The sequence below is a fragment of the Jaculus jaculus genome, chromosome 17 (assembly GCF_020740685.1).
Source record: "Jaculus jaculus isolate mJacJac1 chromosome 17, mJacJac1.mat.Y.cur, whole genome shotgun sequence".
NCBI lineage: Eukaryota > Metazoa > Chordata > Mammalia > Rodentia > Dipodidae > Jaculus > Jaculus jaculus.
The window spans coordinates 12,242,964-12,387,142 of record NC_059118.1 but is presented as its reverse complement, the minus strand read 5'-3'; the positions used below and the strand labels follow the sequence as shown (position 1 = coordinate 12,387,142).

Genomic DNA, 144,179 nt, shown 5'->3' with positions numbered 1-144,179 from the left:
ATACACCCACCAACTGGTGGTGGGCGAAGCAAAACTAGACATAAACTGGGTGCATAAATGGCAAGTCAGGACATCATACTTGAGAGCAGAAAAAAATCACAATCTTTATTACCTTTAAATGAGTGATGACTTTATTTATAACCCCAAAAGTCCTTTAGACTTAATAAGAAGTAATGAGTCATTTCTCTCGGAATACTTCTCAGCAATAGGATCTGTGAAGAGACAGTATTCAGGCTCTCACTAGGAAGGCTTTCAGTTGCCTGGCTCCTTAATACTAAGTCCCATTTAATCTTTGAGTGAACACGGGGCATTATGAAAGAATCCCAGTTGGCCCAAGCTGTCCCCATGGATGCGCTGGCCATCCAGACTCAAACCAGTCCTCCGGTAACCATCTGTTTCCTTGCTGTGCAAAAGTGAGTCCAAAGTGCACAGCGTCCCAACCACTTGGCCAGCAGGTGCAGTCGACGTGGAGAGCTGAAGCTAAGGCAGCTTCCCTGTCTGAGCCAGGAAGTGGGAGAATCTCTGAAGGATTTTCTTTTTTTCCATGTTTTATTGACAACTTCTATAAGTATCAACAATATACCATGGTTATAATCTCTCACCACCACCTTCCCTTTTCCCTTCCCCAAATCCCCTCTCCATTGAATCTCTTCTGTCCAGCTAGACTCTCTTCTCTCTCTCTGTCTTTTTTGTTTTTCAAGGTAGGGTGTCATTCTGGTCCAGGCTGACTTGGAATTCACTATGGAGTCTCAGGGTGGCCCCACGGGACCCTCAGAAGCACGCCGCAATACTGTGCAGTGCCGTAGCTGTACGGGAATGCTGGGATGCGGCCGCTGAGCGCTTAGGTTTATAACCTCCAGTGAAGCAGGAGGGTGCCTGGCTTCTGAGAGCTGCTGTGAGACCTGGCAGAAAAGGTGGTTATTCTTTTCCTCCTAGAATATTTTTTGGAGGGAGGAAGGCGGTTTTGTTTTGTTTTCTCAAAGGTCACACACTAGCCCAGGCTTATCTGGGTCTCACTCTGTAGCCCCAGGCTGCACTTGAACTCATAGTGAGACATCTCTACTACACCCCTACTACCTCAGCCCGAGAGTGCTGGGATTAAAGGGGTGCACCACCGTGCCAGCTAAAAATTTAATTAATTTATTTATCTTTCTCTCTCTCTCTCTCTGTGCATGCGTGCGTGTGCGTGCGTGCGTGCGTGTGTGTGTGTGTGTTGGCACACCAGGGTCTGTTGCCTCTGCAAATAATCTCCAGATGCTTGCGCCACTTTTCCTCTTTACATAGGGGTGCTGGGGAATTGAACACAGGCTGCAGACGCTGCAAGCAAGCGCCTTGAACCTCTGAGCCATCTTCTCAACCTGCTCTCAGAACTTCTGCCATTCCTCTCTCAGTACCTCTGCGGCTTGCAACTGGCAACTTGCAAGTGACAACATACTGCTTGGCCAACCTTTCATGAACTGTCTTTAGGGCTGGGGAGGGGGTGAAGGAGATAGCCCAGGTAGAGCCTGCTTCCGCTCTGCTGGAAGAACTTCCATGTTTTACCCCCTCACACAGCTTCCTCCATGGGACAGTAAGATGGGTGGCACTTCTCACTGTGACTCTGAGGGTGCCCATCTGGGACAGGTGTGGGTGTACAAAGAACTCAAGAGTTTGGAGCCAGAAAACCTGTGAGAAAAGCCTATGGCTGGGGGGGTCCTAAGCCCTAGGGAAGAAACTACTGCTGTTGTCATAATAAATGGATATATTATGCCCACAAAACAGGCCCTCTAAATACTTATTGTTATGCCCATATGTTAGTGTGTCTCTCATTCTTGGTTAGAAAAAACTTCCTTTTCAGATGCCAGTGACCACTGGGGTGACTCAAAGCTCACCAGAACTCTGCGGAGTGACAGTGGAGTGTCCAGCACTAAGTGAGACATCTCCGTCACACCCTCCGAGGCTCAGGGACCGTTGTGGAGGAGGTGGTGGAAAGAACGTAAGAGGCAAAGGAAGGGGAGGAGTGCTTAGACACTGTCTTCCAGATACAAAGTGGCCTTGATATTCATGACCGCACAGTGGCTGATGCTACCTACACAAAGCTTCATAATAGGAGAAAAGAAAAATGGTGACATCAAAACAGAAGAAAGTCGCTGGGCATGATGGTGCACGCTTTTAATCCCAGTACTCAGGAGGCAGAGGTAGGAGGATCCCCGTGAGTTCGAGGCCACCCTGAGACTACATAGTGAATTCCAAGTCAGCCTGGACCAGAGTGACACCCTACCTTGTAAAACAAAAAAACAAAAAAGACAGAGAGAGAGAGAGAGAGAGTCTAGCCGGACAGAAGAGATTCAATGGAGAGGGGATTTGGGGAAGGGAAAAGGGAAGGTGGTGGGAAGAGATTATAACCATGGTATATTGTTGATACTTATAGAAGTTGTCAATAAAACGTTGAAAAAAAGAAATTCCTTCAGAGATTCTCCCACTTCCTGGCTCCAAACCCTGAAAAATCCCCTGGGGCATCTTCTCCAGGCTTTGTTTGTTTATAAGCTGGAGGAGCTCTTGCTCATGGGCAGGTGACATCCTGGAGGTCTCTAATGGGCTGATCTAAATTATGAAACCAATGAATAATGGAAGAGGTCAGTTGTGCAAACAGCACTGTTGAGACAAGATGCTTCCTGTGCCAGCTGCAGAAAGCGACAGACTGGCTGTACTTGCTTCCATGGTATTAGTCAAAGCAACAATATCAGCAGAAGAAGGAAAAGTTGTTGAATTTGGTGGTATATTTAAGGGATGTATTAGGCAAGATTCTCTAAAAGAACAGAACTGTATTACATATTTACATATACGTGGGATTCCCTGGAGCAGGTTACACTAGGTAGTCCACCAGGGGCAATCCACATGCTGGGGAGGCTGAGAACTCAATAGTCCATGAAGTCGGCTGCCTCGGAAGGCCCAAGCTGGTGGGGCAGGTCGGGAAGATCCCTGGAAAGCCTTTGGTCTTTGGTTCGGGTTGGAAGGCTGTAGAAGCTGGAGTCTGTGTCAGCAGAAAAAGGCAGCAGCGACAGAGGCAGACATGCGATTCCGCAAGTCGCAAAGGCAGGCTTAGGAGCAACTCTGCTTTTTCCTTGGACCCCTGTGTACGTGGACCGCCCATTGGAAGGCATTGAAGAAAAGTCTTCTCCCATAGTTGACCCTTCCTGGAAACACCCTCACTGACCCACCGAGACACATGTCTCTTGTTTGGCTCCAAATCCCACCAAGTTGCCAATAAATATGAACCACCACAAGTGACAAGGACCAAGCCTTCACGGCAGGAGTAAGAAGAAGGGACACAAAAAGGAAGGAACATTGACAGATCATCAGGAGCTGACAGGGCCACACTAAGGAGTTGGGACTTCTTGTGGGGACAATGCAAAGTCATTGAATGTTCTTCAAGAAAAGTAGAGACTCAATTTCTTCTTAAGCAGTAAGACAAACGCAGAGTCCTAAAGAAAACATCTTTCAGGATAAGGAGCCCAGTGATTTCTTAACCAGTGTATCATCCAAGATATGAAACTGGAAAACTTCCCAGACAACTGAGAACTTTTTTTTTTTTTTTTTTTTTTTTTTTTGCCCCTTCAGCTATTAGGCAAATCACTTTGGGATTCATATCACCACGTCTAATGGCAAAGAAAAGAAAGGAAAGTGAAGTCACTGAAATGAACAATTTCATTAAGTTCAAAACCAGTGGGTTCAGAAGCAATTAAATCTGTAATACCCTTACTGGGGACACAGTAGTAAATTAATCACAGTGAAAATGAGCTTTTAAGAATACAAAAGAAGCGACACTTTGAAAATAAGACTTGACACTATATTTTCCTAAATCAATAAAGATATATCTCCCGTGGGGTTTTCTTATTATTATTTTCACATCTCTTTTTAAATCCTGAGTCAAGATTTTACATGTGTCTTCCCTTGGTCAAGTCCCATAAATCAGTTTGAATGTGACCCAGTTTTTGCACATGAGACATTCCCATGCATCTAGGTCTTATCCTTACAAGGGGACAGAGATAAGAATATGGTCTAGGAAACATGTAAAAAGAGTATATCTCTGAATTGTTTACAAAAGGAGTCAGATTCAAAGGAGAAAGTACAATGAGCACAAATTTGCTGCGGAATTTGTGTGTGGAAGAACGATGAAAAACTTGGGAGCCCTATGATAAGTCCCACATCTTGGGCATGGGAAGAGCCTGTGAGCGTTCTCTTACAGACCTTCAGATACTTGTTTCTTTTTTAATTTGTTTTTTTTAATGATTGAGAGAGAAGGAGTGAAAGAGAGGGAGAGAACTGGCACTCCAGGGCCTCCAGCCACTGCAATCAAATCTTGCGCACATTTGCAACCTTGCGTGCCTGCGTCACTTTGCACATCTGGCTTATGTGGGACCCGGACAGTTGAACATGCATCCTTAGGCTTCATAGCCAAGTGTCGTAAATGCTAAGTCATCTCTCCTGCTCCTACTGTTTCTTCAACTAGTATTTATAAGGTATCTGGTAAGTGGCCAGCACTATGCTGAACCAAGTCAGCCTCTACCTCCCAACACTGGAAATCTACTGAACTCATGAGCAGAGACTCAGCGTAAGAAGCAGCTTTCCTAGAAGTGACCAGAACGCTACTCTAAGCCTAACCAGCCATTTTGCTAAATTGTTGTGCATTGCACCTCACAGGGGCGTGAGTTCCTCATGAGAAGAAGGAAGGAGTTGTATTTAATAACCTATAAAATTGCCTCCATTTGTGACCTGGGGAGGATTGTTTAGTGGTGAAAGGTGCTTGCCTGCCAGCCTGAGTTCAGTTCCCCAGACAGTCACTTAAAGCTTAATGCAAGAAGTGGTGTCTGCTCTTCAGCAGAGTACTAGAAGTCCTTGCCCCAGCAATAAGACAGGAGAAAGACATAAAAGGGATTCAGATTGGAAAGGAAGAAGTCAAGTTAGCCCTATTTGCAGATGACATGATCCTATTACACAAGTGACCCAAAAGTCTTCATCTCAAAACTTCTAAAGGTGATTAATTCCTTCAGTAAAGTGGCAGGATACAAAATCGATGCACAAAAGTCAGTAGCCTTTCTATATGCAAAGGACAAATATACAGAGAAAGAAATCAGTGAGGCTGTCCCATTTTCACTAGCAACAAAAAAATAAATAAATACCTTGGAATAACACTAACTAAGGATGGGAAAGACCTATATAATGAAACACCTAAAAACCTCAAGAAAGAAACTGAGGAGGCCTTGAGAAAATGGAAAGACCTCTCATGCTTCTGGATAGGTGTGAATATTATGAAAATGGCAATTCTACCAAATGCAATATACAGATTTAACACAACACCAATAAAAATACCAACATCTGTGGAGGAAAATACAAGATCAGAGCCTGAGCCTGTTTATATAGATGAGGAAAAGATGAACAGAGCCCTGCAGGCTCTTCAAAGTATAGATCCAACAGATTCAAAACCAGACTCCCAAGACCTCTTGGACTTAGAAGATACTTGTCAACAGATGGATCCAATGATAGATGAAAAACTTGAAGAGATTGATAGGAAGCATTCAGAATTGTCTGAGTTGAATATAAAAGTCATGGAAGCTCTGGAACTGTATAACGAATTGGTGAATGAAGCACCAGTCTACCCGGTGTATTCAAAACTCCATCCTCCAGCACATTACCCATCTACATCAACGGGGGTTCCAATGCAGACATACCCAGTTCAGGCGCGTGGTGGAAACTACATGGGTCAAAGCATTCACCAAGTAGCTGTTGCCCAGAACTATAGCCTGGGACCAGATCATATTGGTTCACTGAGATCTCTACCTCCCAATGTGAATTCCTCAGTAACAACACAGACTGCTCAAACTCCGTATTTAAGCACCGGACAAGACACTGTTTCCAACCCTTCTTACATGAACCAGAACTCTAATCTTCAATCAGTTCCTGGAACAGCTGCCTACACACAGCAGATGGGGATGGTCAGTGGACATGCCATCCTATCAGAACACCACTTCCAACTTGGCACAGGTGGCAGGCTTTCCAGTGGCAGGTCCAGCTCCTTCAGTCATACAGCCACAAGCAAATTACCATCAGCAGCCTCTTCTTTAGAGATAAGCTACATGTTTCCTTGAAAAATCTTTCTAAGTGTGTCACTCACCCATGTGGCACCAATGTGAAAAGAAAACCTTTCACCTGATTCAAAGAACTATGAATAAATAAAGCACAAACACCTGTCTTAAAAAAAAAAAAAACATCATTCTTCACAGAGATTGAAAGAATGATCTCAAAATTCATATGTAATGACAGCAGGTCTTGTATATCCAAACATATCCTCAGCTTAAAACAACTTCTGGGGCTTGAGGGATGGCTTAATGGTTAAGGCGTTTGCCTGCAAAGCCAAAGGATACAAGTTCAATTCCCCAGGACCCACATTAGCCAGATGCACAAGGGGGTGCACACATCTGGAGTTCATTTGCAGTGGCTGGAGGTCCTAACATGCCCATTCATTCTCTCTCTTTCTCTTTCTCTCTCTCTCTCTCTCTCTCCCTCTCCCTTTTTCTCTGTCAAATAAATTTTTTAAAAAACACCTTTGGAGGTATCACCATACCCTATCTGAAGCTATATTACAAACCCATAGTAATAAAAACAGCATGGTACTGGCATGAAAACAGGAATATATACCAATGGAACAGAATTGAAGACTTAGACTTTGGGTCTAAGTAACTACAGCTACTTGCTCTTTGACAAAGGTGCCAATAATATAGACTGGCAAAAAGACAGCATCTTCGACAAATGGTGTTGGACAAATTGGATGACCATAGGTAGAAAAATAATACTAGACCCACCCATCTCTCCCTACACAAAAATCAAGTTCACATGAATTAAAGACCTCATTATAAGACCTGAAACTCTTCTCCTACTGGAAGAAAAAATAGGAGGCACTCTTCACAATATAGGACTGGGGAAAGACTTCATAAACAAAACCCCAGTAGCCCAGGAGGTTAGACAATCACTCAACCACTGGGACCTCATGAAGCTAAACTACAACCCCATGGGGAAGACCTGTAACCCCACTGAGGAGCATCCCCCACAAAACAGGAGCGGGGATGAGGGAAAGGAGGGTGCCAACACATGATGTATACATATGAAACACCTTGTTAATAATAAACATTAAAAAGAAGTGGTGCAAGCATCTGGTGGTTGTATGCAGAAATGAGAGACCCTAGAATGTCCATATATACACGCCTTGAGTCAGTCCACCATCCTCAAATACCCAGGGTCTGCCCATCCTCAAACTGCAGGAAAGTCCCACAGCAGAGTTCAAGGCTACAAAGAGAGAGCTCAGTCTTACTCTCTTCATAGCTCGCTCCATAAATGAGCCCTCATCATCCCCAGGACACACTAAGACGATTCCATCACCAATGTTTGGCTCTGTCAAAGAAGTCGCATAGAGCATGCCTGATGAAGAGCCGAAGAGCTAGGAGAGGAGGAACACGCACCTTTCTGCATTCCACAGTGGAGTCTACAAGCGCTTGACCTGCTCCAGGTTGCATGGGGCATCCGGTCCTATTTGTGCCATTTCCTTGGCATAGGGGTAGGCTTGAGCTACAAACATCTCTCTAGCTGTTGCTGGTCGTCTTGGTGACCACAGCGCTAATTCCTCCCAAACACAGTGTCCGTGCTAGAACTGCAGAATGCCTAGTATTTCCCAACTTAACCTTTTCTCTCCCGCCTCTCCAGAAAGAAAGCCAAGACCAAGGGACTCGAGGGGTGAGGTGTTTTTCACTACAGCAGGAACTGAAACTCACTGAGCCCAAGTTCCCCGCATAATGCTTCCCCCAGATGCCAAAGATTGTTATAGGAAAATCTAGTGCCCATGGCGGGATATCTCCCAGTGAGGTATTGTTTAGAGAGGCACCTGAGGCCCCCCCAAAACAATACAAGCTATTGCCAATGTAGTTGAGAAGACATTTGCTGAAGAAGTCACGTGTCTTGGGCTGGAGAGATGGCTTAGCGGTTAAGCGCTTGCCTGTGAAGCCTAAGGACCCCGGTTCGAGGCTCGGTTCCCCAGGTCCCACGTTAGCCAGATGCACAAGGGGGCACACGCGTCTGGAGTTCGTTTGCAGAGGCTGGAAGCCCTGGCGCGCCCATTCTCTCTCTCTCCCTCTATCTGTCTTTCTCTCTATGTCTGTCGCTCTCAAATAAATAAATAAATAATTTTTTTTTAAAAGTCACGTGTCTTGGTTACAGGACACTGAGAAATCAAGCTGGAACTGAGCTAGAAGTTTCTTCCTTTCTAGCTGGCTGTCACAGTGCTGGAAAGGGCTATGCAGGCTATGTGGGGAGAAGTCATTAACAATCTCACCCAGCAGTGGGCCCTTCATGCTACACAGCTGACCAGTGAGGTAAGATATTCCTACTGGGAAAATAGTGGCATGGCCATTATGGGGGGTAACCAACTGCTGTATGATTGGATTGGAGGACCACTCCATGGGAGGAAATTCATGCCTGGTACTGAAAACCCTAGCCAAAAGCCTATGGTTAGAAAAATTCACAGACCCTATGAGGGAAGCTTCTGTTGTTGCTTCACTAGATGGATGTGTTGTGCCCATCAAATTACCCTCTAAGTATTTGCTCTTGTGTGCATAGATTTCAGGGCTTCTCTCCCTTTTCATCAGAGAAGCTTCTCTTGGCTTCTTGGCAGTGTCTGCTCAGGAGACCCAAAACTTGTCAGCATACTGAAAATAAGTGGCTGTGGAGAGAGCTCAGCACAAAATAAAATATCTGTATCAAGGCTCAGCGAACACTGAGGAAGAGGGGGTGCAAAGAATGTAAGAGCCCCAGGAGGGGGAGGCGTGCTGTGGGATGTTGTCATCCAGACCTGAAGCAGCCAAGGCATTCATGGCTTCCGAGTGGCTGCCATGACCTGCTCAAGACCTGCACCATATTGGGCCCATCAACATTCCATCATGGAAGGTGGAGAAGGGAGGAAAAGGATATCAAAGAAAAAGAGAGACTAGTGGGAAATAAGGTGTTCAAGAGAAGGAGGTGGGAGGCAATAGAAGATAATGAGAGGGGATTGTGATCAAAACACATTATTGGGCTGGAGAGATGGCTTAGCGGTTAAATGCTTGCCTGTGAAGCCTAAGGACCCCGGTTCGAGGCTCGGTTCCCCAGGTCCCACGTTAGCCAGATGCACAAGGGGGCGCACGCGTCTGGAGTTCGTTTGCAGAGGCTGGAAGCCCTGGCGCGCCCATTCTCTCTTTCTCCCTCTATCTGTCCTTCTCTCTGTGTCTGTCACTCTCAAATAAATAAATAAAAATTAAAAAAAAAACACATTATTTACACATATGAAAATTGCTAACAAAAATTACAAAAAGTGGGAGCCTGGAGAGATGGCTTAGTGGTTGACTGCAAAGCCCAAGGACCCAGGTTTGACTCCCCAGGATCCACGTAAGCCAGATGCACAAGGTGGCACATGCATCTGGAGTTCGTTTGCAGTGGCTGGAGGCCCTAGTGCACCCATTCTCTCTCTTTCTCTCTCTAGCTGCCTATTTCTGTCTCTCTCTCTCTCTCTCTCTCTCTCTCTCGCTCTCACTCTCGCTCTCGCTCTCAAATAAATAAATAAAAATATTTTTTAAAAAATAAAATAAGGGGCAGGAGAGACAGCTTAGCGGTTAAGCATTTGCCTGTGAAACCTAAGGAACCCGGTTCAAGGCTTGGTTCCCCAGGACCCACGTTAGCCAGATGCACAAAGGGGCGCACGCATCTGGAGTTTGTTTGCAGTGGCTGGAAGCCCTGGAGTGCCCATTCTCTGTCTGTCTCTCTCTCTCTATCTGCCTTTTTCTCTCTGTCTGTTGCTCTCAAATAAATAAATAAAAATGAACAAAAAAAGTTTTAAGTAAAATAATTTTTTTTAATTACAGAAAGAGCTGTTAGAGATGGCTCAACAGTTAAAAGTGCTTTCTTGCAAAGCCTGATGACCTGGGTCCAAATCCCCTATACTCACATTAAGTAAGATGCACAAAAAGTGGCACATGCATCTGAAGTTCATTTGCAGTGGCAAGAGGCCCAGGCAGGCCCCTCTCTCTCCTGTCTCTGATTACAAATAAATAAAAATTTTGAAGAAAAATAAAAGTCACAACAAAAAAGAACTAAAATCCAGTCTACCCAAGCCTCATTCTGCTCCCTAAGCCTTCTTTGACGTGCTCACTCCAGAACTATCCATGAAGCAACCCTTCCATGGCAGTGTTATGCCTCATGCTGAAACTAGAACTCAAACCACCCCATGGAGCGAACCCCATTCCCTCCAGACAATGGCCCTAGCCAGTCAGAATTCAGCCCTGTGCTAAAGGACAGTTCCTGGCAGGCTGTCTGAGCAGAGTAAGCATCTGCAATAACCAAAACAAAAACCTATCCCTTATATCCCACATAAATCCCCCATAAGAGGTGAAGACCTTTTGCTCCAGTTCGCACACCTTCCCGCTCTGGGGGTATTTTTTTCACAGCGGCAGCTCAGAGCGAATCTTTGCAGATTCCTCCAAGGGAAGTAGTTAGAGAGGAGAACGATCTTAGCTGATGAGCTGGAATTAGTTAAACTGACTCCTAGGGTGGGTAATGCACTTTTACTAAATCAGAGATAATGAATTCCACTGAGAGCTCACGAGGGGAAGGGAAAAAAATAAGCACACGGTCTAAATATACTTCGTTCCATGAGAGGCGAAGGGAGACTCAGGGCAAGTTTGCCTTTGAAAGGGCCGGGGTCCACCTGGACAGAGGGGAAGACGGCCCTCCACGACTCACCTGCACGACAGCTGTCACTTCTGGACACCTGCTGCAGGCCAATCTTCTTGGTCCTTTTGGCTTTGCACATCCATCCTGCAGCCTCACCAGGATGAGTCACCCACCGCCTGCATGAGAAGTGGAACGAGGCTTGTGATGGAGAAACTCTCGCACAGAGGACCGTCTCCTCCTCAGAAGCTACTGAACAGGGCCAGGCATGGTGGCGCACGCCTTTACTCCCAGCACTCAGGAGGCAGAGGTAGGAGGATGGCCAAGAGTTCGAGGCCACCCTGAGGCTACAGAGTGAATTCCAGGTCAGCCTAGGTGAGAGCAAAACCCTACCTTGGAAAACTAAAAAAATAAACGGGGGGCAGGCTGGAGAGATCCCTTAGCAGTTAAAGGTGCTTGCTTGCAATCCTGATGGCCTGGTTCAATTCCCATGTAAAGCTAAAGGCATAAAGAGGTGCATGCATCTGGAGTTCATTTTTAAGGACAGGAGTCCCTGGTGTGCCCAAATATCCTCTATCTATCTAACTGTCTCTCTCTCTCTCTCTCTCTCTCTCCCTCCCTCCCTCCCTCTTTGTCTTTTTCTCAAATAAATAAAGTATTTTTTTTTTTAAGTTACTGGAGGGGGCTGGAGAGATAGGTTAGCTGTTAAGGCTAATTCTGTCTCTCTCTCTCTTCTCTCTCACAAATAAATAAAAATAACTTTTTAAAGAGTTACTGAAGGACGAGAGTAAGAGCTTTGGGAGGACCCCGTGTCAAATCCAAATGTGGTAGCTTTAAGATGTCTGAGATTTCTTGGACATTGCTCCCCTGAGGAGATGAGGCTAATTCTCCTCCAACTAGGAGCCGACCACGCTTCAGGGCCTACTTCAGCCAAGCACGGTGGGGCAGAGACAATGCTATGTGACTTCCTAGCATTGGTCATGAAAAGGAGAGCTCCCACGGAGCTCTTGCTGTCGTCGTTTGATGGCTCTTCGGGAAGCCAACTGCCTCAGCTCATGGAGAGGAGGCAGCCTCCCACCCAGAGCTGGCACCAACTCACCACCCTGAGAGAGGATCCTCACTCCCCGTGGTGGTTTGAATGTACACTGTCCACCACAAACCTCATGTGCCCTGAACACTTGGTCTCTAACTGGTGGCAATTTGGGAATGTTGTGGAGTTTTTTGAAGGGGGAGGAGCTTTGCTGGAAGAAGTGAACTGGAAACTACAAACTGAAATTAAAAAAAAAAAAAAGTTTTCCTTCCATAAGCTGCTTGGTGATTGGGTGTTTTGTCCCAGCAACAAGAAGGAAACTGTTATAGTCCCTGACCAACCTTCCATGACCTAAGCTCAAGTGAATGTCATGATCACCTCATGAGACACACTGACCCCAAGCTGCCCAGTGTGGTTGTCCCTTGACCCCAGGACCATGGGACTTATCAATGGAGACGTTCATTGTCCTGGGACACAGAATTTAGGACAATTTGTACCAAGGCAATAGATAAATAGTTTAAAAGATGAGACTGGGCCTGGGGAAATAGCTTAGCAGTTAAGACATTTGCCTAGGAAGCCTCAGGACCTCGGTTCAATTCCCCAGGACCCATGTAAGCCAAATGCACAAGGGGCGCATGCATCTGGAGTTCATTTGCAGTGGCTGAAGGCTCTGGCATGCCTGTTCTCTCTTTCTCTCTCTCGCTCTCTCGCTCTCTCGCTCTCTCTCTCTCTCTCTTAAATAAAAATAACTAAACAAAAGATGAGACTGATTCCCTCTTAGCCTAAGATGATAGCCACAACTAAGATGGAAGAATATGAAAACGTAAATGTGGGGTATTACACCGTCCAGGCAACTCTCTCGACTGTGGCTGAAAGGGGCCACAAGCTCAAGTGAGTCTATCGACGAATCTGAGTTCTTCCCATCAGTGCCTGGCAGTCATGAGGGTCGGTGTACAGGAGAGAAGCCTGCACATTCTGCAGGTCCTGAAGAGTATCTACGGAGGCGCAGGCGCCGGGCTTCGCCCGTGTTTTCCCTCCATCGCTGCCTCTCACCGTCTTTTGTCCTGCACTTCCTTTCGTCCCCCCATACTTCGTGCTCAGACTCTCACCCCCACCCCCAGTGTACCTCCAGACATCATTCATGCTGAGCCGTGATGTAGCCCAACTGCTTTCCCAGGCTAGAGCTCTGGGCTTAAGACGCAGCCACATACCCATGGAAACGTCACTTATTGAACCTTGATTTCCATCAGTCTGGCTTGCAATGCTCCTGGGAGGATCCAGTCAGAAGGAAATGGCCCCACCCAGAACTGAGCCTAGGCTGGATAAGAAGTAAATCTCTCCCTTGTTCTCATTCTTTCCCATTTTTTTTTTCTTCTTTTAATGCATGTGTCTGTATGCACAGGTACACAGTATGGGGATTACACATGCATGAAGCACCATGTGGAAGTCAGAAGACACCTTCATGTGTTCCTTAGGCATTCAATACATCTTTTTTTATTATTATTTGAGAGAGACAGACAGAGAGAAAGAGGCAGATAGAGAGAGAGAGACTGGGTGTGCCAGGGCCTCCAGCCACTGCAAATGAACTCCAGACACGTGCACCCCCTTGTGCATCTGGCTAACGTGGGTCCTGGAGAATCGAGCCTCGAACCAGGGCCCTTAGGCTTCACAGGCAAGCGCTTAACCACTAAACCATCTCTCCAGCCCTCAATCCATCTTTTTGATGGGTCTCTCACTGGCCTAGAACTCACCAATTGGCCTGGAGTGCCTGGCCCAGTGAGCCCCAGAGATCCATTTCTTTCCCAGCTCTAGGATTACAAGCACATACCACAATGCCCAGAATTTTTACACGGATTCTGTGCATCAAATGTAGCTCCTCGAGTGTGCAAGGCAAGAACTTGACTGAGCTCTCTCCCCAGCTCTTCTTTCTTGCCTTCCAGTGGCTCATGTGTAGTGTATTACCGTGTATTCTAGCCTGTCTGCCAACAAGACCCGGGTCAACTCCTCTGGGCCTCAATGGAACCAGGAACCAGGAAGCTGGAGCTCTACATGAAACAAGACAGGCCATTCTCATGAGGGTGGGGATGCTGAAACCATCCTGGATCCGCTCTAGCTCTAGAAAAAGTGAGTGTGCCCATTTTCTAAGGCCCCAGAATACAAATAAATACAAGTCTTGGTTCATTCGAAAGATAGAGGAGAGCTGGAGAAATGGCCTGGTGGTCAAGGTGCTTGCCTGTGAAGCCTAAGGACCCATGTTCAACTGCCCAGATCCCATGTAGGCCAGACGCACAAGATAATGTATGTGCAAGGTCGCACATGTGCACAAGGTGGTGCAAGTGTCTGGAGTTTGAGCGCAGTGGCTGGAGGCCCTGGCATGACAATTCTCTCTCTCTCTCTCTCTTACTCACATAAAAAAGTGGAGGACAGTTCAAAACAAAAATAATAATTAGTAATGATGGGAAATAAAGAAAGAGATGCAACTATTATATACTCACAACAATCTATATTATGAATATATATGTATATTTATATCTCAGCAGGCCCTGCAGAGTTACAGATGAGCTCATTAAAATGCTTGTGTTTTCAGCAAAGATGTTTATTGAAATCATTTTATAATCATCTATATTAAGGTTTGTTATGCCTACAATGCAAAGCTACCAGGAATATCTGACCTAAATTATTTATGTGCCTAAAAATAGTTCGCCTCCTCCCATCACTGACTTCATAGATCGATCTCAGGATATGGAAATATTTTTTGGTGAGTTCTTTCAGCTCCACCAGCCTTTCCTGTACATTGTGGACTAACTGGGAGGGGAGTTGAGCACACCCCAGGTCTGTGGTGGAGGTGAGGGTGGAGTTGAGCACATCCCAGGTCTGTGGAGGAGGTGAGGGTGGAGTTGAGCACACTCCAGGTCTGTGGAGGAGGTGAGGGTGGGAAGCTGACTGGACTCACGCCACTGTTCTTTCTACTGGGCTCCCCATGCTTGCAACACATATTCTTAGTCAGTGCCGTCAGCCAGTGACAAGCGCTATCGCTGATGCTGGTTTATTATAGAGACCCTGTGATAAGAAGAAAGAATTCGAATCCTACGGAAGATGAAGTTGAAACCCAAAGAACTGGTCCCACGTGCTCCAGGCCACAGAGCTAATTAGAGACAAGTGCTGCGCTAAGTTGAGATTTCTGCTTCCTGGCTCGAGGTTTTGGGCATGATACCCTACAGGAATGATTGAATACATTTACGGGGAATGAATAAAATTGGTAGCCCTGGAGATTGCTAAACACATGGGGGAAGAGAAGCAGACTCCTTGCGGCCCTCTCACAAAGACGAAGAAGACTTAATTAATCTTGATTTTCCATTCCTTCATAGGGAGTGCTCATCAAACTGAGTGAAAGATCTGTAGAAAACACACCAAATATTAGGTAAAGTACGGAGGGGGTGTTACCAAACAAGGAGAAGTTGGAGAAACAGAAGCTGTAAGGCAACCGCAAGACCACCGTACCCAGCTGTAGCCTGAAGTTCAGGAAGTGGCCGTTGATGTCCTGGACGCTCCTACGTGGAGAGGCCCACGGACCCCGAGATGCTCAGGAGCAAGCGCATTTCTATGACCTTGCCAGCCGCGGGCGCCAGCAGCAGGCCAGATGGGCACAGAATTGCTTCTATCTCCCAGCCTTGCATGAAGGGCATCTAAACAGGAGAATTCAATTTAGCCTTAGAGCAGTGACTGCTGGGGGAAAGGCTGACAAAGACACCGCTCTTGTTTTCCAACCTGTATCTGGACGACAGGCCGAATGAGAGCTGAGCAAACCAACTAGCCACGGCACAGCGGTTGGGTTTATGTCAGCCGAGTGTCAAGGGGAAGTTTCGTCACGATGAGAAGGGCCCGGCGTGGCAGGAAGCTGTCCCCGTTGTCTCATATGAGCAGGGAGGCAGGAGAGAGAGCGAGCTGAGCTGGCTCTCTAAAATCCCATGGCTCACCCCCCAGTAGCACACCTCCTCCAGCAAGGCCCCCCTTCCCAAAGGCTCTGCCAGCTAGGGATTAAGTGTGAGGCTCAGTCACAAAGCACACGAGGCTATGGGGGACATTTCACATTTGAACCACCGCGCACATCTACCACGGTTCATCCCGTTACTGCTCAGCCTCCTGACTTCCCCTTCTGCGGTGAGCCCCCGACACAGCAGCACACAGTGATCACAGCGCGACGACCTCGCAGACAGAAGACGCCGCCTTTCCCGCTCCTCAGCACGGGAGAGCCAACGAACCAACGGCCACTCGGTGATTTTTATTCACCCTCTACTGCCACCTCCGCCTTGAAACTCTGTAAATTGTTTCATTGGCCACCAACAAACAATACACCTTAAAACATGGAAGAGAGATAAGGAAAGAAAATAAAGAGATTAAAAAGGAGATTAGGAAGCCGGGCACCACTCAGGAGGCAGAGGGTAGGAGAGTTGCCGTGAGTTCAAGGACACCCTGAGACTACAGAGTGAATTCCAGGTCAGCCTGAGCTAGAGTGAGACCCTACCTCAAAAGAAAAAGAAAAGGAAATTAGAAGCCAGGAGTGGTAGCTCACACCTTTAATCCCAGCATTTGGAAGGCTGAGGTAGGAAGAATGCCAAGAGTTCAAGGCCAGCCTTCAGCTACAGGGTGAGCTCTAGGATAGCCTGGGCTATGGTGAGACCCTATCTCAAAAAAAAAAAGTAAATCAGTTAATACACACACATACACAAATATAATAGAGTAAAAAATAAAATACTACAAGGTATTATAATACTTGCTTCCACAACCAGTCATGAGATTATGGACAGGATTTTCTATTTTTATTTTATATATAATAGGTTATGCTCTTTTATTTCCTCACAAGATGCATAAAATGGCACATGTATCTGGAGTTATTTGGAGCTGCAGGAGGCCCTCTCTCTGTTTCATAAATATTTTTTGAAATCTTTCCATCAAGTAAAGGACCCAGGTTCGATTCACTAGTACCCATTTAAGCCCAACACACAAGGAGATGCATGCATCTGGAGTGCATTTACAGTAGCAGGAGGCCCTGGCATGCCCATTCTGCCTCTTTTTCTCTCTTTCTTTCTCAAATAAATAAATAAAATCCTAAAAAAATAAAAATTAAAAAAAAAAAAAGAAACAGCTTCTAGGTTGTGGAGAGGGCTCATTTGGGTAAAATGCTTGAAACGCAAGTGTGGGTGCCTGAGTCCAGAGTTCTACAGCCCTTGGAAAGGCCAGGGGCAGTCGCGGGCATCTGTAACCCCACACTTCCTACAGAGAGGTGGGAGGCAGACACAGGAGTAACCCAGAGGCTCGCAGGTCATCCAGCCTGGCTTATGCAGTGGTGAATGGCAGAGACTCTGCCTCAAATAATGTGGAAGGTAAGGACCATCATCTGAAGCTGTCCTCTGGTCTCCACACGCTCATGTGACATGCACTCACACCCATGAACACACACATACATGCTTTCTATGTGCAGATGCACACACATACCCACACAGAGACTTAAAAATATCTGGAGCACAAAAGCATGGCCGTGGGACTAATCAAACAAAATTAGTTTTGAAAAATAAAAAATAAGAAGAACCAGTTTCTATAGCTGGAGGGTCTGGCTCAGTTGGTAATACTTCCCTAGCATACACAAAGCCCTGGGTTCAATGCCCAGCATGGCATAAAACCTGGCATGGTAGCTTGAATGAGACAGTTTGATTGTATGGCCCTGTAGACACAGGTGTTTGGTTAAAATTGAGATTACAACAGAGCCCCTAGATCCCTGTTACAGGGCGCACGTCCCCGCAGGTGGATCTTGGACTCCAGCCCTCAGATGTGCTTAGGGGCAGATCTTGAGGCCAACCCGAAAGTGCGTGGAGAGCACTCGGAATGCTACCGGTTCGAGCTTGCTGGTGTTAGCGTTTGCCGGCTGTTTGGTGGTGTGTCTCGGCTTGGATCTGTGGAAATGAGCCAGCTTCTTCTACCATTTAACGGTGTTTCCTAGAACTCTGTAGGCCCGAACTAAACTCTTTTCCTCCTATAAACCGCTTTGGGTTGAGTGTTTGTCCAGCAACTCAAAGCTGGCTGCAACGGTGATATATGTGCCTGTAATTCCAGCACTCAGAAGATGGAGGCCAGAGGATGGAGAGAGTTCAAGGTCATCTTTAGCTATTTATTGAGTCTGAGGCAGCTTGAGCTCTATGAGACTGTCTTTAAGGGTGGGGAGGAAAGAGCTTCTAAAACACTTTTGTTTTGTTTTGGTTTGGTTTTTGTTGTCGTGAGGTTTCTTTACCCCTGAAAAATTAAAACTGAAGAGAACGGGAAGGTCACAGCCTCCACAATGACTTTCCTCTAAGAAAGAAGAGCAGAGCAGTCCAGCTGTGTGCCCCTGAGCACAGACGCCCATGAGAGGAATAACAGACGCCAAGAGGATGTGAGGGCAGAGGAGAAGCCCTTTCCTTTATGACCCTAGGGACAGCAGCCCAGGAGCCTGTAATTAAAGGTGAGAAGCGCAGGCGTCAGATGGCAGATTAGCTTCGTTCGAGGGATCCAGCAGGACTAAGGGATTTACAGAGTGACGGCCTGTGGGCAGTGGCTGGTAACAAATGCCAGCTAGAGCTCTGACCCATCGCAGCAGCAGACTCTGGGCAGAGACTGGCAGCTGGAACCGTGAGTGGCGGCAAGGGCCACAGACACAGTCTCCAACGAGCGCGCTCGTCCAGAGTTTGATGGAAGCTCCCAGTCCCGCTTGCCAGTGACACTGCTTGGACTAGTCCTGAGAGCCCGGGAGAGTATTTCCTGATTAAGACTTGCCTGGCCTGTGCGATTCCCTGATACCTCTCAGCGACAGACACGCACCAGTGAACACACATTAGAAATCAGAAATGTGCCGGGCATGGTGGCGCACACCTTTAATCTTAGCCCTCGGGAGGCAGAGGTAGGAGGATCGCCATGAGTTTGAGACCACCCTGAGAATACATAATGAATCCCAGGTCAGCCTGAGCTAGACTGAGACCCTACCTTGAAAAACCAAAAAATAAAAATTTTTTAAGAAAAGAAAAAACTAGGAAATGTGCTGGAGAGATGGCTCCATGGTTAGAGACACTTGCTTACAAAGCCTGACGGCCCAGGTTCAGTTCCCCAGTATCCGCATAAAGCCAGGTGCACCAAATGGAGCATGGATCTGGAGTCCGCATGGCAGTGGCAAGAGGCCCTGGCATGCCCATTCATTCCTCTCTCACTCCCGTTTTCTTTCTCTCTCCTTTGCAAATAAATAATTTTAAAAAAAAAAAACAGGGGCTGGAAAGATAGCTTAGCAGCTAAGGAATTTGCCTGTGAAGCCAAAGGACCCAGGTTCAATTCCCCTGGACCCACATAAACCAGATGCACAAGGTGGTGCATGTGGCTGGAGTTTGTTTACAGTAGCTGGAGGCCCTGGCACACCCATTCTCTCTATCTACCTATCTGGAGGCAAACGCCTTAACCACTAAGTCATCCCTCCAGGCCATTTAAATATTTTCTAAAAGGAAAGAAATAGTGAGGAAATATTGAGTTGGGGAAGTGTTTGCTCTACCTGCATGAGGACTTAGCTTTGATGACCAGAATAGACATTTTTAAAGGACTTATTTACTTAGTCATTTATTTATTTGAGACAGAGAGAGGGAGAGAAGGAAAGAGGAAGGATGGGTGCACCAGGGCCTCCAGCCACTGCAAGCGAACTCCAGCTGCATGCCGCCACCTTTTGCATCTGGTTTACATGGGACCTGGAGAAATGAACCCGGGTCCTCAGGCTTCACAAACAGGCACCTTAACTGTGAAGCCATCTCTCCTGCCCAGGATCCACATTTTAAAAGGAAAAAAAAATCCCATTGTAGTTGGGAGTTCTTACAGTGCAAGCACTGAGGAGGTGGAGAAAGGCTGAGCTCTGGGGCTCACTGGCCAGCCAGTCTCTCCTGGTTAGGTGAGTTCCAGACCAGTGAGAGACCTCTCAAAACAAGGTGAGCAGGACCTAAGGACACCTGACGTTATCCTGTGACCTTCAGACACTCACACACACACACACACACACATGAAAGAAATAGGAACCTGTGACCAAGAGCTGAATGTCCCACTAGGTCCATGCCTCAGCTGCTTTGAGACTGTCTGTCTATCGCAGACCTTCCAGCACCATCCTCTCTGGGGTTTCAGTTGGCCCAGGTTCTGCTCAGCAGCTGCCCTGCTCCCACCTGGATCATAACATATAAGAGGCAGCAGAGAACACATGGTTCCCTCCCGTGCCCAGCCCTCTCTGCCCAGCTCTGATTCAGTGCCCTTTCTCCACTTGTACTCCCTAAATCCTTCTCTAAACCACATCCAGCCACTCTCTCTCTCTTAGGAATGCAAACCCAGCTCTTAAAGACACATGACTGGGCTGGGGAGATGCCTCCGTGGCTAAAAAAACACTCGCTGCCCAGGTCAGATGACCAGCGTTCAGATCCCCAGAACCCTTATAAAGCCAGGAGGACAGTGGCACACACATTTGTAATCCCAACACACTTATGGCAAACGGGAAAAGAAGTCAGGAGATTCCTGACACACAGGGGGCAGCTAGTCTGCTCTTAGATAGAAGGAAAGGACAAAATGGTCTTCTGACCTTCACACATGCACACACCAACACACCAGAATAAACATACACTCATAGACAGACAGACACACACACACACACACACATACACAAAAAATTAATAATTTTTTTTTAAAAAGCACCACAGCCGGGCTTGGTGGCGCATGCCTTTAATCCCAGCACTCGGGAGGCAGAGGTAGGGGGATCGCCAAGGGTCCAGGCCACCCTGAGACTCCATAGTGAATTCCAGGTCAGCCTGAGCTAGAGTGAGACCCTGCCTTGGAAAAAAAAAAGAAGAAGAAGAAGAAGAAGCACCACAAAACCAGGAGTGATGGTACACACCTGTAGTCCCAGCACTAGCAAGGCTGGGGCAGGGGGAATAGTGAGTTCCAAACCAGCCTGGACTACATAGTGCTACTATCTTAAAAAGGCCAAAGAAGGGCTGGAGAGATGGCTTAGCCATTAATGCGCTTGCCAGCAAAGACAAAGGACCCGGTTCAATTCCCGAGTACCCACATAAGCCAGATGCACAAGGTGGCACATGTGTCTGGAGTTCATTTGCTGTGGCTGAAAGCTCAGCCATGCCCATTTTCTCTCCCTCTCTCTCAGTCTCTCTCTCTCTCTCTCTCTTTCTCTCTCTCTCTCTCATAAATAAATAATTTTTTTTTTTACAAAAGCCAGAGAGAAAGGAAGGGCACGGGAGGGAAGGAAGAAAATTTTTAAAAATAATTCAGGAGAGACCCATGCCCAAATCTGTTTTCCTTCTTTCTTTGATAAATTCTCCATAAGAACCAGTCCATGGCAGGCAAATTAGGCCACTACTTAATGGCCTGGAATTCCAATTAGAGGAAGGAGACATAAGAGGCTTTATGAGGCTGCCTGACAGTGGGGAGGAGTGTCTGACCTAATCTCAGATCCCAAAAAGGCTACCTTAAGAGGGAAGGCAATTGCCCGTCCGATCTGCCATGGGTGAGAGGAAGCTATAAACTACAGGGAGACTTGGGCTCGTTAAAATGATAATGTCCCATCTCCGCTGCGGGTGTGCTCCCTGGACACCTCCGGAAATGAAATTTGGAGCAATCAGAAAACCAAGTGTCTCTTCCCCCTCACTCAATCTAATTATTGTCATTTTATGCATTGATGTCTAATGAGGCACAAACCCGGACTCCATTCCTGAGTGCACGCAACACTCCAGACGCCGGCAGGACATGGAAATCTCAACTGTAAGTTACGAGAGAGGAATGTCAGGGAGGAGTCAGGAAGCCTAATTTGTGCCGACACCATCTAATGCATTCGAAACTCTTCAGCACACCTCAAGGCAACCATACTCGGGGCTGGAGACAAAGCTCAAGTCAGTAAAGTGCTTGCCTCACAAGCACAAGGACCTGAATTGGATTCCCAATACCCATATAAAAATGCCAGGAGTTCCTGCTTCAACAAGACTCCCGGCTTGGTGGTGTGTTCATGGCCATCGACACTCATCCTCCTCCTCAACCCCTTTGGAGGAACCAGGGGTCCTGGTCCTTCCTCAGCACTACCTGCCAGGGGAGCCCAGCAGTCTGGCACCCGACGTGGGGCTACAGGAACCCGGCAGACTGGTGTCCCATGTGAGGCATTCTCATTGAGGAGGTCAATCGGTGTGCCTGTGTGGCTCAATCAAGGTCAAATGGAGAGACCCATTGTCTGGGGCCTGGAGAGGACCAGACCCACTCCTCACAGCTGGGAGAGGGTTTGGATGTGTCTTTCCTCAAGAAGAAAGACCCATTTGGGTACCAGCAAGAGACCTAAAATATTTGTCCCAACAAGGGGATACTGACAATCACTTCTCCAGGGAGTGTCCCACCCCTGAGGACTGCTCCTAAAATGGTCTTCACCCTACTAAACCAAACAACTCCCTCCCTTGCAGAGGATTGCTGGCTTTGCCTCTGATCTGGGCCTCCCTGACTGCTTGCAGTAATCATCAATGATACAACTACAGTTGCCCATATGACCCTAAAAAATTGCTCAGCCACCTTCCCCATCCCCGTCCAGCTTTTCCCAATGTCTCCTTCTGGAACTTGCATTTGGGCCCCGCCTTCCCCTAATAATTCCAGTATAGATGTGGGATACATTCATCCTTCCTTCTGTACTTTCAACAAAACTGAGCCCAGTGCTCAATGCTGCCCACCTTCTGGAATGGTTTATGCTTGTGGAAGTGGGATGGCCTATGACTTTCTGCCCACTAATTGGATGGGCCTTTGTGCCCCAGCCACCTTAATCCCAGATGTAGATATCATTCCTGGAAATGAGGCCCTCCCTATGCCCTCATTTGATTATATAAGAGGGAGACCTAAGAGAACTGTACAGATGATACCTTTACTCGTTGGGATGGGAATAACCACAGGCATGGCCACCGGAACAGCCAGGATGGGTATGGCAGTTCATCTCTACAAAAAACTCTCTCTCCAGCTGATCAGTGACATAAAAGCCATGTCCAGCACTATCCTTGATCTCCAACAACAGCTATATTCCCTGGCTGAGGTAGTCCTACAAAACAGGAGGGGACTAGACCTTTTAACAGCCAAAAAGGGAGGCATATGCTTGTTTCTACAGGAAAAATGCTGTTTCTATGCTAATAGATCATGAATTTTTCAGGACAAAATCAAAAGACTTCAAGAAGACCTGGAGAAGAGACAGTGGGACCTCCAAGACAACCCACTGTGGACAGGCCTACATGGCTTCTTACCCTACCTCCCTCTACTTGGACCCTTCCTCTCCTTCTCCTTCTCCTTCTCCTTATCCTTCTCCTTATCCTTATCCTTATCCTTATCCTTATCCTTATCCTCACTGTTGAGCCTTGTGTTATTAACAAAATTACACAATTCATTCACCAGAGGCTAGAGACACTAAAAATCCATCAGGTTGAGGTACATTATCACAGGCTGGCAACTCAGGAATTAAGTTCCTCAGATGACCCACTGCCACCTCCTCTGCCCTCCATGTGACCAATGATGGGTAAGATCTCAGACTGACTGAGACAACCTAAGCCAGCCCATGGAGTGGGTTCTCAGAGAGCTAAACACCTGGTACCCAGTGACAGGTAAGATCCCCAGAGGGGGACAACCTAAGACAGGGGCCATGGTGACTAATGCTCTCACAAAAACAAAAGGGGGAGATGTTGGGCCTTGAAAGGCCCAGGCGTGAGGCCTAGTGGAACTTTCTGAGCCCATAAAGTTTGGTGATCTGCCTCTGGCCAGCTAGGACTCAGCAAGACGCCTAATGGCCTCTGGCCTGTTACTTCCACATAGGAGCTGAAATTCCCGCATGCAAGCTTAGAACCAATCATTTCGAAAGTTGTGGTTTACTATTGGCCCTTACCTCTCCTCCCATCCTAGAATCTCCACCCTCGTTCTCAACATTATATAGACAACCACCTGTAACAATAAGGTGAGTTCCTGCTTCGAAAAGAAAAATAAAATAAAATAAAAATGCCAGATTCTGGCTAGAGAGATGGCTTAGCAGTCAAGGTGCTTGCCTGAGAATCCTAAGGGCTCATGTTCGATTCCCCAGTACCCACATAAGCTAGATGCATATGGTAATGCATGCGTCTGGAGTTTGTTTGCAGTGGCTAAAGGTCCTGGCACACCCAGTCTCTATCTGCCTCTCTATCTCTGTCTCTCCCTCTCTCTCTCTCTCTCACTCAAATAAATAAATAAATAAATAAATAAATAAATAAATAAATAAATAAATAAAATGCCAGATGCAATAGCACATGACTATAATCCTAGTACTGGGGAGACAGAGACAGCTGGATTCCTGGGGCTCCCTGGCCAGCTGGTCCAGCCTAACTGGTAAACTCCAAGCCAATAAGAGACTCTATCTGCAAAAAGGTAGCTGGTGGGCTGGAGAGATGGCTCAGCAGTTAAAAGCACTTGCTTACAAAGCCTAATGATCAGAGTTTGAGTCCCCAGTACACATGTAAAACTAGACACACAAAGTGGCATGTGTGTCTGGAGTTGGTTTGCAGTGGCAGGAGGCCCTGGCACATCCATTTTCTCTCATAAACAAATAATCTGGGCTAGAGCAAAACCCTACCACAAAAAAATAAAAACAAGTAAATAAATATTTTTTTTAATTAAGAAAAACTAGGGTGGTGGTGCATGTCTTTAATCTCAGCACTAGGGAGATAGAGGTAGGTGGATCACTGTGCATTCAAGGCCAGCCTGAGACTACAGAGTGAGTTCCAGGTCAGCCTGAGCTAGTGAGACCCTACCTCGAAAAAGAGAAAAAAGTGGATGGTCCCTGAGGAATGATTCAAGGCTGCTCTATGGGCCCCTATACACAGACCTGAACATATACACATACGCACACACATTAAAAAGAAAACCATGCTTAAATGTGCACTTAAAGGAGACAGCAGAGGGTAAGAGCGTATGAAGAAAACAATGGACTATGCTTTAACAACTGTGAAGCAGAGAAATTGCGATATTACATCCACTCCCATGACCTCACCATCAAACTAATGTCAAAGCCAGAATTGTGGTGGCCATCCTTAACCTCTTCAGATCTATCATCCCCTCAGCCGGCAAGCGTTCAGTGAGCATCTGTTATGACCAGTAGGCACTGCGCTCGCTGTTCGAGGCACAACAGTGGAAATGGCCACAGGTCTCACCAATGCCTGTCTCAGGTTGGGCTCTCCAGAATCAGATTCTGAGATGAGGAGGTGCATGGCGAAGTTTTACGGGGGAGAACTCCTAGAGTTTCCTGTGTGCACACGGAAGGAAGAAAGTTGGGATGACAGAGGAATGAGCTGGCCCGTGATGTAATGCGACAAGGCCTGGTCACCCCTTTGGAGGCTCTGCAGTTCACCCGTCCCTTCAGCACAGTCTGAACTTGAGGCTTCATTTCTGCACACCCGCTAGCTGCACACTACGCGTATAGTCACGGGGAGGAATGCGACCTTGGGCAGAGCAGTCCCTGTGGGTGGGTGGCCCAGAAAGACAGTGGCTCATGGGCTAGGTTCTTACAGTGACATCGGGCTGAAAGGGAGAGGGGCCTCGGTCCAGGGAGGTACCCAGTGCCACCTGACACATGGAAATCAGTTTCATTTTAATTTCATCCTTCCCTTGCAATTTTATTTGAAAACAATTTGTCAATTTGCTTTGGTTTCATAGTTGTTATGCATATGATATTAAAAGTTGGTTTTATGGCCGGGCGTGGTGGCAAACACCTTTAATACCAGCACTCGGGAGGCAGAGGTAGGAAGGTCACCATGAGTTTGAGGCCACCCTGACACTACATAGTGAATTCCAGGTCAGCCTGGCCTAGAATGAGACCCTACCTCAAGAAACCAAAACCAAAAAAAAATTGGATTTATGGTTGCATATATTTAATAAAATTACAAAGAAGGGCTAGGAAGATGGTTTATTGGGTAAGTGCTTGTTTCACAAGCATGAATGAGTTCCATTCCCAGTACCTATGTAAAATACCAGGTGTAGTGGGCTCACACCTGTTTTGTTGGTTCTTTTTTTTTTTTTTTTTTTTTTGAGAAAGAGAGAGAAAAATAAAGAGACAGATAGAAAGAGAGAGAGAGAGAATGGGCACACCAGGGCCTTAAGCCATTGCAAACAAACTCCATTCACACATGCCACCTAGTGCATCTGACTTGTATGGGTACTGGGGGATTGAACCTGGGCCCTTAGGCTTCACAGGCAAGTGCCTTAACCACTAAGTCATCTCTCCAGCCCTGGGCTCATACCTGGGACCCCAGCACCGGGGAGGCAGAGATAGGAGGATTCCTAGAGCTCACTGGCCAGCCAGCCTAACCTAATGGGTGAGCCTGGAGGTTGAGGAGAGAACCTGTCTCAAAGGAGATGAGCAGTATACCTGAGGATGACAACTGACATTGTCCTTTGGCCTGCACACACACACACACACACACACACACGAGCATTCACACATGCACACACACATACAAAAAGTGTGGATTTTTTTTACCCGGTTTCTGTCCCATTCCACTTCAAAAGGTAAAAGTGAAAAGCGACTAGAATTCCAACACCCTCCCTACGTCTTTCTGTGTTTCTGAAAGGTGAAGCTCATTGGCTGATCGCCATGTGGGGTCTCTACAACAACCTCCACCCCATGTGCATCGGTTACTTTATCATTGCTATGACCAAATACCGGACCAGAATGAGTTTAAGGGGATACAACTTCAAAGGCATCTATCCCATCAGGGCAGGGAAGGTATGCACAGTGGCGGCAGCAGAAAGCCAGTTGGTCACAGTATAGCCAGAGTCTGGAAGCAGGAAATAAACAGGAAGTAGTACCAGACTATAAAACCTCAAGTTTGGGCTGGAGAGATGGCTTAGTGGTTAAGGCACTTGCCTGTGAAGCCTAAGGACCCCGGTTCGAGTCTCGATGCCCCAGGACCCATGTTAGCCAGATGCACAAGGGGGTGTACGTGTCTGGAGTTCGTTTGCAGTAGCTGGAGGCCCTGGCGTGCCCATTCTCTCCCTCTCTCTTTCTCTCTCTATCTCTCTCTCTCTCTCTCTCTCTCTCTCTCGCTCTCTCTTGTTCTCAAATAAATAAATAAAATTTTTTAAAAAGCTATAGGGCTGGAGAGATGGCTTAGCGGTTAAGCACTTGCCTGTGAAGCCTAAGGACCCCGATTCGAGGCTCGGTTCCCCAGGTCCCACGTTAGCCAGATGCACAAGGGGGCGCACGCATCTGGAGTTCGTTTGCAGAGGCTGGAAGCCCTGGCGCGCCCATTCTCTCTCTCCCTCTATCTGTCTTTCTCTCTGTGTCTGTCGCTCTCAAATAAATAAATAAAAATTTTAAAAAAAAAAAAGCTATAGTGCTTGTGCCTTGTATAGTTCAAGAGAACAGATCTTTCACTACTCACATGTGTTAGAATCCCCAGAGATTTCAAGCTTATGTTTTAAAACTGTGCATACAGCTGGAGAGATGGCTCAGCAGTTAAGGCACTTGCCTGCAATGCCAATGGCTAATGGCCCAGGTTCGATTCCTCAGTACCCCTGTAAAACCAAATGCACAAAGTAGCACACGCATCTGGAGTTCATTTGAAGTAGCTAGAGTCCCTGGTGTACCCATTCTCTCCCTGCTCCCCTCTCTCTGCTTGCAAATAATAACTAAAATATTCTCTTAAGGGCTGGAGCTATGGCTTAGCAGTTAAGTGCTTGCCTGTGAAGCCTAAGGACCGCAGTTCGAGGCACAATTCCCCAGGACCCAGGTTAGCCACATGCACAAGGGGGTGCACACATCTAGAGTTCGTTTGCAGTGGCTGGAGGCCCTGGCAGGCTCATTCTCTCCCTCCCTCTCTCTCTCTCTCTCTCTCTCTCTCTCTCTCTCTCTCTCTCTCTCTCTCTCTCTTTCTGTCTCTTTCTCTCCCTGTGCTTGTCACTCTCAAATAAATAAACAAAAAATAAAATAAAATAAAATATTCTTTTTTTTTTAATTTTTTTTTATTTATTTATTTGAGAGCAACAGACACAGAGAGAAAGACAGATAGAGGGAGAGAGAGAGAATGGGCGCGCCAGGGCTTCCAGCCTCTGCAAACGAACTCCAGACGCGTGCGCCCCCTTGTGCATCTGGCTAACGTGGGACCTGGGGAACCGAGCCTCGAACCGGGGTCCTTAGGCTTCACAGGCAAGCGCTTAACCGCTAAACCATCTCTCCAGCCCATAAAATATTCTTTTAAAGCTGTGCATGGGGGCTGGGGAGATGGCTCAGTTGGTCAAATGCTTCCCACACAAGTATGAGGACCTGAGTTTGTTTCCCCAGCATCCACACAAAAGCCAAGCATGGCCTCGGGTACCTGTGATCCTAGTGCTGGGGAGGCAGCACAGGGGTCTTTGGGGCTCACTGGCTGGCTAGGCAAGTGGTGAACTCCAGATTGAGGGGAAGACCCTGTGCCTGAGGAGGAGACCTGCTATCAACCTCTGGCCTACACACACACACACACACACACAGTTGAACACACACACATGTGCATGCAAAAAGAAAAGCTGTGCCTGGCGTGACTAAGTTAGCTGGTTGGTAACAGAATGAGACTAAAAAAAGTTTTCATTATTAGCTTCATTACCAAAGGCAGTAAGTAAAATGGAGAAACCTTGTTATGCCCAGCTTATAAGCCAGCTACAACTGGATGTAATTTACCATAGCCTATTAGATAGGCCTCTCCCTGTGCAGGAAGTGTAATGTGGTTTAGGATCTCTGGAACCAAGATCCAGGATTCAGATTCCCGTGTTACACCTGACAAAAGCTATAAAATCATTTAAAACTTTTATAAAAGGTATGCGTGAAAAATGTGGACTTCCAGGCACAAAGCAGCTCCCGGGGCTCCTACGAGCTGCACAAGACCTGCGCAGTGGGAGGGAAAAGAACATGATGACATCAAAACAGAAGAGTGACTTAGTTGGAAAGAAGAAGAGACTCGGTGCAGGGTGTTCTGGAGGGAAAAGAGGGGGTGGAGGAATCACGGTATACTGTTCACATGTTTGGAGGTTGTTAATGAAAAGTTTTTTAATATTTTATTTATTTATTTGAGAGAGACAGATACGGAAATAGGCAGGTAGAGAGAGAGGGAGAGAGAGAGAGAATGGGTACACCAGGGCCTCCAGCCACTGCAAACAAACTCCAGATGTGTGCACCCCTTATGCATCTGTCTTACGTGGGTCCTGGGGAGTAGAACCTGGGTCCTTTAGCTTTGCAGGCAAACGCCTGAACCGCTAAGCCATCTCTCCAGCCCCAATAAAAAGTCTTTTAAAAAATATATGTGTGTAGGTATGGTGGCACGCGCCTTCAATCCCAGCACTCGGGAGGCAGAGGTAGGAGGATCGCCGTGAGTTCAAGGCCACCCTGAGACTTCACAGTGAATTCCAGGTCAGCCTGGGCTAGAGTGAGACCCTACCTCAAAAAAAAAAAAAAAAACACAAGCCAGTTGTCTTCCCAGGTGCTTCCAGAAGCAAAACAAAACCAATGTAGAGGAAATACTTCCACAGCCCAAACCCTCAGGACTCCCAGCAGTGATGAACACTCGTGGAGAGACCCTTCCGATCAAGGAATACGGAGTTCATTGAAAACCACCGCGACCCCAGGCGTTATGCGCAGAGAGCAGGCGTCCTCATCCTTCCAGGCTGGGCCGGGCTTCGCCCACCACAGCTCAATTAAAGCCTCCTCCTTAGCATGAGGCTCCCTGTTCCCTCCCAAAGCATCTCTGTTCAGTTGATAAATTATGTAGTCACCTTAATTATAACAGATAAATAGGAACATCTTATATGTCACAGGAACAATTCCCAAGAGGGGGGGGAGTCTTCATTTCAAAACAATATTACCTAGCAACATAGCCTCAAAATGTACTTTAAAAAAAATAATAATTACAAGGAAAATTGGATAAATGCAGTCAAGCAGAACATTTCACATGCTTCTCTTGGCAAATTATAGAAGAAGGAAACTGAAAATTAGCAAAGATAAATATAGTTTAAACAACACAATTGAAAAGCTTGATATTATAAATGAGTGTGTGTGTGTGAGAGAGAGAGAGAGAAAGAGAGAGAGAGCGTGCACCGGCCTAGAGCCTCTAAATAACTAGAGGTTCGATGTTGTATGAAACATCGATAAACCCTAACCATAACGAGGCAGTGCCCGGGCCTGTCGTTACACAAGCACAACTATTTGCTATGAAGCAAAGTTTAGGTCTAGTGAGTCGCCATCTCACGGATGATTTCTGACAGCAATTGTAACAAATAAAATTAGGAAGAAGCAGAAGCCAAAAACAGAAACAAAATTAACTTTCAAAAATTGTCTTTTCTTTTAAAACACTAGTAAGGAAAAGGTGGAGGAGAACAAAGGAATGAGACAACAAAACAAAGGAAGGCTTACTTGGAAAGAGGAGGTTCCTCTGTGGAATGGAAGTGGGGAGAGGGAACAAAAGAAGGTAATGCGACTGGAATACAATCAAATTATATAGTAGCTCATGCACCAAAGTTCTCACTAGAGAGGAGGGGAACGCGTCACTCATCTTCCCCATGAAGAAAACACGAGGGGGCTGGAGAGATGGCTTAGCGTTTAAGGCACTTGCTTGCAAAGCCAAAGTACCCAGGTTTGACTCCCCAGGACCCACGTAAGCCAGATGCACCAGGGGGCACATGTGTCTGGAGTTTGTTTGCAGTGGCTGGAGGCCCTGGAATGCCCATTTTCCCACTCTCTCCCTCTCTCTCTCTCTCTCTCTCTCTCTCTCCCCTCCCCCACCTTACTCTTTCTCTCTCACTCTCTCAAATAAATAAGTTTTTAAAAAGAAAAGAAAAATACTAGGGCTAGAAAGGTGGCTCGGCAGTTAAGGCATTTGCCTGTGAAGCCTAAGTTCCCAGGTTTGATTTCTCAGGACCCACGTAAATCCAGACGCATAAGGTGATGCATGCATCTGAACTTCATTTGCAGAGACTGGAGGCCCTGGGGTGCCCATTCTCTCTCATGCACATGCAGGTGTACGTGTTTGCTCTCGCTCTCACTCTCTCCTTGCAAATAAATTTTTGGGGTTTTTTTTTGGGGGGGTTGGTTATTTTCGGGGGGTTGAGGTAGGGTTTCACTCTAGCTCAGTCTAACCTGGAATTTACTATATAATCTCAAGGTGGCCTCAAGCTCATGGTGATCCTCCTACCTCTGCCTCCCAAGTGCTGGGATTAAAGGCATGAGCCAACATGCCTGGCTGCAAGTAAATTTTTTAAAAGACCAAAATTCATCCCAAATAGTCCCGGATAACAAATGTGTTACAAATAAGCAAGAGAACCCCCAATATACCATTATATTGATATGACTAAACTCAAGTGCAAACAGAAAGCAATTCACTCTCTTCCTCTCTCTCATAAAAAAATCCCCCCTTGGGATATGATTGTGATTTTTCAATGAAGTTTCCCCACCGGATGTTTGGTCCCACCTGCCTTACTAGTACAGGCAATGTCTCTTCTGCCCCTGGGTAATGGTTATATCCTCATCAAGTCAAAGTCCATAACTCACACCCAGAAAACCAAGTATCTAGATCACCACTGAGACTGTGTTTGTCATGTCAGAGCCAGGCAGCCAGCTCCGCCCATCTTGTCTTCAGAGGCGTCTCTCATGCATAAGTCAAGGACCCTCCAGAGCCCACTTTCCAAGGCTCCAAATGATCTCTTTAAGCTGCCTCTCCTTCGACTTCAAGCTACCATGAGGAGTACCATCGCATCTTGCTTACTTTTTAAACTCAAACACGTGTTATTCTCAGGCTGGGGGCTGACAAGGTCATAAAGCTAGTTTCCTGCCACTTCCTTCAAACCCTTGTCTAGGTGGTCGAGTACCTCACTTTGGAAAGTAAGGAGACAGGGCTGGAGAGATGGCTCAGCGGTTAATGCACTTGCCTTCCAAACCTAAGGACAGAGGTTTGACTCCCCAGAACCCACACACTATTTGCAGTGGCTAGAGGTCCTGGCCTGCTCATTCTCTCTCTGTTTCTCTGCCTCTGTCTCTCTCTCTATAATAATAAATAAATAAGTAATTTTTTAAAAAAGAAAGGAGACAGCATGTATTTTTTTTTTTTTGTTACCTTTTTACAGCCTCTACTGAAACAAAGAATATCCTGTTGTTGGGTTGGAAAGATGGTTCAGCAGTTCAAGGGGACTGCTTGCAGGGCCTGACGGCCCAGGTTTCATTCCCCAGCACCTATGAAAAGCTCCTAGACACACAAAGTGCTACACGTGTCTGGAGTTCATTTGTAGAATGAGAATGAGAGAAAAAGAGAGGGGATGGGCATGCCAGGGCCTCTTGTCATTGCAAACAATCTTCAGACGTATGTGCCACTTGTGCATCTGGCTTGACATGGGCACTGGAGAATCAAACCTGGGTCGTCAGGCTTTGCAAAGCAAGTGCCTTTAACCACTGGGCAATCTGTCCAACCCAAGGTCCCTTCCTTTCATCCAAGAAGGGAATGCTGTTCTGAGGACATGAGTCCCTGCCACACACAGTCAGCATATGGACTCCATGAGATCGTGTGGAAAAGAGAAAATTATATGAAAATGATGGTGCGGTGAGGAAAGGAAAGGAGGTCATTTAAGCAGAAGATAATTTCCTGCTGGGCTGAGAAGGAGGCAACAAGTGAGGCACATCAATGACAGCTCGCCCCGCAAAGAAGCTCTGCTCCGCACAGAACGGCTTCTAATGATGAAGCAAGCAGATAGAAAGGGATTTATGACAGAATCTGGGGTGACAGCGAGCAAAATGGGCTTGGAGAAGTACGTTCACTGCAGCCCTAAAGAAATAACTTTGAACGACAGATGTTTCTCTGCAAAATAAAGAAAGAAAGAAATGAAACTTTATACGATCTTCAGCGCACAACTGCGCCCATTGGGATAAACAAGGCCCCTGACGTTCCTGGAATATTCATCTGGGCTGCAAGCACGTTCATTAGTAAATGCTTCGCCCAGTTCCTAGGGGAGCACTCAAGTTTGGGGTTCTCGAGAAGATAGATTTCTACGTGGTCGGGTGTTAAATTTCAGAGTGTTGCAACAGGAGCAAAAGACATTCAAATCTATTTTTCCTATTTCTGATGTTTATTATTATTTTTTTTTACCATTAGTGCTACAAGGAGCTATTTGCTTTCAAAAAGAAAACACTTCTTCTCCCCATTTCTTGATATTTCCAAGACAAGTTAAGTGAACAAATGTGATTGTGAGCCTACTCTTGTCTAGAGATGAAGTGTCCCCCACGCACAGTGAGCTAGGTCCCCAGCTGCTACCAATTTGGGGAAGTGATTAAATCATAGGTGGGGTCGTGTGACCTAGTCGATGGATTAATTCGTTGATGGATTCATAACTTAATGGCGTTATTAGGAGGTGACAGAAACCAGGCCTCCTTAGGCAAGTCAGTCTAAAGGTGTACATATGAAAGGGATATCTTTTGCATTTCTGATTATTTCAAGGCACACTTCCCCATTCAGGGAATCAGTTAAACACTCATATTTTTATCGGGGGGGGGTGTGCGTATGTGTGTGCACACGCACACACGTGCAAACATGCACGCACACAAGAACCGGGGTCTCTTGCCACCGCAAACAAACAACGTTTCGCATCTGGTTTTACATGGATGCTAGGGAATTGAACACAGACAGGCAGGCTTTGCAAGCAAGTGCCTTGAGTCACTGAGCCATGTTCCTCTTTCCTTTTATTTTTTTTAATATCATTTTCTGTTTGGTTGGTTTTATTTTTTTAACATTTTTTGTTGTTGTCTCACTCTAGCCCAGGCTGATCTGGAATCCACTATGAAGTCTCAAGGTGACCTCAAACTCACTGAGATCCTTCTACCTGTTGCCTCCCGAGTGCTGGGATTAAAGGTGTGCGCCATCACAACCAGCAATTTTTTTAAGTTTTTATTGATAATTTCCATACATGTACATGATGTGTTATGATAATAATCCCTCCCACCAACTTCTCCTGCCTCCCCTCCCCACCCTCTTCTCTCACTGAGCCCTGAAGGATATATCTTGTCCTCAGTCTGCTCCTATTTCTCTGCTTCCTGGCCACACGAGGACAGCAGCTTTGCTCCATTACTCCTGGCACTGCATTCTATCTTCCATGATACTCTGCCTCACCCCCCCCCCAAAAAAAAGCCATAGCAATGGAGCCTGGAAACCATGGGCTGAACCTCCCTGCCCCCCTCCCCCCGAAATCATGAGCCAAACTAATTTTTTCATCCCTTAGTTGATTTTCTCAAATGCTGTGTCACCATGTTGAAAATACTAACCCAGAGGCCTTCATTAAAGACTAAAATAGGGGCTGGAGAAATGTAGCGGTTAACGTGTGTGCCTGCAAAGCCAAAGGACCCCAGTTTGATCCCTCAGGACCCACATAAGCCAGATGCACAAGGTGGTACATGCATCTGGAGTTCATTTGCAGTGGCTGGAGGCCCTAGCACACTCATTCTCTCTCTCTCTCTCTCTCTCTATCTATCTATCTATCTATCTATCTATCTATATATATATGTATATACGTATGTATGTATATGTATATTTCTCTCAAATAAATAAATAAAGACTAAAATAGTGGCTGAGGAGATGGCTCAGTAATTAAAGGTCCTTGCTTTGCAAAGCCTGCCATCCCAGGTTCAATTCTCCAGCCACCCATGTAAAGCTGGATGGGCATTCATTTTCAGCAGTGACAGAAACTGGCACATGCACACACACACACACACACACACACACGTGCAAATAAAATTTTTTTAATATTTTTTGTTCATTTTTTATTTATTTATTTGAGAGCGACAGACACAGAGAGAAAGACAGATAGAGGGAGAGAGAGAGGATGGGCGCGCCAGGGCTTCCAGCCTCTGCAAATGAACTCCAGACGCGTGCGCCCCCTTGTGCACCTGGCTAACGTGGGACCTGGGGAACCGAGCCTCGAACCGGGGTCCTTAGGCTTCACAGGCGAGAGTTTAACCACTAAGCCATCTCTCCAGCCCAAATAAATATTTTTTAAGGGCTAAGATAGGGCTGGAGAGATGGCTTAGAGGTTAAGGCACTTGCCTGCAAAGCCTAAGGCTCCCGGTTTGATTCCCCAGAACCCACATAAGCCAGATGCACAAGGTGATGCATGTGCACAAGGTGGGACACGCATCTGGAGCTCGTTTGCAGTGGTTGCAAATGATGCCGTGGCACACCAATTCTCTCTCGTGCACACTCTCTCACTCTCTCATAAATATATAAATAAAATGCTTTAAAAGGCTAAAATGGGCTGGGGAGATGACTTAGTGGTTAAGGCACTTGCCTGCAAAGCCTAAGGACCCAGGACTAATTCCCCAGGACCCACACAAGCCAGATGTACAAGGTGGAGCATGTTTCTGGAGTTTGGGCCGGCTTGAACAAACTCTGTAGCCCAGGCTGATCTTTATGTATTTTTATTTTTGGTGAATGTGCGTGTGTGTGTGTGTGTGTGTGTGTGTGTGTGCAGTATGTGTGGTAAGTTATGTGAGGTATATGCATTTGTATGCACAGATACATGCAGACCCGTGCACAGGATGAGGAGGCCAGAGGAGAACACTGAGTGTCCGCTATCATTCACCTCCATGTCTCCTTCAGATGGAGTCTCTCATCTTCTCATCCAGTGAGCCCAGCAGTTCTCCAGTCTCCCCTCCCACAGGACTGACCGTAGAGACGTGCGTAGCTGTGCGCAGCTTTTTACATGGCTACTGGCGAATCAAAGCCACATGGTCTCCAGTCTTCCCAGGCTTATGGGGCCAGCACTCTCAGCCACTGAGTCATCTCCCCAGCCCCACCAGACTGGTCTTGAACTTGGGACCCTCCTGCCTCAGCCTCCCAAATAACTGGCAATGCATAACTGCACCATCAGCTCAGCCAGACAAATTCTCTATCAACAAACATATGCTTGCAACGTATTTTCTAGAAAGAAAGGCCTAGAAATATGTTTCCATCAAGAAAAAGGTGTTATGCCCAGACAGCGGAGTCCCCAAAGACCACCAAGAGAGTCAGACACATATGCAACAGCAAAGAGCTTTATTTCGGGCTTAAGCTTGGGCTCCAGACTTTTCCAACGCAGTGGGTCCATCCAAGAGCCCTGAATGGCATCTGGGAGGAACTTTTATTAGGTTCAAACAAAGAAAAGGGGAATTTCCAACGTGGCAGTTACATGATTGGTTGACATTTAGCAAGAGTACACATGTTACAAGCTGATTGGTTACACAGTAGCTGAGGACCGTTAAGCAAAGTTATCTATAGCCACAAGAGCCACAGGAATGTATAAAATCTAATTGGTCCTTTTTGATTGGCCCATTACAGGGTTATTTCAGGTACTGGGCAGTTTGTGGTTTTTCCAGTAACTGAAAAGTGCTGTGTCAGTAACTTGGGCCCTGCAGGGCAACAGAAACTTAGACCTATTAATATTTTTAAAGCCTGCCATGGTGTTACTTTGGTTTGGGCTCTTCAAAGGAATCTGGGGCTGGACAGATGGCTTAGCAGTTAAGTGCTTGCCTGTGAAGCCTAAGGACCTCGGTTCGAGGCTCGATTCCCCAGGATACACGTAAGCCAGATGCACAAGGTGGCACATGCAGCTGGAGTTTGTTTGCAGCTGTTGGAGGCCCTGGCATATCCATTCTCTCTCCTTCTCTTTCTCTCTCTTTCTCTCTGTCTCTTCTATGAAACAAATAAATAAAAATTTATATATATATATGTGTGTGTGTGTATGTGTGTATGTATGTATGTATGTATGTATGTATGTATGTATTGGGTTTTCGAGGTAGGGTCTCACTATAGCCCCAAGGTGACCTGGAATTCACCATGTAGTCTCAGGGTGGCCTCGAACTCATGGCAATCCTCCTACCTCTGCCTCCCGAGTGCTGGGATTAAAGGCATGCACCACCATACCCAGCTTAAAATAAAATGTTTATTTAAACTTCCTTAAAAAAATAAAAAACTTCCTTGCTTTACATGTCCCAAAATGATTTCTCATGCTACTAAACTCCAATCTGGTGTACACAGTGTAACACTTCTCATAGACAGTTTGCACAGACTACTTCATTTTGATGGGTTCTGCCCATCAAAACAGCGAATTCCCTGAGAGCAAGATGATGGCTTCTCATGCTTGAGAAAACCACCCAGCAAACCAAGGTAGCCGGGGACCCAGGGGAGGAGCACCTCCTTGGAATTAACCCGATTCACATCTACTGCATGCAGCCATGGGTTTCAGGTCAAAGTTCCAATCAAGTATATTATGCACAGAGCAAAGTCATTAAGATCAAGAGGCTTCAATTTCCTCAAGGGGACATTTAAACTGACCCTCAGGGCCACGGTACAGCTTCCTCGCTCTCAGAACAAGTAGATCCCTGGGAGGTCTTCGGGTCAACTTGAGTTGGACCTGGTTAAGTTGGTCTTTCCCCAAATCCAGCACTGAGAAAAGGATTTGTGTCCAAGTGATTTATTGAGAGAGTTCTCTCGGGAGAAATCTGTAAGGTAGTCAGACAGCAAGACTGTTATGAAGCCAAAGCCAGGAAATACAAAACTTTCAGGTGAAATCTAACCTCTATGCAGTCGTGTGTGTGTGTGTGTGTGTGTGTGTGTGTGTGTGTGTGTGTGTGTATTTATATCATTTTTTAATGAACTTATTAACAAGTCTGGAAAATAGCTTATCAGTTAAGGCACTTGCACTTACCTATGAAGCCTGAAGACCCAGGTTCGATTCCCCAGAACCCACATAAGCCAGATGTACAAGGTGGCACATGCAGCTAGAGTTCATTTGTAGTAGCTAGAGGTCCTGCCATGCCCATCCTCTCCCTCTCCCTCCCTTTCTCCCTCTCTCTCTCTCTCTCTCTCTCTCTCTCTCTCTCTCTCTCTCTCTCTCTCTATCTATCTCTCTATCTCTATCTATCTCTCTCATAAATAAATAAACAAAAGTACAATATGTAAAAATGTATTAACAGCCTCCACACATAAACACAATGTTCACTGATCATAACCCCCCTCCGCCCTCCTTTGTCCCCCTCCACTGAACCCCTCTTCTTTCCAACTAGTGTCTCTTCTATTGCTATATCATCATTTCTGCCCCATCTTATGCAGGTCTTGAGTAGGTAGCATCAGCCACTGTGAGGTCGTGAAGGTAAAGGCCCCTTTATGTCTGGAAGACAGTGTTCCAAAGCCCCCGTGCCCACCCTGTGGCTCTAACATGCTTTCTGCCACCTCTTCCACAAAGGCCCCTGAGCCTTGGGGGGCGTGGTAAAGATGACTCAGTGCTGAGCACTCCACGGTCGCTTCTTCTCAGCACATGGATGAGTTTTGAACCTCCCTAATAGTCACCAGCCTCTGGAAAGCGAAGCTTCTCTAACCAAAAGTGAGAGTGGCATTAATAGAGGGGGCATAAACATTAATATGTAGAGGGCAACTCGGTAGGGGTCCATTTAGCCAAACAACCATAGTCTCTTCCCCCACCACCGCCAAGTCTTATGACATCCCCAGACGTAAGTTGTGACTAGGTTTTCAGTACCAGGGAGTCAGTTTCCTCCATAACAGACATGCCACCATTGTACCAGTTGGCACATTTTGCCTGGCTGGCCAGCTGTGTAGCTGGCAAGGTGAATTGCTGGTGAAGACTGTTGGTAACTTTGCTCCCCCACGAGGCTCCCTAGCTCTTTCCAGCATCATGACAGCTAGTCAACAGGGAGGAAGCTTCCAGCTGGACTTCTCAGTGACCTGCAGCCCAAGCCTGTGGCGTCATCAGCAGTAAGGTCTTGCCATCCAGTTCCGTTCCACTCAGTCTCACAGGCAGCTCTGGGGTACAAGTGACACCTCGCATCTCCCATCCAGCACCAGCCAGTCACTCGTCCCTATCTGCTGCTCCAGCACAAAGGAAGGGGCTGCAATGCCCAGAGGGTTCCAGGCACCCAACAGCAATGCTCAGGAGAAGGCTGGTACCAAGGATGCCAATCTGACTGGGAATCTAGAGAGGACCTTGCCCCAGTTTGCCGCCTCTACCAAACCAGACTGCACACAGAGATGGCCTTGGCATTCATTATCTTTTACCTCCAGAGATCTGTGCGGTTGCAGAAACAATGGGGATGAGGTCTGACAAGAGCGTGGCCAACAGCTTTACTCTCCTATAAAGAGACCTTTAAAATATGTTCGTTATTTGGCTGGAGAGATGGCTTAGCGGTTAAGCGCTTGCCTGTGAAGCCTAAGGACACCAGTTCGAGGCTCAATTCCCCAGGACCCACGTTAGCCAGATGCATAAGATGACACATGCATCCAGAGTTAGTTTGCAGTGGCTAGAGGCCCTGGCACGCCCATTCTCTCTCTCTTTCTCTCTCTCTCTCTCTCTCTCTCTCTCTCTCTCTCTCTCTCTCTCTCTCTTTCTCTCTCCCTCTTTCTCTGTTGCTAATAAATAAATAAAAATGAGGGCTGGAGAGATGGCTTAGCGGTTAAGCACTTGCCTGTGAAGCCTAAGGACCCCGGTTCGAGGCTCGGTTCCCCAGGTCCCACGTTAGCCAGATGCACAAGGGGGCGCACACGTCTGGAGTTCGTTTGCAGAGGCTGGAAGCCCTGGCGCGCCCATTCTCTCTCTCCCTCTATCTGTCTTTCTCTCTGTGTCTGTCGCTCTCAAATAAATAAATAAATAAATTTTTTTTAAAAAATATGTTTGTTATTTAGTCACTTGATGTGGAGTCACCATCAGGCAGAGTCTTCTCTGCGCTCTTCTTTTTCTTATTGTTGACAACTTCCATGACTGTAAACAATATCCCATGGTAATTACCTCCCTCCCCTCACTTTCCCTTTTGAACCTCCACTCTCCATCATATCCCCTGCCCCCTCAATCAGTCTCTCTTGTATTTTTAAATTTATTTATTTATTTATTTATATGAGAGAGATCGAGAGTGAAAGAGGCAGAGAGAGAAAGAGAGTGAGAGAGAGAGAGAATGGGCACACTAGGACTTCCAGCCACTGCAAACGAACTCCAGACGCGTGTACCCCCTTGTGCATCTGGCTAACGTAGGTCCTGGGGAATCGAGCCTTGAACCGAGGTCCTTAGGCTTCACAGGCAAGCGCTTAACCGCTAAGCCATCTCTCCAGGCCCTCTCTTGTATTTTGATGTCATCATCTTTTCCTCCTGTTATGATGGTCTTGTGTAGGCAGTGTCAGGCACTATGAGGTCATGGATATCCAGGCTATTTTGTGTCTGGAGGGAGCACGTTGTAAGAAGTCCTACCCTTCCTTTGGCTCTTACATTCTTTCCGCCACCTCTTCAGCAATGGACCCTGAGGCTTGGAAGGTGTGATAGAGATACTGCAGTGCTGAGCACTCCTCTGTCACTTCTTCTCAACACCATGGTGCCTCCTGAGTCATCCCAAGGTCACTGCCATCTTTGTAGCCAAGCGACTGCACCTGGCTGAGGTCGTGCCAACCCTGACAAGCCATCCTGATTGCCGAGACGAAGACGGGAGGGCTCTGGGAGGGAGATGCAGTGAGCAGCAGGATGAAGCTCACCTTCAGGCACCGGCCGCAGAGGATTTATCTTCCACGGCCAGGCCAGGCTGCGGGGCGGTGTTTTGGATTGATACCTCCAGGGGCTTCTTTCGGCCGACGGGATGATTTATACATCACAAGACAAAGAGGATTTATATTAAAGAAAATGGATGCCTTTCCTGAGCTGTTTTGAGAAAGACGGATAGCTTCCTGTAAACTGCAGTTCCGTGTCTGCGAACTGAGTGTTTCCAGAAAACGACTAAGGAGGTCACTCTGCCTCCAGGACCCCCACGCCGTCGCTGCCGCCACCCACACACTGCCTGCGGGGGTGTGAAAGAGGCCGCCGCGTCACCTAACCAGACTGCGCTCCGGTGACAGTCCTCCGGAGAAAAACTCCCATCACCCAAACTACACAGACATAGAAGTTAATTGTCAAGGACATTTTTAGCTCATTAAATCGCGTCTTCGTTGGTGCTCTCTGCCTCTCTCCTGCATATTTGCCCACACAATTCCTCTTATGAAAGGACTTCTCTTGTCTCCTAGAGGTCTCGTTATATAGGTCATCCTCCATATTTTAGAGAGCCCAGCTGGCTCCCCACACAATATTTATGTCACATTTCATGTACACGCGATGGAGAGGAGGCAAAAGAGTCCCAAGGTTTGTGGAAATGTGGGCAAGGGAAACGGTGCTGGCTGCCTGTCAGGGTTCAAATCCCCAACCACAGAGTGACTAGACGTTATCAGAAAACAGACAAGTGGGCTGGAGAAATGGCTTAGCAGTTACGGCACTTGCCAGAAAAGCCCGAGGACCAGGTTTGATCCTCCAGGACCCACGTAAGCCAGATGCACAGGGCAGCACATGCATGTGGAGTTCGCTTGCAGTGGCTGGAGGCCCTGGCACTCCCATTCTCTCTCCCTCCCTGCCCCACCCTCTCTCTTTCTCTCTGTCACAAATAAATAAATAAAATAATTTAAAAAAAAAAAAAGAAAGAAAAAAAAGAGACAAATGGAGTCATAGAGTTGGGAAGGGGCGTGAGGATGTCCCTGAGGGACAAAAATCAACAACACCCACAGGGCTAAGAGGCCTTAGAAGGAGTAGGTCATGCGGTCAGCCTTTGGAAGCAAGAGTTACAAGGCTCCTATGCCGACACGCCTGCTGTGGAAGATGTTCAAGGGCTTTTCATCCTCATGGTAACTCTTTCCCACTGTGGTGCTAGTAAGACCAAGGCGGAGAGGAGGCTCTGATGGGCAGCATTTGTTTGCTAACTTTGTGGTAGAGTGACTTCCACCATGGAAAGTTGCAAGTGACCAACGGGATGTCACCAAACAAGAAGCTAGAAGGAGATGCACTTGATTAGACTTCCCCAAACAGCACAGGAGCGCACACACACACACACACACACACACACACACACACACACACACACACACAAAGGTGGCAGGCTGGGCTGACTACCAGTGGGAAGACATTCCTCATTGCTTTAGTGTCTGAAGCTCACCAGAAGGAACTTCCGAGCCATGGCTCTGATGGGATGGGGGGAAAAAAATAACATCCCTGAAAGTGTAAGACTTTTTAAGACCTGTTGGAAACGCTAAGTCCATCTTTGTCCAACATAAACAAAATGCTCTCGGGCTGGAGAGAGGGCTTAGTGGTTGAGGTGCTTGCTTGAGAAGCCTAAGGACTCATATTCAACTCCCAAGGACCCAGGTAAGCCAGACGCACAAAGTGATGCAAGCACGCAAGGTCACACATGTGCACAAGGGTGCGCACATATCTGGAATTTGATTGCACTGGCTGGAGGCCCTGGTGCACCAGTTCTCTTTCTCTCTCACACACATTAAAAAAAGTGCTCTTGATGGGCTGGAGAGATGGCTTAGCAGTTAAGCGCTTGCCTGTGAAGCCTAAGGACCCCAGTTCGAGGCTCAATTCCCCAGGACCCACATTAGCCAGATGCACAAGAGGGCGCACACGTCTGGAGTTCGTTTGCAGTGGCTGGAAGCCCTGGCGCGCCCATTCTCTCTCTCTATCTGCCCCCCCCCTCCATCACTCTCAAATAAATAAAAATGAACAAAAAAAAATTTTTAATGTTCTTGAGAACATAGATAATGTGTTATTTACATCTGTGTCACAATCTTGTGTTCAGCAGTGGCAGGTTCATGGTGACCACTCACCAATCATTACTGAAGCAAAGGTTTGGTGACCATTTATTCTCAATGCCTCTCAAGGGCTAGTCAGAAAAATCCAGCTTCCTCACAGCAGACTTTTCATTCAGTTATGTGAGGACTGGGGAGATGGTTCAGTGCATAGTCTTCGAGCCTGAATACCCAAGTTCGATCCCAAGAGCCCAGTTTAAAAAAAATACATAAAAAGATATACAAGAAGTTAAAGACCCTTAAATTTAGAAGAGACAATAAATCCTAAACTCTATCAAGTAGAGTCAGTCAGATTACTGTCACTGTGACAATGGTCAGGAAGTAAACAAGAGCGTCATGAGCCTCAGAAAGTTCCTGAAACTGGGCTAAAGAGATTGCTTATCAGTTAAGGCACCTGCCTGTGAGGCCTAAGGACCCCAGTTCGATTCCTCAGGACCCACATAAGCCAGATGCACAAGAGGGCGCATGCATCTGGAGTTTATTTGCAGTGGTTAGAGGCCCTGGAGCACCCATTCTCTCCCCCACCCCTTCTCTCTCAAATAAGTAAATAAAACACTAAAAATAAGAAAGTTACTGAAACTTAACACCATTCACAAGGCCCCTCCCTAAACTTATATAAGGAGTAAGAATTGCATGGCAAAAGAAACTTTCCAACCAGCTAATATGGCTTCAAGTCATGCAGTGTGCTGCAGATGTGTAGCTTCTCTGACGACATCACCTAAGCCTGGTAGACTTTGTGGTCATGCAGCTGCCCTTCAGTCACCCATGCTCCTATAAGTAACCCTTTACCTCAGTCACATAAGTAATGCCAATATACTCACTTGTTCACTAAGCTAGACTTGGATAGAATGGGTCCTTTTTTCTTTTGTTTTTCTTTGTGTGTTTGTGTGTAAGGTGCTGCGTGTGTGTTTGTGGTGTGTGTGTGTATGTGTGTTTGTGGAATAAGCATATGCGTGTGTCCTTGTGGTACCCTCTACGCTTGCCTTCAGAGGCCATAGCAGAACATAGCGTGAACTGCTCCATTGCACTTTCTCCTCATCTTGTTTTGAGCCAGAGACTCTTTTTATTAATCCTAGAGTTCGTGGGGCTCTGAAGATCCTCAGGTTTCTGCCCCTGTGTGGGACTGGGGTTACAGGTGCATGTGGTAATGCCCAGCTCTTTTACATGGGTTCTGGAAATTTCAACCTGAGCAGTCTTGGGACCCCCCTCAGGTCCTTCCTCATGCTTGCACAGCAAGTGCGCTTGCTGAAGCCAGCTGTCTCTCCTGCCCTGGAATAGTGTCTATGGTCTGTCATCAGTGCCCTATCTACGGGTGAGTAGATGTTTGTTCCAATCTCCCCAGGAAAAGTTTAATGCAACAACTTAAGTGAAAGAAAATCAGGAACTTCAACGGATATCTGTACAGCAATGTTCACAATCGCATTTTTCAAATAGCCAAAGGTGGGAAGAACCCGTGTCCACCAGCAGATGAGTAGATACGACATAGTGTACACACACAATGGGACGTTATTGTTCAGCTTACAAGGGAAAGGACCGGGGCTGGAGAGATGGCTTAGCAGTTGACACACTTGCCTGTGAAGCCTAAGGACCCATGTTCAACTCTCCAGATCCCACATAAGCCATATGCACAAGGTGATTCGAGTGTGCAAGGTCATACATGCCCACAAGATGACACACGTGTCTGGAGTTTGATTGCAGTGGCTAGAGGTCCTGGTGTGTCAGTTCGTTCTCTCTCCCCTCTCTCTCTCTCTCTCTCTCTCTCTCTCTCTCTCTCTCTCCCTCTCATAAAAAAAAAGGGAAAGAATTGGAGGGGCTGAGGATGTAGCTCAGTGGCAAAGCACTTGTCTAAAATGTATGAGGCCCTGGGTTTGATTCTCAGAAAATATCACACAACACACACACACGTTCTAACAAATACTAAACATGAATGAATCTTGAAACAGACACAAAAACAGATACGTTGGGCTGGAAAGATTGCTCAGTGGTTGATGTGTTTGTTTTCAAAGACGATGGCCTGGGTTCCATTCCCCAGAACCCACATAAAGTCAGAAGCACGTAGTGGCACATGCATCTATCTGGAGTTTGTGGGCAGTGGCAGGAGGCCCACCCGTGCCCATATTCCTTCTCTCTCCCTCTATCTCTCTGTCTCCCCCCACACACACACCTTGCAAATAAATAAAAATATTACAAAAACAGATATAAGCATGATTCCACTTACACAGGTACACAGAAGAGTCAAATGTGGTGATTACCTTTGCATTGCTGGGGGGGGGGGGTGGGCACGGGGGAGGTCGGGGAAACACCTGACCAAAAGCAGCTGATGGTAAGAGAGGGTTTATTGGGGCTTATGGTTAGTGTGGGGGAAAGCTCACGGTGGCAGGGTAAAGATGGTGCAGTACAGGGGGGCCTCTTCTCGCCACAGCAGGAAACAGCAGCAAGAGAGTCAGCGAGGCTCCGCCTCCCAAATAGCCATCAGTTAGGGACCAAGCATCCAAAACACATGAGCTTATGGGAAACATCCAATCTAAATCCACACACAGATGCAGTGTGGAATATGTGCTTTTAGGGGCTGGGGGGGTGGGGAGGGAAAAGAGCCGTTTAATGATTACAGAGAATGTTCTGGAAACGGAAGGTAGTGGCAGGTGTACAACACTATGAGTGTGTTTAATGTCACCAAGCATACACTTACTTAGAATACACTTAACTACAGTTAAAATGGTGGTTTCATATCTACCTCACCAAATCAAAGATAATTCGCTGGAACTAGACTTCAGCCAGCCCCAAACCCTTTCACTGAGATCCAAAGTATCACAGGGTGATATGCTTCCCTGAAAGTCTTATAACCACCAATCGCATTGCATGCTCAACAAGGGGCCTACGAGATGGCTCAACCGTTAAGAGCACTTCCTGTGTAAGCATGAGGGCCTGAGGAGGCCGAGCCACTGAGCTTAGCCGTGATGGCCCACATGGAACAGCTGGGCACATGTCTGTCACCTCAGTTCTGCAGGAGAGCACCCACACACACCCAAGAATTGCCAGAGCTCATGAGGTGGAAAGGAAAAAACAAGCTCCAAGATCTGTAAGAGACTCTGACTCAAATTAGAACAGGCACTCTACTTAGGTTTATGTCCAGATGTTAATGCTTCTCTCACTTTTGGTTAGAGAAGCTTCTCTTTTCAGATGGTGGTGACCACTGGGGCGACTCCAAACTCACAGAAGCACTGAGAAGAAGTGACAGTGGAGTGTTCAGCCCTAAGGGAGACATTTCTATCACAACCTCCAAGGCTCAGGAACCATTGCAGAAGAGGTGGTGGAGGGCTGGAGTGAGGGCTTAGTGGTTAAGGCGCTTGCCCGCAAAGCCTAAGAACTCACGGTCAAATCTCCAGGTCCCACATAAGCCAGACGCACAGTGATGCAAACACACTATGTGGCACATGCGCACAAAGGATGGGCGCACGCGTCTGGAGTTCGGTTGCAGCAGTTGAAGGTACTGGTGCACCCATTCTCCCTCTCTCTCTCTCTCTCTCTCTCTCTCTCTCTCTCTCTCTCTCTCTCAATTTTTTTTTTTTGTTCATTTTTATTGATTTATATGAGAGTGACAGAGAGAAAGAGGCAGATAGAGAGAGTGAGATTGAGAGTGGGCGCGCCAGGGCTTCCAGCCACTGCAAACGAACTCCAGATGCGTGCGCCCCCTTGTGCATCTGGCTAACGTGGGTCCTGGGGAACCGAGCCTTGAACCGGGGTCCTTAGGCTTCACAGGCAAGCGCTTAACCGCAAAGCCTCTCTCAAATTTTTTAAAAAGGGGGTGGAAAGAATGTAAGAACCAAAGGAAGTAGAACAGTGCTTACAATGCTATCTTGCAGACACAAAGTGGCCTAGACCTCATGACCTCACAGTGGCTGACACTATCTGCGTAAGATCTGCATAATAGGAGGGGGGAAATGATGGCATTAAAAGAGACAAGAAGCTAGTGGGAAAGCAGAAGGGATTCCGTGGAGGGGGCTGCGGAAGGAGAAAAATGAGAGTGGTGGGAGGAGATTGTGATCATGGTATACTGTTTATATTTATGAAAGTTGTCAATAAAAATTTGTTTTCAGTGGCTGAAGGCCCTGGCGCATCCATTCTCCCCCCCCCCTCATAATTTTTTTTTAATTTTAAAAAGGTATCTTTCATAGACATTCCACTGGACCTAGGGAGATGGCTCTGTTGGTGGGATTCTTGTTCTGCAAGCATGAGAAGCTGAGTTTGATCCTCAATACACACACATGATATCAGATGTGGCAGTACATAGTTCTAAACCCAGTGCTAGGGAGGCAGAGACAGGAGAATCCCTGGGCCTCATTGGCTAGTCAATGAAAGACTATCTCAAAAAGAGGTACACAGGGGCTGGAGAGATGACTTAGTGGTTAAGACACTTGCCAGCAAAGCCAAAAGACCTAAGTTTAATTCCCCAGTACCCAGTAAAGCCAGATGCACAATGTGGCACATGCACCTGGAGTTCGCTTGCAGTGGCTAGAGGCCCTGGTGAGCTCACCCTCTCTTTCTCTCCCTCTCTCTCTCCCTCTCTCTCTCTCTCTCTCTCTCTCTCTCTCAAATAAATGTTTTTTTTAAAAAAGAGGTAGACAAAGCCAGGCATGGTTGTGCACCTCTTTAATCTCAGCACTCAGGAGGCAGAGGTAGGATGGTAGCTATGAGTTCAAGGGCACCTTGAGACTGCATAGTGAATTCCAGGTCAGCCTGAGCTAGAGTGAGACCCTACCTCGAAAAACCAAAAAACATAAAAATAAAAAAGAGGTAGACAAAGCTGGGCATGGTGGTACATGCCTTTAATCCCAGCACTTATGAGGCAGAGGTAGGAGGGTCACTGTGAGTTCAAGGCCAGCCTGGAACTAGAGTGAGGTAGACAGAAAGAAAAAGAAGTAAATAGTATACCTGAGGAATGACACTTGTGATTGTCCCCTAACCTCCTCACAAACACACACACACACGCGCACTTATGCACCTGAAGAGACACATATGTGCACATGCATAGAAAAAAAGAGCTCCAAGAGCTTCTTTAGGTAAAAAAAAAAAAAAATACATTTTGTATTAAATCAGATGTATTTTTTTTTTTATTTGAAATAAGCCCAAAGCCATTTCTTGTTGTGGCATTATTTGGAGTATTTTGGAGGGGGAGAGAGGAATGTATGAGGAACACATTGTTTATTTTTGTACACTTCATATCATGATTCTTTGCAGTATCTGAAACAGTTACAATGCCCACCTTCAAGCATGCTCACAGCAATTCTAACAAAATCTAGTTTAACTCTCCTTTAAAAAGGAAAATTCCATCCAAACCTAATATCAAATACATAGCTAAAATGTTATATCCAATCAGTGTAGATTTTCACACCTCCTCTTGTGCACTAACAGCAATGCAAATGTATTAAATTCATTTTCCCTTCATCCACTAATTTTATAATTCCATCAGTGAGGAGCTGTCGGGTGTTTTGTTTACAGACCTGAGCTGTTCATCTCTCACGTCCTATTACCCTCCGCAGGACTATAGATTTCTTCTCTCCTGGTCTTCGCTCCATTATTTTACAAGGAAATTAAAATCTCTTTCAATAGATATTCGTTTTCAGTTTTCGGTATCTTTCCCATTTCTCAAAGCTGTCATGATGACTGCATGATTCCCTCTCCAAGCACCATCTTTCTTTTTTATTTTATTTTGTTTGTTTATTTGCAAGCAGAGAGAGAGACAGAAGGAAGAGAGGCAGAGAGAATGGATGCACCAGGGCCTCCAGCCACTGCAAACAAACTCCAGATGCGTGCGACACTGTGCACATCTGGCTATACTGTGGGTAGTGGAGAACAGAACCCTAGGTCGTTAGGCTTTGCAAGCCGGCAAAGGCACTTCTGAGCCATGTCTCCAAGCCCCACCTTCCTCCTTCCTTTCTTTCTTTCTTTCTTTCTTTCTTTCTTTCTTTCTTTCTTTCTTTCTTTCTTTCTTTTCTCTGAAGTGATTTGATTTTCTTTCCTTCACTTTAAACCAATCATGAAATGTCACAGTGATTTCTGAGTTGGGGACAGGAGGACGGTGGTGGTGTTCAGAGAATCATCAAAGCTATGGCCTGGTGGTCTTGGCCCAAGGAGGCTCAGGCAGGGTGGGCCTCGCCTGGGGCAGCTGGAGGAGGACGGGCCACCCGGCCGGCAGGTGGGTGATGTCCTCAGCAGAGGTGATGGCTGCCTCCTGCTGCTGGTCAGCCTTTTCCCACCACAAATCTGGCCCCCTCTGCTTCCTGCTGAGCCCCCCGTCAGGCTTCCACTGCTTCGGTGAACTCCTTCCCGAAGGTCAGGTGTGTCAAGGACACATCATCCAGGACGAGCCCAAAGGCTGCTGCTGCTCGCCCCGCGAGGTCATCGCTCACCTGCCTGGAGACCAGCTCTCCTTGGGTGATCACTTCTCCAGCATCAAAGCGAGCCACCACTGACTTGAGGGTCTCCATGGGGGTGGATGGCAGCACCCACTCATCACAGCCCTCTGCAATGCTGGTGTGTAGATTCAAGGAAGCTGGGTGGCCACAGGCCAGAAGAGGATGCTCAGTGGGACATGGACGGTCTGCAAATCATTATATAAGGTGGAGTTTACCACACCTCCTGCAACCACTAAGGCCCGGCCTAATTTGCCTATGGACTCAAATGCTATAGGAGCCATCTGCCTTCAGTTGGACCCACTCACACCTGCTTTCACTCTAACCTCCACATGAAGTCCCCAACTGCCATCTTCCTTCTTTTATAAATGCTTCTGTCAGGAATGCAGGGGTCGGTGCACTTGACCCAGACAAACTGACTCAATAGACCTTCCCTGCTATAGACGCAACACTTTTCTAGGATTGTGATTTATTTATTTGGTGGGGGGTGGCAGGTGGGCATGCCAGGGTCTCTTGCCACTACGAATGAACACCAGATTCTTGAGCCACTTTTTGTATTTGGCTTTACGTGGGTGGTGGAGAATCAAAGCTGGACCAGCAGGCTTTGCAAGCATGCTCAGCCAGCGTCCCATCCCTATAAGCACAAAACTTTGAGCACAACATTTTTCTAGGTGTTATTGTTTTGTTTGCTCGTAAGGGAAGAAATATTTGATAAATTATTCAAATTATGATTGATTGATGGATTGATTTGCTAGCAGAGAGAAAGAAACAGAGGGATAGGGAATGGGTGCGCCAGGGCCTCCAGCCACTACGAACAAACTCTAGATGCATGCACCACTTTGTGCATCTGGCTTTACGTGGGGACGGGGGAATTGAACCTGGGCCCTCAGGCTTTGGAGGCAAGCACCTTTACCCACTGACCCATCTCCCCTGCACCCAAATTCTGACTTTGATCCTTGTTCACATTTGGCAAAACAGGCTGGAGTTCAGTGGTTGAGCATGTTAATGCCCTTATTCCTGGCTGTTGTATTTTGTTTTGTTTGGTTTTCCTGACAACCTCCATACGTATGTCACAATATGTCCTGATCATAACCCTCTCCCACCTCCGTCCACTGTCCTCTCTCCGTATTCTCCCTCCACTGTCGTTCGTCTGTTTTGATTATTCTCAATTCTTTTCAATCATTTTCCCCTGAGACATAAGAGGAAAATAGCTTCTTAGGACGCTGTTGCAGTCAGGTTGGCATTGTTGGCAGAAATCACCCGACCTGTGGGGGAATAAAAAGTTTACTTTGGCTTACAGGCTCGAAGGGAAGCTCCATGATGACAGGGGGGAAATGATGACATGAGCAGAGGGTGGACATCACCCCCTGGCCCACATAAGGTGTACCACAGCAACAGGAGGGTGTGCCAAAAACTGGCATGAGGAAACTGGCTATAATACCGATAAGCCCGCCCCCAACAATACAATCCCTCCAGGAGGTGTTAATTCCCAAATCTCTACCAGCTGGGGACCTGGCATTCGAGACACCTAAGTTCATGGGGAATGCCGGAATCAAGCCACCACAGACGCTTTTTTCAAGGGCTTTAGAATTCGACACAACTGGGTTTCAATGTCAGTTCTATCTCTGGCTACTTCAGTGCCAGGGTTTGAATGGTTTGAACACTTGGCCACCAGATGGTAGGAATGTTTTGGAAGGATGTGGAGCCTTTAGGAGACTCACTAGAAGAAATGGGTCACTAGGGACAGGCCTTGAGGTTTCTATAGCCCAGCCCCCACTGCCAGCCCACACTCTGCCTCCTGACAGCAGAGACGACGTGATCAGCCACTTCGTGCTCCTGCCGCCAAGCCTGCCCAGTGTGATGGGCTGCGCCCTCCAGCCCTAAGCCAAAGTGAGCTCATCGCTTTCCACCACGTACTTGGTCACGGCGGTGAGGAAACCAACACCCTATGTGACCTGTAGGAAGCTGCTAGACTTCTCAAAGCATCAATCACACCTGTCCGATATAGCGATGTCATCCCTTGAGGACTGTGGTAAACTGCTGAGCTGATCTAGGCAGCAGCCTTTGGACACAGTGTTTCATACTCGCCTCTCATCAACCCTGTCCCACTCCTGTCCCCTCAAGTGCTCACACCTCTGGCTTACCTCAAAACCTCACCCTTGCTGGGCGCCGTGACGCACGCCTTTAATCCCAGCGCTCGGGAGGCAGAGGTAGGAGGATCGCCTTGAGTTCGAGGCCACCCTGAGACTACATAGTGAATTCCAGGTCAGCATGGGCTAGAGTGAGACCCTACCTGGAAAAACCGAAAAAATTTAAAAAAAAAGAAGAAGAAGAAAAGAAAAGAAAACCTCAGCCTGGCCCAGAGAGAAGAGTCAGAGGATAAAGGCACTGGCTTACAAAGCCTGCTTGTCCATGTTCGATAAATCAGACCCACTAAGTGGTGCATGCATCTGGAGTTCATTTGCAATGACAAGAGGCCCTGGCACACCCATATGTCTTCTCTCTCTTTCTCTCTCTCTCTCTCTCCCTCTCCTTCTCTCTCACAAATAAATAAATAAATAAAAATATGTAATAAAAAATCATCCTGGGGCTGGAGAGATGGCTTAGCAGTTAAGCGCTTGCCTGTGAAGCCTAAGGACCCCGGTTCGAGGCTCGGTTCCCCAGGTCCCACATTAGCCAAATGCACAAGGGGGCGCACATGTCTGGAGTTCGTTTGCAGAGGCTGGAAGCCCTGGCGCGCCCATTCTCTCTCTCTCTCCCTCTATCTGTCTTTCTCTCTGTGTCTGTCGCTCTCAAATAAATAAATAAATAAAAATATTTTTTTAAAAAATATCCTAAGAAAGCAAATAATACTCCTAGCAACTTCCAAATAAGCTCTATTGGGGGGGGTTGGGGGTTTTGGGTTTTTTTGTTTGTTTTGGTGGGGGGGTTTGAGGTAAGGTCTCGCTCTAGCCCAGGCTGACCTGGAATTCACTATGTAGCCTCAGGGTGACCTCAAACTCTCAGTGATTCTCCTACCTCTGCCCCTGAGTGCTGGAATTAAAGACGTGTGCCACCACGCCTGGCCATAAACTCTATTTTTTTTGCATGTTTATGTGTGTGTTCATATGAGCACACATGTGTGCATGTGGAGGCCCAAGGTAAGCACCAGATGTCTTCCTCAGTCACTCTCTTTGTGACTTCTTCAGTGGATCTAGAATGTAGCTAGACGCACTGGCCAGCAAGTTCTAGAGGTCTTCATGTCTTGACCTCCCCAGCACTGGGATTACAGACCCGCACCACCACATCTGGCATCTCATGTAAGTGCTGAAGATCTGAACTCCAGCCCCACCTCTCTTCTCTGTCTGTCCCCACCAAAAACAAAAAAAGTTTTAGTGAGATCTCAAACCTCCCTGCACATCAAAAGGTTCACAGTTACCTCACTGGGTTACTGAGCATGGCTACAAGCTGAGATGGTGGGAGAAGGAAGTTGTCCCAGGGGTGTCCCTAACAGACCCTTGCTTTGTCTTAGCTCATTTTAGTCCTGGAGACTCCTTGGGAAAGTCATCCTGAATGCATGAGTCCCATTGGCTTGAGTCTTGTTTAGTTTTAGTTGTAGAATTTTCAAAGCTTTGATTTCTTATCAAAAATACTTTTGATCAAAAATACTTTTGAAGCTTCTCCGTAGCAAAGGGAAGAATCAACAGTTGAGGGATAGCCTACAGATTGGGAGGAGATATTTTCACACTATTTAGTTCACAAGGAATTAATATCCAACACATAAGGAACACAACAGCAAAATCATAATAACTTAACTAAAAAAAAAAAAAAATCAGCCAAGTATCTGAAGAATAGTTCTCAAACAAATACATATACAACTGGCCAACAAATATATCAAAAATGCTCAAATCAAAAAAAATTAAAAGTTAGGTGTGGTGGTATATGCCTTTAATCCCAGCACCTGGAAGGCAGAGTGGTAGGAGGATTGCCATGAGTTTGAGGCCAGCCTGAGACTACATAGTGAATTCTAGGTAGCCTGGACTAAAGCGACACCTTACCTCAAAAAAAGGGGGGACTGGAGAGATGGCTTAGCAGTTAAGGTGTTTGTCTGCAAAGCCGAAGGATCCCAGTTCGACTCTCCAGGACCCAAGTAGGCCAGAAGCACAAGAGGCGCATACATCAGGAGTTCATTTGCAGTGGCTGGAGGCCCTGGAGTGCCCATTCTCTCTCTCTCTCTCTCTCTCTCTCTCTCTCTCTCTCTCTCTCTCTCTCATAAATAAATAAAATATATTTTTTAAATAATTTTAAAAATAATAATAATACTAGCCGGGTGTGGTGGTGCACGCCTTTAATCCCAGCTCCTGGAAGGCAGAGGTAGGAGGATCACTATGAGTTTGAGGCTACCCTGAGACTCCATAATGAATTCCAGGTCAGCCTGGGCTAGAGCAAGACCCTACCCTGAAAAGCCAAAAATAATAACAATAATAATAACAATAATTTTTAAACTCTATTAAATGCTCAGATCAGGGCTAGAGAGATTGCTCAGTGGTTAAGGCGCTTGCCTGCAAAGCCTAACAACCTGTGTCGGATTCCCCACTGCCCGCATAGAGCCAAATGCACAAAGTGGCGCATGGATCTGGAGATCCATGCAGGGGCAGCAGCACTGGTGCACCCGTTAATTCTCTCTCCCTCTTTCTCTCTCTCTACCTCTCTCTCTCCTTGCAAATAAATATTCTTTTGTAAATGTTAATACCGTTGGGCATGGTGGTGCATGCCTTTAATCCCAGCACTTGGGAGGCAAAAGTAGGAAGATTGCCACGAGTTCAAGGCCACCCTGAGACTGCACAGTGAATTCCAGGTCAGCCTGAGCTAAAGTGAGACCCTAACTTTGAAAAGTAAAAAATTTAAAAAAAGTTAATATCACAGAGAAGCAAATCAAAACCCCAATGAGATATCATCTTACCCCTACTATGGCTATTACCAAAAAATAAATAAATAATAGCAGATGTCAGCAAGCATCTAGATAACGGGGAACTCTCATACACTAATGATGGCAGAAAACACACAACCAAGAGAAGCTTGTGGGGAAGAAAGGTTTATTTTGGCTTATAGACTTGAGGGGAAGCTCCATGATGGCAGGAGAAACCAATGGCATGAGCATAGGGTGGACATCACCTCCTGGCCAACATCAGATGGACAACAGCAACAGGAGAATGTGCCAAACACTGGCAAGAAGAAGCTGGCTATAATACCCATAAGCCCGCCCCCAACAATACACTGCCTCCAGGAGGGTTTAATTCCCAAATTGCCATCAGCTGAGGACATGGCATTCAGAACGCCTAAGTTTACAGGGGACACTTTAATCAAACCACCACATTCCACCCCTGACCCCTGTAAACTGATAACCATGCACTACGTAAAATAGTTTTTACTAATCCCAATGATGTTCAAACATCCCCAGAATCCAAGCTCTTTTAACTGTGCCACAATACCCAATTAAAAAAAAAAAAAAACCATAATGGCATAGAATAAACATTCACACTGCAAAAGATGGCATTGGGCAGAGCACAGAAATATTCAGCCAATATAAGATTTAAACAGGGCAGACATCAAACTCTATAGCTCTAAGTCCAACAACTCTAACCAGTGATGAGTCTCCAAGTCAATTCTAACTGGAGATGAGTCTCAGGAGTTCCAGTTCCACCCTCCAGCTAGGCTACTCACAGCCCCGAAAATCTTCATCCGGTGTTGGCAGCCATCCCATAGTCCTGGCATCTCCACTGGGTCTCTATTGCAACCCATAGTTCATCCTCATGGCTCCATCGTGCTCCACACAGGTAATTTAATAAGCCTGCTTCACACTGCCCATGGCCATTGCCAAAATACAAAATCATGTTGCAAATTCAATGACCCTGTCTTTCCTGCATTTCTTATACTCCATAATACCAGGCAGGCTACCAACTTGTTAATCCAGGGGGGAATAAAACAGACCTTGAAGAACAAGACACTCCTTCAGCATTCAGGTCCCTTCTTCCTGTCATTCCAATGCAGGTCAGCTGGTTGTAATCTCAGTTGCAGCTGAATGCAGCAGTTTCAGCCCAAAGATTTTTCAGTGCTATATCCCTCTGCTCACGTCAGTCCATTTCTATGCAATGCAACCCTGCATAAGTTCTCAGGACATGGGCATAACAGCTAGCCTCTCACACAATCTGCTTCTAGCCCAGTCCAAGCAAAGCTCTTTTTCTCACTCTCATAAACCAAACCTCACAATCCATTGTTCTTACTGCATTCAGGTCTTTCAACTCTGACCAGAATAGTCCATCAAGCTGTACTTACAGCATTGCATGACATCTCTTAGGCCAAAATTCCAAATCCTTCCACATTACTCTCAAAAATCAACTCCAAAGGGCCAAAAGCCACAGTCAGGTGTCTAGAAGCAATGACCCCACTTCTGGTTATTGTATATATATTGTGTTATGCAAGAAATTATTTCCGTTTTTTAGAAGACAAAGAAATTTCATGAAATTAGTAATTTCTAAAATAAAATTTAAGATCTCAAAATTTCACTACAAAAAAAGAAAGAAAAGAAATGATAAATGTTTGAGGTGACAGATAAGTCAATTACCCTGATCTGGGCATTTCATATTGTATACATGTATTGAAATATCCCATCTCAGGCTGCAGAGATGGCTTAGCAGTTAAGGCGCTTGCCTGCAAAGACAAAGGGCCACGGTTTGATTACCCAGGACCCATGTAAGCCAAATGCACAAGGTGGCACATGAAGCTGGAGTTCTTTTGCAGCGGCTGGAGGCCCTGGTGTGTCCATTCTCTACCCTACCCCCTCGCCTCTCTCTCAAATAAATAAATGACAAAATATTTTCAAAAAGAAATACCCCAGGATGGAGGGATGGCTTAGTGGTTAAGGTGTTTGCCTGCAAAGCCAAAGGACTCAGGTTTGATTCCCCAGGACCCATGTAAGCCAGATGCACAAGGGGGTGCCTGCATGTGGAGTTTGTTTGCAGTGGCTAGAGGCCCTGGCTCACTCGCTCACTCTCTCTCTCTTTCTCTGTCTCTCTCTTAAAATCAATATTTAAAAAAATAATAATTTTAATGCATGATCATACTGTAATTTGATCATAATCCCCTCCACTGTATTCATGATCCCACAGATAATACCGATAACACCACTGAGGAGGACCCTCAGTGGAATGGGGTAGGAGGGGACATAAGACTGTAACTATGGGAATATGACCAACATGATGGAGCCCATTTTTATTGCAAAGTCCAATCATTCAGTAGTCGTAATGTGTAGTGTTTAAAAAACAAACATATGATTATCCCCACATTTCCAATTGCATCTCCCATCTTTTGCAGTAAAGTTCAGATGACTTCTCCGAGGATGGATTTTTTTTTTCCCCCACTTCTGGAGCATAAATTTTCTGTCTCCTTTGCTTGTTATTTATATCTCAGGCTTTCCAAGGAAAGGAACATCGGCATTGTTATGGGAGGTCCCCCTGCTCATAAAACATCTTAAAATACATTCAGGGGACATAGAACTACGGTTTGAAGAAAAGATCATGGAAGTTAGGAGAAGGAACTAATTGAGGAAGGCAGCTTAACTTACTAAATTAACCAAATATCACAAGACTGGTCCCAGATTGGAAGTAATGACCACTCATCCCCTAAGGTCGACTGAGCACTTGCCTACCGAGGTGCAGAGCACCGTGTTTCATATTTCACACGTGCTGCCTCCACTCTGTCCTCGTAGGAACATCATCGTGATCTCACTGTTTCCAGCAGTAGTAGAGCGATTTCACAAGTAAGGGAAAATGGAACTCTATAAGGCAAAGTAACTGGCCCAATGGCTCACAGCTAGTGAGTCCCAGGCTCAGAGTTCAAAGCCAGATCAATCTGACTCCAAACATCAAGCTGCCCATCCCCTTGTTCTCCTATGTAAAAAACAATTTGAGGGCTGGAGAGATGGCTTAGCGGTTAAGCGCTTACCTGTGAAGCCTAAGGACCCCGGTTCGAGGCTCGGTTCCCCAGGTCCCACGTTAGCCAGATGCACAAGGGGGCGCACGCGTCTGGAGTTCGTTTGCAGTGGCTGGAAGCCCTGGCGCGCCCATTCTCTCTCTCTCCCACTATCTGTCTTTCTCTCTGTGTCTGTCGCTCTCAAATAAATAAATAATTTTTAAAAAAAAAAAAACAATTTGACCTTTTCCTGATGATAATCGGGAAACTCACACAAATTTATGCGACATTGTACCAATAAGTGCTCTCACTTTCAGGAAAAAAAAAAAAAAAAAAAAAAAGGATAATTTCTCATCCATTGGTTGGGTGCAAGATGGGGACAGACAAGGGAGAAGGGGGTACCAACACATGATGCATGCATACAAAATCTGTTGTTAATAATAATAAGATGATAACGTCAAAATAAAAGAGAGACTAATTGAGAGGGGGAGGGGATATGATGGAAAGTGGATTTGGGAAGGGTTAAGTGGGGGGGGAGGGAATTATCATGGTTTATTGTCTGTAATTATGGAAGTTGTCAATAAAAAAGTTTAAAACAGGGCTGGTGAAATGGCTTAGTGGTTAAGGCGTTTGCCTGTGAAGCCTAAGGATCCCGGTTCGATTCCCCAGGATCCACGTAAGCCAGATACACAGGGGAGCACATGCATCTGGAGTTCATTTGCAGTAGCTAAAGATAGTAGCTAAAGTAGCTAAAGGCCCTGGTGCACCCATTCTCTCTTTCTCTCTATCTGCATCTCTCTATCTCTATCTCTCTCTCATAAATGAATAAATAAAATATTTTTTAACAAAAGAACAAACAAGTTTCAATTTTTTTTTAAAGTTTAAAACAATAGTCTGAAAAGCAATTTTAGGCCCATGTTAGTTCATTTTCTGTTGCTCTGAATATGAGACAGCAGGAGATTTATAAAGAATAAACATTTATTTGTCTCAGAGTTCCAGAGGCTGTGAGGAGTCCAAAGTCAAGATGTTCTACCTGCTGAGGGCTTTCTTACTGGTGAGATCTCTGCAGATTCTGAGGTTTGGGAGGGCATCACTCAGTAAAAGGGGTCCATGCCGGAGGCAGAGACAAATTGTCTTTTGTAGCATATCTACTATCATGATAGCCCATTAGGGTTTTAGATAGGGCTCAGTGGTTAAAAGCACTTTCCAGGGCTGGAGAGATGGCTTAGCGGTTAAGCTCTTGCTTGTGAAGCCTAAGGACCCCGGTTCTAGGCTCGGTTCCCCAGGACCCACATTAGCCAGATGCACAAGGGGGCACATGGGTCTGGAGTTCGTTTGCAGTGGCTGGAAGCCCTGGCACGCCCATTCTCTCTCTCTCTCTCTCTCTCTGTCTCTCTCTCTCTCTCTCTCTTTCTCTTTCTCTGTCACTCTCAAATAAATAAATAAATAAATAATAAAAAAAAATATTTAAATGCACTTTCCACACAAGTATGAGGGCTGAGAGGGTCTGAGACAGCCCAAGTTTGATTACCTGACACCCACATAAAGAGGTTGGTATAGCTGCACACATCTGTAATCCCAGTCCTGTGTGGACCAGCGATGGGAGATACTGTGGGGCCCATAAAAACACCAAGCTCCAGAATCAGAGATCGTTTCATGGAAAAACTCAGATCAGTGGGATGCAAGAGAGACACCCAACACTCCTCTGGCCTCTGCACCCACAACCACAGGGCCCACACATCTGCACCACCACACACACACACACACACACACACACACACACACACACACACCACTAAACATAAAATACACATGCACAAAGAAAATGTCAAGAGGCTGGAGCAATAGCTCAGTGGTTGAAGGTACTTGCTTGCAATGCTCTAGTTCAATTCCCGAGTACCCATGTAACGCTAGATGCGCAAAGTGGTGCATGCATTTGGAGTTTGTTTGTAGTGGCAGAGAGTCCTGGTGCACCCATTCTCTTTCTCTCTCTTTTTCTCAAGTAAATATTTAAAGAAAAAAATTAATATTTTATTTATTTGAGAGAGAGAAAGAGGGACAAAGAGAGAACGAACAGGCACACCAGGGCCTCCAAAAGCTGCAAACAAACTCCAGACACATGTGCCACCCTGTACATCTGGCTTATGTGGGTACTGGGGAATCAAATCTGGGTTCTTAAGCTTCACAGGCAAGCACCTTAAGTGCTGAGCCATCTCTCCAGTCCAGAAAAAAAAAAATTTAAGCTAACCTATTATGCACTAATGGATTAGGTCATTCCATGAGAGTAGATTTCTCTTGACACAATCACTTCTTAAAGGTGCCACCTCTTAAACCTCACAGTGGGGATTAAATCTCAATATGAGTTTGGGTGGAAACATTCAGATCACAGCAAGGGCTCCAAAATGAACTGCAGATGCCCTAAGAACAGTGATTGAAATATGAGGTGTGCTCACCCCAGTTGGTATGTCTAAGCAACACAAAGATCTAACAGGACCTTTCAGCAGTAGAATCAAAAAGATTATTTTCATTGCTTATTTAAATGTCTTTCTCTGGGTGTGGTGGTGCACGCCTTTAATCCCAGCTCTCAGGAGGCAGAGGTAGGAGGATCACCTTGAGTTCGAGGCCACTCTGAGACTAGATAGTGAATTCCAGGTCAGCCTAAGCTAGAGTGAGACCCTACCTCAAAAAAAAAAAAGATCTTTCCCAGGATGGAGAGATGGCTCAATGGTTAAGTCACTTGTTTACAAAGCCTGATGGCCTGGGTTCAATTCCCCAGTACCTATGGGAAGCCAGATGCACAGAGTAGTTCATGTGTCTGAAGTTCATTTGCAGGGGCAGGATGCCTTGGCATGCTCATTCTCTCACCTTTCTCTCTTGCAAATAAATTAAAAATAAAAATTTGTAAGTCTCTCCCTATGTGCCCCACATACACATCAGAAAGAGAAAAATTAAAAAACACAAAATAGAAAGAAAGACACATTGGCTTGTGACTCAAACAATAAATTTTTAAAAAGAGAGAGCCATGAATTTTTCTCCAGGCAATGTAAAGTCCTAGGGCAACGAATCCAACTTGTTACTGAACACACAATATTTTTCACTGATCTGAGGCATATGGTCAGGAGGCAGCAGAAAGAGTACCAACTGTGTCTGGTCCCCACTAGGCATCCCTGGAGACAAAGAGAGAAAGAGAGAGAGAGAGAGAGAGAGAGAGAGAGAGAGAGAGAGAGAGAGAGGGAGGGAGGGAGGGAGGGAGGGAGCAGGAGAAAAATCACAATGTCAAGATCTAAGGTAGGTCACAGCCAAACTGTCTGGGAAATTGCTGCATCAAGTTGTCGCTAGTGACATGGAAATGAAGAGGCAGCCCCAGCCTTATGAGGATCTGTTGCAGTGTCTCTCCAAGAAGCCAAAAGTTTCATTAGAACTAGAAGCAAATATAGGACACATGTCTCATTGCCCGTCCTGCAATAAAGTTTCTGCTTTGTAATAAACCTCCTAAAATGTTCTTTGTGGAAAATTTCCCTTTTCTGTTGCTTTTATTTCGTCTTCCTAATCTCCGTGGTGACATGTTATGAAAGGGCTGTTTGCGCTGCTAATAAAAGCCTTGCTTCCCCAGCGTTTGAGTGACTGCGGTTGTCTCCAGGCTGCCGGCGGGTTAATGCGGCACGGTTCCAATGTAGCCTTGAAAAATAACAATGATGTGATTTGGATCTAGTGTCATTAAATTTGATTAGCTGAGTGAGCTCATGAAAAATCCATAATTAACTAGGAAAACAAGAAGACAGATGTTTTGTCAGGAAATTGAGTGAACCTGGTCTTTGGTAAGATTGCTTTTCCCCCTAAGGGCCTAGGCAACTACACACCTCCCCTCACATTTGTAACTGGCAAATAATATCCTGAAAACAGGACTCATCTATACCCAGGGTAGTGGTATACACCTATACTCCCATAATTTAGGAGGCTGATACAGGAGGATCTCAAGTTCAAGGTCAATGTGGGCTAAGTAGCTAGACCCCGTGTCAACAACAACAACAAAATTGCATCAAGGCATCACCACTTTGCAGGGGCAGATGAGAGAAAGTAATGCCTTCCGGTGTCTTGACGCTCAGCTGACAAAGCTGATAATCCTAAAATATGTCACCATCAAGAAGGGGTCCAGTGGAAGAGAGCTAGCAGAGGGAGAACAAAAGAAGAAAGGTAGTGAGAAATAGAAAGCTGGGCGTGGTGGCACACGCCTTTAATTCCAGCACTGACGGGGCAGAGGAAGCAGGATTGCTGTGAGTTCAAGACTAGCCTGGGACTACAGAGTGAGTGCCAGGTCAGCCTGGGCTAGAGAGAGACCCTACCTCAAAAAAAATAAAATAAAATACATTATGTACATGGATGCACATTGGAAATTCAAAAGCCATTAAAGTGCATCTGGGTAAAAAAAAAAAATTCAAGGCTGGAGAGATTTCTCAGTGGTTAAGGTGTGCCTGTAAAGCCTCAGGATCCAAGTTCAGTTCATTCTCCAGTACCCACATAAAGCCAGAGGCACAAAGTGATACATGTGTCTGGAGTTTGTTTGCAGTGGCTAGAGGCCCTGGTGTGCCCATTCTCCCTTTCTGACTCTCTCTCTCTCTCTCTCTCTCTCTCTCTCTCTCTCTCTCTCTCTCTCTCTAATAAATAAATAAAACATATAAAAATTATTTTTTAAAAATTCAAGCAGCTAGATGTGGTGGCACATACCTTTAATCACATCACTTGGGAGGCTGAGGTAGGAGGATTGCCATGAGTTTGAGGGCAGCCTGGACTACAGAGTGAGTTCCAAGTCAGCCTAGGCTAGAGTAAAACTCTACTCTGAACAACAATTTAAAAAAAAAATTCTCAGGTTAATATACTAGGCTACACCATATGAAAGCACCATTTTATAGCACACATTTTTATTCAGCTAAACACAATGCTAAAATATTTAGAGAATGCTAACTAGAGCTATTTCCATTTCCCTACATGGTTTCAACTCGATCCCACCTGAATTTGCAAGTACCCTGTTGAGAGATATCATTTTGGCTAATATCCTTAATATTTCAGCATAGCCAGGACCATCATTCCACTCTTTTTTAAAAATATTTTAATTTTATTTATTTATTTATTTGAGAGAAAGATGGAGAGAATGGGCACACCAGGGCCTCTGGCTACTGCAAATGAACTCCAGATGCATGCGGCCCCCTCTTGTGCATCTGGCTTACTATAGGTCCTGGAGAATCAAACCAAGAGCCTTTGACTTTACAGGCAAGTGCCTTAACCATCACTCCAGCCCAATTATCAGTCTGCTCTTGGACAAGTAGTTTCAATCAAAGCAGAGTTTGTTTTGTTTTTTTTAATCTTTGTTTCTTTATTTAATTTTGAGAAAGAAAGGGAGGCAGAGAGAGAGAAAGAAGGAATGGGCCAGGACCTGCAGCCACTGCAAACCAACTCCAAACACATGCACCCCCTCTTATGCATCTGGCTTACATGGGAATCAAACCCAGGTCCTTAGGCTTTGGAGGCAAACACCTTAACTGCCAAGCCATATCTCTATCCTTCAAAGAGACTTTTATCCCTCTAACTTGACCACATGTCTCAAGGGACTTGGGACCGTCACAACTGGCATCTTTTGGACAGATGCCACAGTCACTCGTAAATACTCTGTTGCATAGGACAGCTCACAGTGAAAGACGATCGAGCCTCGAGCGTTAACTGATGTTGGGCCAGTACACCTGGGCCAAAGGCAAACCCAGAGCGGGCACACTGACCGGTCCAGCTGAGCCCCTCAGCAGAGGGAAGGTCCTCGGATTTCCACTCACCCGGAGATGGGAGCACCGGGGATTGTGAGGGACAAACAGCCCTAGTAAGAGCACCCAGAGCTCAGCCAGGGAGCACAAAGCTGCAGAATGGGCCACTGCAGGTGAGCCAGCACCAGCTCATGCTCCACAAGCATGCTGAGCTCTTGGAGAAAGTTACGTTCAGCTGCAATCTCCCGCCCCCACCCCCAGCCTCTCAGTGGCAGCTTAGATCCTTATAGCCAAGGGCAAGAACACACAGGCTGAGCAACCAGACAATGTCTTCACTCATGGAGCTTCATATAACTTGGTACCAGTAACCTTTGAAGCCTATATTTCCCCAGGTGTTAAAAGAAGGTTATCTGTCATCTCACAGGTTTACTCCATAGAGGTGAGGAAAGACTTTCCCCAAGACCTCATGTTAGGGGATGGAAAGAATGTAAGAGCCACACTATGGGGAATAGTGCTTTGGAACACTGTCTTCCGGACATGAAGTGGCTGTTGCATTCATAAACTCAGAGCAGCTGTCTTTTCCTGCGCAAGGCCTAAACAATATTAGATCCATCAACTGCCATCATGTATGATGGAGGAGGGCAAAACAAAAAATAAAAAAGGACATCAAAATAGAAGATTGGATTCATTGGGAAGAAGGGGTTCAGTGGAACGGACAGAAAATAAGGTGATAGAAGAGGACTATGATCAAAATACACTATGTAAATATAAGAATGCTGTCCAAAAAAAGTTTTTAAAAAGAACCCATCTGGGTACAAAAAAAAAATCTCATGTTGGAGCTGGAGATATGGCTGAGTGGCTAAGGCTCTTGCCTGCAAAGCCAAAGGACCCAGGTTTGATTCCCCCAGACCCACATAAGCCAGATGCACAAAGTGTTGCACGCAATCTGGAGTTTGTTTGCACTGGCTGGAGGCCCTGGTGCACCCATTCTCTCTCTCCATCCATCTGCCTCTTTCTCTTTGTCTCTCTCAAATAAATAAAATAAAATAAAATTTTTTAAAAAAAAAATCTCATGTTAACATACTAGCTAAAATATATGAAATGACCATTTTATAGCACAAATTTTCATTTGGCTAAACTCAATACTGCAGATATTTAGAGAATGCTAACTAGGACTTTTTTTCCATTTCCCTAAATGATTTTAACTCTATCCCACCTGAATTCACAACCACCCTGTCGAAAGGTGTTCATTTCAGTTAATATTATTGTTTTATCAATGAGGAAACTGAGGCTGGAGAAGGTTGGGTAACTGACCCAACACAGCACAGCTAACATGTTGTGGAGCCAGGACTTGATTTAAGGGGAACCAGGACACTCTGGCAAGAAGAGATTTGCACCATCAGAGTCAAGGTAGAAGCAGGCTTTATTGTCAGTGAAGAAGGCTTGCAGGGAAAGACAGGTGCAGCCCAGGTTCACACAAGAGCTGCGTTTATTCTGAAAGAGAAAGGAGCTCTGGGTTGGTAAGAAAAAGATCTCCGTGGCTAGCAGCATCATTCTCCCTTCCAAAGCCCCCAGGCCCACGGTGCTCCTGCCTCTCAAGCCCCAGATAGACAAACATTCTTAATGAGCTTCAGGGTCAAGCAGCAGGCAGCTCAGGAGCAGGGCCCGCTGTTCTGATCAATGTGAGTAATATTTAGCCTTCTCCAGGCCTTACGGTCTGTCTCACCCGCTCAGCAGTTCCGCAATGTTATTTTTAGTGTGTTGAGTTAATGGAGGTCCCTGGAGTGGCATGGAAAACGCCAAGTTTTTCCAAGTCACTGGAGAAGCTCCGCTGAATTCCTAACCTGAGAGACACCTCCAGCTGTAGAGCACCCAGCCAGGGGTAAATGAATAGTGGGCCCTTGTTTGAATTGGTGATGGTGATGGTGGTGTTGTTGGTGGTGGTAGGGTGTGTGTGTGTGTGTGTGTGTGTGTGTGTGTGTGTGTGTGTGTGTTGCTTGAGGTAGAACCCACACATAGGAAAGCTAAGCCCCATCATTTCAACTGAAGCATCCTGTGTAAGGCTACTCAGTGCCTAGACAGGGGAAAGGGAGACTGTTGCAATTTTCTTTCTGCCTCAACGACAAAACTAAAAAGAAAAAATGAAATAAAAATGATAGTGTTCAGGGGGGAAAAAAATAAGCCAGTAAGTTTATGTTACATTAAAATATATGTTAGGAAATAAAAATCATTCACTCCTAGCTGATGTCAAACCTTTGGCTTCATATTTAGATAACCTCTAGCCTACCACTCCCTCTGAAAAGCTGTCAGTGTAATTAGTTACAACAAAGGACACACAGACTTACTCAGGAAAGAAAATTATGACAAGCTTACTCAAAATTACCCTATAAATATCACTTTATACCGTCTTAACTACCACATTTTAGTTGTAGAGCTATGAAAATGAGTCATATGCTACCAAAACTAAGCACAGAGATGAAACTTGATGCATTCCTTTTACAGCGACCACACGTAACTGACCACAAGAGACTCACCCCGTGCCTACTTGGCACAAGATGGGCACTGTTCCTCCACATGAAAGTCAGCGCTACGTGCAAGCCTGGTGTGGGGATTGTGGCTGAGATCAACAGTTTTTCCTCCACTTTTTGCTTCTACCCTGTAGACATCCCCCAGCTCAGGAGAAGAGCAAGACCATGAAACTGAACCAAGCCCAGAGAAACAGGTGCCACCACCCAGATGCTCAGCCTGACCCGCTGTCATGACGGCTTTAGAAGGCCATGGGTTGTCACCAAACATGGAACCCACCCCAAGGGACACAGTGACAGTAGCAATTTCAGGGAGGATGAAAAGGGGGGAAAAAAGGACATAAACAGTTAAATCTGTCTTCTTGGAACAGATCAACTAATGAATGTTTGTTTCTAAGTGATCTTTTTTTTTTTTCAAATGGTGAATATTTTTATGTCATTTATTGAGCTTTGCTGTGGTGATTGAAGTTACAAAGGAAAACATCTCATGAACAGGGGAGAAAAAAATGACTTAATTCTACCCTACAACGGAATGAAGAAAGCTCTCACACAATTTGCTGCTTTGTTTCATGAAAACGTGAATCGCTCGACCTCCTTTCTCGACAAGGACACTGTCAAAGATCCCTCACCTAGCAGTGGGAACCAGAGACTCTGGTATCTGTCCATTGATTCAAGATCTGATGTTGACTAGCATGCCAGAGGAAAACATGAAATTTTTATCTCCCTAGGTGCAGGACTGGGGGAGCTAGACCTACTTTTATAAAAGTTTTTATGTTAAATATTAAATATTGTTTACTGAATTGATCAAAATGATTACTAAAATAAATACTTAGTTTGCAGAGTCACTAGCCCAAATAAAAACTGAAAAGGTCTAAAAGGTCAATTCAGGTCCTATGCCATTTTTGTTTGGTTTTCTTTGTTTGTTTGTTTTGGGGGCTTTCTATTGAGATGGGGTCTAGGCTGGCCTCACACTTGCAATTCTCCCATCTCAACCTCCTGGTTTCTGGGATTACAGGCATGTGTCACCATAGGTCATTTTTGTTTTCTGACATTTTTATTTATTTATTTACAGAGAGAGAGAAGGAGAGAATGTGTGTGGCCCCCAGCCACTGCAAACAAACTCCAGACGCATATGCCACCTTGTACATGTGGCTTATGTGGGTCCTGGAGGATCGAACCGAGGTCCTTTGGCTTTGCAGGCAAGTGCCTTAGCCACTAAGCCATCTCCCCAGCTCAAGGGTCATTTACTTTTAAGCAATATATTCTAGATTTTGTTTCGAATCTACAGAGGTCTTCTTTCAACTCCTATTTGTTCAGGTGGACTTGGAGAAGACAGAAGGAGCAGGAAGCTGGAAATGTCCCAAGATGCATTTATCAAGTCTCTCCGTCCCAGTGGAAGGTGCGACCTGCCCTTCCTGAGGCCACCTTGGGGATCACTGACAAGGTAGCGAGGAGGAGAGAGGATAGGGATGTGAGGTCAGGGAGAATTTGGGGGTATTTCTGGGCAGAAAGATCTTCAAGGTAGATGGAAGAAGTCTTGCCCAAGGTCAAACATAGACTGTAATATGCACTGCTATAGTTTGAATGCTTATCTCCCCCCCAAATTCAGGCTGGAATTAACTACCAGTATAGGAGATGGGACTTTTAAGAGGTGATTCTCCCATGAAGGCTCTGCCCTTAGGACTGGCATGATCGTGAGGGTAGGTTCCTGATTAAAGAATGATTCAGCCCTGTGATAGTTAAGGTGATGTCAATTTGATCTGTTTAGTAATTCCAGGAAGGATTCACTGAAGGAGGAAGTCCTTCCCCCAGAGTGAGCCCTTCCCCTAGAGCGGGCGCCCCTCTCAAAGGGGGACTTTACATAAGGAAGCTCTGGGGGGAAAGAACCCCTTTCTTCTTCCACTTGGCTGCCAGAGCTGCTCACTGCCTCCCAGCGTGGACCGAAGACCAGCACGGACTGAAGACCAGTGTCAAGCGAAGACCCTCGTGGATCAAACCCCAGCTGACCACGTGGACTGAGCAGCCACCGGGTTCCTTGATTCTCTGGCCTGCAACTGCTATTGGACTACCATAAGCTAATCCAATAACTTCCCTTTTTAATATAATTCATTCTAGGGGTTGTGTTCCTCCAGAGAACCCGGACTAATACGAGCCTGGTCTTGTGTCTCCACCCCTCTCCTGCAGCAGGTACCGTATCACCCCCTCAAGTTTGGACTTCTCAGCCTCTGCGTCCCAGTGCGTCCTGCCCACCCTCGCCTGCGTCATCTGTGGCTCTCCATTAGAGTATCGCGCACAGACCGACGCAGCCCCCACCAGCCAGGCTCCCCACACAGGCTGCCCTGACTGTCACAAGGCACACAGCTATTTCCCAAGTGCCGTTGAGGGTGTCTGTCACTCCTGTCAGCTGAGGAAGTGCTGGCTTCGTCAACAAACTGCCTTGGGGCTGGAGAGATGGCTTAGCGGTTAAGGCGTTTGCCTACAGAGCCAAAGGACCTAGGTTCGACTCCCCAGGACCCACGTAAGCCAGATGCACAAAGGGGCACGTGCATCTGGAGTTCCTTTGCAGTGGCTGGAGACCCTGGTGGGCCCTTTCTCTCTCTCTCTCTCTCTCTCTCTCTCTCTCTCTCTCCCCCCCCCCTTTCTGTATCTCTCCTTCTCTCTCTCTCTCTCAGATAAATTTAAATAAAAATATTTCTTTTAAAAAAGGTTGATGGGGGGCTGGAGAGATGGCGTAGCGGTTAAGCACTTGCCTGTGAAGCCTAAGGACCCCGGTTCGAGGCTCGGTTCCCCAGGTCCCACGTTAGCCAGATGCACAAGGGGGCGCACGCGTCTGGAGTTCGTTTGCAGAGGCTGGAAGCCCTGGCGCGCCCATTCTCTCTCTCTCCCTCTATCTGTCTTTCTCTCTGTGTCTGTCGCTCTCAAATAAATAAATAAATAAAAGGCTGATGGGCTCATAACCGCGCCTGTCTTGAGGGTACTGGGGACTACTGTGGGACGGTGAACGCACTCGTTAGTGCCTGCTGGAGGACGACCCCCGTAGTACAGCTCCGCTTCCTGTGGCCCTCACGCTCCTTCGGCAATGTTCCGAGCCTTGGGGGGCGTGGTAGGAAACTTCTCTGGTGCTGAGCTCTATGTTCGGCTTTGTTGAGGTTTGCGTCTCCTGATGTCTTCCTTTTTGTCTTTTGAGGTAGTCTCGCTCTAGCCCAGGCTGACCTGGAATTCACTCTGTATTCTCAGGGTGGCCTCGAACTCACAGCGATCCTCCTACCTCTGCCTCCCGAGTGTTGGGATTAAAGGCGTGCACCACCACGCCTGGCTTTCTTATCATTTTTGATGAGTCCTGGGTCTCCTCAGTATTTGCCACCATTTGTTTTAAAAAAAAAAAAAAAAGGCTCTGTAACCAAAGTGAAGTAGGCATTAATCAAAAGTCTTGAGCATATACACTTAAAAGAAGTCTTCTTTTGGGCTGGAGAGATGGCTTAGCGGTTGGGGGCTTGCCTGTGAAGCCTAAGGACCCCAGTTCAAGGCTAGATTCCCCAGGACCCACGTTAGCCAGATGCACAAGGGGGCGCATGCGTCTGGAGTTCGTTTGCAGTGGCTGGAGGCCCTGGTGTGCCCATTGTCTCTCTATCTGTCTTTCTCCCCCTTTCTCTCTGGCATTTTCAAATAAATAGATAAAAATGAACAAAAAAAAATTTTTTTTAAAGAAGCCTTCTTTTAAAAAATATTTATTTGAGCTGGGCGAGGTGGCACACGCCTTTAGTCCCAGCACTCGGGAGGCCAAGGTAGGAGGATCACCGTGAGTTCGAGGTCACCCTGAGACTCCATAATGAATTCCAGGTCAGCCTGAACTAGAGCAAGACCCTACCTTGAAAAGGCAAGAATATATATATTTCTTTGACAGAGAGGGGTAAGGGAGAGGATGGGTGTGCCAGGGCCTCCTGTCCTTGCAAAAAGACTCCAGACATGCATCCCATTGTGCACCTGGCTTGACATGGGTACTGGGCAATCAAACTTTGGCCATAAGGCTTTGTAAGCAAGCCCCTTTAACCACTGAGCAATATTTCCAGCCCACTTAGAAGGATTTTTGAGGGGCATATGACAAAGGAAAATGAGAGCTTCCCCCTGGGGTCTATGACCTTCCAAGCTATAAGTTTTCTATTTGATTAAGACTTGTCTTTCTTACAACAAAAGTAAAAAGTGGAGTTTGTCACTGACCTTAAATGTTAGTTGTGGTGGTTTGATTCAGGTGTCCCCCATAAACTTATAACGTTCTGAATGCTAGGTTCCCAGCTGGAGATTTGGGAATTAACACCTCCTGGAGGCAGTGTATTGTTGGGGGAGGGCTTATGGGTGGTATAGCCAGTTTCCCCATGCCAGTGTTTGGCACTCTCTCCTGTTGCTATTGTCCACCTTATGTTGGCTAGGGGGTGATGTCCACCCTCTGCTCATGTCATCATTTTCCCCTGCCATCATGGAGCTTCCCCCTCGAGCCTGTAAGCCAAACTAAACCTCTTTTTCCCACAAGCTGCTCTTGGTTGGGTGATTTCTACCAGCAATGCGAACCTGACTGCAACATTAGTGGAGCTTAAAGTAGCTATGGAAAAGCCACCTGAAAAGAGAAGTGGCTTAAAAACCACTATTTTGGGGGTAGGGGATGGCGGGAGAGACAGCTCAGTAATACTTACTTTCTAAGCCAGACAGCCCAGGTTCAGTTGCCCAGTACCCACATAAAGCCCGGTGAACAAACTATGTGCTTCTGGAGTTCATTTGCAAGTGGTCAGAAGCCCTGGCCTTCCCACATTTACTCTCTCTGTCTGCCTCTTTCTGTCTCTCTCATAAATAAATAAATACATTTTAAAAATATTTTTAAAACCATTATTCTGGCTTTTCCAACTTGTTGGCTTCCACTCCTGTTCTCAAAAATCGCAGCAGGGCTGGAGAGATGGCTTAGCAGTTAAGGAGCTTGTCTGCACAGCCTAAAGACCCATGTTTGGCTCTCCAGGTGCCACGATAGTCAGACACACAGGTGAGGCAAGCGCAAGGTCACACATGTCCACTAGGTGGCACAAGTGTCTAGAGGTTGATTTCAGTGTCTGAGGCGCCCGCGCGCTCGCTCGCTCTCGCTCGCGCTCTCTCTCTCTCTCTCTCTCTCTCTCTCTCAAAAAAAAAAAAAAAATCCACAGCAGAAGAGCTGGGAGACAGCTCAGGGTTAAAGGCCCTTGCTCTGCAAGCCTGATAACTGGAGTTCAAACCCCAGCATCTATGGAAAGCCAGACACAAGTGGGTCACATGTCTATCATTCCAATAGATGGGAGGGCAGAGTCGAAAGAATCCTGGAGCTCACAACAAGAGAGGCTCTGTCTCAAACACGATGGAAGGCAGGCACCAGCACCTTGAGGTTGTCCCCTGACCATGGCACATGTCAAGGCAAACATATACACAAAACACACACACACACTTTTTTTTTTTTAATCCACAGCAGACATGTCAAACCTTCTGAGTTCCCTTCAAATAATGAAAAGGTCCTTCTTAACAGATGACTTGAATTCCCCTGACTACTATTTAAACTTATTCCCTCTTCTCCTCTCTGATTTATGAACAGAACCACAAAACTAGGGAGTGCAACTCAGCTGACCAAACTGGGTTCTGACCTTCGGCATTTCATTTTCACATTTCTATCTGAATCTTGAATCTCACTGAGGGTCTTGTGGGAGAAGCAACCATTAGATTAATAAGATTCACAGGGAAATAATGATTACCTAATTTAGCAGAGCAGAGAGAATGGGAACAACCTTCAAATGTCATCGTCAGAGGCAGCGCTGAAATGCCTCCTTTTCCTGACACAGTTCTGTCAATTAGCTGAGTAGAGCAATTACCACTCCTTTCTCTCTTGTATTTGTAGAGAACTAGAACTTTCTAAGGATGATAAATGACTCCCTGGAAAATTCAATGCTGGTTTTGCTAGATTTGCACTTTCCATATTGTAAGGGTTTGGGTGGACTTTTTTCCCCCCCTCAGTTATTTCTCATAATCAATGGAAGAAGCAACTAACACACACAGAGAGAGAGCTAGAGAGAAAGAGAGTTTAGAGACATGGGTCTTATAAGAAATCAGGCTCGCTCAGATCTGTCCAAATGACCGGCAGATGAATACATATCTCAGTGTAATTAGTGCAGTCGAGGACATTGTTAGCCAAATGAAGTAAATTTCATTTTAAGTGTTTTGAATCCTATCCCCATTGCCCTAAAAAGAAGAAAGGGAAATGTATTCAGATTATGACCTTTGAGAATTCTGTACTCATTAACGTAGCCTACAACACAGCACAGAATTAAAGCAGAGAAATGGACTCACAAGGTTCCTCAACTGCGGTGTGTACATCATTAATGGTGCATAATGAAGGAGCTGTCAGCGTTGCTCCCAGGCCTTGGTTGACAATGGTTCACAAATAGCATTTTCAGCCCAGCTAACAATGGCTAAACCTGTTCACTTTAAAAAAAAAAAAAAAAAAAGATAAAGAGACCTAATTTCGTTCCAGTGTTAGGACAGAGAACAAAAGGATGCGGGGGAGGGGGGGCAATGGTGCATATTTAGAAACCTCTGAATCCTTAGGGGATCCTTGGCTATAGAACAGGCAAAAGCAAGAAGAGAGGAAATTCAGACTCAGATATAACCACGCATGGGTGATGAAGGGAAAGATTACAGGAGACTCGGGAATGAAAGGACCATTGGTCACCACCCTCTAACGACTCTTGAATGCCTGGGACAGACTGCCTTCCGTAATGGAATAGAAGAAAGCAGAATAAATGAGAGGGAGAGAAAGAAACACCCAGGTCAGCCTGAGAAGAGTCATCTGTATCACGCCTACCAGGGACCAGGAGACCCAGGAGAGGAAGCGGCGGCTCAAACTCCAGCGCTGTCCTGACGACCCTCTCCATGGAGCTGCTGGTAGATACCGGGAAGACTCAAACCTCGTCAAAGCAGAGACTCAGAGGAAGCAGAGAGCTCAACAGTAACGAAGACTTATAACATTTCACCAAGGCTCAGAGAACATTGCAGAACAGGGGACAGAAAGATTGTTAAGAGCCACAGGGTGGGAAGGTGTATCCTGAGACACTGTCCCCTGCACTGAGGCTGATTGGTACATTCATGACTGTACCGAGGGCCCTAAGCAGAATGGGGGTGGGAGAGAGGCATAACCCAGGCTGGGGAGATGGCTTGGCAGTTAAGGCGTCTGCCTGCAAAGCCAAAGGACACAGGTTCAATTCCCCAGGACCCAAGTAAGCCAGATGCACAAGGTGGCACATATGTCTGGAGTTCATTTGCAGTGGCTGGAGGCCCTGGCATATCCATTCCCTCTCTTTCTGCCTCTCTTGTCCCTCTCAACCTCTCTCTCTCTCTCTCTCTCTCAATCTCTCTCTCTCTCTCTCTCTCTCTCTCAAATAAATAAAAAAATAAAGAGTATAACCTGATGGGAATATGACTAATATGCAACATTTTATTTATTTATTTGAGAGAGAGATAAAGGCAGATAGAGAGAGAGAAAGAGACCAGATGGGTGTGTCAGGGCCTCCAGCTACTGCAACTCCAGACACATGCACCACCATGTGCATTCTGGCTTTACATAGATACTGAGGAATTGAACCTGGGTCTTTAGGCTTTTCAGGCAAATACCTTAGCCATTTAGCCATCTTTCCAGCCCCCAATATGCAACTTGTTCATACCATAAAGTTCATAATAATAAAGATAATTACTTAAAAATTTATGGCTGGAGAGATAGCCTAGCATTTAAGGCATTTGCCTGTGACACCTAAGGACCCATGTTTGACTCTTCATATCCTACAAAAGCCAGACGCACAAGGTGATGCAAGTACAAGCGCTAAGTGCCACACACGCCTGGCGTTCAGTTGCAACGGCTGGAGGCCCTGGAGTGCCAATTCTTTCTCTCTCTCTCTCTCTCTCTCTCTCTCTCTCTCTCTCATTAAAAAAGTCTAGGCAGGGCTGGAGAGATGGCTTACCAGTTAAGTGCTTGCCTGTGAAGCCTAAGGACCTAAGTTCAAGGCTTGATTCCCCAGGACCCACGTAAGCCAGATGCACAAGGTGGTGCACGCGTCTAGAGTTCGATTGCAGTGGCTGGAGGCCCTGACACACCCATTCTCTCTCTATCTATTGGCTTCTTTCTCTCTTTGTCTGTTGTTCTCAAATAAATAAAAATAAACAAAAAGTTTAAAAGGCAAAAGATTTATACGATCTGAAGAGAAACCAGAGTATACAAAAATTTTAAAAAAGAAAGCAAGCCTAGGCAGAGGAATCTAGGAGGTAGGAGGTGTCTGTGTCTACTGGGAATTGTTACCCAAAGAAAGCCCCAATGGCCCAGACTCTTCCATCGTAACCTGTTTCACTTATCTGTCACAGTATCACAATCCACCCAGAACTCAGTGGTCAAAGCGACAAGTGTGTGTGTTCCTGTTCATGAGACCAAGAGCTGCTGGGCTCTGCTGCATGTGGCATAACTGTGGTTACTTGTGTAGTGGTGTTAAGGAGGGAGTTCAGCAGAGGCTGGAACTTTACAGTAACGTCTTAGATGAGTTACTTTTCTCACTGTTGTGACCAGCAAGAAGCAACATAAGGAGGAAGGATTAAACAGGCAGAGAAGGGAGGATCGCTGTGAGTTCAAGGCCACCCCAAGGCTACATAGTGTGGGCAGATCAAAAGGCAGAGAGACTGAAGGAAATGGGGCTGAGCTATCAGCCTCAAGGCCCGTCCTTCAGAGACTCTCTTCCTCTAGCTAGGCCCTACCACGCAAAGGTATGAGATTTCCCAAGCCAATACCACGACCTGTATCAAGACCAAGTGTTCAAACACTTAAGCCAAGGGCGCCACGTGGACGAATGAGCGAACAGACAAGAGGCAAGAGCAAATAAACTCTAGGTGAAGCAGGCCTTCCCAAGAGCTCGAGGTGGGCCTTGGTGGGCCTTCTGGCTCACCCCTGGGTGCTGCTATAGACCCTTTTTTTTTTTTTTTTGCTTTTATTTTATATATTTATTAGAGAAAAGGTGGGGGGAGGAAGATTGGACTCACCAGGGTCTCTAGCCACTGCAAACAAATTCCAGACGCAGGCACCAGCGTGTACAGTTGGCTTACTTGGGATCTGGGGAATCGAACCAGGATCCTTAGGCTTCACAGGTGAGCTCCTTAACTGCTAAGCCATTTCTCCAGCCCTGGATCCTCTTTCTGGATGAATACCTGAAGTACAATTCTTTTGAAAGGCCCCCGGAGGCACAAAGATACCTCTCCACGGGAAAAGGCAGCAGCCGCCACAAATTTCCCTGGACAAGGACTTTTGGAGCACACAACATTTCTGACAGGTAGCCTCCCCGCTTACTTCTCACACTACCAAACAGTTATTCCAAGTCCCAAGTTGGGTTTTTTTTTTTTTATATATATAGTTAGGCTTGAATATGATGGGTCCATCTAACGTAATGACAAGCGCACAGAGAGGACCAATCTTATTTCCCTGCTCAGCCCTCATTAGGAGTCTCAGCTGATGGGCTGCTCAGACCTGACGCTGCACATTTATTTAAAATTGCAAACACCTGTGACCAGAAAAACCACTGCCGCCCCAACAACTCCTACTCTGGGGGTTGGAGGTGGGGGTGACTGTTCCTCTTGCCACCTCCCGGGGCAGTGAGCCACGTGGCCCTGACAAGGCAAATCTCCGCAACTGGGGCACCTGCGAGGCTGTGTTCGGCTTCCCTGGCAGGAGAGCCCATCCCAGGCGAAGGTGCCAGCCCGCCGTGGGCTAAAGAAATAATTATTGTGGGGCCGGGAGACTCGGTAAACAGTGTTCGCCGGAGGAGAAAGTAGGTTTCCTGAGCCCAGCTGAGAAATACAATTAAGTTGTAATATTTTGTCAGGGCTTTTTTTTTTTTTTCCCCTCCTCCTCACTGTTTATCAGCGTTCAGAGACAATTTATGCTTTGCACTTCTCGAGGACGGTGAGCGTAGCTCGCAGCGGGCAGGTGAGATTTCACCGTCCGTCTCGGGCCCTGACCTCACCGGCGCTGGGGCGCGTGGAGAGGGCGCAGAGGATCCGCTGAGCGGAAACTGCACCGACCAGGCGCAAGGGCAGCGCTGCCTTCCCTGTCCGAGCCATTGCCGGAGTGGGGACAACAGGAAGACTCAGGATGTCCCCCCCCCCCCCCAGTGCACACACATGAGGGTCTCCAGTGACAGTGAGGTCCCTTTGGAGCCTCCCTTCCTTTAAGAAACCTTATGCCGGGCGTGATGGCGCACGCCTTTAATCCCAGCACTCGGGAGGCAGAGGTAGGAGGATCGCTGTGAGTTCGAGGCCACCCTGAGACTCCATAGTGAATTCCAGGTCAGCCTGAGCCAGAGTGAGACCCTACCTCGAAAAACAAAAAAAAAAAAAAAAAAAAGAAACCTTATGACCAAGCCCGAGGCACCAGGGTGAATTCATTCCTCCACAGAGCCTCAGTGGACGAGCGTGTTCAAATGAGGTCAGGCAGCGCAGAAGGCTCATCTTTAGTCTGTCTTGAAATCCTATCATCAGCCATGAATTTTAGTTTTGCCACATGGACGAACTGAAAATCTGTTGACGCCACTTTTTCATCCTGTGTTTAATTCACTTTAGAGCCAGGTGTGGCGGTTCATACCTATGATCCCAGCATTTAGGAGGCTGGGCAGGGGCATTGCTATCAGCTCAAGGTCATCCTGGACTATCTAGTTATGTTCCAGACTAGTCAGAGCTACAATAGCAACACCCTGTCCCAAAACCACAAAGCAACAAAGAGAAAAAAAGAATCCCCATGGCATCAAAATAGAAGAGAGACTAGTTGGAAGGAAGAGATTTAATAGAGAAGGAGGTTTGGGAGGGAGGAAAGGAAGGATGTGGTGGGAGGGGATTACGATCATGGCGTGTTGTTTATAGTCATGGAAGCTGTCAATTCAAAAAATGTTTAAGGCTGGAGAAATGGTTTACAGATTAAGGCGCTTGCCTGCAAAGCCCAACGACCCAAGTTTGACTCTCCAGAGCCCATGTAAGCCAGATGCATGAGGTACGCAGGCACACAAGGTCACATATGAGCACAAGGTGGCGCACACATCTGCAGTTCAACTGCAGTGGCTAGAGGCTCAGGTGTGCCAATTCTCTCTCTTTCTCTCATAAAAAAATGTTTTAAAAAATCACAAACAAATGAAAGAATAGGAGCTGAGGAGCAGGGTCAGTGGTTATAGGCACTCACTTGCCAGGCCTGCTGGCCCAGACTCAGTTCGCCAGGCACCAATGTGAAACCAAATGGTCAACTCTTTATAGGACTAAGAAACCTTGGGGAACCCATGCATATACATAGACACACATGTGTACACACAAGCACACACCCATGAATACGTCTAGACACACACACACACACACACACACACACACACCCTTGCATATACCTAGACACACATACACACACAACCACACATATACCTAGACACACACACATATACACACACACGCATGCATATACATAGACACACACACGTGCACACGCCCATGCATACACATGCTAACAAATAAATTTCAAAACTTAAGGTGTGCATCCACAATAAGATTTGTACATAAACGTTCCCTATAGCTTTACTCAAAATAACCCAAAACCAGAATAAAAATGTCTACTAATAAAAGAAGAACTGAAACAATGTGCCAAGCTCTACAAGGACTAAATACTCCTCAATAAAACAGGAGGAGCCACCGGCACAGGCAACCACACAGATGATTCTCACAGACAAGAGGCTAAGTCAGAGAAACCAGGGCACAAAAAAGTATAAACAACTGGGCATGGTGGCGCACGCCTTTAATCCCAGCACTCGGGAGGCAGAGGTAGGAGGATCGCCATGAGTTCGAGGCCATCCTGAGACTACTAGTGAGTTCCAGGTCAGCCTGAACTAGAGTGAAACTCTACCTCAATAAAATTTTTTTTTAATTTATTTATTTATTTATTTGAGAGCGACAGACACAGAGAGAAAGACAGACAGAGGGAGAGAGAGAGAGAGAATGGGCGCGCCAGGGCTTCCAGCCTCTGCAAACGAACTCCAGACGCATGCGCCCCCTTGTGCATCTGGCTAACGTGGGACCTGGGGAACCGAGCCTCGAACCGGGGTCCTTAGGCTTCACAGGCGAGCGCTTAACCGCTACGCAGTCTCTCCAGCCCACCAATAAAAATTTTTTAAAAAAGACAGAGAGAAAAAAAAGTATAAACAAACAAGGTACTGTCAATCAAGGCATGAGAGCCCCCCACTGATTTTTAGTGACACGTCACAGTCGCGATTCTCTGCAGAGTGGGGAATGGGATGGAAGGGCGTTTTCTGAGCTGGTGGAAATCTTTCGTACCTTGATCTGCTGGGGGGTCATATGGATGCACACACTTGTAAAGACTCACCTACATACACACTTAAGGTGTGCTCAGCTTATTGTATGTAAATTAATTTTTGTTTCATTTACTTATTGATTTGAGACAGAGAGAGGGAGAGATAGAAAATGGGCACACCAGGGTCACCAGCCACTGCAAATGAACTCCAGAAGCAAACACTACCGTATGCATTTGGCTTTACATGGGCACTGGGGAGTCGAACCCAAGTCCCTAGGCTTTGCAGGCAAGCGCCCCAACCACTGAGCCATCTCTCCAGCCCTCATTTACGTTTTTTAATGTGTGGAGGGGGGTGTGTGTCCACATCCATGTGGATGCCAGAAAAGAAACTCAAATGTTGTACCTGAGGAATGCTGTCCACCTCAGGTTTTGTTTGTTTTTTTTTTTAATGTGAAAGTGAGAAAGAGAATTGGTGCCGTGCCAGGGCCTCAGCCATTGAAATCAAACTCTAGAGGTGTGTAAACCCCCCATGTGCATGTGCCGCCTTGCACACTTGCATCACTGTGTGTCTGGCTTGCATGGGACCTGTAGAGTCAAACGTGGGTCCTTAGGCTTCTCAGGCAAGCACCTTAACCACTAGACCATCCCTCCACTCAGCCCACCTTGCTTTAGAGACAGAGTCTCTCGTTGGCCTAGAGCTCACCACGTTGGCTCGCCTGGCTATCCAGTGAGCACCAGGGAGCCTTCTGTCCCCACACCCCCAGTGAATGCACTCACGCGCAGCATTTGTGTGTGTGCTCTGGGGTTCAAACTCAGCTCCTCAAGCTTACAAGATAAGCACTTTACCAACTGAGCTCTCTCCCCAGCCCTGATGCCTAACTGCTCAGATTAAGTTCTGTTGTTCACACACATCCCCACCCGATACCCAGTATTAAAGATTGAGCTGGGCATGGTGGCTCACATCTTTAATCCCAGCACTTGGGAGGCTAATGAGTTCGAGGCCAGCTGAAGACTACATAGTGAATTCCAGGTCAGCCTGGGGATGGCTTAGTAGTTAAAGAGTTTGCCTGCAGAGCCAAAGGACCCAGGTTCCATTCCCCAGTACCCACATAGGCCAGATGCACACAGTGGCGCATGCGTCTGGAGTTCATTTGCATTGACTGGAGGCCCTGGAGTGCCCGTGCTCTTGCTCGCTCTCTCTCTCTCTCTCTCTCTCTAGTAAATAAGCAAATAAAATATTTTTATATTTTATTTATTTGAGAGAGAGAAAGAGGCAGAGAGAGAGAGAGAATGGGCATGCCAGGGCCTCCAGCCACTGCAAACAAATTCTAGATGCATGTGCCCACTTGTGCATCTAGCTTACGTCAGTCCTGGAGAATCAAACAGGGATCCTTTGGCTTTTCAGGCAAATGCCTTAACCACTAAGCCATCCCTCCAGCCCAATAAAATATTTTTTTAAAAGACAAAAAAGGAGCCAGGCAAGGTGGTGCACACCTTTAATCCCAGCGCCCTGGAGGTAGGAGGATCACTGAGAGTTCAAGGCCACCCTGAGACTATATAGTGAATTCCAAGTCAGCCTGAGCTAGAGTGAGACCCTACTTCAAAAAAACAAAATAAAAAGACAAAAGAGGGGGCTGGAGAAATGGCTTAGTAGCTAAGGCATTTGCCTGCAAAGCCAAAGGATCCCAGTTCGATTCTCTAGGACTCATGGAAGCCAGATGCACAAGGGGACCCATGCATCTGGAGTTTGTTTACAGTGGCTGGAGGCCTTGGCATGCATTCTCTCTCCCTCCCTCTCTCTCTCTCTCTTTCTCTCCTTTTTGCTCTCAAATAAATAAATAAACCTTAAAATCTCTCCCTCTCCCTCCTTCTCTCTCAAATAAATAAATAAACCTTAAAATAAAAAAAGATAAAAGAGCCACTGTGAAAGCATGCTACACAGGCATTCTGGAGTCACACAAAGCAGAAACTCTGTGGAACTGTGAGAAGGGAACGGGGAGCCTGTGACGCTGGAAAGCACTCTTCCGCTGACAGCTCCAGTATGTGGTTAGGACAGACAGGACACAGGACTTCTCCAGATCTTTGCTTTGGGGAAACCATACTCACAGGCTGGACTTTGGGATGCAAGCTGGCAAGGTCTTTGAAGATATTCTGGTATTCTGGGTGGCCTGGGGTGGGGAGGACCGTCCTCCACAAGGGCAGAGCCACAGTCACGACTGTGACAGAGGAGTGCCTGTGAGTCTGTGTGAACACACACACTCTCTCTAATAAGGATGAGTCACGTTCATCACTTCACTGCAGGATGTGGCTCCCGGCTGTCTGAGGACAGACAGTACCCCATGTACAACGGGTTTTATTTTGCTGTTGTTGTTTTTGGTTTTTAGGGGGGTTTTTTGTACAAAACAAACACTGGTTCAAGGTCAAGTTTCTGGAGCTCTGTAATCCATTGAACTGCATGCCAGGTTGGCTTAAGAGAACCACCTCCTTCATTTCAACAAGCGCAAACTCATTGTCTTAGCTTGTCATGGCTTCAGGGAGAGACATGACTGGTTAATTTTCCTTAGGTAGTATCTTTTTAAAATAATTTGTTTGCTTTTCTGAGAGATAGGGAAAGAGAGAAATGGAAAAGGAGAGGGAGGGAGGGAGGGAAAAAGAAAGGGAGGGGAGAGGAGAGGAGAAGAGGGGAGAAGACATGGTACAGAAGGAGGGGAGAAAAGAGGAGAGGAGAGGAGGGGAGGGGAGGGGACAGGAGAGGAGAGGAGAGGAGGGGAGGGGAGGGGAGGGGAGGGGAGGGGAGGGGAGGGGAGGGAAGGGGAGGGGAGGGAAGGGGAGAGAGCACTTATTCTCAACTTGAAAAAACACAGTGTTGGATCCTGTAAATGTATGAGCCCAAAGAAACTTGAACAAAATGGAAAGAGAAAGAGAAATGGGTGTATGTGGAATGTGCATGATAAAAAAAAAAAAAAAAAAGATGGGTCCTGGGCTGGTGAGAAGGCTTAGCAGTCAAAGTGTTTGCCTGTGAAGCCTAAGAACTCAGGTTCAATTCCCCAGGGCCCATGTAAGCCAGATGCTCAAGATGGCACATGGATCTGGAGTTTGGTTGTAGTGTCTAGAGGCCCTGGTGCACCCATTCATTCCCTCTCCCTCCCTCCCTCTCTCTCTCTCTCTCTCTCTCTCTCTCTCTCTCTCTCTCTCTCTCTCTCTCCCTCTCCCTCTCTCTGTCATTAAATAAAATATTTTTACAAGATGGGCCCATATGGGAAACGGAAGCCTGGGCAGTGGCCGCGAGAAAAAGAGGAGGACTAGGAGCTCACGAACCGCAGCAGCTTGGGAAAGACCGGGAAAGAAGACACGGGTAAATGCTAAGAGGGCGAAGCCTTAGCCAAAAGCTCCAGCATCTCCACCTCACACCCCTCTGCTCGAAATAGACTCCCAACAGGCAATGCTCGGCAGCGACAGCAACGAGCAAGTATATGCTGCTGGAAGCATCAACTCCACCAACCACCAAGTCGCCCTCAGCTGTCCTCTTTTTTGTTTGGTTTGGTTTGAGACAGGGTCTCACTACTTACCCCCAAGCTGACCTGAAACTCAAGATCTGTCTGCCTCCATCTCCCCACCGTGACCTCTCTCATGCACACACACCAGCATTATAGATGTGACCATTATACCCAGCTACCAACATGCCCCTTTCTTTAAAAATAAAATATTTTATTTATTTATTTGAGGGGGAGGTAAGTAGGCATGAACCGAGGCCTTCTGCCACTGCAAACAAAATCCAGATGCATTCACCACTTTGTGTGTCTTTCCTTATGTGGGTTCCTGGGAACTGAACCTGGATCCACAGGTTTTTACAAGCAAGAACCTTTAACCACTGGGCTATCTCCTCATCCCCAACATGTCCCCTTGTCTTAATAAACTGCAAACAATGAGCAAAATAAGGATGGTCTGCCAAGGCTCAGAGAACATGGCAGAAGAGGAAGTAGAAAAAAATGTAAGTGCCAGGGATGGAGAGACAGCTCAGTAGTTAAAGGCATTTGCTTCCAAAGCCTGATGGCCCAGGTTCGATTCCCAAGTGTGGTGGTTTGATTCAGGTGTCCCACATAAACTTAGGTGTTCTGAATGCTAGGTTCCCCAGCTGATGGAGATTTGGGAATTAACACCTCCTGGAGGCGGTGTATTGTTGGGGGTGGGTTTATGGGTGTTAGAGCTAGTGTCCCCAAGCCAATGTTTGGCACACTGTCCTGTTGCTATTGTCCACCTTATGTTGGCCAGGGGGTGATATCCACCCTTTGCTCTTGCCATCATTTTCCCCTGTCATTGTGGAGCTTCCCCTCGAGTCTGTAAGCCAAAATAAACCTCTGTTTCCCAGAAGCTGCTCTTGGCTGGGTGATTTCTACCAGCAACGTGAACCTGACTGCAACACCAAGAACCAGGAAAAGCCAAATGTACAAAATGGCAGGAGGCTCTGGCACACTCGAAGTATCTTTGTCTACTTCTGTCTCTGTGTCTGCTTCTCTCTGTGTATCTCACTGTCTCCCCAAAATAAATAAGTAAATAAATAGGGCTAGAGAGATGCCTTTGTGGTTAAGGTGCTTACCCAAGAAGCCTGAGGGCTCATGTTTGACTCTCCAGGTCCCACACACCAAATCTCTCTCGTTCTCACTCTCTCCTTCACTCTCTCTCACTCTCACACTCAGTTGTAAAAAAGGGAGGGGGGGAGGCCGGGCGTGGCGGCGCACGCCTTTAATCCCAGCACTCGGGAGGCAGAGGGAGGAGGATCGCTGTGAGTTCCAGACGACAGAGTGAATTCCAGGTCAGTCTGGACTAGTGTGAGACCCTACCTCGAAAAAACAAAAAATAAAGGGGGGGGGGGGTAAGGTCTGTTGAGCTAACCTCAAAAAAAAACAAGAAGGTCAATGCCAGAGTGTGAGGAGGAATGCCCCAGCGTGGTGCACTCCAGACACAGGTGACTTATATTCCTGACCTCACTGTGGGTGTCATTACCCACACAGTAGTGGGCCCACAAGCATGGCATCATGGGTAATGAAGAAAGGTAGAAAAAGAAAGCCATTAAAATACTAAAGACAAGAGAGGAGGAGGGCGTTCAGTGGAAGGACGTGGTGGAGGGGGCCAAGGAAGAGTGATGGGAGGGCATGGTAATCAAAAGAGATTATACACATACACAAACATTTGGAGAAAAAAAGGGAGGGCTGGAGAAATGGCTTAGCAGTTCAGGCATTTGCCTGCAAAGCCAAAGGACCTAGGTTTGATTTCCCAGGACCCACGTTAGCCAGATGCGCAAGGGGGCGCACGTGTCTGGAGTTTGTTTGCAGTGGCTGGGGGCCCTGGCGCACCCATTCTCTTTCACTTTCTCTCTCTCTCCCTCTCCCTCTCTCTCTCTCTCTCTCTCTCTCCTCTCTTTCTCCCTCTCAAATAAATAAATAAAACCCTATTTTTAAAAACTTGTTGGGCCAGGCGTGGTGGCTCACACCTTTAATCCCAGCAGTCGGGAGGCAGAGATAGGAGGATCACCATGAGTTCAAGGTCACCCTGAGAGTGCAGAGTGAATTCCAGGTCAGCCTGAGCTAGAGTGAAACCCTACTCAAAAATTTAAAAAAAAAATTGTAAAACTCTGTAAAAAAAAAAAAAAAAGCTGGGCATGCCAATGCATGCCTTTAATCCTCAGGAAGCAGAAGTAGAAGGATCACCATGAGTTCAAGACCACCCTGAGACTACGTAGTAAATTCCAGGTCAGCCTGAGCTAGAGTGAGACCCTACCTCGAAAAAAAAAAAAAAAATCTTTTAAAAAATAAGGGTGGTTGTGTTCCCCTAGGGAATCCTATCTTGAGTGTCCTCGGTGTTCAGAATTGATGGTACACCTTCAGGTTTTCATCCTGAGAGACATACTGTCACCAAATACCTGTGCAAGGTGGATGACGCGCAAAAGGGAAACACGGACGGCAGAGACTGAAGAAAGAATACAGGAGAGGCGGTGAGTCCAACAGCTTCCAGAGCCCAGTTTCCTCCGTTTAAATTTAGATGGTCAGGGCTGGAGAGATGGCTTAGCGGTTAAGCGCTTGCCTGTGAGGCCTAAGGACCCCGGTTCGAGGCTCGGTTCCCCAGGTCCCACGTTAGCCAGATGCACAAGGGGGCGCACGCGTCTGGAGTTCGTTTGCAGAGGCTGGAAGCCCTGGCGCGCCCATTCTCTCTCCCTCTATCTGAGTTTCTCTCTGTGTCTGTCGCTCTCAAATAAATAAATAAATAAAAATTTTAAAAAAAATTTTAGATGGTCAGACGTGCCCAGAATGCTCACTTTTCTACCTTTGTAGGAGTGACAGCAGTGAGAAAGTGCTGGAAAGGGCAGAGGAGGTTGAAGGGGGAGGTGGGGGCTAGTCTGGAGGATCCTGTGTTTTTATTCTCTTGATCTTAGTGACCCTGACTACTGGGCTATTCCCACTGCCCCCAACCCAGTTGTGGGGCTTGTCCCTAGGTTCACCCCAAAGCCTATCACCAGAAACCCAGGAAGTTCTCGGACACTTCTCAGGAAAGGGCGGCTTCGGGACTCGATGCCACACCCTCTGATAGGTCACAGCATGACGGGGAGCTTTCCCGGCTGATCTGGCAACCTGAAGTCTTCCCTGTCCCGTGTGCTGCGGACCTGAGCGCAGCTCAGAGCCCCTGGCCCGGACCGAGACCCAAGCCGCCCCGTCGCCCAGCAGATGGTGCTTACAGGTGACTCCGAATCCTTTGTGTATGTCTCAAGATCTTTCCCAAAAACATGAGTATTTTTCCATTTATTTGCATCTATGAATGATCTATGAATGATGGTTTATTTTTAAGGGGGGGGAGAACTACTGTAGCACAATCTGATAAAACACTTTGAGTTTTATGCTGGGCGTGTAAGCCAGATGCACATGGGGGTGCACGCGTCTGGAGTTTGTTTGCAGTGGCTGAGGCCCTGGCTGGCCCATTCTCTCTCTCCCTCCCTCCATTCCCCCTCTCCCTCTCTCCCTCTCTCTCTCTCTCTCTCTCTCTCTCTCTTCCCCCGCCCCCGTCTTTCTCTCTGTGTCTGTCACTCTCAAATAAATAAATAAAAATAAACAACAACGATAACCAAAACCCTCTGGAAGAGCCGTCACAGACATGCCTACAGTTATGTCTCCCATCAAGCTGACGTTCAAAACTAAGGAATGCAGTATATTGCACCTACCAAACTGCTCTCTAAATGCTTATGTGTATGCCCAAAGAGTAATGCTATCCTCACTTTTGGTTAAAGAAGCTTCTCTTTTCAGATGGTGGGGAGACTCAGAACTCATCTCAGTGCTGAGAAGAAGAGACAGTGGAGTGGTCAGCACTAAATGGAGACAGCTCTATCCCACCCTCCAAGGCCTGGGGACCATTGCAGAAGAGGTGGCAGAAAGAATGTGAGAGCTAAAGGAGAAGTGCTTTGGAATACTGTCTTCCAGACACAAAGTAGCAATTGTATTTATGACCTCACAGGGGCTGTCATTACCTGCACAAGCCTTGCATAATATGGGGGGGGGGATGGGCTGGATCGATGGTTTAGCAATTAAGGCACATGCCTGCAAAGCCTAAGGACCCAGATTCAATTCCCCCAGGACCCATGTAAGCCAGAAGCACATGGTGGTGCATGACTCTCAAGTTCATTTGCAGTAGCTAGAGGCCCTGGTACACCCATCCTCCCTCCCTCCCTCCCTCTCTCTCTCTCTCTCTCTCTCTCTCTCTCTCTCTCTCTCTGTCATAAATAATTAATTAAATAAATCTTTTTAAAAATATGTTTCAAAATAGAAGAGGAACTAGTTGGAAAGAAGTAGGGGCTCAGTAGAGGGGGTGAAGGGAGAGGATAAAAGAGAGTGTTGGGAGGGGATTGTGGTCAGGGTGTATTTATGGAGGTAGGCAATCAAAAAAAAACTTTAAGGGCTGGAGAGAGATTGCTTAGCGGTTAAAGCGCTTGCCTACAAAGCCTAAGGACCCAGGTTCCATTCCCTAGTACCTACATAAAGCCAGATGTACAAAGTGGCCCATGCGTCTGGAGTTTGAGTGCAGTGGCTGAAGGCCCTGGTATACCCATATTCTCATTTTCTCTCTCCCTCCCCCCCCTTGCAAATAAATATTTTTAAAATACTTTTTAAAAATTTTAAAGACTAACCATCACAAAAAGTGTCAAATTCCGCATGTTCTTGCTTTTGACACAGAATTTGAACTCCCTCACCTGTACACACCTTTTCAGGTACACATACATTATGGGAGACGGGGCTAGGGAAAGTATGGGGGAAGGCACGGATTCTGATGTATAAACGACCCCAAAGAGAAGCCGGGCACAGTGGCGCACACCTTTAATCCCAGCACTCGGGAGGCAGACGTAGGAGGATCACCGTGAGTTCGAGGCCACCCTGAGACTCCATAGTGAATTCCAGGTCAGCCTGGGCTAGAGTGAGACCCTACCTCGAAAAACCAAAAAAACTACCCAAAAGAGGAAGGTTCACTGCATATCCATTAGTAATCTCCCTCCCCACGTGGGCCAGCCAGCCCATGCTCCCTTGTGAGACGCTCGTGTGGGTACCCTAGGTCAGCACAGCGACGGTGACTTTCCACAACGGGAATGCAGGGGAGAGGGGACAGAGACGAAACGCGGCCAGCTGTGGGTGGTCGTGGTCTGTTGTTAGTTCATGGGGTTTGCCATAGGATACTCTAGCTTTCATCTATGTTTTGAAATTTCCCACAGTTAAAAACAAAAGTTATCTTAAGGCTAAAATGATTTTTTTTAAGTATCCTGCTTTAAAAGGGCAGAAATCATATTGTGCATTTTAAAACTATGTCTTTCAAATAACAATCCAACTAAGGGATGGAGGCACTTTAAAGGTATGCTCTAGAAAATATATTTATATAAAAATAAGTTATTTCCTTTTTTTTTTTTTTTTGAAACAAGGTCACTCTAGCTCAGACTGACCTGAAACTCACTCTGCAGCCCAGGCTGGCCTCCAGAGTGGTAGGATTAAAGGTGTGTACCACTATACCTGGCTAAAATAAATTGTTTCTTTTTTTTTTTTTTTTTTTTTGATGTAGAGTCTTACTCTGGCCCAGGCTGACCTGGGATTCACTATGCAGTCTCAGGCTGGCCTCGAACTCACAGAAATCCTCCTTCCTCTGCCTCCCAAGTGCTGGGATTAAAGATGTGCACCACCATGCCCGGCCCTCATTTCCAGACTGTCCATTTTAATCCCAACCATCCAGGTCCATCCTGCTCTCCATTTCCACGGCCTGCATGCCTGTCCACTTTAATCTCCTTGACGTTATTGCGATCTAGGAGATCATCCAAAAGAGAACAAGGTACATCCAGTCAACAGGATTTACATCCCTGCAGGATGAAGGTGACGTCATAGTGACAAATCCTCCCCATGGAGGTCTTGCCCAAATATGAAGCCACTTGGCCTCAGCATCCACAAGGTAGGTTTCTTGAGAAGGGCAAGGCAAGAAACAGACCACCAAAAGCTTTATCCTAGATGAGGAGGGAGTTGGAGACTCATTGAAGAATTTTGCATAGGGCTGTAAGAGCAAAGAGTTGGTGGCCATGCCTTCTAAAACAACAGGTTGTCTCCATGTGAAATTCATTTCCCTCCCTCTCTCTCTCTCTCTCTCTCTTCCTCTCTAATACAGGGGCTTATGTAGCCCAGGCTGGAGGATGATGTTAAACTCCTGATCCTCCTGCATCCACTTCCCAAGTCTGCAGTTACAAGCATGCACCACCTCTGCCCAGTTTGTGCTGTCCTGGTGTTGCGGTCAAGTTCACATTGCTGGTAGAAATCACTCAACCAAGAGCAGCTTGTGGGGAAAAAGAGGCTTATTTTGGCTTACAGCCTGAAGGGGGAAGCTCCACAATGGCAGGGGAAAACGATGGCATGAACAGAGGGTGGACATCACCCCCTGGCCCACATAAGGTGGACAACAGAAACAGGAGAGTGTGCCAAACAGTGGCAAAGGGAAACTGGTTATAACACCCATAAGCCCACCCCCTACAATACACTCCCTCCAGGAGGCGTTAATTCCCAAATCTCCATCAGCTGAGAACCCAGCATTCAGAACACCTAAATTGATGGGGTACACCTGAACTCAAACCACCGCACCTGGGGAGCAAGCCCGGGGCTTCTTGCATGCCAGATAAACATGTACTTTACTAGCTCAGCTATGTCTCCAACACTCATTCTAACTTTTTTTTTTTTTAATTCTAACTCTTGAGGGAGTCAAAGAAGCAGCTTTACAACAGACCAAATGCAGGGTTTGTTCATGGTACATTGTCCCCACTCCAGTAAGTACCCCTCACCTGTGCTCATGAAAGCAACCCTAAGTTAAACTCAAAAAAAAAAAAAAAGAGGGGGCAGGTGTGATAGCATAGTCCTTTACTCTCAGAATTTAGGAAGCAAAGGTAGGAGAATTTCTGTGAGTTCAAGGACAGCCTGCAACTACAGAGTGAGACCCTACCTCCAACCCCACCCCACCCCCAAAATATCATGAAAACAGGAAGGGGGACTAGTTGGAAAGAAGAGGGTTGATGGGATCAGGATAAGAGGATAATGGCAATAAGTATGATTGAATGGCATTGTATGCAAGTATAAAGTTGTCAGAAATAAGTTAATATATATACGTAAGTATAAAAAAATTTAATGTCCTTCCCAGGGTCATCATGTATCTTGCTTGACAGCAGACTGAAACCAGAAAGACTGTCTCTGTGTAGAAAGAGGTCTAGAGCCCCCTGACTTCATATTCTCTTCCTAACTTTGAACAATGCCCTCACTTCCCAAGGTGGGAGGCGGGGGGGACTCAGCTTTGCTTCAAATGAATTGTCTGAGACTAAAATATAAATAAATATGCATCGAACTATATAGCACCCCTATCCTTGGATGAGTAATAATATGCTCAGAATGTTCAAAGCAGGCTGGAGAGATGGCGTAACAGTTAAGGCGTTTGCCTGCAAAGCCTAAGGACTTAGGTTCAACTGCCCAGAACCCACATAAGCCAGATGCACAAGGTGAACACATGGGTGGCACACGTGCACAGAAGGGCCGCATTCATCTGGAGTTTGTTTATAGTGGCTAAGTCCCTGACGTGCCAATTCTCTCTCTCGCTCGCTCACTCACTCTCATATTTAAAAAAAAAAAAAAAAGTTCAAAGAGAAAAATCCTTCTTTGTCAGTGTAGATGATCATCATGTTGTCATACTTGCCAGGAAAAAAATGCCTTCCTCTAGCTTCCATGACAGGTAGCATACACAGATAAAATCATAAAGCTTAATGTCAGCCATGTGAATTATCATCAATACCCTGAATAGAAGAAACGAAGCAATTCTGGTAATCTCTCGGGCTGAGGCTGTGCCTCAGTGGTAGAGCACTTCTGTAGCAAGTATGAAGCCCTGTAGTCAATCCCCAGAACCAAATGTACATTTTTCTCTTGACAGTGATTGAATAAAAATATAACTGAAAGAGCCGGGCTTGGTGGTGCACTCCTTTAATCCCAGCACTCGGGAGGCAGAGGTAGGAGGATCGCCATGAGTTCGAGGCCACCCTGAGACTCCATAGTGAATTCCAGGTCAGCCTGGGCCAGAGACCCTACTTCAAAAAACTAAAAAAAAAAAAAAAATGTATATATATATGTGTGTGTGTGTGTGTGTGTGTGTGTGTGTGTGTGTGTGTGTATGTATGTATATGTATATATATAACTGAATGAATACATTCTCTTATTCTCCATGAAAGAGCATATGAAAAATGTCATAAGTCCATTGCTATGTGATTCATAACTTCTCCCACCTTGGGATAGAACCACTTCCCCATACTTGCATCTGGACTCACCTTGAGATTTGTTTTGGCCAATGAGATATTAACAATAAGTATAAAATTAGTATGTTCACATTGGGGCTCTCTTACTGCCTAAGAAACTATATGTGGGGCTTTTGGCATTTGCCCACCAAAAAGACAAAGGACCTCAGTTCAATTCCATAGGACCCACGTAAGCCAGATGCACAAGGTGGCACATGTGTCTGGAATTCATCTGCAGTGGCTAGAGGCCCTGGAGTGCTCTCTCTCTCTTGCTCTCTCTCTCTCTCTCTCTCTCTCTCTCTCTCTCTCTCTCTCTCTCTCAAATAAATAAATAAAAATATTTTTAAAAGAAAGAAAGAAAATATGTGTGAATGAGCCCAATCTAGTCTCCTGAAGGATGAGACAGCGGAGAAGTAAAGGGTCCCAGCCAGCAGCCTTCCAACCACCAGCCATCATGCTAACTGCCCACAAATGACTAGAAATCTGGCAGAGATCGTTGAAGCCACCCCATGTCAGGAGACCTTCTACCTTGCTGGCGTACAGAACCATGAGCCACTAAGTTTTAGTGGCAGTTATTTTGCTGACGAATTCTTTCTCCAGCATCACGGGTACCTTCATACTGCTGAAATCCATTGACATCAGAAATCTCTCACTTTGTCGGGGAAAGCAGAAAAGAAAAAAAAAAAAAGTACTATGGACTAGGCCAGCTGAGATTTGAACCTGTTGCTGATCATGACTGTTGTGGTGGCTAGTCTCTGGTCACTGACTAGGCAGGGTTTAGAACCGCTGTGGAAACACATTTCTAGGTCAGGTGAGTTGACATGGGAGGATCCACCTTCACTGTGGCGCCATCCCATGGCCTAGGTTTCTAGACTGTATGGAGAGAGCTAGCTGAGTCCTCATCTCTGCTGATGTGATGGTGTGACAGACACTGACTCGCTTCCCCATCCATGATTTTCCCGTCATGATAGACTCTACCCTGTGGAACTGTCAGCTGGAAAAAAGTGGGGGAACCTTTCTCCCTTAAACTGATTCATTCTGTAACTTTGTAATATTTTTATGACAGAGAGAGAGAGAATTGGCATGCCAGGGCCTCCAGCCACGGCAAACTCCAGATGTGTGTGCACCCTTGCACACATGTTCAACCTTGAGCGCTTGCATCACCTTGTGCACCCGGCTTATGTGGGGCCTGGAGACTTGAACATGGGTCCTTGGGCAGGCAAACGCCTTAACCACCAAGCCATCTCTCCAGCCCTTAAACTGGTTTTTTGAGAAGTATTTGTTCAAAACACTTAGAAAGTAACTGGTATGACTGCCTTGTGTTTTCTTGCAGGCCAGCGCAAGAGGCTTGTTTATTATTTCTTTACTGATGAGCACCGTTTCACCACGACTGAACCCTCAATGTAAGTGTTAGAAGTCAACTATCAATACAAGAACTAATCTGGGCCTGGAGAAATGGCTCAGCAGTTAAAGGCACTTGCTTCCAAAAGCCTGACAGCCCAGGCTTGATTCCCCAGTACCCACATAAAGCCAGCTGCACGAAGTGATGCATGTCTGGAGTGAACTTGCAGTGGCAGGAGGCCCTGGAGTGCCCATTTCTCCCTCCTCCCCTCCTCCTCCTCCTTCTCTCTCTCTCTCTCTCTCGCTCGCTCGCTCGCTCGCTTGCTCTTCTTCATTCATAAATAAATATTTTTCTTAAAAAAGAATGAATCTGGGGCTGGAGAGATGGCTTAGCGGTTAAGCACTTGCCTGTGAAGCCTAAGGACCCCGGTTCAAGGCTCAATTCTCCAGGACCCACGTTAGCCAGATGCACAAGGGGGCACACACGTCTGGAGTTCGTTTGCAGTGGCTGGAAGCCCTGGCGCGCAAATTCTCTCTCTCTCTCTCTCTCTCTCTCTCTATCTGCCTCCTTCTGTCTCTGTCACTCTCAAATAAATAAATAAAAATGAACAAAAAAAAAAAAAAGAATGAATCTGATGTCCACTGAGGAGCCCAAATCCAGAAAGAAATCAGCAGGAATCAGGTTACATGATGCTCAGGGCTTGGCCACTTTGCCTTCCCCACCTCTGTTCACTGTCAGCTGAGCTTGTCGTGGAGTGATGTGCAATTTGCTGTCCTGTGAGAATCACATCCTAGACAGGCGGTCCATGCCAAGCAATGGCTGCTCTTGTCACCTGCTGGGAATGATGTGCCCCTTCCTGTTCCCTGGCTGACCAGTCACACCTGCGTCCGTGCGTTGGTTTGCACATGTGATCCGTGGTTGCCGTCACACACGAGAAACAAAAGCCCACCAAAGTCTTCACTCTGGCTGACGGGGCTCCTGACCACTTCTCCAGCTCGCCTCCCACCGCCGTCTCCTCAACGCATGCTGGCACCCTAAGTGTTCATCACGCGCGTCCAACACGTTTGGTCCTTGTGGCTTTTGCCCTTGCTGGGATGATCGAGCCCATGAGCGCCCTCCTCCTGCAGGCTAACCCCGGGCTTGCTCTCATGGCGCGTGTGCCAGGGTGAGAAAGGCAGCACGCATCACTGCGGCTCGGAGCCAGCGCTGGGCCACAGCTGCCACCTTCCACTGACCACAGCCAGTCGCAAGTCCAGCCCAGATTCAAGCAAGGGCCGCGGAAACATCCTCCACAGCTCAGCGCTGCAGAAGCTGCAGAGCCCCAGAGCGAAGCAACGTGGGTGCGCGGAAGGAGGGGGGGCTGTGACCTCGTTTGTGGTCGGCCGTGCTATAGACTTGAAAGGGGCCACTCAGAAAACTCCCAGTGTGACGGGTGCGCTGTGTTCTTCGTATGCTCTCTCCCTTTTGGATTTTGAACCCATTTAAACAGTTAATTGATTAAGTAAGTGATTTTTTAAAACAAAATTTTAAAGGTGGATGTGTTAGTTGCTTTACTGGTTGCTGTGACCAAATACCTGTCAAGAAGCAGCTTAAGGAAAGAAGCACTGGGCTGCAGAGTTGGCTTAATGGTAAAGGCGCTTGCCTGAGGAGCCTAAGGATCCTGGTTCGAGGCGAGATTCCCCGGGACCCACATAAGCCAGATGCACAAGGTGGCGCAGGCATCCAGAGTTCGTTTGCAGTGGTAAGAGGCCCTGGTGCGCCCATTCTCTTTCTCTCACATACATACAAAAGGAAGGAAGGAAGGAAGGAAGGAAGGAAGGAAGGAAGGAAGGAAGGAAGGAAGGAAGGAAGGAAGGAAGGAAGGAAGGAAGGAAGGATGGATGGAAGGAAGGAAGGAAGGAAGGAAGGAAGGAAGGGGGAAATAGAGAGAGAGAGGGAGAAAGAAAGAAAGTTAAAACTTGCATTTGTTTTCCATAAACCATTTTCCACATTACTTCTCAAATAAACCCTTCGGACTACGGCTCCCACAGGGAGCCCCTGCTACTCAGCCCTTGACAATCCTTCCATTGCTTACGATTTCCAAACCCAGATCCACGTAGGGTAAACAACGCAGGTGCTAATCGCTGTCACTCAAAAGGCAAAACTATCCCCCAATCCCTTCAATACATCATCAAAGGACACTGGGCATTTTTTTATTCATATAAATGAGTCAGATCTCCAGTAACCTCGAAGCTTTAGACTAGCCCAGAGGATGTGCTGTGGAGAAAAAATAGAGTCTAATTCAGAATTTAGATGGCAAATAGGAGGAAGATATGATGCTCAGAAGATGTTCTTGTAAACCCCAAAGAAATGAAGCTCAGATCTACAAGATGCCTTCCGGGATTTGGATGGATAACTGAGATGGATCAAGTGGATTATCAAAGCTTTAACTAGGCTGATTGCATCCTTTCCAGATTAATCACAAAGGCACTTTAGTGGAAAGATAGGGCTCTACCCTGGCTAAGAGCTTAGTGACCAAAGTCTTTTGGCTCCCAACTGCTGGGGGTCAACCACAACCTAGGAGGCTAGGGTGTGACGCATGTCAGCTGCTGATGGACCAGCCCATAGGGCTAAAGACCGAAGACCTTTGCTTTCTAAAGCCAAGCTCCACCTGAGGCTCTCACATGCAGATCCACTACCCACACACTGTCTGGGAAGGAAAACTTTAGGTCTGACAAAGAATGAGCACTTTGGACTGAGGATACACAACAAACAAGAAACAGCAGACATAGTCCCTTGCATCAGAACTGTGCAGCTACTGAAAAACCATTGTTTGCTGCGTTCCTTACAGGCGTTCATCAGTGTTGCAGGAGAGACCGCTGGCCACTGTGAAAGGTCCGGGGCTGGCTCACTGCTCCTCAGGCTTCTGGAGTTCTCTTCCCCTGACTAGCCTGCCCCTGACTCTCCCCATCCCACATCCCCCACCATCAAAAGCTAACCTTGGGAGCCGGGCGTGGTGGCACACACCTTTAATCCCAGCATTCAGGGGCAGAGGTAAGCGGATCACTATGAGTTCAAGGCCACCCTGAGACTACATAGTGAGTTCCAGGTCAGCCTGGGCTAGAGTGAGACCCTGCCTCAAAAAAACAAAAATAAAAAACTACCCTTGGGGCTTAGTGGTTAAGGTGCTTGTTTGCAAAGCCAAAGAACCAGCTTCAATTCCCCAGGACCCATGTAAATCGCATGCACAAGCTGTTGCAGCATCTGGAGGCCTTGGCACACCCATTTTCCCTCTCTCTCTCTCTCTCTCTCTCTCTCTCTCTCTCTCTCTCGCAAATAAAGTAAAATAAAATAATGAATTAATAATAAGCAAACTTTGGAGAATGAGCTCACTAGTCCAGGGCCTTCACACACTACATGGTCTCCATTACTGCCGCTCAGCTCTTCCACTGCAACATCAGGTGGTATGTAAATGATGGGAATAACTGCATTTCAATAAAACTTTATTTGTGGACACAGAATTTGAGTTTCATGTAACTTTCATGTGTGATAAATAGTCTTTTTTTTTTTCATTTTTCCCCAACCATTTAAAACTGCAAAACAGGGCTAGAGAGATGGCTTAGCGGTTAAGGTATTTGCCCACAAAGCCAAAGGACCCAGGTTCGATTCCCCAGGACCCACGTAAGCCAGATGCACAAAGTGTTGTGCAAGTGTCTGGAGTTTGTTTGCAGTGGCTGGTTGCCCTGGAGTGCCCACTTTCTTTCTCTTTCTTCTTCTCTCTGCGTCTTTCTCTCTCAAATAAATAAATAAATAAATAAATAAATAAATAAATAAATGTCTCAGCACTTGGGAGGCAGAGGTAGGAGGATCGAGGCCACCCTGAGACTCCATAGTTAGTTCCAGGTCAGCCTGGGCCAGAGTGAGACCCTCCCTTGAAAAACCAAAAATAAATAAATAAATAAATATAAATAATATTTTTTTTAAAGCTGCGTTGTTAGCTCACGCACCACATACCAGGTTGGGAAGGTAGAATATGGCTATGGAGCTATCCTTTCCTCATCTAATAGGTGCATGTATTCTGAAGCGCGAACGACTAAGTTGGAAGCAGTGTTCTATTCCAAGTCAGCTTGCATGCAAAGGCATCAGCAAGTCCACTTTTAAAAATATTTATTTATTTGCAAGCAGAGAGAGATAGAGAGAGCAGAGACAAAGAGATAGAATGGGTGCGCCAGGGCCTCCAGCCCTGCAAACGAACTCCAGATACACGCACCACTGGCTTTAGGTGGGTACTGGGGAATCGAACCCAGGTCATTAGGCATTACAGGCAAGCACCTTAACCTCTGAGCCATCTCTCTGGCCCAAGTCCGCTTTTTCAAGGACTAGCTTTAAGGAACCAGTAACGCTGAGGTCGGGGCCTTAGACTTCTGGGGCTGACGGTCAGCAGGGAGTGTCTCTGATGGAACGGTGTATGGACAGATCTAGCAGGAACAAAGACCATCTCAGAATGACACAGGGTCCACCCCACTGAGCCCACAGTGAGTCTTCACCACACCCCAAGGCCAAGGCAGCCCCAACAAAGCCCCGTCCTTCTGAGCGGGTGTCTCCTGTCTGCAGACGGCCCTGAGAAAGTCTAGTCCACGTTCCTCCCGCAGTCACAGCTTTAACCGCACGAGCGAGCTGGGAGGGAAGAAGCACGTTCTGTCTGACGGTTAGGATGGGCTGCAAGGGCGGGGGGAGCAAAAGGAGAGAAACAATTGGAGGAATATTAAACTCAAGTCACCGAGTTGTGATGGGATTAACATCTGTTCCCAGGCACATTTACTGATAATAATTCAGAACTTTATATTTTCTGGGCAGCAAGACTCGTTTGCGGAGCACACGTGGAAGCTCCGTTGTTCTGCCTCCCCAGCCCGGGAAGGGTGCAGGACGCAATCTGGACTTGCTTATTCTGTATCTAAGCAACTGTCAGATTCCATATCTACTAATAAGAAAGGGTATAATTATACCCTGATACTTTAATTAGCAGCAGATGCCTGTGTTTGCGAATAAAATGTAAGAATTTTAGAGGTCCAGAAGCTCAATTATATGCAAGCTTCAGGTGTCTAATATCAGGCCTCTCTAATTCTTCCTATAGGCCATCCTAGACACAGAGAAGGGGCTGTAGCCTGTGCCAGGTCTGACCCCAGCGAGGAGGGCTGGGGGTCAATCTGCATGAGATTTCCATTCCATTGCCCATCACTGTGTCTTGTGCGCAAGAGCACGTTCCTCTCTGACAACCTTCCAGCAAAGATGATAAGACATCTTTCCTTACCTGTGTCGTCGTTCCATTACTTACTCAGAGAAAGCAGAACCCTAAACTTAGAGAACTAGGGCAGCCCACCTTAAGCTGTGGTTGAGTTGCAGTCTGAACAGCAACTTCCTGAGGGTGTTTTTGAGTTTATCTATTGCAGAAAATGTATTTCCTTGGGCAAAATAATAATAATAATAATAAAAGAAGCAAAAGAACCTTTCAAGTGAACTAGTTCATTTTTCTCCTCTTGGAACACAAGGCAAGTTCCTATCATAACAAAATAAATAAACAAATCAAAAAATAGTATTAAGGTCTTTGGAAAAGGACAAAAAAAAAATGATCAAATGTGCCCTTGGAATCCCCAACACCATAGCTGACTCATTTCCTCCACCTGGGATATGCAAAAGACCCTGGGGCTTAAAATGTCATCAGAACTCAAGAACGTTTTTAAAAGTGGAAGAGACCAAAAAAATAAAAAAGAGGAAGGCAAAAAGGAAGAGAGGGAGGAAGAGTGGAGGAAGGGAAGGACAGAGGGAGGATGGAGGGATAGGAAAAGGTTGCTGTCATCCGCCTCTGTCTGCCTTCACTAGCGGGCAGAGCCGTATACTAACTCGCAAGCCAGGTGAGTAAGCTGAAAACTAATCCACATACAGAGAAAAATCGTATTTATGCCAGGTATGCCCTCGGTCCTATGCACAGAGTGAGCTTCCCCCTCCCCCCTCGGGTTTGTTGAAATGAATCCGATGGCTCTCTCTGGGCCTCCAGCAAAGGAGGGACATGTCCACGTTCCAACATCCATCCTGTAATTCCACACCCTTACTGCCAGGAGACCTGCATATTTGTGCAGTACGGGCCATCCATCCAGGCCTAAATTTAGGTTACAAAGAGTAACTTGAAAAAGTCCAGACTCTAAACTTAAACTTTAAAAAAAAAAAAAAATACTCTCTAAGAATACCATGTCTCCACCCATCTATCATGACTGCAAGTTATTTCAGACATCAGACTCATCAAATATGCAGGGAACAGTACAGTTTCTTGAATAGATTTCCAAAGAAAAGTCTTCAACTCTTAGCTCCACCGACCAAATGGAACCTGCTAGAACCACCCACCCATACAGTCAAAGAGGCCAGGCTCTGTAAAGTGACCCTGCAACCCCAAGAATTTCGTGAAGTCTACCTTTGCTTTTCCTTAGAAGCCAAGACCCGCCCCCTCCCAGTCTATGGATGGGACTTCAGCCCCTGGAGTCCCAGGGCTCCACCCCAGAATTCAGTCCCAGGGAACCCTTGGAGGGTGAAAACCAGAGAACCGTAAGAGAGAAATTTACCTGGGGATTACAGATATAGATGATATAGATATAGATGATATAGATATAGATGATATAAATATTGATATATAGATATAGATATAGATATAGATCTCCAGCAATATATATATATATATATATATATATATATATATATATATATATATATATATATATATTGCTGGATATATATATATATGCTCTCACTTCCCAGGGGCTGGCTTTGGTTAAGCAGGGCTGCAGACGGTCTGCTGCCGCTGCCTCCCCTGACCTCCGGGAGCAGAACCAAGCGGATTGAGAACTTTTTACCCACACTTAATTCCCCGCAGCCTCGCCGTGCCCAGCCGCTGACATCCCTGGGGGATGCTGTGTGAGTGTGTTTAACATGGCTAGAGGCAAAAAAAAAAAAAAAGGAATTATAAGGACCCAAATCTCTCATTCCACAAAACAGCCTCCCCAGGCTTGCTGGAGAAGTCTTGGTTTCTTTAATAGCATCCCAACAATGTCCTTCACGACCCAATGTGCTGCGCCGCCGCCGCCCCGCGCCTCCTTGCCCCTTAACGAGCGACCGAGCCCCGCCAGCCCGCAGCCCGAGCCCGGCCCTCTCCTGCCACCTAGCGTTTGCGCGTCGTCACAGCGACCTGGCTCCTGGAGCTGCCCAGTGCATTTCTGTGAGCTGTCTTGGATGCCCTGGGAATCATTTTTGCAGAGAAATAAATGCCCGCTTCTGACCTGGGGTGAGCACTCGCAGAGGTCTTGATGTGCGCTTCTGTTGTTCCCTGACTTCTTATGAAAGTCGAGCCCCCCACACACACACACACACCCCTACACAACCAGCCCCTCTAAAACAGGTCTTCTCCTGATTTTCATAGGCATTCAAGTCACAGGGGGATCTTGTTATAAATGCAGGTTGTCTCCCAGTGGTAAAACTCTTGCTTGACATGCATGAGGGACTGAGTTCGATTCCCAGCACGGAAAGGAGGGAAGGAGAGAGGGAAGGAAGGGATGGATGCATATAGTCTGGGGTGGCTAAAGTCTGCATCACTAACAAGCTGAGCCCCGCTGGAGCCAAGGGCTACAGGGACAGCTAACACTCGTTCTCCATTAACCAGCAGCTAAGTCGCTCAGGAACGTCCACTCTCCGGCCAGCGGAAGGCCCCTTGCACTCTCCCGCCACCTACCAAGGGGCCAGCAAGTTGCCCTGGACGAAAAGTTCAGCGGGCCAGCTAAGTGCCGGAGCTTGAAGTCAGAATGTGACTCTACCCTTTAGTGTGACCTTGGAAAAAGGCGCTGACGTTCCCCATCGCCAGAGACGACCGTGACAAAGACAATTAGCCACCACCCGTCGCTGGCGCTGAGCAGCTCACTGTTCACCCTTGACAGGACAGAGACAAAGGCCCTGGGCTGCGACTCCAGTCTATGAAAGACGGTGAGGACTCAGCACTCTGGGGAGGCAGAGGTAGGAGGATCGCCGTGAGTTCGAGGCCACCCTGAGACTGCATGGTGAATTCCAGGTCAGCCTGGACCAGAGTGAGACCCTACCTCAAAAAAATCCAAAAAAGAAAAAGAAAAAAGATGATGAGTATTGGGTAGACAAGGGCTTCCTGAACCCAAAGAGCAGGCTCCTGTGCTAAGAAAAGCCAGGGGGTGAGAAGAGAAGAGAGGGGAAGGGGAGACATTCCTGTGTAACGCTTTCATTTCTGCCGCCTCCATACTAGAAGCCGGCATGTATGCCGTCAAGAGCTCCCGGGGGGGGGGGGGGCAAACAATGGCCTCCCAGACAGCCTGTCCTCAGCCAACACACACACACACACACACACACACACTTGAAGAGCATAATCTTGTTTCTACACGACCTTCCTTACTCCCACCCCAGGATGGAAGTAGCCCTGGCCTGGGCGGTGTGGGGGGGGACGCTTTGTATCCCCAGGTGACACCATGTCCTGTTTTCCAGGACAGATGGTTCTTGGCCAACTCTGCCCAGCTCCCAGGCTAAAGTTCCACGTGTGCGTAACTGGGAAGGCAGCTGTTTCTTTGCCTGGCTTGTTTTTATTATTGTATCAATACCCCCCCCCCCGCCCGCCCGTGAAGGGGTGTTTGTGGAATGGTGGCCTTCTAGCATAACAGCCATTGCCATCCTGGTCAGAGTGGCTGTGAGCACGTTGATGTTCCCTCCTAGAAGGAGGGGCTGAGGACAGACCCCAGACCTTTGCCTAAGGGTCCAGACACACCCATTGTGCAATCCTGCCGCCGCAACCCACCTCCACCCTCCATCCTCTGCATCCCAGCTGAATGTAATTCAGCCCCGGCCGCATGTGATCTCAGGCGCCAGAGTGTGTAAAGGGTGGACGGTTGCCTGAAGGGGGTGAACTCCATCTATGCAGCTGTGGGGAAATCATCTGTGCTGAGGTGGGACCTTGTGGTGGGGAAGCTGTGTTCAGGTAAGCTCCAGAAACTCATTGGCTCACCTAGTTAGACTTCAGTGGAATGTTCACCTGGGTCTGTGCTTGGAGTGCGATCTAGGGGGAGTCGCTCTTTCCTCACATCTCCTCAGGACAAGTTCATGCCAACAGGGATGTAAAACATGAGAAGCTTTTGGGCTGGAGAGATGGCTTAATGGTTGAAGTGCTTTGCTTTTACGCAAAGCCAAAGGACCTAGGTTCAATTCCCCAGTACCCACATAAGCCTGATGCACCAAGTGGCACATGCATCTGGAGCTCGTTTGCAGCAACTAGAGGTGCTGGTGCATCCACTCTCATTCTTCCTCCGCCCCCTCCCCTTCCCCCTCTCCCTGTCCCCCTCACCCTCACCCTCTCTCTCTCTCTCTCTCTCTCTCTCTCTCTCTCTCTCTCTCTCAAATAAATAAATAAAACTAATTTTAAAAAAAATAGAAACTGGGCTGAAGAGATGGCTTAGCGGTTGAGGTGTTTACCTGCAAAGCCAAAGGATCCCAGTTTGATTCTCCAGAACCCACGTAGGCCAGATGCACAAGGGGGCACATGCATCTGGAATTCCTTTACAGTGGCTGGAGGCCCTGGAGCACCCATTCTCTCTCCCTCTCCCTCTCTCCCTCTCTCCCTCTCCCAAATAAGTAAATAAATATTTTTTAAATTTTACAAATTTTTTTTAAAAATTAGAAACTTGAGCTGGAGAGATGGGTTAGCAGTTAAGCACTTGCCTGTGAAGCCTAAGGACCCTGGTGCAAGGCTTGATTCCCCAGGACCCACGTTAGCCAGATGCACAAGGGGACACACAAATCTGGAGTTTGTTTGCAGTGACTGGAGGCCCTGGCACGCCCATTCTCCCCCTCTCTCCCTCTCTCTCTCTCCCCCTCTCCCTCCTTCTCTTTCTCTGTCTGTCGCTCTCAAATAAGTAAATAAAATTAAACATAATAAAAAATTAAATTTTTAAAAAAGAATTAGAAGCTTTTGGGGGCTGGGGAAATGGCTTAGCAGTTAAGGCTTTTGCTGGTGAAGCCACAGGACCCAGATTCAATTCCCCAGGACCCACATAAGCCAGATGCACATGGTGGTGCATGTGTCTGGAGTTCATTTACAGTGACTGAAGGCCCTGGTTTGCCCATTCTCTCTCTTTCTCTCTGCTTCTTTCTCTTTCCAATATATTTTTTAAAAAATAGAAACTTTTTTAAACAAAGTTTATTCCTCAGTCCAACTTGCTCAATTTGTTAGCTCAAAAGTATGCCTGAGAGCTAGAGAGATGGCTTAGTGATTAAGGGACTTACTTGCCTGCAAAAGCAAAGAACCCAGGTTCAATTTCCCAGGGCCCATGTATGCTAGATGTACAAGGTGGTGCATATATCTGGAATTTGTTTTCAGTGACTAGAGGCCTTGGCATGCCCATACTTACTTTCTCTCTCTCTCTCTCTCTCTCTCTCTCTCTTTCTCTCTCAAATAAATAAAAATAAAATAAACTGAACTGATAATCACTTAAAAAAAAAAAAGTATTGCCTGAACTGGGAATGTTGCTCAGTGGAAGAGTGCCTGCCTAGCATGTGCAAGGCAATTTTTTATTTTATTAGACAAGATCTCTCTAACTAGCCCAGGGTGGCTTTGAACTTGCAGTAATCTTCCTGTCTCTGTCCCCTGCCTGACCTACTAGAATTACTCAACATGCTTGAAGGAGAAACAGCAAAGTAGTTTTATTTCTAGGTAGCCAGTTCAGTGAGGGGCCAAAAAGAATTCAGTGTTGGATCCAGTCCACTCCCATCCCTCAGTGACAGTGCCCTCTTTTTGAGCCAGCCCCCTGAGTCCAAACCTCTCAGTTCTCTCTCAGGCCCACCTGAGTCTGAGGGTAAAGCCCACCCCAATAAGCTATAAGAGGGCCTTACCAGGTGGGCAAGCCCTCTTTTTTTGAGGTAGAGTCTCACTTTGGCCCAGGTTGACCTGGAATTAACTACATAGTCTCAGGGTGGCCTCAAACTCACGGCGATCCTCCTACGTCTGCTTCCCGAGTGCTGGGATTAAAGGTGTGTGCCACCATGCCCCGCTGTCAAGGCCTCCTTTTTGGCTTTTTGTTTTGCCTCACCTGAACCTCAAGGTCTCTGTAAGGCCTTCCTCCATTCCAGCAGCCAGGGCTCTCTCCATGGTGCTGGAATGGGGCTTGCCCACCTGGTAAGGCCCTCTTATAGCTTATTGGGGTGGGCTTTACCCTCAGACTCAGGTGGGCCTGAGAGAGAACTGAGAGGTTTGGGCTCAGGGGGCTGGCTCAAAAAGAGGGCACTGTCACTGAGGGATGAGAGTGGACTGGATCCAACACTGAATTCTTTTTGGCCCCTCACTGAACTGGCTACCTAGAAATAAAGCTACTTTGCTGTTTCTCCTTCAAGCATATTGAGTAATTCTAGTGGGCCAGGCAGGGGACAGAGACAGGAAGATTACTGCAAGTTCAAAGCCACCCTGGGCTAGTTAGAGAGATCTTGTCTAAATAAATAAATAATAAGCCAAAGGAATGGTAGGACTCCTTACAACATGCTCCTCCAGACACAAAATGGCCTGCATATCCATGACCTCACCGTGCCTGACACTACCTACACAAGACCATCATAAGAGGAGGAAAAGATCATGACATCAAAATAAAAGAGAGACTGAGATGGGGAGGGGATATGATGGAGAATGGAATTTCAAAGGGGAAAGTGGGGGGAGGGAGGGTATTACCATGGGATATTTTTTATAATCATGGAAAATGTTAATAAAAATTGAGAAAAAAAATAAATAATATAAAACTAAAATGTTGCAAAGCCCTAGGGATGTAACTCGGTGACACAGAGCTGACCTATCATGCAAAAAGACCCTAGGTTTTATCACCATTACCACACAAACACAGAAAGGAAAAAGAAAAAAGAAATTTTTTAAATTACATCTGACAAATGCAATAGTAAAGACAGCATCTAGGCTCCAGTTGGGATTTAGGAGTGTTTAGGGGTTGCGGGAGTCGCCATGTGGCTGGAAGATTTGGTTGGTTTCTGGAGGGGTGTTGCTTGGCTGGAGTAGCAACTAATCCAGTTGGGTCATCCATCTTCAGGCCCTACCAACCTCCTAGCCACAGCCTTTCTTATTCCTTCCTACCTACAGATGTCTCAACTCATTCACTCTCGCAAAAGAAAATTATTGTCAGCTCCTACCCTCTTCTCATGAGGAGAAAAATAATATTGTTTCCTGCTTGCAGATTTGTCAGGAATACCTACAGGCAAAATTAAATCTAAGATCAATCAAAACCTTGAACAACAATAATTTTATTTTTTTTTAAAGGAGCCAGATTTCAGGACTCAAGATGCAGGCAGGCCCTGCTGGATTCTGGGAAGACAGAAAAAGTCCCTGGCCCTGGCCAAGTGACTCAGCTTTTTGGTCAGCGTGCTGTCTGCCCTTCCTGCCCAAGGGACTCTGTCCCCACCAGCTCTGAGTCCACTTTCAGCTTCTGGTTTCCAGTTTCTGGCTTCCAGTGAGCATTCCTGGCCCTGCCTCACCACTTTTCCCTCAGGGTGAAAACTAAGGAAGTGAAAGGGGCCTGCTGTCGAAGAATAGAAATTAGCAGCTGGGTATCAGGTCCTGCCTCTGATGTTTTCCTCAGCTTGACGAGGAATGAGGTAGGTTGATTGGGGATTTTTCTCTTCTTTTGTAATATTTTATTTTTATTTTTATTTGAGAGAGAAAGAGGCAGAGAGGGAGAGAAAATGGGCACATCAGGGCCTCCAGCTGCTGCAAATGGATTCTGGAAGCATGCGCCACCCTGTGCATCCAGTTTACATGGGTCCTGGGGAATCGAACCTGAGTCCCTTAGCTTTGCAGGCAAATGCCTTAACCATCAAGCCATCCCTCCAGCCCCCCCCCCTTTTTAGTTTTTCAAGGTACGGTCTCACTCTAGCAAAGGCTGAAGCTGACCTGGAATTCACTATGTAGTCTCAGGGTGGCCTCAAACTCATGGCAATCCACCTACCTCTGCCTCCTAAGCACTGGGATTAAAGCATGCACCACCACGCCCCGCTCAGACTGGCCTTTTATGAGAGAGAACTGGGGTGCACCAGGGCCTCAGCCACTGCAAATGAACTCCAGATGCGTGCGCCCCCTTGTGCGCATGCACGATCTTGCACTTGCGTCACCCTGTGCATCCGGCTTGTGTGGCATCTGGGGAGTCGAACTTGGGTCCTTAGGCTACACAAGCAAGTGGCTTAACTGCTAAGCCATCTCTCCAGCCCCCCCCCCTCCTTTTTTTTGATTTCAAGTAGCTACAGCCTAAAATGTCACAAATACAAAAATAACATATATTGACACTTTTTGCCTTAAAAGCACTTCCCACAGAAAGAGCCGTGTTCTGCTTCTCTATACACGCTTGGCTGGCATCCCTCTTTCTCTTCTGAGCCCTGTTGAAATACTTGACTTCTTTCTTACTCCTATCCTTTATTTTTTTTTTTTTTTTTTGCACATGCAAAAAATCTCCTGAAGGAGTTTTCCTTTGCCTCGTTCTTGCCTCCTCTAACGCGCTGGTCAGAGTCTCCCCAGCAGCCCCAGATCAAACGCAGCCTTCGGCAGGAAACCCCCCCGTCAATGCGCACAGCCATCTCCCTAGACTATGAGGTCTTTCATTCTCTGGGCTGATGTTCTGTGGGAAAGCAGCTGGACTTGGAGCTCAGGGGACGGGTAGCCTAAGGCCTAGCTCCCTTATCATTCACAGCCACTTAGGTAGTAGTGAGCCAAGCACTCGCTGCGCCGTCTGGGCAGTGGGAGCAAGGCAAGCTTGGCAGGGCTGTTGACGTCCAAGGAGAAGACATCAAAGCACATCACGGAGTAGATGCCACCTCCATGCCCAATTATGACGTCCCCACCAAGCTTTCCCTAAGTTGGCCCAGCAGGACAGCCGTCCCCGAATAAGGAGCGGGACTTGGACCAAGCACACAGAGGGTCATTTCTGGCCTCTGAGCAACCCTGAGGCCTGGACCTAGAATTGAGCCTCCTGGGGACCCAGAACCCTCATTCATGAAGCAAGATAATAACTCCCCCGTCTTTCTCGCAAGGGAACAGGAGGAGAGATTGAACATTTTTGGTAACAGTGAACATTCTAGATGGGAAAGGCATTATTATCTCTTCATTTGGACAAGATGGGCAGCCCTTGACTTCTACTTAAAACTTCGTTCCATGACTCTTTTACAGTTTCCCCCTAAGAAAGCTCAACCAGTCAGTCCAGTTACAAAAAAAAAAAAAAAAAAAAAATTCTGAGTACCCAAAATGTGCCAAGACCTTCTGCTAGGTACTGGGCATGAAAATCAAATATTTAGCCGGGTGTGGTGGCACACGCCTTTAATCCCAGCACTCGGGAGGCAGAGGTAGGAGGATCGCCGTGAGTTTGAGGCCAGCCTGCAACTCCAGAGTGAATTCGTAGTCAGCCTGGGCTAGAGGGAGACCCTACCTTGAAAAAAATTTTTTAAAAAATAAATAAAATGATAATAATAATAATCAACCAAATATTTACCTGGGGACATCAATTCTAGGTGAGACAGTGTTTCAGTTACCTTCTTGCTGCTGGTACCGAACGCCTAACCGAAAGCAACTTGTGGGAGAAAAGGTTTATGTTGGCTTACAGACTCAAGAGGAAGCTTCACGACGGCATGGGCAGAGGGTGGACATCACCTCCTGGCCAACGTCAGAAGGACAACTGCAGCAAGAGAGTGTGCCGGACACTGGCAAGGAGAAGCTGCCTGTGTCGCCCATCAACCCGCCCCCAACAACACACCTCCCGTAGCAGGTCTCCCTCCTGCATCGCCTCTACTCAGGCCTGGCCTTCAAAACACACGTGCATATGGGGGAACGGCTAATCTGAACCACCGCGGCGGGCTGCAAGAGCAAGGGACAGGCAGCTTCAGAAACACAGAGGTAGAGAGACCGATTCCTACGGGGGTGAGGGGCTTGGTGCTCCCCTTTCTTGACGGCAGAAGCCTGGACTCACGACCTCAGTCTGGTTGTCTTCCCTGTTTGGGCCTTAGAGGGTCACTCACATGAAAAGTGAGAACCTGGAAGTGGTCAGTCTCTGAGGATTGTAATCCAACCACATCCCCTTCCCTGAAATCCTGCTACCAAAAAGTAAATAAATAATAAATAAAGATTCTGGGCTGGGAAGGCGGCTCAGTAGTTATAGGCACTTGCTTACAAAGCCAGCCAGCCTGGCTCAATTCCCAAGCCACCCATGTAAGCTGGATAAAAAGAGTAGCATGGGCGTATAGGGTTTGTGTGCGGTGTCAAGAGGCCCTGGTGCAACCACAGACACACAGACACACACACATACATACAATCAAATAAGTTTAAAAAAATTAAAAGATTCTAACCTTCAGGAAGTCTCCATGTTCCAGCCACATATGCAGATCTCTCTTCCCTCTCAGACAGGCTCACATGCACACACACACACACACACACACACACACACACCCCTCGCCATCGCTGTGAGAAGACCTGGTGCATCATTCATAAGCAGGCAGCCTTTCATCTGCCCCCCACCCCAGCCCCCTCTCCCTTGGTCATGGCTGAAGGATGCCTCAGGGGTCTTCCCAATGGGGCTGGAATGAATTCAAGTCGCATCCTGGTGTGGCACAGAGCTGCCGGAGTCAATATGGGAGATCTGGCAGCTTCGGGAGGCAGTTCAGAACTTTGAGCTATTTATAGGCTTTTCAATATGCAGAGCTATTGCTTTACAATTTCCATTAACCCCTCTGAGGTTTGAACTGTCAGATTAATTTCCCAGTGCTCTGAGGAATGCTGGCCTTTATTAACCCCATTAGGACATTTTCTTTGGGGGTACAGTTCTCTGTATATGAAAAAAAAACTCAACATTTTCTTAGGCCTGCTGAGTTTACTTTGTGATTTGTAACTTAGAAAAGTAAAATAACAATAATAATAATAACAATGAAATTTGAAAATTCCAAATCAGCTGGGCATAGTGGTGCATGCCTTTAATCCCAGCACTTGGGAGGCCGAGGTAGGTGGATCACTGTGAGTTTGAGGCCAGCCTGGGACTATAGAGTGAATTCCAGGTCAGTTTGGACTAAAGAGACACCCTACCTCAAAAACACACACACACACAAACAAAAATCTAAATTATAAAATTCCAAACACAGACTGGAGAAATAGCTTAGCAATTAAGGCACTTGCCTACAAAGCCAAAGGACCTCGGTTCGATTCCCCAGGACCACATAAGCCGGATGTACAAGGTGGTGCATGCATATGGAGTTTGTTTGCAGTGGCTGGAGCACCTGGAACTCCCATTCTCTCTCTTTCTCTTCCTCTCTCTCTCTCTCTTCCTCATTCTCTAAAACTCATGGTAGGTGTATGCATTTATAAGAAATCACCCATGAAGTCATGCATAAGCATGGTCTCTTTACACACATACTAAAATGACAATGTGCATAACTTCATAAGTAGTTGTTTAAACTACATTTACTAAGAAAGACTTCACATATGACCTGAGTTCTGGTCTCGGGTCTGTCTGCCACCACTGACTTTGATCATGACTTTCTATACTTTTGGACTCAGCAGTTTAAGGCACCTGCCTTCAAAGCCTAAAGACTCAGCTTCACTTCCCCAGTACCCACATAAAGCCAGATATACAAAGTGGCACATGCATCTGGAGTTTGCAGTGGCTAAAGGCCCTGACACACATGCCTCCCGTCCTCTCCCTCTCCCTCTCTCTCTCTCTCTCTCTCCTTGAAAATTAATTTCAAAAAAAAAAAACTATTTTTAAAAAGTTGCTTTTTGTATAAAATAAGAAGCAGGTGAAGGGAGTCTGAGTGATTTTCCAGAGTTTGAGCATCGTAGATCCTCCTTCAAATGACACTGTAGAGATGTTCCAGTAGATAGGCGCCATCCTGCAGCAGGTCTGGGGTAGCGAGGGCCAAGTCCACTCCATGTTCTCTCTCCTCCCTGTCTTCAGTCCTCTAGGACGTCCCGTGGAACCCCTGAGGGGTCCCCAGAACATAGATCGAAACTTCGTACATCAGGTAAGTTTTTTAATATTTATTTATTTATTTGAAAGACAAGGAGGCAGAGAAAGAGAGAGAGTGGGTGCGCCAGGGCTTCCGCCCGTGGCCAAGTAACTCCAGGTGCGTGTGCTACTTGTGCATCTGGCTTTGCTTTGCCAGCAAGCACCTTTAAGTGCTGAGCAATTCCTCTGGCCCATAAGTAAGGTTTTTTAAATTTAATTTTGTTCATGTATTTATTTATTTGAGAGAAAGAGGCAGATAGAGGGAGAGAGAGAATGGACATGCCAGGGCTTCCAGCCACTGCAAACAAACTCCAGACGCGTGCCCCCCCTTGTGCATCTGGCTTAGGTGGATCCTGGGGAATCAAACCTGGATCCTTTGGCTTTGCAGGCAAACACCTTAACCATTAAGCAATCTCACCAGCTCTCAAGTAAGTTTTAAATCCTCCCCAAATCCCAAGTTTTATTCTTCTCATTGCCAAGTGCTTGCCTCTGTTAGCCCAGTTACCATCTTAGGAAGCCCTGCTGTTTTAATCAGCTCTAACCCTGTAAAAGGAAACCTTCATGAAAACAATTTAACCCTTCATGACTTCCAGTGCAGTGACCACATGTGACTTGGCTCTTCCACCCACAACACTAGGACATGGATAAGGGACAAGGGACAGGTGACAGAAGTAGCCTCACTTCTCAGGGAACACTGTAGAATGAGGAGATTGAACAAGTGGCCAGAAAGGCATACAGGAGTGAAAAGTCACATCTCAAACACAACAGCCCACCTACTGCCATTAAAAGAGAGTGTGGGGGCTGGAGAGATGGCTTAGCAGTTAAGTGCTTGCCTGTGAAGCCTAAGGATCCCGGTTCGAGGCTCGATCCCCCAGGACCCACGTTAGCCAGATGCACAAAGGGGCACACACGTCTGGAGTTCGTCTGCAGCTGCTGGAGGCCCTGGCGTGCCTATTCTCCCTCTCTCTCTCTCTCTCTCTCTCTAATGAATAAATAAAAAATACCAGAAGTCTTTAAAAAGAAGAAGGGTTTTCAGTGAGCTTGGATGTGAAGAAAATCTATATTTTCATTCCCCTACACACACTGAAACCTTGAAATTTCTCCAATTATGCACGCCGGCAGCAAACCAGGGCAGTCTTCCCAGGATCTGTGATGTTGCTCCCAAGAAAATCCCCCAGTGTCTTCATCTCACACAATAATTGTCACAGAGGTCTCAAGATGGATGTTCACCTTACTGAGAAAGGAGAATGGTGATTAGAACTGCCACCGCCTGCATTGGAGAGACGGTTAAAGGCACTTGCTTGCAAAAGCCTGATGGCTTCGGCCCAGCTCCCCAGTACCCACAAAAAGTCAGATACACAAAGTGGAACGTGCACCTGCACGTTCATCTACAGTAGCAAGAGGCCCTGGTGTCTTTAATCCCAGCACTCGGGAGGCAGAGGTAGGAGGATCGCTGTGAGTTCCCCAGAACCCACGTAACCCAGATGCACAAGGTGGAACATGCGTTTGGAGTTTGTTTGCAGTGGCTGGAAGCCCATTCTTTGTCTCTCTTTCTCTTTGTTTCTCTCCCTCTCTCCCTCTCTCTCTCTCTCTCTTTCTCTCTCTTCCTCTTTCTGTCAGCCTCTCTCAAATAAATAAAAATAAAAATAAAAATTTTTAAAGAATAGAATTGCTGCTTCTTACTGTTATCTAATGAACTAAGAAGATATATGATTTCATATCAGAAAGTGTGTGTGTGTGTGTGTGTGTGTGTGTGTGTGTCCCATGTAAGCCAGATGCACAAGGTGGCACATGCATTTGGAGTTCGTTTGCAGTGGCTGGAGGGCTATTCTCTCACTCTCTCTCTCTCTCTCTCTCTCTCTCTCTCCCTCTTTCTGTCTGCCTTTCTCAGATAAATAAAAATAAAACAAAAATTTTAAAAGAATAGAATTGCTACTTCTTACTTTTATTTAATGAACTAAGAAGCTAAATGATTTCATATCACAAAGAGAGAGAGTGTGTGTATGTGCGTGTATGTGTGTGTATGTGTGCGTGTATGTTCCTAGAGAGCAAACCTTGGGCCGGGGATATAGTGCAGCTGGTAATCAGCTTGCCCAGCAGGCACTGTAGCTGGGTCAGCTCCCCACCATCAATTCAGAGTTGCCCTTGTCAGGCAGACTCTGGGAGGCAGTCAGTGCCTCACACACATCTGCATGGCAGAGGGAGGGACACAAGGTATTCCTTTTTTCTTTAACAATTTATTGATAATTTTCAATTATATATATACAAAATATATATATTTGTATATGTATATGTATATATATATATATATAATTATATATATATTGGTCATAATCCTTTCCATTACCTCTGTTGTCTCCTCACTAATGTCTCCTTACCACTAAACCCTCTCTTCTTTCTGACTAGTCCATCCACTATCTTGATGTCTTTTCCCCTCCTTTATTATCCTTGTATTTTCCTTTAAAAAGCAAACCTGGGCTGGAGAGATGGCTTAGCGGTTAAGCGCTTGCCTGTGAAGCCTAAGGACCCCGGTTCGAGGCTCGGTTCCCCAGGTCCCACGTTAGCCAGATGCACAAGGGGGCGCACGCGTCTGGAGTTCGTTTGCAGAGGCTGGACGCCCTGGCGCGCCCATTCTCTTTCTCTCTCTCTCTCTCTCTCTCATATATATGTATGTATGTATCTGCCTCTTTCTCTCTGTCTGTTGCTCTCAAAGAAATAAACAAAAAAAATTTTTAAGTTTAAAAATAAATTAATTCATTTTTTAAAAAAGAAATCTATTACCAAGGCTGAGGAGATGCTTATGAGTTAAAAACAGCTGCTTACAAAACCTGATGCCCCAGGTTCAATTCCCCAGTACCCATGTAAATCCAGATGCACAAATGGTGCATGTGTCTGGAGTTTAGAATGGCTGGAGGCCCTTACACACCCAAACTCACAACTCTCTCTGTTTGCCTCTTTCTATTTCTCTCTCTCAAATAAATAAACAATATTTAAAAAGAAAGAGAGAAAGAAGGAAAGAAAGAAAAGAAAAGAAATTTGGGCTGGAGAGATATCTTAGCAATTAAGGCTCTTGCCTTAACTGGACCCAGGTTTGATTCTCTAGTACCCACATAAGCCAGACACACAAGATGGTGCATGTGTCTGGAGTTCATTTGCAGTGGCTAGAGGCCCTGGTACACTCATTTTCTCCCTCCCCCTCACTCCCTCTCTTTCTCCCTCCCTCTCCCCCCCCCCCTCGTCTTCTTCTCTCCTTCCTCTTTCTGACTGTCTCAAATAAATAAATAAATAAAATATTTTGGGAGGGTGGAGAGATGGCTTAGCAGTTAAGGTGATTGCCTGCAAAGCCTAAGGACCCATGCTGGACTCTCCAGATCCCGTAATCCAGATGCACAAAGATGAGGCAAGTGCAAAGTCATGCATGCCTAATAGGTGGCACAAGTTTCTGGAGTTTGATTGAAGCGGCTGAGGCCCTGGCATGCCAATTCTCTCTTCATCCCTCTCTCTCTTTCTCTCTGTCTTTCTCTCTTTCTCTCTCTCTCTCTCTCTCTCTAAAATAAAAATAAAATATTTTTCACAAAGAGAAATTTATTACCAAATTGAAAAAATAGTTACCTCCAGAGATGCTTAAAGCGCATTTCATGAAACTATACGTTCTTGGAGATAATTTTTTTAATTTATTTAATTGAGAGAAAGAGTATGAGCATGCCAGGGCCTCCTGCCACTGCAAATGATCTCCAGATGCTTCCTCTGCTTCCTGCATCTGGCTTTACGTGGATTCTGGGGAATCAAACCGGGGCCATCGGGCTTTACAAGCAAGTGCCTTTAACTTCTGAGCCACCTCTCTAGCACAAGGATAATAGTATGAAATAGAAACAGGACTGTTTTGCATACCTTTAGAAATGTTAGCTGTTCCCAGAATGGGTGCTTTCCTTCCAGAGTGATCGAGTACTAGCAAGCCCCTGGATTTGCAGCCAGCTAGGAACCTAGCCTTGACTACTGGCAGAGCCTGGTGACCTGGGACCATCGCTTGAGAATGGATTCCTGCCCCATCCCAGCCAGACCAACACTTAACCCTGCCTGCATCTTGACAAATGCCCAGCTCCCTCTGGTCCTTGAAAGAACCCTGGGCTCATCAGCTCTTCCCTCGGCTCCTGGCGCTCGCCTTTCGTGCTGTTGTTGGATTTGGGAATTGCCCTCGTTGCTGGTGAACCTGGTGAGCCTCTGGGGACACCCCTTGAAAGCCCGGGCTGCCACTGCGAGCCAGTCCTGGCCTGGGAACAGGAGTTCATGAATTGGTAACACCGAGAGGGGAGGAAAGGAAGAGGCCTAAGGCTTCGATGGCCTCAAAACATCTGCAAACAAGACTCCGTGAGGCTGCTTGGGCGCCCAGGGTGTCTGCGCCACGTGCGCAATCAGCACTGGGGGGGGGGGGGGGGGCGCAGCTTTTGGAAGGGGAATATGTCCCACCGTGCCCCAAAGGCTCGCCGCCTTCGTCCCTGTGCATGTGCCAACCACGCACAGCCCGCAAGGACAGGGATGGCATGGGCTTTTTTTTTTTTTTAAGTGATCAAAAACAACAAAAGTACCTTTTTTTTTTCCTTCCTCCCTCTCTCCAAATGGTCCCTGGCTTGACAAGGGCAATATAAACAGTGTCCACTCACCAAGGCTCCAGAGGCAAACTGTGCGCCCTGCCCGGCTGCCCAGCTGCTCTGCGCCTCAACCCGCACCCACCCCAGTACCCACTTGCCGGCAAGGAGACGGGGTCGCCCGCACAGGCTCACAGCGAAGCCCCGGCCGGGCTCCCTCAGGAAAGAAACGACCACGCCTGCCAGCGCCCCTTCCCCTGTGGAGGGAGATGGGAATGGAACAGGACAGCCCTTTATATATATATTTTAGCACATTTTTTAAATTATTTATTTATTTATTTGAGAGCTACAGACACAGAGAGAAAGACAGATAGAGGGAAAGAGAGAGAATGGGCACGCCAGGGCTTCCAGCCTCTGCAAACGAACTCCAGACGCGTGCGCCCCCTTGTGCATCTGGCTAACGTGGGACCTGGGAACCGAGCCTCGAACCGGGGTCCTTAGGCTTCACAGGCAAGCGCTTAACCGCTAAGCCATCTCTCCAGCCCTAGCACATTTTTATGTATTTACTTGAGACACAGAGAATGGGCACACCAGGGCCTCCAGCTTCTGCAAACGAACTCCGGATGCGTGTGTTACCTGTGCATCGGGCTTATGTGGGTCCTGGGGGGAATGAAACACAGGTCCTTTGGCTTTGCAGGCAAGCGCCTTAACCACTATGCCATCCCTCCAGCCCAGAACGGCCCTTATTTCCAACAAAAAGTAATTCTGCCAACCACAACGGAAGGGTTGTAAACCAGATGCCACCTCTCAGTGGTTTAAGAAACATGTGACCTGGAGAATCACCTCAATTTGTCACCTGTAAAGTAAGATTCTTTTCCCTCATCCCAACATCAAAGGGATGTTAGAAGAAATTTTTGTACAATATCTTTAAAGTGACTGTGGTTTCTCTGAGGAGGAGGGAATGGAGTATGAGATGAAAGTCTAAAATAAAGTGGAGCCAGGTGTGGTGGCGCACGCCTTTAATCCCAGCACTCGGGAGGCAGAGGTAGGAGGATCGCAGTGTGAGTTCAAGGCCACCCTGAGACTATATAGTGAATTCCAGGTCAGCCTGAGCTAGAGCGAGACCCTACCTTGAAAAAAATTTTTAAAGTGGGGCTGGAGAGATGACTGAGCAGTTAAGGCAATTGCTTACAAAGCATGACAACCCAGGTTAGAGTCCCCAGTACACACATAAAGCCAGATGCACAAAGTGGCACACGCGTCTGGAGTTCATGTGCAGTGGCAAGAGGCCCTGGCACACCTGTGTTCTCTCTCTACCTTTCTCTCTCTTTCTTACTCTTTCTGCTTGCAGATAGATAAAGGAAAGCTATTTTAGCCGTGCGTGATGGTTCATGCCTTTGATCCCAGCACTTGGGAGGCAGAGGTAGGAGGATCTCTGTGTGTTCAAGGCCAGCTTGAGACTACATAGTGAATTCCAGGTCAGCCTGGGCTAGAGTGAGACCCTACCTCAAATTAAAAAAAAAAAAACAGATTCCTGTGTTGAGCAAACTGCTCCCTAATTACTTATGTTTATGCCCATATATTAATGCTAATCTCACTTTTTTCATTTTTTTTTGTTCATTTTAATTTATTTATTTGAGAGCAACAGACAGAGAGAGAGAGAGAGAGAAGCAGAGAGAGAGAGAGAGAATGGGCACGCCAGGGCCTCCAGCCACTGCAAACAAACTCCAGAGGCGTGCGCCCCCTGGTGCATCTGGCTAACGTGGGTCCTGGGGAATCGAGCCTCTAACCCGGGGTCCTTAGGCTTCACAAGCAAGCGCTTAAGCACTAAGCCATCTCTCCAGCCCTAATCTCACTTTTTTAAAGAGAAGCTTCTCTCTTCAGATGGCAGTGACCACTGGGGTGACCCAAGACTCACCAGCGTGCTGAGAAGTGACAGTAGAGTGTTCAGTACTGGATGAGACAATGACTGTCACACCCTCCAAGGCTCAAGGACTGCTGAGGAAGAAGTGGCAGAAAGAAGGTAAGAGCAAGCAAGGGGAGGAGTGCTTACAAGATGGTGTTCCGCACACAAAGTGGCCTTGATATTCACGACCTCACAGTGGCTGATGCCACCTACACAAGACGTGCACAGTGGAAGGAAAAATGGATGACATCAAAATGAAGAGACACTAGTTGGAAGGAAGAAGGGATTCCTTGGAGGAGGAAAAGTCAGGGTAGTGGGAGGGGGCTATGATCACGTTGCATATTTTATATTTATGGAAGCTGTCAATAAAAAAGCTTTTTAAAAAGATTTGTATGGGGGCTGGAGAGATGGCTTAGCAGTGAAGGCACTTCCCTGCAAAGCCAGAGGACCTCGGTTCAATTCCGCGGGACCCACGTAAGCCAACAAGGGGGTGCATGCGTCTGGAGTTCGTTTGTAGTGACTTCAAGGCCCTGGCATGCCCATTCTTTCTCTCCCTCTCTCTGCCTCTTTCTCTCTCTCTCTCTCTCAAATAAAAATAAAGTTTAAAAAAAATTTGTATGGTTAATGCTTAGTTTCTAGCAGATGGTGCTATCTTAGAAGGTTCTGGAAACCTGAGGAAGTGGGACCTAGCTGGAGGGAGCAGGTCACTGACAGCGCATGCTGGGGAGTCCATATCTTGTCCTTGCTCTTCCCTACGCTGGTTCTTATCTCCATGCACTTCTGTCACCTCGAGGTTTTGCCTCGCCAGGGACTCACGTGCCACAGAGTACAATGACTACAGACCGAACCCTCTGAGACCAGGGGCCAAATAAACAATTCCTACCTCTCAGTTGTTATGTAGCTAATACGCCATCCCATCAATACCAGCAACAGGGCTGGGGAGATGGCTCAGTGGTTAAGGGCACTTGCTTGAAGAGCCTGACAATCCAGCTCCAATTCCCCAGTACCCACGTAAAGCAAGATGCACAAAGTATGCGTCTGGAGTTCACTCGCAGGTAAGAGACCCTGGTGCACCCATACTCTCTCACTCTCTTTTCTCTCTCTCTCTCTCTCCTTGCAAATAGATATATTTTTAAAGATAACAACAACAGTGCTGGAGAAATGGCTTAGCGGTTAAGGCGCTTGCCTGCAAAGCCTAAGGACCCATGTTCAATCTCTCTACAGATCCCATGCAAGCCAGACACCAAAAAGGTGAGGCAAGCACAAGGTCTCACATGCTCACAAGGGGTCACATGGAGTTCTATTGCAATGTCTGGAGGCCCTAGCTTGCCAATTCTCCCTCTCCCTCCCTCCCTCTCTCTCTCTCTCTCTCTCTCTCTCTCTCTCTCTCTCTCTCATTAAAAAAAAAAAAAAAAGCCAGTCCATTGGGCTTACCTTAAAAAAAAAAAAAAAAAACTACCAACATCAGGGAGCTGGAAAGATGGCTCAGCAGTTAAAGGCACTTCTTTGCAAGGTCTGACCAATTCCCCAGCATCCACACAGAGCAGATGTGCCAAGTGGCCCATGCATCTGGAGTTCATTTCCAGTGGCAGAAGGTCCTGACGCACCTATACTCGCTCACTTTCTGTCTGCCTCTTTCTCTTGATCTCTCTCTCTCTCTCTCAAATAAATTTTTAAAAAAGATATTTAAGGGCTGGAGAATGGCTTAGAGATTAAGGCAATTGCCTTCAAAGCCAAAGGACCTTGATTCAGTTCTCCAGGACCCACGTAAACCAGATGCACAAGGGAGTGCATGCATCTGGAGTTCGTTTGCAGTGGCAGTGGCCCTGGAGTGCCTATTCTCTCTCTCTTTCTCTCTCTCTCTCCCCCTCTCTCTCTCCCCCTCTCTCTCTCCCTCTCTTCCTCTCTCTCCCTTTCTCTCTCTCTCTGTCTGTCTCTAATAAATAAAGAAAAATAAATAAATCTTTAAATAATAATCACACTTATAGCTTGGGGTCACTGCTCTGTACCAGGGTCTATTTTCAGTGCTTGTCATGTGCTAACTTGTCACTGCTTTATGCAGACAGTGCCATGGTTGCCCCCATTTTAAAGGCTGGAAATTGAAGCAGGGAGAACCTAAGTCACTGGCACAAGATCTCGCAACCAGTGATTGTCCGGCTGGCACTGAGCACAGGCTGCGCAGCTCTGGATCCCGTGCCTTTAAACAGTGTGTCATACGGTCATCTCACAAGCTCCGTCTTGGGCACCTCAATGAAGGACATCTATCAGGGTCACTGGGTTTAGGAGATCCTTGCCTTTGAGTAGGGCCAAGCACAGCAGAGTTCCCATTACACTCTGAGCTACTAAAATACGTCTGCACCGGGAAGACCACCTGCTCAAAGGCTTAGGTTTCCCTAGGGAGGCGCCCACGCTGACTGTGCACACAATCTGTTTCTCTAGGTCTCACAAGGTCAGAGGTAGGTCACTGTGGCAGTTTCCCTTCTCATTGCTGGGGCAAAACACCCAACCAGAAGCAGCTGGTGGAAGGAAAGTGTTCAATGCTGGCTTACAGTTGCTTTTTTATTTAATTTTTACTTGAGAGAGAAAATGGGAGCCCCGGGGCCTCCAGCCCCTGCAAACGAACTCCAGATGTGTGTGCCCCCTTGTGCATCTGGCTTACGTGGGTCCTGGGGAATCGAACCAGGATCCTTTGGGCTTGCTGGCAGATGTCTTAAGCACTAATGCTGGCTTACAGTTTTAAGGGGAAGCTTCACCATGGCAACAGCAGGCAGCCAGGGGATGTCCAGTCTCCACAGCAGGGGGAAGTATGCTGAGACCTGGGTTTGGAGCTGGGTCACATCACCCCAAAGCCAGCCCCCAGCAACACACCTCCTCCAACAACGCTCCACCCCCCCCAAAAGCCCCACAAGTTTCCCAAACTGTCACCAGCTGGTGATCCAGTATTAAAAAGCACACGAGAGCCAGGTGTGGTGGCGCACGCCTTTAATCCCAGCACTCGGAACGCAGAGGTAAAAGGATCACCGTGAGTTCGAGGCCACCCAGAGACGACATAGTGAATTCCAGGTCAGCCTGGGCTAGAGCGAGACCCTACCTAAAAAAAAAAAAAAATGAGGAGCTGGAGAGACGGCTTAGTGGTTAAGGCCCTTGCCTGCAAAGCCTAAGGACCTAGGTTCAATTCCCCAGCACCCACCTAAGCCAGATGCACAAGGTGGCACATGCATCTGGAGTTCATTTGCAGTGGCTGGAGGCCCTGGTGGTCCCATTCTCTCCCTCCTTCCCTCCCTCTCTCTCTCTTTCTTTCTCTCTCTCTCTCTCTCCCTCCTTCCCTCCCTCTTTCTCTCTCTTCCTAAAACAAATAAATAAAAATAAAACATTTTAAATTGATTTATTTTAAAAGCACGTGGCAATGGGGATATTCCATTCAAACCACCACCACAGTAATATTACTCCTTAATAATATTATTGGGAATAAAACACTTCCCACCTTACGTACGATGAAATAGGCTCAGAGAAGATAGTCAGCTGCCTTGGAGACACACATGACAACCCACCCTTCCCCCAGCATGTGCCCAACACCCAGGAAGAACTTCCCGCTGACTCTCTCCGAGGGCCGCACGATCCAGCATACTGCCTGGAAAGGGCAGTTTTCAATAGCAAATTATTGAATAAATAAAACATGACTCATAAGTAAAGGGGGGGGCGTAAGGGAAGGACAGCCAAGGTCCGAAAAGCAGGCAGCAGAAGGAGGCTCGTTTCGCAGAGGCTGGTGGGTCCCAACACGGACTCACCCCACAGACCAGACACCCGGCTGCTTTGCCTGTAGCTCGGCCTACTTGGAGGCAAGGGAAGGTGTGCAGAGCTCTTCCTTTGAACAAACGGAGCTGACTTGTGAAAGCGGAGGCTGCCCTTTGCAGTTAGGGGCTCTGAGACCTCTGTTCTGGGTCCTGAAATGCACATATAGTGACCTAAGCACTGACGTGGTCAAAGGACAACGGGAATACACAGAATCGTTCCCTCTAAAATCAGCCCTGGGGCCACACAGGGCATAACGAAGAGGGAAGCCTGGCTGGGTTCCCCTGGTTTTTTGTACAGGGTCACAGTCTCCCCCTGGAAGGTTCTACTGCCCCTCTTCCCACACCAGCTCTGTTTTTTGCCCTTTCTTCTACAGGTATATTCTTCTCACAACCACTGTCCTAATGGAAAAGCCACAGCTGCAGTTCTGTCTTGATAGGCCTATTCCTACCAGAATGGCAAAGCAGGTATATTCTCTGCTCTACAAGGTGTGAGTGACAGATAGGAGGGGGAAAAAAGATGCCAAAATAGCATGAGTGGGCGCTACCCCCACCTTCCCACCTACAGTCTGGGAGCCTCACTTGTTCATAAAACAAGGATGTTTCCACTCCTGGCGGGTATCAGGACGGCAAGTCATCACAGGGCCCCAGTTACACTGCCAACAGTCAGGAAAACTTGAACCAATTTAGAACAAGAGCTAAAAGGCCCTAAGAAAAATCCAGGCTGGGCTGTTTGAGAACATAAATTGTGAAATACCTCCCTCCAGTGGCTATACATGGAATTGCCGACCTTATTCACCAGGCTTTTCAATGTTTAAAGGTTAATAAGCATTTCTGGGTTAAGAACTATATTGGCACTCAGGTAAAGCCTGGAAACTAATTCCTAAATTAATATGCAAATATATGCGTTCATATATATATATATAATATATATATACACACATATATAATATATATTACATATATATAACATATACATATATATGACATAATAATAATACAGATATAGATGATATACATATATATTTTTTTTAGATTTTTTTTTAATTTTTTTGTTCATTTATTCATTTGAGAGTGACAGAGAGAGAAAGAGACAGAGAGAGAGATTGAGAATGGGCGTGCCAGGGCTTCCAGCCACTGCAAACGAACACCAGATGCGTGCGCCCCCTTGTGCATCTGGCTAACGTGGGTCCTGGGGAACTGAGCCTCGAACCAGGGTCCTTAGGCTTCACAGGCAAGCGCTTAACCGCTAAACCATCTCTCCAGCCCTAGATATATATTTTATAGATATAGATGATATAGATATATATGGAGAGAGAACTAATGTGGGGTCAGTGGCACAGGTTTATAATCCCAGAAATTGAGAGGCTGAAACAGGAGGATCATTAGTCCCAGGCTAGCCGGGGCTATGTCTACACCGTATGGTGACTTTCTCGTTGCCAGGACAAGATATCTGACCAGAAGCAGTTTCTGGAAGAAAAGGGTTCATCTCAGCTCACAGCTGTGGGAAGTTTCGTCACAGCAGGAAAAGCACGGCACAGCAGACAGCCAGGGTGTCACATCTTGTCATGGCAGCAAGGAGGAAGGAATCTGAGTCAGCGAGCTTACCCCTTCCATGGGCGGAACTGATGAACCTCAGTGTTTGCCTCCAGCAAGGCTTCACCTCCCAAAGGCTCCACAGACCTCTCAAACAGCCACCAGCTGGGGACCAAGTCTTCAGAACACCTGAGCCCAGCTGGAGGGATGGCTCAGTGGTTAAAGGCACTTCCCTGCAAAGCCTAACAACCCAGGTTTTGATTCCCCAGTGTCCATGTAAAGCCAGGTACACAAAGCGGCACATGTGTCTGGAGTTCATTTGCAGGGTCAGGAGGCCCTGGCATGCCTATAACTTTCTCTCTGACTCTCAAATAAATAAATAATACATGTGAAAAAATGAGACTATAGAGCTGGGCATGGTGGAGCTCGCTTTTAATCCCAGCACTCGGGAGGTAGATGTAGGAGGATCACCGTGAGTTCGAGGTCACCCTGAGACTCCATAGTGAATTGCTTGGTCAGCCTGGGCTAGAGTGAGACCCTACCTTGAAAAAACAAACGAAAGCAGCCAGTCTGAGTGCACCTCCACTTTGAGGCGATTACTTCCTGTTCCGCACAGGAAGTGGAAGCTCGTGAAGGAGGAAGCGGAGGCTTCAGTGGGAGGACATGGAGGTGTTCACAGCAGGAAATGTAGGATTGAGGGCAGGAGGTAGAGGTTGGCATGGGGAAGTCCAAACCTCACATGTGCAGTGAGTCAGGACCAAGGCTGACTCAGGCTGATTCTGACAGCCAGTCTTTTCCCTCAGCACAGCATTTCCCTGAGGAAACCCTAAAGCCTAATGACCCAAGTTCAATTCCCAGTGCCCAGGCAGAGTCAGATTCACAAAGTGGTACATACACCTGGAGCTCGTTTGCAGTGGCTAGAGACCCAGGCATTCTCATTCTTTCCCCTTCTCTCTCTCTCTCTCTTTCTCTCATGCGCGCACTCAAATAATTAATTAAAATTTTAAATGAAGAGAGATCTATGCTAGTGTGCTGCAGTGCCTCTCCATGCTCTATGCCAAGCAGCAGGAAGTCCCTTGCCAGATGCCAGTGCCACACTCCTGAACTTCGCAGTCCCCAGAAAGGTGAGCCAAATGAACCTCTGTTCTGCATAAACGTCTCAGTCCATGGTATTCATTTATAGCAAAACAGACCAAGACAACAGCCTTCCCCACAACTGGGGCAACCCACTGGCATGACCCTTGTATAGTATAAGCAAGCTGAGCCATTGTAGAAATATCCTAGTATTTACACACACACACACACACACACACACACACACACACACAGTGCTGAGGATCAACTGATCACAGTATGATGGGCAAGAAGCACTCGACCACTGCGTTATACCACTAGCCCCTGTTATAGAAATAATTTTTAAAATGCATTTATTTGGGCTGGTGGGATTGCTTAGTGGTTAAGGAGTTGGACTGCAAGGCCAAAGGATCCAGGTTCAATTGCTCAGGACCCACGTTAGCCAGATGCACAAGGGGCGCACACATCTGGAGTTCGTTTGCAGTGGCTGGAGGCCCTGGCGCACTCTCTCTTTCTCTCTCTCTCTCTCCCCCCTCCTCCGCCCTCTTTCTCTATCAAATAAATAAAAATAAAATATTTTTTTAAATCATGTAAAAACTCTATTTATGGGTTGGAGAGATGGCTTAGCAGTTAAGCGCTTGCCTGTGAAGCCTAAGGATCCCGGTTCAAGGCTCGATTCCCCAGGACCCACATTAGCCAGATGCACAAGGGGGCACATGCGCCTGGAGTTCGTTTGCAGAGGCTGGGGGCCCTGGGGCGCTCATTCTCTCTCATTCTCTATCTGCCTCTTACTCTCTCTGTCACTCTCAAATAAATAAATAAAAATAAACAAAAAAATTTTTTTAATTTATTTGTATGTGTAGTGTAGGGTGTGAGGGGTACCACGGTATGTGTGTGGAGGCCTTAGGACAACTTCTTGGTGTCTGTGCCCCACCTTCTTTGAGACAGAGCCTCTTGCTGCTGCAAATGAACTACCAGGCTGCAAATGGACAGGCAGACCTGCTGGTCCACAACCTCAGATTCTCCCGGCTCTGCCTCCCACTGTTGCAGGCATTATGGGATCACAGATGCATGTACTGCTTTAAGTGGGCGCTGAGGAATTGAACCTGGAAAGGCAGGCTTGCAAGCCAACACCTTTAACAACTGAGCCTTTGGGGTGTGATTCTCCAGTGCCCACATAAAGCCAGATACACAAAGTGGCACATGCATTTGGAGTTTGTTTGCAGTGGCAAGAGACCCTGGCAAGCCCATTCCTTCACTCTGTTATTCTCTCCTCTCTCTCTCTCTCTCTCTCTCTCTCTCTCTCTCTCTCTCTCTCTCTTTGCAGATGAATGAAAATATTTTAGAAAAAAAAAAACTAAGCCATCTCTCCAGCCCAGAAATATTTTTGTTTGTTTGTTTTGAGACAAGCCCAACAGTCTGGCATACTTTTTATAAGCAAAAGCAAGACAGAGAGAGAGAGAGAATTGGTGTGCCAGGGCCTCCAGCCACTGAAATCAAACTCCAGACATGTGTGCCACCTTGTGTATATGCACAACCTTGCACATGCATCACCTTGTGCATCTGACTTAATGGGATCTGGAGAGTCAAACATGGGTCCTTTGGCTTCGCAGGCAAGCAGCTTAACCACTAAGCCATCTCTCCAGCCCCAGAAATATTCTTGAATGCTTGAACACTACACTTCAAGGCCCCTCTCCCAGATACCGTACACTTCAGGGTAGAAATGCGAGTGCAAAGCTGAGTGTGGTGGTGCACACTTTTAACCCCAGTACTCGGGAGGCAGTGGTAGGAGAGCCACTGAGTTCAAGGCCAGCCGGGGGACTACAGAGTGAGTTCCAGGTCAGCCTGGGCTAGAGTGAGGCCCTACCTCAAAAAAAAAAAAAAATGTGAGTCAATTATTATTCAAAGGTCATTGCTCATGAAGTTCATAGGAAATGTAAGTGAATTGTTATTCAAAGGCACACCACAGCCATTGCCCAGCAAGCCAGTATCCTATAAAACATGATGAATACCGGGCTGGAGAGATGGCTTAGTGGTTAAGCGCTTGCCTGTGAAGCCTAAGGACCCCGGTTCAAGGCTCGGTTCCCCAGGCCCCACGTTGGCCAGATGCACAAGGGGGCGCACGCGTCTGGAGTTTGTTTGCAGTGGCTGGAAGCCCTGGCGCGCCCATTCTCTCTCTCTCCCTCTATCTGTCTTTCTCTCTGTGTCTGTCGCTCTCAAATAAATAAATAAAAAATAGACAAAAAAATTTAAAAAAAAAAACATGATGAATACCATGATTATCAATGAAATAGAGCAGCCATTGACTTACAAGAGAAAAATGACATCAGTAAAGATTGTTTCTGATCATTAAATACTATAGACACATTTTTCAAAACTGCATGAAAGATATCAGGGACTCCTATAATCCCAGCATTTGGGAGAGTGAAGCAGTCTTCCAATTTGATCCCAAGCTTGAGCCAGCCTAAGCTAAATAGTGAAATCATAGCTCAAAAAAGACGGGGGGAGATTGCTCAGTGGTTAAGGTCCTTGACTGCCGAGCCTAATGACCCAAGTTCAATTCCCCAGTACCCTTTAATCCCAGCACTTGGAAGGCAGAGGTAGAAGGATCTCCGTGCGTTCAAGGCCACCCTGAGACTACCAAGTGAACTCCAGGTCAGCCTGGGCTAGAGCAAGGCCCTACCTAAAAATAAATAAATAAACATATTAAAAGAGAGAGAGTGAGGACTGGCTCAGCAGTTAAAGGCACTTAGCTGTAAAGCCTGCCAGCCTAGGCTCAACGTTCACATGCGTCCATGATCGCAGCGCACCCGTGACCATGGGAGACGGAGCCAGGAGAAGCGGAAGCTCTCAGGCCAGCTCATCCGACTTTTGTTTGCAGTCTGTCAGTTCGTTTGCAACAGCAGGAGACCATGTCTCAGAGAAGGTGGAGCGCAGATGCCTCAAAGTGGTCCTTTGACCTCTGCATGTGTCGCATGACATGCATACACATACACATAAATAATAAATCAGGTTTTTTAAATATTTCACTTATTTGAGAGAGAGAGAGAATGTATGCACTTGGGTACTTGGGAACGGAACCCAGGCCCTAAGGCTTTGCAGGCAAGTGCCTTAACCATTGAGCTATCTCTCCAGCCCCCTAAATAAAAAAAAACTTTAATGCATTGGAGAAAATGTGGGGCAAAACAAGCACTGCAAGAAAAGGGATTCTGCACCAGGAGCTCGTTTCAAAGAACACTTAGAATCAAGATTAAAGTTCAAAGAATAAAATAGGAGGGAAAATAATAAAATTATTGGACATTTATTATATGCTACATGCATAGTAAGCATATGAAAAGATCTAGTATCCAGAACAACAGAGATTCTAGAGTCAAGAACACATGAGATTCCCTAATCTTAATAAAAAAGCTTGGGTGTTTGTAATAAAAAAATTCATCTAAGGGGCTGGAGAGATGGCTCCACAGCTAAAAGAGCTTGCCATATATTCAACTCCTCAGCACCCACATACACACCTATGGCCCTAATGCTCAATCTCTCTCTCTCTCACTCTTCTTGCAAATAAATAAAAACAATTTTAAAATAGGGCTGGAGAGATGGCTTAGCAGTTAAGGCACTTGCCTGCAAAGCCCAAGGATCCTGGTTCAATTCTCCAGAACCCACATAAGTCAGATGCACAAGGGAGTGCATGCATCTGGAGTTCCTTTGTAGTGGCTGGAGGCCCTGGCAAGCCCATCCTCTCTTTCTCTCTTGCTCTCTCTCCCTCTCCCTCTTTCTCTCTCTCAAATAAATAAATAGAATATATTTTTTAATTAAATTAAAATTTTTTATAGGCTACAGAGATGGCTTAGCGATTGAGGTGTTTGCCTGAAAAGCCAAAGGATCCAGGTTTGGTTCCCCAGGACCCACATAAAGCCAGATGCACAAGGTGGCACATGCATCTGGAGTTCATTTGCATGGCTAGATGCCCTGCTCCCCCATAAATAAATAAAAATATTTTTTAAAGTAAATAAAAGTGGATAAAATTGTTCCAGGGATATGGCTTGGTGGAGCAGTCACTTGCTATAGACTTGAAGTCCTGAGAGCCCCAGCAGCCACAGAAACATGTGGGTACAGCCACACACCTCTGTAGCCCCGTCCAGTATGGAACAGATACTACAGAGTGGCTGTGGCTCACAAAAACCAAAGCTCGGGCTGGAGGGATAGCTTAGCACTTAAGGTATTTGCCTGCAAAGCCCAAGGACCCAGGTTCAATTCCCCAGGACTCACGTTAGCCAGATGCACAAGGTGGCGCATGCATCTGGAGTTTGTTTGCAGTGGCTGGAGGCCCTGGTGTACCCATTCTCCCTCTCTCTCTCTCTCTCTCTCTCTCTCTCTCTCTCTCTCTCTCCCTCTCTCTCTCTCTCTCTCTCCTTCTTTCTCTGTCAAATAAATAAAAATAAAATATTTAAAAAACCAAAGCTCCTTGTTTGGGTAGAGAGTCCATCTCAAGGAAGTGTCTGGATGGGTAATAGAGGAAGGACATCCAATATACCCTGGCTTCCCTGTGAGGGCTCCTGAACATACATCCCTGTGAGGGCTCCTGCACATACATCCCATGTACACACACCACATGCTGCAACACGTGCAAACCAAATGGGTAAAATGTCAAAAGAAAAAAATCGGGTTGGAGAGATGGCTTAGTGGTTAAGGCACATGCCTGCAAAGCCAAAGGATCCCAGTTCGATTCTTCAGGTCCCACATAAGCCAGGTGCACGAGGTGGCGCATGTGTCTGGAGTTCGTTTGCAGTGAGTGGCCTGGCGCACCCATCCTCACTCACTCTCTGTCTATCTCTTTCCTCTCTCTCTAACGAATAAGTAAATAAACAAATAAAATCTTTTTTTTTTAAGAAAAAAAAATCTCATCAAAGAAAGTGACACAATAGCAAATGAGACGCTCAACTTCTTCAATGGACTACAAATTCAAAATTATGTAATACTACACACAATACCAAATGCTGGCAAAAATCAAGAGAAACGCTGATGAAGAGCTCTCATAAGGGGCTGGAGAGATGGCTCAGTGGTTAAAAAGACACTTGCTTTCAAAGCCTGACGGCCTGGGCTCAATTCCCTAGTACTCACGTAAAGAAAGCCAGCTGCAAGAAGTGGTGAATGCACCTGGAATTTGCAGTGGTAGAAGGCCCTGGTGCGGACCATACTCCCATTTTCTGCCTCTCTCTGATTCTCTCAGATAAATAAGTAAATAAAATATTGAAAAAGGAAAAAAAAAATTTCTCATACCTTGGTAGTAGGAATGCAACGTGGTATAGATGTTTAGGAAATAGCAGTTCCCCAGACACCTTGAAACTAGACAGCCACACAGACCTGCACAAGAACATTTCCTTATAACTATCAAAATCTGGGAGCAGGACTGGAGTGATGGCTTAAGGCCAAAGGACCCCAGGTTGATTCTCTAGGACCCACCTAAACCAGATGCACAAGGTGGCACATGCATCTGGAGTTCGTTTACAGTGGCTAGAGGACCTGGTGTGCCCATTCTCAACCTCTCTCTCTTTCTCTCTCATAAATAAATAAATAAAAGTGTTTTTTTTTTTTAATCTGGAAGCAATCAAGATGTCTCTCAAAAGATGAGGGGCTGATATCCGAACTGTGGTATCTCCCTTAAACCCATACAATGGAATGTTACTCACCAGTAAAAAGAGATGTGTTTTAAAAAAAGAAATTCAAAGGGGAAAGTGTGGGGGTGGGGGAGGGAGGGAAATACCATGGGATATTTTTTTATAATCATGGAAAATGTTAATAGAAATTTAAAATTTAAAACAAAATAAATAAATACAAAAAAAAAAAGAAAAGAAAAAGAAAGAGATGTGCTATCAAGCCACGAATGGGCATGGAAGACAGACAGACACCAGGAAGTCAGCCGGAAAATGTTATACGCTGGGATTCCAACTGTGCGTCAAAACCACAGAGGCAACATCAGTGGTGGCCAGGAGTGGAGGGGAAGTGAGGAGATGAAACACAGGAGATTTTCAGGACTGTGGAACATTCTGCATGTTGCTATAGCGATGGGTGCATGGTGAGAAGCATTTGGCCAAAAAGTGTGCAGAATAAAGTATGAGCCCTAAAGTGAACTATGGACTTTTAAAAAAATACTTTATTTAAGGCAGGTGTGGTGGTGCACACCTTTAATCCCAGCATTTGGGAGGCAGCGGTAAGAGAATCACTTCAAGGCCACCCTGAGACTACATAGTGAATTTCAGGTCAGCCTAGGCTACAGTAAGAACCCTACCCTGAAAAAAATTTTTAACATTTATTTACGGATTTATTTCAGAGAGAATGGGCACACCAGGGCCTGTAGCCACTGCAAATGCACTCAAGATGAATACGCCATCTTGTGCATCTGGCTTTATGTGGGCACTGGGGAACTGAACCTGGGTCCTTAGGCTTTGCAGGCAATCTCCTTAACCACTAAGCCATCTCTCCAGCCCAAAGTATAGACTTTTAATATGTATTAGTTCAGTAACTGCAATCAGTAAACCATACCAATGCAAGATGTTAATAGGAGAAATTCAGGGGTAAAGCCTGGGGGTGTTAAATAGAAATGCCTTGTATTTTCTGCTCAATTATCTATACATGTACAAATGCTGTACAAAGGAACCCTTATATAATGCTGTGGGAATACAAATTAATTCAGCCTTTATTGAAGTCAGTGTGGATTCCTCAACTTAAAATAGAATTACCATATGATCCATCCCACCATACCACTCAGGGACATACCCAAAGTGATCTAAGTATAGAATCATGATGCTGGTAATACCCATGTTTATGACGGCACTATTCACAAGTTATGGAATCATGCTGGGTGACCATCACTAGATTAATGAGTGGATGTATTCAGCCATCAAGAACAAAATTATGCCATTTGCTGGAAAATGGAACTAGAGATCATGTTGAACAAAATAAAAAACTTTTATATGTAGAAGCCAATTTAAAAATACATATATATGAGGACTGGAGAGAAGGCTTAGTGGTTAAGGAGACTACCTGCAAAGCCTAAGGACCAAGGTTCAATTCCCCAGGACTCATGTAAGTCAGATGCACTAGGTGGTGCATGCATCCAGAGTTCATTTGCAGTGGCTAGAGGCCCTGGTGTGCCCATTCTCTCTCTCTCTCTCTCGCTTTCTCTCTCTCTCTCAAATAAAAATTTAAAAAATATATTTGAGGGCTGGACAGATGGCTTAATGGTTAAGGCACTTGCCCGCAAAGCCTAAAACCTCATGGTCCAGTCTCCAGGTCCCACATAACCAGATGCAGTGACGCACACATGCAATGTTGCACATGCACACAAGGGGGCGCATGAATATGGAGTTGGTTCACAGTGGCTGAAGGCCCTGGCGCATCCATTCTCTCTCTCTCTCTCTGTCTCTCCCTCAAAATAAATAATAAAAATAAAAATGTTTTTTTAAAAAAGGAGTATTTAGTTCCCAAATCCTTGCTCCTGAAAGGAGGGGTCAGAAGGAAATGGCAGATGGTATGATCAAAGCACAATAATATAAACATATGAAAATGGCACAATGAAACCCATTATTTTGTGTAATTTACATTAAAAGGAGGGGGAAAGATGAACATATTTCACTACCCCTTCTCTGACCAACTGATTATCAAAATCTTATTGATCCTTACCAAAAATTCACCCCCCCAAAATGGCTCTTGGGCTTAGCAGTTAAGGCATTTGCCTGCAAAGCCAAAGGACCTAGGTTCGATTCCCCAGGACCCACATTAGCCAGATGCACAAGGGGGCACATGTGTCTGGAGTTCGTTTGCAATGGCTGAAGGCCCTGGCATGCCTGCCCCCCCCCCCTTCCTCTGTCAAATAAATAATATTTTAAATGGCTGAGGAAAACATCCCAAAGAACTATTGCAAACCTTAAATTCTGAAGTTGACAGCTATTTTTAAAAAGCAAAGTTAGGGCTGGAGAGATGGCTTAGCGGTTTTAAGTGCTTGCCTGTGAAGCCTCAGGACCCCGGTTCAAGGCTCAATTCCCCAAGACCCACGTCAGCCAGATGCATAAGCCAGATGCAAGCACGCATCTGGAGTACATTTGGCTGGAGGGCCTGGCATGCCCATTCTCTCTCTCTATCTGCCTCTTTCTCTCAATGTCTGTCGCTCTCAAATAAATAAAATTAAAAAAAAAAAAAGCAAAGTTAAATGAAGCCAGGTGCAGGCCTGTAATACCAGCACTTGGCTACATAGTGAGATTGAGGCCAGTCTGAGCTACATGAGATCCTGTCTCCAAAATAAAATTTAAAAAATTTAAAAAAATATTTTCAGGGGGGCTGAAGTGATGGCTTAGCGGTTAAGTGCTTGCCTGTGAAGCCTAAGGGGTCTGGTTCAAGGCTTGATTCCCCAGTACCCACATAAGCCAGATGTACAAGGTGGCACAGGCATCTGGAGTTCGTTTGCAGGGGCTGGAAGCCCTGGCGTGCCCATTCTCTATCTATCTGCCTCTCTCTCTCTCTCTTGTCGCTCTCAAATAAATAAATAAAAATAAACAAAAATAAGTCAGGTGTGGTGGCACATGCCTTTAATCCCAACACTTAGGAGGCGGAGGTAGGAGGATCGCTGCGAGCTCAAGGCCACCCTGAGACTACGAAGTAAATTCCAGGTCAGCCTGGGCTAGAGTGAGACTCGACCTCAAAAAACCAAAAAATAAATTATATATATATATATATACATACACACATACACATACATACACACACACACACACACACACACACACACATATAAAATGGAGGCTGGGCATGGTAACACACACCTTTAAACCCAGCACTTGGGAAGCTTAAGTAGGAGGATCACCATGAGTTCGCGGCCACCCTGAGACTAGAGTAAATTCCAGATCAGCCTGGGCTACAACACCCTAGCTGGAAAAAATTGGAGGCCAGCTGTGGTGGTGCATGCCTTTAATCCCAGTACTTGGGAAGGACAGGTAGGAGGATCACTGTGAGTTCAATGCCAACCTGGAACTACAGAGTGAGTACCAGTTCAGTCTGGGCTACAGTGAGACCCCATCTCAGAAAAACCAAAAAGAAAAATTATATGTAAATAAAAATTGGGGCTGTAGAGATGGATCAGCAGTTAAGGCACTTGGCTGCAAAACCTAAGGACCTGGGTTTAATTCCCCAGTGCCCACGTGAAACCAGATGCTCAATGTGGCACATGTGTCGAGTTCGTTTACGGTGGCTAAAAGCCCTGGTGCACTCATTCTTTTTTCATCTCTCTCTAAAGTAAATATTAAAAAAGAAAAAAAAATTCCGTGTGAGGAAGGCATCTAGACGTTAAAACCTGGGTAATTTTTTAAAGCGGTGGACAAATGGGAATTTATTTTCTACTTTAGCCTTTGAACCCCATAGGTAGGAATGTGTGGAACTAGTATGGAATGAGCTTGCATGTCTAATTAAGTGTTTTGTAAACAACATGGTTGCTGGGATCAAAGGCATGCATGCGCCACCACAAAAAAAAAAAAAAAAAAAAAAAAAAAAGACCAGGCATGGTGGCGCATGCCTTTAATCCCACTAAGGGACTGCCAAGAGTTCAAGGCCACCCTGAGACTACATAGTGAATTCCAGGTTAGCCTGGGGTACAGGGAAACACTGCCTCAAAGAAAACACTTTTGTAGTCCCATACCATAGTCAGAAGGTGTTTTGATTTCCCAACCCTCTATGTGTCAAATGAACCACAGAAGCCACACTGCTGAGGGATAAACACTTTAAATGAGAATCCACACGACAAGGAAGTAAGAATCTTCCAACTTTTATTTCTAGGACACATTCATCTGGAATCTTTATTTCTTTACAATTTCCCCCTTAAGAGAAATGAATACAATAAAAAATATAATCCAACTACCATCAATGTTTGTAACCAGAAAAAAATCTAAAATCTCTGGTGTGATAATATAGGATTTTTCTTTAAAAAATAGAAGCTTCATACCAGAAATAAAGCCTGAATATTCTCTTTCTTTAAAAATATAGTTTTCCTTCTTTGCTCTTCCATGTAAATCTCACAGCCACTCAAAGTCTGTGTTGAAGCCAGCAACTGCGGCGTGAGAGCAGGGGCCCGGCCGGCTTTCATCCTGCTCCCTCCTACGAGTCAGCTAACAGAAGACGTTACAGACACGAGGTGTGAGTCTTCAGGACACACTCTTCATAAAAATTCATCACCATCCCCACTTGCAAGCTGAAGCGAACAGTTCACAAATCGTCTTTGATCCTGCTCGTGAAATCAAAAAACGCATACAAAGCACTCTTGCAAACTAGAAGGCATTTGTTAAATGTTTTCACTTAAGAAGGCTGCTGACTGGGACGCACTGGGGAAGGGAGACTATGAAACTCCTTCTTCCTCCGCCCCTCCCACCCACCATGTCCGGTCCCCACAGCTCCCTCCCAATGCGAGGATTTTTTTTTTTTTTTTGGCAGTCTTATAATTCTACAATTGGGACTTCCCAGTTGCGACTATAAGCTGCACAGACGTTGGGCTACCTCACAAACACTGGCTGTGGTGCAGTGGCGGATGAGGGGTGTAGGAATAGCTCTCCAGATCCATGCTTTGCCCCAGACCAGGAACGAGAAACAGAAGATGGCTTTCCCTGAACAGACAGCTTCAGTTGAAGAGTAATCCAGGCCATGAAAGGAGTCCAAAGCCCAACATAAATAGCCTGGGATGGGCTCCTTACTTTAAGAAGGCAACAGAAAAGCTTAATTATAAACACGGGATAACACACCTGAGCCCCAGAGCAGAGCCCTCCCCTATCTGCAAATAAACAGCATCCTTTACTGTAACTTTTTTAGGACACAGAAAGCTACACAAATGTTTCGGGTTTGGTAACACATCTCCCCCTGTAAGGGCTGCCTTCTAATCCGCCAGAATGTAGAGTAAGCGTCAAGTAAGCTGTCCGTGTCCGCTTATGAAGCTAGCAGGCAGCTGAGGAGGGCCAGGCCTAGCGTGAGTCCACAGCATCGAGCACTGGTGACCACAAGAACAGCGACAGTAACCTAAAGGACTTGAGAACTGAACAGAGAAGGGTCTGCTAAAGAACTGAGCTCACAGGCTGATGGGAGGAGCTGCCCCAGGGACTGGGAACCCCCAAGCCCACCTTCTGTGGCTCGGTGGGCGCAGCCCAGCTCCGCCCCTGCTCCTATTAGCCCTCACAAGCACTTACCCTCTAGTGCCCTCTTTCCCCAAGAGAATATTCAGGCCAACTGTTTTGTTTTGTCTTCCTGTTTCTGCACTAGTAAGAGCTGTAGACTAGCACGCTGGAGACCCTAACTCGCGGTGTCTCAGGTCAGTGTGACACCTCGGTGGGGAATAAAGAACTACATGCCGTTTACAGAGGAGTTAAACGAGCCCAGCTCACAGTGGGAGGAATACAGGTATTGAAACTTAGCAACAAATCATTAAAAAGGTTATTTTTGTCAAAGTTTAACGACTGGGCTTTAAAACCACCAACAGTATTCCAGGTAACCAGTCACTTATATTGAATTAACATGTCTGTATTTTCTACATACAACAACAAAGTAAGATTCTTTAAAATATACATATATTTTAACCCAACCTACTTCCTTTTACAATCATATATTCAGTCTAACATTTAAAATATAAGTTTAAATTATCAATGAAGCCAACAGTACACCAAATGACAGTATCACTTAAATGAAATAATAATGCAAGAAAAAGTCAACATTGAACTCAAAGTAAACACAGGTTCATTAGAAATCTGCTCATCACCTAGTGTGTTCAGAAGTGACCGCACAAAGCACAGACCCCACAGAGACAGTGGGAATGCGCGGCCTTCAAGTCTGCTCACTCGTAAAGCATCTTCCAGGACTTTTGCTGACACTTAAGACAGTAGCTCTCCTTAGAGCAGAGTCGAGTGTTAGGTACGCAGCCTTTTCCAGAACTGTCTATGCTCCCAACGATGGTTCTTGTGGTCCCTAATCTTTTAGGAGCAAAAACAAGAAAACAGATAGGGCTAAGATCTACTCCAACGCGTTGTGCATGAAATGTTACAGGGTCAGTGAAGTGGGACAGAATCAAGGGCGCAGCAAAGTTCTCCAAGCAGTCCCACTGCATCACAGCACTGCCAACGACCTCTGTTTATTTAACCAGATTAGGAAAAGAAAACTGAATTATTGGAATTGGCATCAATTTCTTGGAGAAGCTAACAATAAAACATTAAATGTTATATTTATTTGAAGAATCTTTGGTAACAACTGTGTTTCTTCCACATCATAGAACTTTTCAAAATAAATGTCAAAGTTAATTTTCCAGTCAGCTTATGAAAGATAAATTACAGCGCTATGCTCTTGGTTTTCCCGTATCCTGTCCTGGGACCTGACCATCAACTCACACTGCTCACGCGTCCACACACAGGTGCTTAACCCGAGAACATACAGAGTGAGACACCAACACCAGAACGGGTTAGACAACAATGAGAATCAACGACAAAACGTAACAATGACCACTGTTCTCAAGTCATTTATTTTTAAATTATAAGATTTACAGTGCTTTGATTACTCAAAAATATCATTATTGAAATTAAACCAAATCAATACACCAAAAGAGAAAGAAAATGTTCCTTTCTTGAATATAAGTACTCAAACCATCTTTGAAAGTATCTGATGTTCCAACCGCATCTCATATAGAAAGTATGGTAATTTCAAATGTTTCACTTGCAGGTTTAATTTCTTCTCATTTTCAACTTTTATGAACCGCAATGTAATCTTTTGTTCAAGTCCTATTATACCTAGTGCACCTACTGCAGCAGCAGCAGAATCTCACATGTGCGATCGAATGTGGAACTGGGGCACAGCTTTTGGCTTTTAGCCGCAGACAGAAATTACACACTGAATTCAGTCCAGTCAAGCATGTGACATTAACCAGAGCGTGGAGTTTAGCGCTTATTGCCGAGTTGGTGTTTCTCTCCCTCTGAACTGAACCAGTGAGGTCTGAGCAGAAGTATTACTGCTGTGGGTAGTAAGACTGCTGTGGGGGCTGAGGGAAGGGGTAGGAGGGCTGCTGGGGCCCTGGGTATGGAGCCTGTCCGGGGCTCTGGTGGTATACTGGTGGATATGGCATGTTATACTGGCCGTACGCATAGGGATTGTAGCCCATGGGCATGGGCATTTGGCAATACCTGATGGTGAGAAAAAAAACACAGAGTTGGTAAATACTATAACATGAAACATACACATTAACTATGCTAAAGACAATTTTTTTTAATGAAAGCTATTTTCCTCTGTTTTTGTTTTTGGAGGTAGGGTTTTGCTCTAGGCCAGGCTGACCTGGAATTCACCTTGTAGTCTCAGGATGGCCTCGAACTCAGGGCGATCCTCCTACCTCTGCCTCCCAAGTGCTGGGATTAAAGGCATGCGCCACCATGCCCGGCTTCATTTTTCTCTATTTTTAATCTTCTAGAAGACAGTAGAGAGGCAAAGGAACTGTTTCAAGGTACTTAGAGAAAAGCATCTGTGCCACTAATTAAAATCAAAGATCAAATCTTCAATTCTATCTGGCAAATAATGATGTTGAAAGAATATTAAATATTCAACTATTAAAGAATGAAAATAGAGGTTGTTTGAATGAGGCAAATCCAATTCTCTCAGCATGTTCCTGTTCTGCGGGTTAGTGTCCACTGCAGCGCACACGGATGTGCTGCTGACAAGGAGACCCTGCAAGGCTCAGCGCGGTCAGCGACTCCACATCTGCAGACAGGAGCGTGCGCTCTTCCTCCTCACATCTCAGTCATCCATGGTACATCTGAACCACAGGCACCCACACTGTCTTCCCTCACCCCTACACTTTCTCGTCTCGTACTAGCGGCTGAGTCATGAAGAGAATGTAGTACCTGGATTTTTAAAATTAAGAAATTACTACAGGGGGCTGGAGAGATGGCTTAGTGGTTAAGTGCTTGCCTGTGAAGCCTAAGGACCCTGGTTCAAGGCTCAATTCCCCAGGACCCATGTTAGCCAGATGCAAAGGGGGCGCATGCATTTGGGGTGGCTGCAGTGGCTGGAGGCCCTGGAGTGCCCATTCTCTCTCTCTCTCTATCTGCCTCTTTCTCTGTCACTTCCAAATAAAGAAAGGAAGAAAGAAAAAGAAAAAACTACAAAGTATGGTGGCTGGACATATAGCTCAGTGGTAAGAGATCCTAAATTCCATGCCCAGTGCCACAAAAATGAATAGGTAAAAATGAAAACAGGGCAGGAGAGATGGCTTATCAGTTAAGGTGTTTGCCTGAAAAGCCTAAGGATCCAGGTTCAACTCTCCAGATCCCATGTAAGCCAAATGCACAAAGGTGAGGCAAGCGCAAGGCCACACATGCCCACTAGGGGGCACAAGTGTCTGGAGTTCAGTTTCAGTGGCTGAGGCCCTGGCCAATTTTCTCTCTCAAATTTAAAAACAAATTAATTTTTAAAAAAATGAAAACAAATTTCCACAAAAAGAAAGCTAGCCTTTAAGAGCATCCCATAGCTATATTTATTTCTACTCAACAGTTTGTCAAATGCCAAAATTTCAAGGTACAGGCACATAAATGAGGCCTTATCAGTCTTTCTCCCCTCAGCTCAAAATAGTACCCGTCCATAACCTAAATAAAGGTGACAAGGGAAAATATTAAATCCCACACAGAAGAAACGTGTTTAATACAAATGTAACATGCAAAACCTAAGAATATACACTAATGAGGCCTAGGAAAATGGCTATTCAACTTCTAGAGTAGATACGTACAGTGTGATGTTAATCTCTGGGTAAGCTGACTGTGACCACACTTCTGTTTAGAGGCCCCTGGCTTTAACAGATTAAGAGCTAGAAACATTAGACAACGCGAGATATATGTTGCTGCTGCCTTACCCGGGATATCCTGGGTAGGTAGGGTATGGTGGTCCCTGGGCCTGCGGCGGGGGGGCAGAGCCAGAGGACTGTGGTGGAGGGGGTGCGGCAGCCCCAGCCCCGGCAGGAGCAGCAGCAGGAGGCACTCGATTTGCTGGAAGCACAGGAGGTGGAGGCCGTGCTGGGGGCTGGGGTTTAGCAGGCTAAAAGAGAAAATATACACGGATTACAAAATGTTTCACATGACTCCCAATCACTACTAACTAAAATAAAGTCCAGATACTCGAGCACCCATCCAAATATACCTCTAAGTCCTATTCTTTACTACTGGCTCACTACTCTAGAAATGCATCTTGGTGGGTGAGTAACACTCCAACTTCTAAAGAGCCACAGCTCTTTTCCTGATGCACACCACCTACCACCTGATACTGCTTCCCACCACCTCCACACACTGCTTCCCAACACCTAATACTGCTTCCTACCACCTTGCCATACTGCTTCCTACCACCTAATCGTATCTGCTTCCACCAGTGATTCCACTTGAGGTGGGAAGAAGCAAGGTAAGGCTTCTTACTGGGATCTCCTTCCAGTTCCCAAGTTCTTTTCATAAAAATCTTTAAACACCTATAAACTTTAAAAAAAAAAAATGTAGTATAGACAGGCTTGGTGGTGCACGCCTTTTATCCCAGCTCTCAGGAGGCCGAGGTAGGAAGATCGCTGTTAAGTTTGAGGCCACCCTGAGACTACATCGTGAATTCCAGGTCAGCCTGAGCTAGAGTGAGACCCTACCTTGGGGGGGGGGGGGGGAGACAACCCCAAGTGTCTCATAATCACATCTCATGCTCTAACACATTCAACTGTTTCCTAATAGCACTGCAACTTACTGCATCATTGTATTCACTGTGTACAGAAAGTTGGGGTTTTTCTTCAAAGTTAATTCTTTTTGTGTGTGTGTGTGCGCACACGCACACTTGTGCACAGCCATGCATGCCTACACACACTCGCCACAGTGTACGTGCTGAGGTCAAAGGGACGACCCCATCTACCTTGTCTGAGGCAGAGCTTTCTGCTTGCTGCCCAGCGACCCTCCTGTCTCCCCTCCCATCTCATTAAAGGATTAGACACTCACAGCCTCAGCGATGGCTTTACACAGGTCCCGGAGATGGACGCTTTTGCCCACTGAGCCATCTCCGCGGTCACAGGAAGTTATTTCTAAGGACTTGATTACACTCCCTCAGCAACATGCTGCAACTACCTCACATGGGGTGACTGCTGGTTCCCAAAGGCAAACTGCCTTCAATGCCAATGCCCACCATGGCTGAGCACGGGGCTGACTCACCGGCATGGTTCTTGGGGCTGGAGTTGGAGGAGCGGGTGCGTGTCCTGCTGCAGGAGAGGACTGATACGCAGGGGTGGGGATTGAAGGCGCACTGGGTTCTCTGGCAATGCTTTGCTGCAAGTCTCTTGGTAAAGACGGAGTGGTACAACAAAATACAATGAAAAACATCAATGCAGACAAAACAGAAGATCTGTTGTTTTCTTCATGTAAGAAGAAAAAAATGGCCCCCAAGTAATGACAGTATGTTAGAATATATAACTTTTTTTTTTTTCAAGGTAGGGTTTCACTCTAGCCCAGACTGACCTGCCCAGCCATCATGCCCAGCCCTGATTTTTTTTAATTACTTGTGTGTATGTACATACGTGGGGAAGCATACATGTGTCACAGCACATGTGTGGAGGTCTGAGGACAGCCTTGGGAAGCTCCTCTCCTTCCACTCACCAGACAGCTTCTCTGGCTGTGCTGCTGTTGTTGACTGCAAACATCTGGGCTTGCCTAGCTCTGCCTGCTGCTGTGGAGGACAGTGTAATTCCAGGCACGGGCTCTACTGAGCATCCGGCTCTATGCAGGCACTGGGGAGGACTGTACCCAGGTCAACAGGCTTGCAACTAACCAGTGAGCCATCTCCCCAACCCCTCTCCTCCTGACTGGAAAATAGATCTTTCTTTCTACAGTTTCACAAAATGAAGACTTATCTTTAATTATATTTCTGGAAATTAGGAAAGAAGGTAATTTTTTCAGACATCTTAGTTACAACTCAAGGACCATATTAATTATCAAATAGCCTTAAAGAGTTGTCCATGCCTAGCAAGGGTTATTAAAAACAACACAGCCCCTCCAAAAATTATTACAGGGCTGGGGCGATGGCAAAATGCATTACAAATCTAAAATCTATTCAATCATCTTGCTAGTGCTTTATTCAGTGTACTTTAAAATACAGGGTAAACATCCACTCTCAAATGAGCACAACTACAATGATGAATCAGTCATTGCAGATACAAAGAAAATTAATATATTACCTTCATCAATAGAAAACACCCAATATAAGTAAACAAGTGCTTACAAGATACACAAGAAATTTCTAGTCAGTGTGAAAATTCTAAAGGGTCTGATTTTGAAATATCTAAAAAATATGCATACAAAGTGCCACACAGGACCTTTCTTTTCCTTTGATAAACTCCAGTAAACACTATACATTTATAGGGCAAATGAGAACTTTTTCTTTCCTTCCTTCTTTCTTTTCTTTTTTCTTCCTTCCTTCCTCCCTCCCTACCTCCCTCTCTCTTCTTCCTTCCTTCCTTCCTTCCTTCCTTCCTTCCTTTCTTTCTTTCCTTCCTTCCTTCTTTCTTTCTTTTATTTTTTTTAAGTTTTTCGAGGCAGGGTCTCTCTCTAGCCCAGGCTGACCTGCTGGAATTCACTATGTAGTCTCACCATGGCCTCAAACTCACAGCAATCCTACCTCTGCCTCCCGAGTGCTGAGATTAAAGACACGTGCCACCATGCCAACTACAAATGAGAATTTTCTACACACTAATGTATAAAAATCAAAGCTATTAAGTCATAAGCAGAATAATGTAAAAAAATAAATGCCACCACAATCCTATGCCCATCAACCACCACTATTGACAGTAGTGCTTTAAATTATTTGTGAAAATAAAATAAAATACAGAATAAACATCCATTATTTTAACCCTAAGTCTTTGATGGAAGTTTTCAACAAAGAGATAATTTAAAACTCTAAGTTTCTATGAAAAGGCCTAAGTGAGGTCAGAGGAAGAGATTGAGTAAAGGAAAGGTGGAGGGAGGGCTAATCAAAATCTAAGAGGATATAAATAAGTCATATGGAAACCTACTTTTTTGAACAATGGAACTCACAGGAGCCATAGATTGTTACTAGAAAATTTTCAGTGCCAGGGATGGGATACCTTCCAGTGAGTTTTGTTGGCCAGGGAGGTCCCTGATGCCCCCACACGTTACAGGCATTGCCAAGGCCCTTGGTTTCCCACCAGGAATAAATGGTAAGACCCTATTGCTGAAGACTCCACATACTTGGGCTACAAGGCCACTGAGAAATCCTGCTGGAACTGAGCTGATAACCTCTTTCATGTAGACCAGCTAACAGAAAGCTGGAAGAAGCCACTCTGCATGTAGTTCAATGGGCAAGATCACCAACGAAGATACTCAACAGTGGATACCATAAGCCTTATATTTGGCCATCCAGGCTAAATGAGCCAACGGGTGCAATAGTGGCATGTCTGTTATGGGGGAAACCAACTGCCCTCTCATTTGACTGGAGGCCCATTCCATGGGAGGGAATACATCCCTGATACTGAAAACAACAGAGGTAACGTCTGCTGCTGTCTGGCTAAATGTATATACTATGCTCATCAAACTACCCAGTAAGCACTTCTCTTAATGTTCATACCCATACATTAATGCTACTCTCACTTTTGGTAAAGAACCTTCTCTTTTCAAATGGCAGTGACCTTGGGATGACTCAGAAGGCATCATGATGCTGGGAAGAAGTGACGGAAGTGCTCAGCACTGAAACATCTCTATCACAACTTCCAAGGCTCAGGGTCCATTGCAGAAGAGGTGGCAGGAAAGAATGTAAGAGCCAAAGGAAGGGTAGGACTCCTTACAACGTGCTCCTCCAGACACAAAATGGCCTGGATATCCATGACCTCACAGCGCCTGATACTAACTACACAAGACCATCATAATAGGTGGAAAAGATCATGACATCAAAATAAAAGAGACTGATTGAGAGGAGAAGGGATATGATGGTGTGGAGTTTCAAAGAGGAAGGTGGGGAGAGGGAGGATATTACCATGGGATATTGCATACAATCATGGAAGTTGTTATTAAAAAAATTAATTAATTTTAAAAAGTTATTTCAAAAGGCCTTAAGAGGAAAAGTGGTCATATTAAAAGTGCTATGGTAAGGACAATAAAAGTTTTGTTAGTTAAAAAAAAATCGAAGTTTCTAAGTAATTGATATATTTATTTTACAGAATGGTTTACTCACCAAGGAAATGAAAATTAAGACCACAATGTGTTAACTCCACACAGCCATCAGAATATGACTAATGGGATAAACAAGGAACAACAGAATGCTCACATATTGTCACAGGACTAGCGACTCTGGAAACGCGAGTGGCAGTATCAACTGAAGCTGACCACACCCAAGGACCCAGCAGCACCAAGGTAAACGCCCAGGAGCACTGCACAGGGACTCTCCTCAAAAGCCAGTGCTACCAGAGATGGCAAGCACAGAGCAAGAGTCATGAGACTCCTGGGAGGTAGACAGCCAAAGCTGAGGGTGCGATCTAAGTATGAAATACACACTGAGGGTGTAGGGGAAGTAAGGGTTATCTCACTCATAATTATTACACTGCTTTTATTTTTAACAAACTTTTTGGATATACTTGAAAATATTCAAATTACTTCAACTGTAGTGACTAGGGAATTTTACATATCATATATTACTATATAATATCTCACCATACAGATGCAAATGTACCTAACCAACCTCAGACATCCAATTTACTTCTATAATACCAGCAGTATTGGACAACTATACTTTACAACATTCATGACAACACTAGAAATGGCCCCAAACTAGAAACTAAAAAGGACAGTGTACAACATATTTACAAAATGAAGCACGTACATATGAGAATTAACACTCTAAACACAGGCTGGGCATGGTGGTGCATGCCTTTAATCCCAGAACTTGGGAAGCAAACGTAGGAGGATCAATGTGAGTTCAAGTCCTGGGACTACAGAGTGAGACCCTACCTTGAAAATAAATAAATAAAAGTATAAACACAACTAAAGAGATGAGTCTCTCAAATACAATGTTGACTGAATGAAAGCTAGTCACCAAAGAGCATGAAGAATTTGCCAGGCATAGCGGAACACGCCTTTAATCCCAGAACTCACTAGGAGGCAGAGGCAGGAGGAATGCTGTGAGTTCAAAGACACCCTGACACTGCACAGTGAATTCCAGGTCAGCCTAGGCTACAGCGAGACCCTGCCTTAAAACAAAAAAAAAAGCTCTGATTTTTCAAACCTCACTGAGTGTTTTTTGTTGTTGTTGTTTGTTTGTTTTTTTGGTTTTTCAAGGTAGGGTCTCACTCTAGCCCAGGCTGATCTGGAATTCACTGTGTATTCTCGGGGTGGCCTTGAACTCATGGTGATCCTCCTACCTCTGCTTCCCGAGGTCTGGGATCAAAGGCGTGCACCACCACGCCCAGCAATATCAAGCCTCATTGTTTTATATGGCCTACTTGTATATCACTCATTCCTCCATCCACCGTCAATAACTGAGCTGAAAGTACCTGAAAGGTGTAACTGTTTCTGAATTCACAGCACACAAAAATACAGATGTAGGGGGCTGGAGAGACAGCTTAGCAGCTAAGGCACTTGCCTGCAAAGCCTAAGGACGTCAGTTCGATTCCCCAGGACCCACATAAGCCAGATGCACATGGTGGCACATACATCTAGAGTTCATTTGCAGTGCTGTAGGCACTGGAGCTCCATTCTCTATCTGCCTCTTCCTTTCTCTCCCTCCCTCTTTCTCTCAAATAAATAAATAAATATTTTTTTAAAAAAAAAGAAATACAGATGCAGAAGGCTGGAGAGATGCCTCAACGGTTAAGGCACTTGCCTGCAAAGCCTAAGGTCTAGGGTGCAATCCCCCAGTGCCTACATAAAGCCAGATGTACAAAGTGGTGTATGCATCTGGAGTTCCTTTGTAGCAGCCAAAGGCCCCAGCCTGCCCATTCTCATTCATATTCTCTCCCCTTCTCTCTAATAAATAAATATTATTTTTTATTTCAGAGAGAAAGAGACAGAGACAGAGAGAGGCGGGAGGGGGAGAGAATGGGTGTGCCAGGGCCTCTAGTCACTGCAAATGAACTCCAGATGCGTGCACCAACTTTGTATCTGGCTTACATGGGTACTGGGAAATCAAACCTGGAGCCCTAGAGGCTTCGCACACAAGTGTCCTAACTGCTGTGCCATCTCTCTGCCCTAAAATATTTTTTTAAAAACAGAAATGCACTTCATAAAAATGAATTGTTCCCATAGCAAAAAAAAAAAAAAAAAAAAAAAAGAGGAGGAGGAGGAGGAAGAAGAAGAAAGAAGAAATAAATACACCTGTCAATAGGAAGACACAGCTTCAAAGTAGAGATGTGAAACATATAATATCTGATAATAAGAATTTGAGGGCTGGAGAGAGGACCTGAGCTCACATCCCCAGAACCCACATAAAAGCCAGATGCAGCAGCGAGCACTGGTAACCCTCCTATGGCGAGCTGAAAGCAGACAGAAGAATCCCCAGAATCTTGGAGGCATGAAAGCTTGACACATGAGACAGTGAGCAACAAGAGACCCTGCCTAAAAACAAGGTGGGCAGCAAGAACCAGTGCCCAAGGCTGTCCTGAGCTCCTCATGTGCACCATGGCACACACAACCACATTCACACAAACACATACCGTACACACAGAGGTAATTTTAAAAAATTGTAGCCAGGCATGGTGGTGCACACCTTTAATCCCAGCACTTAGGAGGCAGAGGTAGGAGGATAGCTAAGAGTTCAAGGCCACCCTGAGACTACATAGTGAATTCCAGGTCAGCCTGGGCTAGAGTGAAACCTACCTCAGGGAAAAAATAAAATAAAATAAAGCACATTATTGAATTTTCACATTTTGACCAACCTGGAAAATGTTATTTTAAAACAATTTTAATTTGCACTAATATCAAATGAAGGCTTTTTAAATATATTGAAAGGCTGAAGAGATGCCTTAGTGGTTAAAGCACTTGCCTATTAAGCTAAAGGACCCAGGTTTGATTCCACAGTACCCATGTAAGCCAGATGCATAAGGTGGTACATGTGTTTGGAGTTTGTTTGCAGTGGCTAGAGGCCCTGGCACACCTATTCTCTTTTTCTCTCTCTCTGCCTCTCTCCTTCTCAAATAAAAATAAATGAAAAAAAAAAAGTCACTTTTACAGGCAACAGCCTCAACCACTAAGCCATCTGCCCAGCCCTCTTTTTAAATATTTTTATTTATTACAGAAACACAGAAAGGTGTAAACTCAGTGACTGCATAGACAGAGAGAACACAACAGGGCCTCTTGCTACTGCAAACTGTAGATAGATGCATGTACACTTTGTTTCTGGCTTTATATGGGTACTGGGGAATTGAACCCAGGCCAGGAGGTACATTTAACTGCTGAGTCACTTTACTTCTCCATCTACAAAATTCATGTTCACGTAATTTTTGCAATTTTCTATGTGTTTTTCTTTACTATCAACTTCTAATTCTTTATAATAAGGCAAATTAGCCTTCTGCCTGTTAATAAGATCCAAATAGTGCTTTTCCAGTGTTTCATATCTTGTCTAAACCTATCATGTAGGAAAGTAGCTAATGTTCTAATTCACTGAGAAAAGTTGACTCATAATTTGCAATGTTGTATGGGTATTGTTTTACTCACAATTATCTAGTAAGTTTTTTAACAGCATGCTCATTTCTCACCATGACAAATACTGTGTGTGTGTGGGCACACGCGTGTGCATCAAGGCTAGTCAACTCTTCTACTGGTTGCAGGGCATGTAGGCGCCCCGTGCTGCTGCCCAGCTTTCTCAGAAGGCTCCTTCAGAAAGGGGCTTTGCTGGCTTTGAACAGTTCACCTGGTCTTCCCATGCTCTGTACGTACTTGTCTTGGACGAGGAACCTGGCTGCCGTTTCATGGACAAGGCTCCTGTTTGTAAGCACTTCCTGAGTTCTGCCACCTGAGCTGTTTTATTTTCACAGGAACCTCCCTGCCTACAAATACTTTATCTCTTTTCATCCTTTTAATTCCAGATGAAGCACCTAGTACTTTGGTTTTTTTGTTCTGTTTTGTCTTCTTGTTGTTGTTGTTTTCAAGGTAGGGTCTCACTCTAGCCCAGGCTTACCTGGAATTTACTCTGCAATTCCAGGCTAGCTTCAAACTTGCAGCAATCCTCTTATGTCTGCCTCCTGAGTGCTGGGATTAAAGGTGTGCACCACTCCTGGCTTGAACCTGCTATTTTATAAAACATGCAGAAGGGAGGCTGGAGAGATCAGTGGTGAGAGCACTTGCTGTGCAAGCATGGGGGCCTTAGTGTGTTCTCCAGCACCCTTGTAAAATGCTGGGGGCGGTGCACATTCCTGTAGCCCCAGTGTTGACAGGGCAGAGACAGAAAGCTTACTAGTGCTTTGCACACTCCAGTGACAGACTTGGTGTTAGGGAAACAAGGCAGAAGAACATTGTTCTATGGCCTCCACATGTGTGTGCATGGGGTA

The 144,179-nt window shown here is 46.3% G+C and overlaps 1 protein-coding gene and 1 pseudogene across 2 annotated transcripts in view; both read right to left on the bottom strand.

Moving 5' to 3' along the window:
* Positions 1 to 48,576: 48,576 nt before the first annotated feature.
* On the bottom strand, positions 48,577 to 106,121 carry LOC123455605 (annotated as a pseudogene).
* A 24,296-nt stretch (positions 106,122 to 130,417) lies between these two features.
* LOC101603901 (programmed cell death 6 interacting protein) overlaps positions 130,418 to 144,179 on the bottom strand; it is an 82,289-nt gene continuing 68,527 nt past the window's right edge. For both annotated transcript variants that reach the window (XM_045136290.1, XM_045136292.1), the window contains exons 16-18: positions 136,846 to 136,969; positions 135,528 to 135,709; positions 130,418 to 133,812 (exon numbers count right to left, since the gene is read on the bottom strand). In XM_045136290.1, coding sequence (XP_044992225.1) covers positions 133,638 to 133,812; positions 135,528 to 135,709; positions 136,846 to 136,969 — 481 coding nt within the window. In that variant the 3' untranslated portion in view covers positions 130,418 to 133,637. The remainder of the gene's footprint in view (positions 133,813 to 135,527; positions 135,710 to 136,845; positions 136,970 to 144,179) is intronic.